A 144,179-nucleotide genomic window follows, 5' to 3' on the forward strand; every position below is an offset into this window, starting at 1 on the left:
CCCTATGGTTTGCTAAGTCTTCATGAATACAGATTTGTTTTCATGCATGAGGATAAAATGGATTTAAACCATCTTGGATGGAACCCTAATTATTTTGTAAAACAGAATGTTTGAGTATTTCTAGTATTATTTCTCATTTCCCCCAATGGATCACTATAAAGTTTTTACAGCAATAAAAACTTTCTCAAATACTCTAGATATAATACTGTGCTACTTTCCCACCTTTGCCTCTTGATCCTGCATTCTTGTCAAGGTCTCTTCTTCAGACATCTTTTAAATGTAGCCTCTTCCCATATTCCATTTTAGCTAAGTCAAAATACAGTCTCCTTTATCCCCTTGGCCAGCAGGCATTCTATCACAGTTGTGTCCTGCATCTCCTTCATCACATAGGGAGCCCTGAATTATGACAGGTTTTTGAGCTCTAGTAGGCTAGTCATTCATGCATGCCTGTCCACAACCCCCTGTGGAGATCCTGTCCTAGATCGTTGCTTATATACATCTAAGTGTCAAATGACTGTGTTCTCCACAGAACTCTAAGAAGATATCCCTGAAGGAGAATGTATAGGTTATTTTTGTTCTCTGAATTAAACTACATACAAAGCTTATTCATATGGCAATTTTTTAAAAGTTGAAGAATCATTACAAAGCAATTTTTGCTTCATATTTCATATGGTAAAATATCTATCTTCCTGCATACTTAACTTCAGGCAAGTAGCCATGTTGGTCTGAAGAAGAAGAACAAAATTTGAGTCCAGTGGCACCATTAAGACCAAGGAGGTTTTATTCTGGGTACTAGAATTTAAGCCTGCTGTATCAAAAATATAGCAGGCGCTAGAAGGCAGTGGGTGGGTGCAGGAGGGTCCTGGCCGGCTCCCACCCTGGCCACCTCCCCCCCCCCAGCTCCTGGCTTCAGAGCAGGGCTGAAGCCTTCCTCAGCCGCCCTTCCCCCCGATCTGCTGGCTTCAGCATAGAGCTTGGAGCGGCTGCTCCAAGCCCGTCACTGAAGCCTCCCCCACCCTGCGGCCTCCCCCCGATGACGCAGCTTCAGCGCCGGGCTCGGAGCATCCCCGGCAAGTCCCAGACGCGCCGGGGCTGCTCTGAGCCCAGCGCTGAAGCCTCCCCCACCCTGCTGCCTCACCTTTTGGAGCAGCTTCAGTGCCAGGGCTGCTCCAAGCCTGGCACTGAAGCCTCTGTCACCCTGCTGCCTCCCCCCAATGGTGCATGGTGCATCTTCAGCACTGGGCTCAGAGGAGCCTGGGACATGCTGGGCCTGCTCTGAGGCCAGCACTGAAGCTTCCCCCACTGTCCCCCTCCCCTCCAAGGCCGCAACTTCAGTGCTGAGCTAGGAGCAGGCCCGGCGCGTTCCAGACGCAGGAGGCCTGCTCTGAGTCTGGCGCTGAAGCCTCCCCTGCCTGGCCCTCTCCCCCAAGGCTCCACCAGCCCCCCTCCCCCACCCCCTCCCACCCTGGGCCCTGGCTTTGCGGCGGGGAAAGGAACAGGGCCGCCATGTCTTTGACATGGTGGGCTGTTCCTTTCCCCACTCCAAAGGCTCTCCCCCTGCTCCCTCTCCCTCCTGCAGCCCCGGCTTCAGCACAGGGAAAGGAGCAGGCCCACTGTGTCTTTGACGTGGCGCCTCTGCTCCTTTCCTGGTGGCGCTCTCACCCCGGCCTTCTTACCTCCGATTCCAGGACGGGCCAAGAGCCCAATTGGGCACTTGGCTCTGGACTGACACTTGGAGAGGCCAATCAGGAGCCAATCGGGAGCCGCTCCCGCTGGAGCGGTTTACAGATAAGTTTTGTGTACACTTCTACAGATACAGTGAAACAGAAGTCACCAAACATTATATATGGATGAGGACGGAATTGGCATAAGGGCCAATTAGAGTCAAGATCCGTAAATAACTGAGCAATAAATATAGCTAATACTGGATGAAGACAACTCGTAGGACCTGTGAATAGCAGCATATTAGCATACAGCATAATAAAGTTTACAAGATGTGAGAACAGAATGATGTTAGCATGCATAGTAAGAAATGAATGAATGGGGGTTCCTTTTTCCTGAGTGTTGTAATAACTTGAATCTCAGCAGCTTCCCATTCTAGTCTATTTTTGAAGGTCCTTTGCAGTAAAATAGCTATTCTGAAATCCATTACATATCCTGGAAGTTTGTTCTCCTAAAGAGTTTTGGGATTCTTGATGTCAGATTTGTGTTTAGAGTTTGACCAGTTTCCCCTGCGCAGAGAAATGAAGGACGTTCACATTTAAGGGCATATGCAATGTGAGAAAATGAGCAAATGAAAGAACCTTTGCTGATGTTGCTAGATGGTGATTGTGTTGTCTGGATGCATGTGGCAGCAAGCTCTGGTACCAGTGTCCTTGGTCCCAAATAAGTGTTGCATTATAAGGACCATTTCTTCCCAATCAGTCAGACCGTTGGTGGTTTTTTCATTAATTTGAGAATTGCTTTTGAGTTTTTTATTGTAGGTATGACAAGAAACCCTGACCAGATGATTTCAGAGATTGATTATTAATATCATTCATTTAAAACTGGATATGAAGGTTGAGAGATAATGATTTCTTCAACATAAAGCTAATGATCGATTCTTTGTTTTAGTGGAATTAGAGTTAGGTCCCTCCCATTATCCACTGGCTGAGACATAACCATTTGAGAGAAGTTAAAGGAATCTCATGACAATTTAACTAGTAAGCAAAAATTTAAAAAAACACCTTTTTCTGGCTATTACTATATGCCCCATTAACATAATAAATAAACAAAAAGTTCAAAATCATCTCTAATATGGGCAAAATTGTTAATTGTGTTTATCCGCATTTGTCAGACTTCATCTCAGACTTTTAAAATGTTAAATGTCAGAACAAAGTGTGAATACAAATACAAATTCAGCTAGCATGTGCTCTGTAGTTTAAATGATCTGCAAATTATGCATTCCTTATCTTTGGCTACACCCCTGACCAAATTACATATTCATTCAGTTGAAAACTGGGAACAATCTGAAATCCTGGTTTCCTTGTGTGTTCTCAGCAGTGATGTGACCAGAGGATCCCTAGGGCAAAGTAAAATAAAATTAGGAAATACATTATCTGGTACTTCTGTCAAAATTTCTTTTGCAATAAGACAAATCCATTTGAGTTTAATAAGAAAATACTGTAGATTTAATTGTGAACTGGAATTCTAGCAAACTTGTTTTGGTCCTTGACAGTATGCTTTTGGAAACTAATGGAAGAAGCCCATTTAGGAAAACTGAGGCCCGCCTAAGGAAGAGCTGGCCTCTCTCCTCTGATGCCTTTGGTGCTTTTTGCACACAGGTTTTTTTATACCTTTAGGGCACATATGGCAGAATCCTGGTGGCCTGGAAAGGAGGGAAGATTTTGGAGGGAGAGTTAGGGTAGGGGGGTGGGGGTGGGAGGGAGGGAGGAAGATTTTTTTATTGATGTTGATTTTATTGTTTTAAACTACGTTGTAAGCCACCGCAGGCTAGCAGCATTAGGAGTGGTGACATAAAAGCCTGATAAATAACTAAATAACTAAATTTTCTGACAAGTCACCTCACTAGGTGCAGCTGTTAAGAGGAAGAGCCTCTAATCTGGAGAACCAGGTTTGATTCCCCATTCCTTCACATGCAGCCAGCTGGGTGACCTTGAGCCAGTCACAGTTCTCTTATCGCCACTGTGCCACTAAAGTAGAACAGTTCTGTTATCCCTCTCTCAGCCCAACCTACCTGACAGAATGTCTGTTGTGGGAAAAAGGAAGTGAAACTTTTTTTTTTGTAATAATTGGACACACAAAAAAGCTCTTCTCTCTTTGAGGATCCCATTTCTGTAGTGAACAGACTGCTCCCCAAATGCCTGGTTTATTTCCACTTCCCACCCACTCCAGACTGCTTATGCTACTTAGGGTATTTTCAACCTTGGTCTCATTGCTCTGGGTGAGGAGGGTGGAGTGAGGGCACAGTGCTAAGGAAGAGAGCAGCCCAATTGCAGAGTTGAGAAAAAAGCCATTATGGATGATAAAAGCAAAAGAGGGGCCAACAGGAAGAAGGCCAGCCACTACTAGCTTTCTATAGAGTAGAGGCCTCCATGAGAGAAAGTACCTGCTTGGGAGAAGGCACTAGGAGTGACCATGGGAAGAGGGATAAAAGGTCCTAGCTGAGACATCAGGCTTTCAGCTGGGAAGGAGAAGATCTGTAGGTGCAAAATTACAGGGCTCCTGTAGACTCAAATGTAACACTCCTGGCCAGGGAACCAGCAAGACAAACTTTTATCACCTTACTCAGGAAGCCTAACTCCCTTGGCTTAACCCTGAAGAACTGGTGCAGCAGCTAGGAGAAGATCTTAATAGACTGGCAGACAGACTCAAGCTGGCAAAGTGCTTTGTTGTTGTTATGTGCGAAGTCGGGTCCGACCCATCGCGACCCCATGGACAATGATCCTCCAGGCCTTCCTGTCCTCTACCATTCCCTGGAGTCCTTTTAAGTTTGCACCTACTGCTTCAGTGACTCCATCCAGCCACCTCATTCTCTGTCGTCCCCTTCTTCTTTTGCTCTCGATCGCTCCCAGCATTAGGCTCTTCTCCAGGGAGTCCTTCCTTCTCATGAGGTGGCCAAAGTATTTGAGTTTCATCTTCAGGATCTGTCCTTCTAAAGAGCAGTCAGGGCTGATCTCCTCTAGGACTAACCAGTTTGTTCGCCTTGCAGTCCAAGGGACTCGCAAGAGTCTTCTCCAGCACCAGAGTTCAAAAGCCTCAATTCTTTGACGCTCGGCCTTCCTTATGGTCCAACTTTCGCAGCCATACATTGCAACTGGGAATACCATAGCCTTGACTAAACGCACTTTTGTTGGCAGGGTGATGTCTCTGCTTTTTAGGATGCTGTCTAGATTTGCCATAGCTTTCCTCCCTAGGAGCAAGCGTCTTTTAATTTCTTTGCTGCAGTCCCCCTCTGCAGTGATCTTGGAGCCAAGGAAAATAAAATCTGTCACTATCTCCATTTCTTCCCCATCTATTTGCCAGGAATTGAGAGGGCCGGCTGCCATGATCTTTGTTTTCTTGATGTTGAGTTTCAAGCCAACTTTTGCACTCTCCTCCTTCACCCGCATCAACAGGCTCTTTAGTTCCTCTTCACTTTCTGCCATTAGAGTGGTATCATCTGCATATCTGAGGTTGTTGATATTTCTCCCTGCAATCTTGATCCCAATTTGTGACTCCTCTAATCCCACCTTTCTCATGATGTGCTCCGCATACAAGTTAAATAGGCAAGGCGACAGTATACAGCCTTGCCAAACTCCTTTCTCAATTTTGAACCAGTCAGTGATTCCATGTTCAGTTCTCACTGTTGCTTCTTGACCTGCATATAAATTTCTCAAGAGACAAATAAGATGCTCTGGTATTCCCATCTCTTTAAGAACTTGCCACAATTTGTTGTGCTCCACACAATCAAAGGCTTTAGCATAGTCAATGAAGCAGAAGTAGATGTTCTTCTGGAACTCCCTAGCTTTTTCCATGATCCAGCGTATGTTGGCAATTTGATCTCTAGTTCCTCTGCCTCTTCGAAATCCTGCCTGTACTTCTGGAAGTTCTCGGTCCACATATTGCTGGAGCCTAGCTTGTAGGATTTTGAGCATAACTTTGCTAGCATGAGAAATGAGTGCAATGGTGCGGTAGTTTGAACATTCTTTGGCATTGCCCTTCTTTGGGATTGGAATGTAAACTGACCTTTTCCAATCCTGTGGCCATTGCTGAGTTTTCCAAATTTGCTGGCATATTGAGTGTAGCACTTTTACTGCATCGTCCTTTAAGATTTTGAATAGTTCAAATGGAATGCTGTCACCACCACTAGCTTTATTGTTACTCAGACTTCCTAAGGCCCATTTGACTTCACATTCCAGGATGTCTGGCTCCAGGTCAGTAACTACCCCATTGTGGTCATCAGGGATGTTAAGCTCGCTCTTGTATAGTTCTTCTGTATAATTTTGCCGCCTTTGCTTAATCTCTTCTGCTTCTGTGAGGTCCCTACCATTTTGGTCCCTTATCATACCCATCTTTGCATGAAACGTTCTCTTCATATCTCCAATTTTCTTGAAAAGATCTCTGGTCCTCCCCATTCTATTGTTTTCTTCTATTTGTTTGCACTGTTCATTTAAGAAGGCATTCTTATCTCTTCTAGCTTTTCTCTGGAATTCTGCATTCAATTGGGTGTATCTTTCTCTTTCCTTGCCTTTCACTTCCCTTCTCTCCTTAGCTATTTGTAAAGCTTCCTCAGACAGCCATTTTGATTTCTTGCATTTCTTTTTCTTTGGGATGGTTTTAGTTGCTACCTCTTGTACAATGTCATGAACTTCCGTCCATAGTTCTTCAGGCACTCTGTCTATCAGATATAATTCCTTAAATCTATTTGTCACCTCTACTGTATATTCGTTGGGGATATGATTTAGTTCGTTCCTGAGTGGCCTAGTGCTTTTCCCTACTTTCTTCAATTTAAGCCTAAATTTTGCAACAAGGAGCTCATGATCTGAACCACAATCAGCTCCTGGTCTTGTTTTTATTGCCTGTATAGAACTTTTCCATCTTTGGCTGCAGAGCACATAATCAATCTGATTTCTGTGTTAACCGTCTGGTGATGTCCATGTGTAGAGTCGTCTCTTGGGTTGTTGGAAAAGAGTGCTTGCTATGACCATTGTATTCTCTTGACAAAATTCTACCAGCCTGTGCCCTGCTTCATTTTGTACTCCAAGGCCAAACTTGCCTGTTATCCCGGTTATCTTTTGACTTCCTACTTTAGCATTCCAATCCCCCATGATGATAAGCACATCATTTTTTGGCGTTGCTTCTATAAGGTGTTGTAGGGCTTCATAGAACTGATCAATTTCATCCTCTTCAGCAGCAGTGGTTGGGGCATAGACCTGGATCACTGTGATGTTGAATGGTTTACCTTGGATTCGAACTGAGATCATTCTGTCATTTTGGGGATTGTATCCCAAGACTGCTTTTTCTACTCTCTTATTGATTATGAAGGCGACTCCATTTCTTCTGCGAGATTCTTGTCCACAGTAGTATACCTGATGGTCATCTGAATTAAATTCACCCATTCCTGTCCATTTTAGTTCACTGATTCCTAAAATGTCGATGTTCAGTCTTCTCATTTCTTGTTTAACCACGTCCAGCTTGCCTTGATTCATGGATCTGACGTTCCAGGTTCCTATGGAATAAAAATCTTTACAGCATCGGACTGTCTTTTCGCCACCAGTTACTTCCACAACTGAGCGTCCTTTCGGCTTTGGCCCAGCCACTTCATTCATTCTGGCACTACTCGTACTAGCCGTCTGCTCATCCCCAGTAGCATATTGGACACCTTCCAACCTGAGGGGCTCATCTTCCGGCGTCATAACGTTTTGCCTTTTGGAACTGTCCATAGAGTTTTCATGGCAAAGATACTGGAGTGGTTTGCCATTTCCTTCTCCAGTGGATCACCTTTTGTCAGAGCTCTCAAGGGACCAAGCCCTATGAAGATAGGTTGAGGGACTTGGGAATGTTCAGCCTGGAGAAAAGGAGGTTGAGAGGGGACATGATAGCCCTCTTTAAGTATTTGAAAGGTTGTCACTTGGAGGAGGGCAGGATGCTGTTTCTGTTGGCTGCAGAGGAGAGGACACGCAGTAATGGGTTTAAACTTCAAGTACAACGATATAGGCTAGATATCAGGAAAAAGTTTTTCACAGTCAGAGTAGTTCAGCAGTGGAATAGGCTGCCTAAGGAGGTGGTGAGCTCCCCCTCACTGGAAGTCTTCAAGCAAAGGTTGGATACACATTTTTCTTGGATGCTTTAGGATGCTTAGGGCTAATCCTGCGTCGAGCAGGGGGTTGGACTAGATGGCCTGTATATGGCCCCTTCCAACTCTATGATTCTATGATTCTATGACCTGTCCGTCTTGGGTGGCCCTGCACGGCATAGCTCATAGCTTCACTGATCTACGCAAGCCCCCTTGCCACAACAAGGCAGCGATCCTTGAAGGGGGTAATTTCTGGAACTGGTATTATAAAGTAGTCAAGAAATTAAAGAGGCATCTATATATTCTGGAGCATTGACACATCTTTAGTAATGAAATAAGATGACACCTCCCCCCAGTGGGATGAGAGCTCTGGGGACTTCACACCTATTCAAGACACTCTCCCCCCTCAATCTCCCTTTCCTAGGAGAACAAATGTTGGCCACTCCCTCACATACACACACTACCACTGTGCTGAACATATGTGCAGAATATTTCTAAAAAGGATGTGATATTGAGTTAGGAAGCAAACGAAAAACAATGATGCATCCTCTTCCAGATCATAGAATCATAGAGTTGGAAGGGACCTCCAGGGCCATCTAGTCCAACCCCCTGCACTATGCAGGAAATTCAGAACTACCTGCCCACCCACAGTGACCCCAATGTCATGCCCAAATGATTCCCCACCACCACCAAAAATCTCCAGAATCCAGTCTGGCCTGGATGAAATTCACCTGCCATCCCACAGCAGCAATTAGCAATTCCCTGGGTATGCAAGGAAGGGCCACAAGAGACAAACATTGGCACATCCTTTCCAGCCCACCCACTCACAATCTGCCTAAGTTCATAAAATCAGTATTTCTGTCAGGTGACTATCTAGCTTCTGCTTTAAAACTTCCATAGAAGGAGAACTCACTACCTCCCGAGGAAGATCTTCACCCCATGTACCTTTTCACCATCTGGTTTACCAGGGTGCCTGGTGCATCTCTTAATTGTGCTCAAAAATCAACCAAATGGTACAAAAATGCTACTGTGTAGCTGCCAGCCAGTTTATGAGTGAGTTCAGTGAAAAGGAACTACACCGTTGATTTCCGAATGTTACAGATAAGAGGAAAACGAAATCAGCAGGCCAAAATGATAAGTCTCAAAAGGATAAATCAGATTGCCCAGAAATTACATGATTTAAACACCAAACAATAGTGGCTGTGAGACTTATCATTTTGGCCTGCTGATTTCGTTTTTCAGTTTATGAATGAGTTCATGATGCTTGCCCTGCAAGTGTTGAAAACTCTGAATCACTTCACTACAATCACTACCATCAAAGTCTGCCTCATAGTCTTAGTCTCAGTTTAGTAGTTTTTACCCAGCTTCACTACATAAGGAGATGTCACTGAATCTGTACCATTAGAGTGTGACACAGTTTAATTATGCATTATCCTTGGCTTCAAAGGATCTATTTTAACATTTTTTCTTGTAATGACTGTTTTTCAGCAAGATTACCATAGTGTCTGGTGTTCAGGCAATTGTCAACTTCCAATGGAATCTTCCTGAATTCATGTTTGCACAAAATGGCCTTGACTGCATCAGCTAATCAGTTACCTTAGTTGGCCTCATACTAGGACAGCAATGTAATAAATTCCCTGTGAAGTCACTAAGAATTGAAACAAGGCTGGTCAGTAGTGTAATTTCCATGCCTTTTAAAAATATTGTGATCAATTTAAAAATTCAGAAAGAAAGAGATTGTTGTTGTTGCTGTTTTTAAAGACTCTCCTCCTGCAAACGGAGTGCTTGTCAGTTCTGGAAGGTTTTCAATGATGTTCCAATGTTAATAAATTAAAGACTTCATTCTGGCTGACATTCTAGGAAGATGTTATATTTGTTCTATGAGTTTGGAGAAGCCCTGAATTCTGCTTTATTAATAATTGCATCAGGGTAATCCCTAGTCACAATGGTACAGTCATAACCAATCTACTCCTGAGCCCAGTTCAAGGTTTTGGTTTGGCCCTTTAAAACTCTACATGGTTGGGACCACAGTATCTCAATGACCATTTTTGTTCATATGCTCCAGCCCAATAGTTAAGATTGCAGAGAGATACCCTCTTGACTGTCTCACCAATTAAATATGCTCATTTTGTGGGTGCACATGAGAGGGCATGTACTGTAGCAGCCCACAGTTGTGGAACTACCCTCCCCCCAGGGAAGTGTACCTGCCCCTTTCATTGTCAATCTTCAAGAGGATGTTGAAGGCAGTTTTATTTAAAAGCGCCTTTTGACTGATTTAGCTTTTATTACTGGCAGTCCTAATAGGAGTTTTTAATCAGTTACTTTTATAGGTTTTATGATTGTTTTTTATTGTGTTTTTATTATGTGTTTTATATATAGTGTAAAGCAAAGGTAGTCAAACTGCAGCCCTCCAGATGTCCATGGACTACAATTCCCAGAAGCCCCTGCCAGCATTCGCTGGCAGGGGCTCCTGGGAATTGTAGTCCATGGACATCTGGAGGGCCGCAGTTTGACTTCCCCTGGTGTAAAGTGTCACAGAGGAGAAAGTTGGCTAACAAGTGTTTTAAATGAATACATGATAGCTCAGTGAGAGCCAGCATAGTGCAGCTGTTAAGAGCTGTGACTTCTAATCTGGAAAGCTAGGTTTGATTCCTCACTCCTCCACATGCAGCCAGCTGGGTGACCTTAGGCCAGTCACAGATCTCTCTGAGCTCTTTTGACCCCACCTACCTCACAGGGTGTCTGTTGTGCAGAGAGAAAGGAAAGGCAATTGTAAGCTGCCTTGAGATGCCTTTGGGTGGTGAAACGGGAAGTATAAAAAACAACTGTTTTCTTCCCCAGTCATTAGTCATACTGACATTAAATTCATGCAAAATAATAAAAATATTTCTGAAATATAGTTGCTATCTCTGTAGCAACTAAACTAACCAAAGAAGCCCTCCCCTGTCCATTTACAAAATAACCGAAACAAATTAAAATCTACATTTTTTTTCAGAGATAATATTTTGTCAGATTTTTGTCCTGTGCCAATCTGCGTAATGAAATTCAATATTTGGCAAGCATTTTATACATCCATGGAGATGTCATCATGTGCTACGGACATGTCTGCAATAGCTAGGCGTCTGTTAAAGGAAGAAAGAAGTAACCGACTTCATAGCCAGCTGAGGCTCCTGAAGCAGAGTTGATCCTCAGGGAGGTCAAGTGAAGTCACTGAATAAAGATTATCATGTTTAATTTATGACCCTGTGATGAGACAGAAATCTTACAGGAATCCTTGTCTATTGAACACAAACCAAACCGAGAATTCATTTTGATTTCTTCTCATGACATGTGCTGCTTAAAGCCTGATATGCCACCATTTACCAGGCTCATCTCTTTTACTGACAGACACTGAGGTCTTTACTTTCATGCCAAAGATGGCAGAAACAAATTACTTTGAAAATAAATGCATTTGAACAGGAAAGAGAGCAGGGAATTAATTACATAGAATCAGCTGTGGTACCAATGCTGTTACATATCTTCGCATTATTTAGTATTTATGAACAACAGTGCAGTCAATTCCAGCTACATTTCCCAGATGTGCTCTCAGTTTATTTAAAGACAGACAAATGGCATGAATAAAAGCAACTAGGCAGCATAGGTGTCAGTGCTGCACATGCTGTTACACTGTTTTCCATTTACTTTATACTGGACTTGCAATTTGACATGGAAAGTATCTCATTATGGTTTTAAAGTGAAATATAACCTTGCGGCAACATTTTATAGCTCATCTCTGCCCTTTGTCTAGCCAAGGTTTTAAGCCATTTGAAATTAAGCATATAGTTCAATCATTTTTATTGAATGTTCCACATATGGAATGGCCAATAAGTATCCAGTCTATCTCCTGCCCATCAGATCTTCAGGTACTTTGTGAAAAAAGCAATGAAATAAAATATCATTAAATTCCATATACTGTCTTTTTTTTTAAGAAAGAAAAGGAGGGAGAAAGTAGTCAACCCTGAAAAGTACCTGAAAAATAAGATAATATTCCTCAAGGAGGAATAAAGGGAGGCGGGAGATAATTATACTAAATTAAAAATGTATTTTTATTTATTTTAATTTTTCTTTGACATATTCCCATTTCTTTTATGTCATATTTACAATATGTTGTGACATTCATTGACAACTGATGAAAAAATGGCCAAGTTTAACTGCAATGTTTGTCAGGAATTTATATAATCCTGGAGCTGCTATACAATTGATAATATCCCTAAGAAACATACACCATGGAGGCAATTTCTATACTAAAATCTCAGCCCTCAGAGGTCTAGTAGCAATTTGAGTTTTATCTGAATGGATTATGGAGTGAACACTAAAGGCTGATTTCACACAGAACCTTCAAAGCTAGCAGTGTAATCTTAAAATTCAGGCAATGAGTCAGATTTGATATGATTATTTTAATCGTTTTTTATTTGTTACAGTATTTTCCTCAGTATCCAACTCATGTGTCTCTGAGGCCATTTACAACAAAACAATATAACATAGTCACATAAAAACCCACATAATTCAGCCCAAAAACTAGAACAGAATGGTGTTAATCTTTCTTTCTTCACCACTGAAAGAGCCATGTGTGCATTACTCAGGAAAATATTTTTGATAGGTAAAGGTAAAGGTATCCCCTGTGCAAGCACCGAGTCATGTCTGACCCTTGGGGTGACGCCCTCCAGCGTTTTCATGCCAGACTCAATACGGGGTGGTTTGCCAGGGCCTTCCCCAGTCATTACCGTTTACCCCCCAGCAAGCTGGGTACTCATTTGACCGACCTCGGAAGGATGGAAGGCTGAGTCAACCTTGATATTTTTGATGCTGCTACCCAAAATCTCCGTTCCATGTTAATAGTAATCATATACTGTGTTGATGGAAATAGATTGAAGAGGGTCATGTGGAACATGACCCTGCAAGCTAACGCCCAGTAGCGCACTTAGCGTTCCTGGGTAAGGTGTTGGAAAGGGCTGCAGTGGACCAGCTCCTAGCTTTCCTGGAAGATACTTCAGCACTCAATCGATACCAGTTTGGCTTCCGTCCTGGTCATGGGGTTGAGACGGTGTTGGTCTCCTTGTTGGATGACCTCCGTCGCCAGCTTGATCAAGGCGGCTCTGCTGTGCTAGTTCTTTTAGATCTGTCGGCAGTGTTTGACGTGGCTGATCACAAGCTGCTAGCGAGCCGTCTCGCCGGTACAGGGATAAGTCGTACAGCTTTGTGCTGGATATGCTCCTTCCTCCAAAAACGGATACAGAGGGTACCTATGGGAGAGGAATTATCGGGCCCTTACCGGCTCCCTTGTGGGGTCCCACAGGGCTCGGTGCTCTCTCCCACATTATTCAACATCTTTATGCGCCCTCTGGCTCAACTGGTGCGGAGTTATGGGCTGGGTTGCCATCGGTATGCTGATGACAATCAGCTCTTTCTCCTCATGGATGGCCGCCTGGACTCTCCCCCGTAACCATTCACCAGATTTTTGGAACAGTGGCTGGATGGCTTGAGCAGAGTCGCCTGAAACTCAACCCCTCCAAGACGGAGGTCCGGTGGTTGGGCCGTAGGGGAGCAGAACAGGAAGCGTGCTTACCCTCTCTGGCCAGGATGCAACTTACGATCATGTCTCAGGCCAGAAACGTGGGGGTGACCTTGGATGCCTCACTAACACTCGAGGCACAGGTCAAACAGGTAGTGGGGCAGGCATTTTTCCATCTTCACCAGGCTCGGCTACTAGTGCCCTCTGTCCTCTGAACACTTGACCACAGTGATCCATGCAACGGTCCCCTCCAGATTAGATTTCTGTAACTCGCTCTACACTGGCCTGCCTCTGGGCTTGATCCGGAAACTGCAACTGGTCCAAAATGTGGCTGCTAGGTTCCGCAAAGCTACACCTTGAAGGGCACATATCCAGCCAGTGCTGAGGCAGCTGCATTGGCTACCGGTTATCTTCCGGATCAGGTTCAAAGTTTTGGTTTTGACCTTTAAGGCCATCCGTGGTCTGGGCCCAGTGTATATGAGGGACCACCTATCACCCTATGCCCCACACAGGGCCTTATGCTCTGTGGGGGCTAAACTATTGGTCATTCCCGGTCCCAAGTAAGCTCGCCTGGCTGGTGGAATGAGCTCCCAGAGGAGCTGTGGGCCCTGTGGGAACTGTCATAATTCTGCAGGGCCTGCAAGACGGAGCTCTTCCACCAGGCTTTCGGTTGAGGCCAGGCAGCAAGAAGATCTAGCCCCCCTCACAAATGTGATGGTTGCGTCTGTCATATGCCCCCTCCCTTTCCCTTCTTAGTGGGTTGTGGAATTAGGTTAGTTATATTGAATCTTGCCACCATTCTTGTCTTAACTTTTGTAATTAATTGTATTATGTTTTATTGTATTTTTATTGTTTTAGGGGATTGGTTTTTATGTGATCTGCCTCAAGCCTCCAGGGGGAGGCGGGATATAAATTGAATAATAACAACAACAACAACAACAACAACAACAACAACAACAACAACAACAACAACAAGGTACCATAGTACCAGACTATTTAGGCCTTGAGGTCAAAACCAGCAATGTACATTGAACATGGTGTATGTGTAATTGTTGTTCAACCCTTCACAAGTGACTAAAATGGACAGCAACTGCAATGTCACATTCTGAAGATCCCCCCATGCTACGGAAATTAAGCATCTCTTACAAAATATTTTATTCCCGTTTGATGACAATATTCCTGAGAGGTCCTCCTATCCAATCCCCATATCTTTTAAGCAACCAGGAAGACAGGGATCCAGGGGGTAGGTTTTCCTCACTGAACCTAGCAGCTTTTCCACTTTAGTTACAGAGATCTGTTTTATTGTTGTTATAGGTGCAAAGTCGTGTCCGATCCATCGCGACCCCATGGACAATGATCCTCCAGGCCTTCCTGTCCTATACTATTCCCTGGAGTCCATTTAAGATCTGTTGGAAGCCATCAAACATAGCCTCCAAGGCAACCAAGGGACCTCCAGTTTTCTTTCTGTATCCTGATAAAAAGGTTGCGACAAAGTGTCAACATTTTATCTGCAGAAAAGCTTGTTAATGCTTCACAGCTCAAATCAACCTGACTACATTTTGGTGCCCCCTCCTCAAGGGCAGTAAGGGACTGAGATACACTAAATAGTCGTGCTTGGTGAGAGCTCACAGACATGGTGAAGGAGGCATAAAACTCTCATTATGATAACTTCACTGCTATCGCATATGCCCTCATAAGCATGCAATAAGATGTCCTCGAAGCTTCATCACAAGTCTTCTCCACACTCGCTCCAGCTGTCTCACATCCCTCTTCTTCTCCAGAAGCTCCATGGAATTCCATTTGGCCTCTTTATGGCAAGGGCAGAGAGGGTATCTGGGAGTGATCTCATCAATGGTGGCTGAGAGGTGGGACTGCCAGTCCTTCACAAGGGCCAGAAGACATCGGGTCCTGCAGATCACTCTGGAATCTATCCAGATCCATAAGTCTCTGTGGGTGGGCTAAAATATGCCCAAGCAAGGTGGGGATGGAACCTGTAGCTGAGCCTTCAGGGCATATTGGTCTTACCATGGGATGACATTAGTTGCCATCAGATCCACCTGCATCCCAGCCCCAACGATCAAATTGAGGGTATGGCTGAGCTGATTGGTAAACTGTGAGAATCCCTGTCCTGCCATGGTCGACACCAGGTCTGGATCAAATCCTGGAGATGATGAATCTGCATGAATGTTGAAGTCACCCAGGATCAGAAGCACGGGGAACTGCAACATCCAGGTGTCCGCCACCTCCAGCAAACCTGACAGGTCAGCTGATGTTGCATTGAGCAGATGGTACACCAACAAAATGGCCAAGTTCTTGACCATGTCCCACCCTAGGCCATCACATTCCACTCCTGGGATCTACAGTGCTGGGATAGCCCTGTAGGTGTAAGTCTCCTTGGCCAGGATAACCACACTCCCTACCAGAGCCCCAGGATTGATGAAGGACCACAAATCCAGGCAGAGCAAGACCTTTCAGGGTAACTGTTTTACTCTCTCTCAGCTAGGTCTCAGTCATGCATTCCAGGTTTACCTCAAGCTCTGTGAAATACTCTTTCAGAGTGGAGAATTTGTTCTAAATCAAGCTGGTGTCAGAGCCTCCCTAGCCTTCACCCAAAAGTTCCCAGGGGTGCTGAAGGAGGTAATGGTTTGAAGGAGGTAGTGTTGGTTGAATTTGTGGATGATTTCCAGCGCCAGCTAAATCAGGGCGGTTCGGTCATCCTTGTGATGCTCGACCTGTCAGCCACATTGGAACAGAGTCGACCATGAGCTGTTGAACCACCACCTCACCAGGGCCAGGATTCAGGGGATAGCCCTTCAGTGGCTGTGCTCCTTGCTCTGGGAACAGACATAGAGGGTTGCTGTGGGGGAGGAACTATTGCACCCCTATCAACTCCCTTTGTGGGGTCCCAGAGGGGGCGGTACTCTCCCTTACTCTATTTAGCATCTTTATGTGCCCCCTGGCTCAGCTGGTCCAGAGTTACAGATTGGGCTGTCAGCAATATGTGGATGACACCCAGCTCCAGCTCCTCATGGACAGCCATCCAGACTCCCCCCCCCCAATACATTTGCCAGTTGTTTGGAAGCCATTGCTGGATGGTTAGAGCAGTGTGGCCTGAAACTCAACCCCTCCAAGACAGAGGCCCTGTGGCTGAGCAGGAAAGGGGCAGGCTGGGAAGCACATTTACCTACCTTGGCTGGGATGGAGCTTAACATCTCACCTTCAGCAAGGAATCTGGGGGTTATTCTGAATGCTTCCATTTCTATGGAGGCCCAGGTCACAATAGTAACCCACACAGCATTTTTTCATCTTCGCCAGGCAAGGCTACTAGTGCCCTATCTGTCCCCGGCTACAATGATCCATGCAATGGTCACCTCTAGGTTGGATTTCTGTAATTCACTCTATGCTGGCTGGCCCTTGTCCTTAACCCAGAAACTCTAGCTGGTGCAGAATGTGGCTGCTAGGGTCCTATCTGGGAAACCTTGGAAGGCCCATGTACAGCCTGTGCTGAGGCAGCTGCATTGGTTACCAGTTTTGGCCTGGATCAAGTTCAAGGTTTTGATGTTAGCCTTTAAGACAATCTGTAGCTTGGGCCCTATCTATCTGAGAGCTCTGTGCTCTGTGGATACCAATCTGTTGGAGGTGTCTGCCCCCAAGGTAGTTTGCCTGGTCTCTACCTGGGCCAGGGCCTTTTTGGTCTTGTCCCCCACCTGGTAGATTGAGCTCCCAGAAGACCCAAGGGCACTGTAAGAGCTTTCACAGTTCCTGCAAAATGGAGCTCTTCCACCAGGTCTTTGGGTGAGGCCAGGGTTTAAGATCAACCAAGCTCCTCCATGGAATCAGGTCCTCATGTTACCATCTGGGCACCACACCTAGGGTGGCTGTTGGGGGGAGGTAGAGAGTTTCATCATTCTTGTTTTCTGTCTGGGGGGTTGTTATTATGGAGTTTTAAGGGGTTTATGTTTTTACTGTAAACTGCCACGAGACTTGAGAGGTGTCGGGGTAGAAATTGAATAATAAACAGATAAAATAAATTTTCTTACAGAGTCTGTTGCCTGCCCAGTATCAACAATAATGTAACTACTAAGGTAATAGCAAAAAACAAAACAAAACAAAAAAAACACAACCCTAAGTAACTGTGCTTTGAAAATGATATGCCAGTCTTAATCTGCAGAAAGTGCTTTTGCATTTGTTACCTTGAGAGAGGCAGGTAATTATTTCATTGAAGTAACTGAAAGGCAGAAATAATGCTTAGACACTTGTAGATAACTGTGATCCCCCCCTTTTCAATTATATACAATAATAGTTACAAAGTAGTCTACATTATGTGTACAGGATACAAAACCTATTCAATTGTAACTGACTCTCTTGTTAAGTGAAAAGCAAAGAGTGTCTCAAGGCTACATTATTGAGACTGCATACCATAAATCACCTTCACAATTTCAATTAGAGGTGGGCATTCATATCTATCTAAGCTGAAAATATTTCAGCTTGCTAAATGTTTTCTTAGGAAAACAAACAAAAAAATTCCTGTATATATCCTGGAATTACCAGTATATCCAAAATAGCAGAGAAACAGGGCCAGATTGCTCTCACCTGTTTGTTGAGCTTCTACTGTAGTCCCTTTAAAATTTAAAGGGGTCTTTTCCAATCTAAAATTTAAAGGGACAGCAGAAAGCCTGAGAATCAGCTGTGCTGGGGGGAGCAGATTATACCCATCAACTTGGCTTGGGGCTGATTGTGGGCAGCCCAGTTTAAACCAGGCTGCAGGAGAAGCCAGCCCAAAAGCTGCTGTGCCACAGGAAGCAATCTGCTAGCCACAGCACAGTAGATACTGGGGCCAGCTTTCCAGCCAAGTCATTGTACTGCAGGAAGAGACCTACCAGTGGCATGTAGATCCTGAACCACAAAAGCCCAACTGAAAACAGTCAGGACCATAAAAGGTTTATTTTTGCCTTTTTGATTTAGCTGTGGTACACTAAGGAAAAATAAAGAATTCTGCATCATTCTAAACCATTCTATATTGTACCGAATCTCTATGAATGTGAGCTTATTCACTCTCTGGGGGAAGCATAATAATGAAGCCATGTCTTCAAAGCTTGTGGAACAATATTTGGCATGGGATAATCGACTGATTTGTCAACATGGGGTTTATTTCTAATTTGGCAGCAAAAAAGGTACAACATGAATATGAATCAACACAGCATACATCTGAGCTCCAATGAATGGCAGGGTAGCAAGGACCTGTGATTTTAAATAGACCTTAAATAAAAACATGAAAGCAAGACTTACCTAGAATTCTTTTCCCCTGGAACTTTTATGGAGCTGAAGAAAGCTTGTACAAGCTTCAGTTTACTATTGGCACTTTTCAAGACCAGTGGTGTACCCTCAAGATATTGTTCAGTTTTCATAATGGATTATTTGGCAAATTTAAAGCCTAGTCCAGTTGGTCATATTGTAAAGAAAATATTTAATTGCTCTCTAACTCAGCTAGGCCAATTTTCAGCTTGCAACAAGATTAGTACCAAAAGAAGTTAGTTTTGTTTGGAGCAACAGAAAACCATGGTCCAAGGCAAATGCTGTTGCTGATCTGGGTCATCTCTCTGCTTTTCAACCTTTGATTTAACAGAGAAATTACTTGGCACCCAGTCACCTCTTCATGAGATATGTGTGTTGTTGTCTGGGGACATGGATCAAGGCATCCTCAACCCACCTCTAGAACTGTATTTGCAGATGTCCCAACAGTTTTATGTAGTGGTTAATAATGGAAACTTCTAATCTGGTAAACTGGGTTTGATTCCCTGCTTTTCCACGTGCAACCAGCTTGGTGACCTTGGATTCATTACAGCCCTGATTGTGTTGTTCTTACAGAGCCAACTCTTCTTCTTCTTCTTCTTCTTCTTCTTCTTCTTCTTCTTCTTCTTCTTCTTCTTCTTCTTCTTCTTCTATTACTAGCTCCATAAACACCCACAAAAACACATATAGACACACATATAGACACAGGTACAGCCACTGAAAGAGCCTCTTGTGGCGCAGAGTGGTAAGGCAGCAGTCTGAAAGCTCTGCCCATGAGGTTGGGAGTTCGATCCCAGCAGCCGGCTCAAGGTTGACTCAGCCTTCCATCCTTCCGAGGTCGGTAAAATGAGTACCCAGCTTGCTGGGGGGTAAACGGTAATGACTGGGGAAGGCACTGGCAAACCACCCTGTATTGAGTCTGCCATGAAAACGCTAGAGGGCGTCACCCCAAGGGTCAGACATGACCCGGTGCTTGCACAGGGGATACCTTTACCTTTACCTTTACAGCCACTGAGGACATTTTATTGAAGGGCTCTGGGGACATAAGAGCTGTGAAGAACCAATCCCAAAACTCCAGGAGGCTAGATACCAATGGAACCTTTTATCAAAAAATATATTCTGTGACCAGGGCACAATGCAGGCTTGGGTCTCTGTTATTAGAAACAAAGCTCTACCTGTTTGATCTCCACCTGCAGCATGAACAATCACATACAACACCATCCACAACTAAGATCCAATGTCTGTTTTCCATTGGGAAGGACCCACAAATGGTGGGTCCACCACCAGCAAATGGTGGGTCCACCATGGCAGCAGCTTCAGAGGGCTCTGCACCTGCAAGGATTATGTGGTAAAGCACTCAGAATGCTGAGCCTTCCCACATTGTTCCCAGTCTGGGGCTGAGTCTGCCAACTGCTTCAGGTTCCAGTCCTGATCACAGCCAACAGCTTCATCCCCCTCCCCTGGCAGCTATCTCTATCCTTCTCCCCCCAAACCAAAGCAATTTGTGCATCTAAGCTATGGTTCATGGAGGTGTGGGTTTCCTACAACCCCCTTGACTGCCAGCTTTGGAGTATCTGTCAGGGTTAAGAACTAGGAGAGATCAGCCAAAGAGTTTGGCCTTTGTTCTTTCCATTGACTATTGGCGCCAAGTGCTTGCCCAGTGATGTCAAGTGTCCTCACTATATTTTTCCCACCATCAAAGTGTCCCAGTGCTTGCTCTAAATCTACATGACAGAGAGCTGCCAGACAAAATCCTATGCCATGCCCCCTACCTTCTGAGCTGTGGAGCAACCTGGTCAAAGCATTTCTAGGGTTGATGGGACTGCAATTGTTTATTGACGAGGGGGTAGGGCTGCAATGGGGGGAGGTGATTGGTCACCCCCTTAGTTGGCATCCTAAACTATTTTGGATTTATAACAACAACTACTTCATTTTTATAGCCCACACTCCCCAGTTGGCTCAGGATGGGTAACTAGAAGAATATAATATGCAATTCATTTTTATATTGATTAACAGTTTTTTAATGTTTTAAATTAAAACATATTCATTAAATTATATTCTTCACATTGAAGCAGAATTGACAACTGTTTGGCAAAAAAGTTTTTTTCAAAGGATTTATTCATAAATTATATTCTTAAACTGTCTTAAACCTTATAGAGGGAACTTGATTCTCATGGGCAAGATGCCATTTTTGTGGATGATGTGTTGCTGTTTTGTGGGCAGGGATGTCAGTGTTTTCTTAGTGTTAATTTCCTGGATGCAACCATAGGCCTGGTGGAACAGCTCTGTCTTGCAGGCCTTCTGGATCTGTTGATGAACCTGGGCATGTCCACAGCAGGGGACAGCTGGTTTTCTCTTATAATGGGCACTTATGGGCGATGCCATCATTTTTTTGACACCACAACTGTGTGCATGTTTTGGGAGGCGCCCCAGCACTGAATCCACATAGGAGGCCACCTAAATGTAGCCAAGCTCCTGGAATGCTCATGTGGATGTTGCTGCTGCTGCTGTGGTGTCCTGTGCTAGGATAACTTCAAGTTACAGTAGCATATGGAACAGCCAGTTCCCTTAACCAATCTTCCCCCTTCCCAACATGTGTTCTCTTTGTGTCTTTGAATGCTCTGCTTCATTTTCTCTTTCATGACTAACCATACTCTGACATTACAACAAAATTGAGCACACTATGGGTTACCTACAATTAAAAAACTAGAAATTGTAACCTAACCATTGTTGCCAGTTGCTTTTTTGCAAAAAAAAAAAATCTATGATTGGTTTGGTCCAATCATAGCTTGCTGTGTTAAGATGTAATACAGCATAGTTTCTAAAGAATGAAGGGGGCATGTGGTAAAAAAAAACCCCATACAAACCAGCGGCAGCCTTCCACTTTTTCATTCGATGGTTTGGAGGATTTGGAAAATCGTGGCTTAACTGGCCCACCATTAATCCATTTTTGTTCAGTTATTGTGTTGCACTTTATCATTGTAACTAGTTATTTAAGATTATTTATTGTGGTAAATAAGTTATATTGTTAATAGTTATACAAGTATAAATGAGACTTAATATTTATCAATTAAGCACAAAATGATTCACCCTAAGATAGGGCCTGATGTTTTTATAGGTTATTATAGGTTATTTGCATAGAACTGATCCACTCAAGAGACTAGAAGCCAGTGTGCATCACTTTGACACCAAATTGCAGTGAATAATTACACCTTGGATTTCCTCTTTTTCCAAAACCTTGTTCAGCTTCATTGCAGATTGATGTACAATATTTGTCCCTATTGCTGACTGCAGCACTTTGTTCCATCTCATTAATTTAAAGAATAAGAAACATCAAGGAATATCAGGAACATCATTAATCCAAAACCCAGTTCTTTATGCTTAACTCCTAGCCAGTTATTACAGATTTTGTATTTTTCTGATTGAAGCACTTTTAGTGTAACTTGTTGTTGTTGTGGATACACACAAAGAGATGCAGAAGGCATCTTCCTGGTTCATTCCTTATCAGTTCTGAATATATCCTCACCTACTATCTCAAGAACAGTAAGTTACTCCTGATATTATTTTAGTAGTATTTTTTTCTTTACTTTCTGCTCAGATAATTTCTGTTGTGCACCTACCCCTGAGAAGAAACAAAGAATGGTTCACAGTGCAAACTTAAGAAGGGTTACACCATTCTGTGCTTATTGACTTCAAGGATCACATTGTCATAAGCTTACACTGAATGTGGCTTCTCATTAATAAGACCCTTCATGGGAGATACATTCCCAAACACTGAGGTTATCACCAAAGTCCTTTGAATGAAGTGAGAAACATTGTCATAAGAACAGACTCTGTTGGATCTAGTTCAGTATCTTGTTTCACGTAACTGCCAAACATTGACCACAATGGTCAACAAAACAGGGACAAAGGTCTCCCCTTAAAATCTAGCACTGGTATTCTGAGGTTTACTGCCTCTAGCTGTGGAAATTACTTTATTGTAGCTGTTGATGGGCCAATCTTCCATGAATCTGTCTAATCTCATTACAAGATCATTTGTGTTCATGATCATTACTATTGGCAGTTAACTTCACAAATCTAAACCACTTTTGGTGCCACTTTCTTATCCATACATTGAGACCCAAATCTGTGCATTTCTAGGTGGCCTGTGTGTAGAATCAGAACAACTTCTGTGAATGCGGCCTTTGAGGTCCTGGCCTTTAACTTTCTGCTCAATAAACTTTTTTTTGTCATCCAGGACCCCACAACTACATTTCCCAATGTTATTGGTGCTGATATGCACCATGGCTGCTGACTCTTCGACAGCACTAACTATTAACCTATCTCGAAAGCATGTGAGGTTCACAATTGTCACACAAGGCAGGCAAGTCATTGTGCAGTCAAAACACCTGTCACCAACCTCACATTCTATATTCCTAATATGTGGATCATCCACTATCAAAAGTTCCTCTCTCCCCCCTCCCAACTTCAGGGGACTATCCTTGGTAAGAGAGCATATTTGTTAGTCAGGGAATGAACCTGCTCCCTGAGACCCAAGAACTTCATGCAGCATGCACACCCACATGATTTACACCCAGGGGATAGATTATCATAGATCAATATGTTTGTAGATTGATATGTTTGTACTGTTTCAGCAAATGATGCACTGATTAATTGAAACTGCAAGCTTTTGATGTGTTCAGATTTGCTTATTCCATAGACTGATGCCAAGGGCTACAATCACATCACCAATTAAATAATCAGGCTTAATGAATATTAACACTTAAAAATGGGATAATTTGTCAGTGCATGCAAGGTAGCTGATAATAACATGAAGGTTATGAGAAAATGATTTTGTCCTACTTTTGAAGGGCATCATACGTGATAAAAATGTTAAATCGCTTATTTTCTGACTTGGTAGTTTTGCAAAATCACATACTGGTTGAATAATTAGCAGCAATAAAAACACCTTAGACATTTTGAATTGCCTTTTGATGATTACATTCATTGCAATTTAATTTTAAAATTATAAATATTGCTTTTTTCCCAAAAAAGAAAAAAGAAAACTTGAGATAGTTATTACTGGTAAATAATCTTTCAGAGCTTTATAGAACATTGTGAAAATGCCCCTAGTACTCTGTGTGCAGGTGAAAACCTCTCAAGAATCGTGAACTTATGAAGGGACTTGCATGACAAGACAGATGGTTATACTATCTAACTAAGTATTTTCTGCTGTGCTTGACTTGGAATAGCTCTCCAGGGTCTCAGGTAAAGAAAGGCCTTTCTGAACATGTTATTCTTGGTCTTTCAACTAGAGATGCTGGGGACTCAGGTAAGGAATGTCTACATTCAGAATATGACCTGCCACTTCCCGTATTCCAGGGCCCTCTCTTAAGATTACTTTGGCATGTTGTAGCTATAGGATAGTTTATGTGCCCAGTTTTCATAAGTCTGGCCCAGGGTTTTGGCTGACTTAAAATTTCTGGCTTGGCCCAAGCCTAGACTAGCATATATTTTGCCTTTACTGAGACAGAAGGCAAGAGCCAGGAGAGAAGGATCACATCTAATTTGACCACTAAATGGAATATGATAGTTATTTCAGAAAGAAGCCTCGCTTTGCCAAGTGTCTGGTAGACTTGTACGAAGCCATTTTTTTCATTGCTTTTGTTTGTATTATTAATTCCAGAACGGACTGTTTTGTTATGGGTTTGTTATGTAAGGCTTTATTCCATTCTTGTTTCATTTGTTATTGTTGTTTCATTTTCATAATTCTGTTTTGTTACTATTACCCATTTGCAGTAGTCCCCCAGGACATCCACACTGCCAAATATCAGACAGGGATCCCCCTTTTTGAGGCAGCAGCCGGCTGGCAGCCTTCGTAGATGTGATACTTGCAAGGCTTTTAGCTTTTTTGATTTGTAGCTAACTATTCTTGTGCAACTTTCTTATTCATTTGCTTGAGAGTAGCCATGGGATCGTCCTGTTCCTAATTCATACGTTTCTTCCATGCAAATATTAGTGGAAAAATTAGTGGTTGGATCCCATCCAACCACTAGTTTTCTATGTAATTGTGTTTTCAAAATATATATTTTAATATATTTTAATCCCTCCTTTTTTGACACTGCTATACTCTTTAAAGTTAGTTTTAAGTGATTGCCTTTCTCTTTTAAGCATTTTATAGCATTTTAAACCATATTTTTGCTGGCAACAATGAAGAATTATGATTTGAGTTACACATAACCTCACACTGTGACAGTTTGTGGCTGACTGTACTTGTGGATGCAGCTGTTTTGTAGTACCAGAGCCCTCAGGCTCAAAACTTTTGGAGACACCTGCCTTACACACAGTCTTTTGTTTGCATCATTTTCTAGTCCTGTAATCCTAATCCTACTGCATTGTTTACCAATGGTCTTCGCTGTTTTATTAATTTAAAAAAATTAATCCAGGTTGAGCATCATTAAGAAGAAGAAGAGTTGGTTCTTATATGCCGCTTTTCCCTACCCAAAGGAGGCTCAAAGCGGCTTACAGTCGCCTTCCCATTCCTCTCCCCACAACAGACACCCTGTGGGGTGGGTGAGGCTGAGAGAGCATTGATATCACTGCTCGGTCAGAACAGTTTTATCAGCACCGTGGCGAACCCAAGGTCACCCAGCTGGCTGCATGTGGGGGAGCGCAGAATCGAACCTGGCATGCCGGATTAGAAGTCCGCACTCCTAACCACTACACTAAACTGGCACTACACCAAACCATTAAGAAAGGCCAGCCCCCATCCAATCACTAATTTTTCCAATGGCAAGGGGAAAAGATTCTCTGTTCTTGTCTCACCATTGGAAACAATGGAGACAGGATGGGGCATCCTCTTTGGGTGTCCGCAGTATTGGACTCCTTGGTCCAATCTAACTGAAACTTTGGGGGGTTCTTTTGAAGAGAGGCTCCCACAGCCACACTCCAAATTCCATGCCTCTACCTCAAACTCCTCTTCTCTCCCCAGATCTATCAACATGTGATCTGCTTTTATCTATTGTGTTATGCACAGATTTGCCTCTTCCCCCAGGATTAATTGGTATCATGGTGTTAATATCCCCATTCTAATCTGGGCCCTACTTTAAGATCCTGCCCTTCTACCCTTGAATGAAGTAAATTGCATAACATTTGGATTCCTGAGGTATGCCTCCACCTCTTTGGTGGAGATATAATGTGGAAGCTTACACTGAGTTTGGGATATTTTGTTTGAGATGGCTGATTATTGAGATGCTTATATTATTCTCCTTAATAAACCATGTTTTTAAATTTTACTCCATGAGAATATCCTTATTCTTTTTTTTTGTAGCAGTGCCTCTCCCCTTATCACATACCCCTTATACCTATTATGTGAGTGATTATCTAACTTTAAGGGGTTTTCTTTTTAAAAGCCAGTGGTAGAACATAACTCAGAAATATCTTAGGCTTGTAGTAAGAAGGAGAAGAAGAAAGGTGGCTTCCTGAAGTACAAAGTATGTTAATTTGCCTTTGGGCTCCAACTGAAAACTGGAGCATATTTCATATTCTTAGGATACATGTATCTTTCATTTCATTTAGTAACAGCAAGCCAGAGGTTGGGTCCCAAATGTGGAGGATGACACAGATTTATGGAGGATATTCCATCAATGTCTAATAGCTGTAATGACTTGATGGGACCTCATTATTCAGAGGCAGTAAATCTTTGAATGCCAATACTAGGAGACAATATCAGGGGAAGGCTTTGGCCTCTAGGCTGTTTGTCAATACTCCAGGGAAACTGGTTGGTCAGTGTGTGAAACAGGATGCTAGGGTATAAGGATAAGGTATAAGGGTATATATACACACACACACACACAGAGAGAGAGAGAGAGAGAGAGAGAGAGAGAGAGAGAGAGAACTGATTGAATATTTGTATTTGGCATGAACAGTATATAATAGGTTTCCCAGATGAAGAAACACCTAGTGATTAAAGTTAAACACTTTAATAAACAAGAATTAAACATACTTCTGGCTGTATTTTAACTTCCATTTATTATATCATTGGCAAGATAAGGCATAATATTAAGCAGCAATCTTCCCAATGTGCCCTTTAATTACTTACTGCATATAACAAAAATGCATATATACTTAATAAATGTGTATGAAAAATCCATCAGTTTAGAACATATCATTATTCAAGTAAAAGAAAAAAAAACTAAACATTTTAAAAAGTTAAATTTTGCATTCCACACTAGACATCTTTTCAGATGTTAACAGTTCGAGATAAGATCTGCTATTCTTTTCCTTTTGTGTAGTAATATAGTTTGGCTTTACAATCATGAAGTAAATGCACTATATATGTCTTACTGAAATATTCATTCCCATTCAACATTTTTAAATTAAGTTGTCTTTTTATTAGTGTTTTCTTCTTTAAACTGCCTGCAACATGATTCACTCTAATGCACAGAATAAGAGAGCCTTAAATTAAGTCCTGAGGATTAGCACTTGCAAGTCAGAGCACAGACAATTTTAGCCTAGCTTATTCTTCATATCCACTCAATTAACCTTGCAGTGCTTTAGAACAAAAGTCAGCATGACAGGCATCATCTGAATGGAACAAATGCCATTTTTCTGTCAAGGCATGATGAACCTGCACCAGCCCTTCTTAGGCAAGGCCAGGGTTCAAAATGAGGTGGAGAATCTGTGAAGTACACAGCAATTTAATTTTCAGGTATTTCAGATATGTTGCACAGGGATACATATAGCTTACAGATTTCTGAGGTAAAAAGGATTTTAAAAGAGATTCATACATACACTTAATGTCTGGAAATTAATTAAAGGAAGCACTTTTTATTAATTAAAATATGGTGTTTGCTGCCAGAGGATGTAAAGATGGCCTCAGGCATAGACAGCTTTAAGAGAAGATTAGACAGAAACATGGAGAATAGGTCTACCAGTGGCTACTAGCCATGGTAACTAAAGGAACCTCTACATTCTCATGCCAGGAGGCAGCATCAGGGGAAGGCCTTGGCCTCTAAGTCATGTTGTTGGCCCTCTAGAGGAACTGGATGACCATTTTCTGAGACAAGATTCTGGACTATTTTGACCACTGGTCTGATCCAACAGGGTTCTTCTGTTCTTGACAGCTGTCCCTTTTCAACTGATGTTTCAATCCACTTATGTCAGAGTACACACAGGGAACAAAACTCCCCCCTTACCTCAGAATGGCAAATGGAGATATTTTGTCCATAGTTTTCACAGGTTCAGTTTATATGAAAGAGAAATGAAGATGAAACAGCAGTTTTTGAGTCAAAACAGTATGCTGTAAAGTTCAGTAACATCTCTTTACTATGTTTAGAGATAATATTTAATACTGAAAAATAGATGTATCAGAAGACTAGGTATTCTACCTTAGAAAAACTAAGTCTTAATCCTAAATATCTTGATCTGCAAGGGAATGGAAAGAGCATTCTGTCCTTCATTCAAAACTGCTTGTAAGAGATGCTCAGTATGCTTAATGACAGTCTAGATGTGTTGTCTCAGAATATAGTTCCAAATTGGGCTGCAGTGTTTCCCTTAATAGATCAGTAAAGTGAAACTAGAGTCACATGAGGGGATTTATCCACAAACCTGGAGAAATCTTGTAGAAAAATCTGAAATAATAATAATAATATTTTTTAAAAACACCAGAGGATTAAAACTCTTCAAAATAATAGACACGACACCTGTAGTTTAAAGAAAATCATTTTCCCTGAGTGCTCAGTGGACATATTGAAGGTTACTAGGTGATCACAATCATATTGATAAGCCTTCCAAGCCTTAATTTCTTCACTTAGACAAACCAACTCTTGAAAGGGCTCAGTCCTTCTTCCCTTTCATGTAGCTTGATGAAGGAGGATTTGTGGGGGACAGGCTAGGTGGCGACTACCAAAGACCCACTACATACATCACTTGGTTTTATTTATTGTTTTATTTATTTATTTTATTGATTATTCATTTATTTTATTTGACGAGCCTTCCTGTTCAAAAGAACACCCCAGATGGTCTGAGTATAATAATAACTATCAAAATCTTCCCAAGCAAAAGGCAGTGCCTTCAGGTGGCAGCTTCTTTTCTCCTAGCCCTAGGGAAACTCCCTCGGTCTACAGCTCTGTAGCTACAGGGATCTTTACAAAAATTCTCAGTGTTATTTCACCTAATATTTTGGAGTTACAAGCTACTGAGTTTCACCCATACGATCCTCCTTGTTTTGCCTACCCAAGGTTCCCATTAAATGATTTTTCACATCACTTATCCTGCTTAGGTGATTCTATATCCCTATAGCTCATGTAACTGAGCATGACAAGGGGTTTAGAAGAAGGAAGGGAGAAATGAAATAATGTATTCTTTACAATATAAAGGCATTTACAAGTAAGAGATCTGAAAATTAAACCAATTTTTATTTTATAGATAGAATAGAAAGGCATTTACAAGTAAGAGATCTGAAAATTAAAATTAAAATTCTTATTCATCTTCAGAATTTTGGATGCAATGATTGCACAGGTTCTAAAATATACACAGGCACTGGGTTTTGTACCCGTGCTCCAAAAATTATGAGGAAATCATTCTCTTCCCATTCAAATTTTTAAAGCCCTGCTGGAAATTTAGCATGCCCACCTAGCAGGACTGTCTCATCACAGAGTTATTGAGGTAAGAGATGGTCAGGAGAGGTTTACCACTGCCTTCTTCTGTGCAGTACTAAGCAGGGTTGACATAAATTGGAAGCAACTTGATGGCACTTAACACTAGGAATATACAAAGAAGAAGAAGATATTTTGGGGGTTCAGGTATATTAGCAAGGGATGGTCCTGCTAGATCCAGCTTAGCTTCTGAGATCTAACTAGACCAGGCTTGTCTGAGCTACCCAGGTCTGAAAGAAAACAATAACAGTCTAACCAACTCATTTAGTTCTGACCTACTCAATCCTGCCCCTTTGTTCTTATTGTTCCCAGTCTTATTGTCTCTAACTCTCAGAACTCTCAAAAGGAAAGGAAATTTCCCCAAAAAACTCCACCCCTAGTGTATTTACTGAGTAGTAGATACACCTCCAATGTAATGATTTGCTAACTAAGTTTACATAAACTTCAGCTGAACTCTTTCATGAAGGGATCACTATCCCTGAATGGATACTTGCACAGTCCAACACATCCTTTCTTTTAAAACAGATTTAGCCTCTGAAGTGGTAGAATAAATTTAGAGTCCAGTAGCTCCTTTAAGATAAGGTGACCAGATTTTAACATTGGTAAAGCAGGACACCATTGACCAGGGGGGATGAGTTGATTAAAAATTTGGTCTATACAGAACAAAAAAAAGTTTCACAGAACACATATTCTTGCTTTGCTTCAGAGAAAAAGAATTTGACACTGGAGAATGATGAGAATAATGTAGCTGTGTGAAAGTGCTCTTAGTCAAATTAATAGAGTTATATATCCCAGTGTAGACCAGTGGTCCCCAACCTTTATTAGGCTGTGGACCGGCAGGACATTGGGCCGCGCCCGCGGGGACCGCGCCCGCGCGGGCCACGCCCACGCTTCGGGCCGCGCCCACGGGCCGCGCCCGCGCATCGAGCCACGTCTGGCCGCGCCCGCGAGCCGCGCCCGCGGTTCGGGCCGCGCCCACGAGCCACACCCGCGGATCGGGCCGCACCCGCGAGCCATGCCCGTGGATCGGGCCGCGCGGGCGCGTCCTGCATGGGCGCAGCCCAGCCCTGATTCCCTCTCCCCGCCCTCCCGCAGTAAGAAGCTTCCCGGGCCGCAAGCTTGCGGCCTGGGAAGTTTTTTACTGGGGGGGCGGGGAGAGGGAGCCGCGGCCCGGTGCCCTGGCCTTTGTGGCCCGGCGCCGGGCCGCAGCCCGCAGGTTGGGGACCACTGGTGTAGACCATATAATCATTCATAAAGTTGCAGACAATTGCTTGGCCAATCAAGGTTGTGGGTCTAAACTTTTTATTATTTATTTTTTGTCCATTGTTTTCCCAAGCACAGTCGACTGTATTTGATCCTCCAAACAACCTGTATGGCTGAGAGAGGCTGAGAGAGATAGCTAATGTCACACATGGCAAGTAGGGATTGCTCGTGATTTCCTGGGCCAATTCTGGTCCATGCTGGGGACACCTCACTAGTCTTCCACTTTCTTCTTCAGCTTTCATTTTTATCAGGTTGGAGCATACATTGGTTTTAGACTCATACATGGGAAATGCCATATCAAAAAAGACAACACCAGATAATAACCCTATTAATAATCCTTTTTAACACTTACCTCAGTATACGCCTTATAAGAAAGCAAGGACGTTTTGTGTCAGGAAATCTAATTTGATTGTGATCTATTTGGCCATTTAACGTTACTATTTTTCTTCCGTTCCAGTGAAAGATTTGTAAAGCCAGACCTAAAACTTTATTATCAGGGCAGAGTATCAGGATGTTCCTTGCACATTCATCACAAAAGTGATGCTCATCTGTAGCAGAGTATGAATCATTCTAGATTACCTATCTGCTACTTGAAAGCCTAGCTACAAAATAGCTGCAGCAGAGATTAGCCTTCTCCCATTGCTACTGAATTTAAAAGGCTGTTCTGCAAAAGGAAAAGGAGTTCGTTCAACAAGCTCTAGCAGTGAAAGGGGTCTTAAATCAAAAGCATGCTTCAGATGGGGCAGCCTTAAGAGTATGCAGTGTAGGTCAGAGGTGCCTTGCGAATTCCTGTTATTTTTTTAGGGCTGTTTCATACATGTATATTGCTTACTTGTACCCTGCTCTCACAATATTAAGTGAAAACATATGGGGATGTGGGATCTATATATATTTAGTTGAACATCTGCATGTAGTCTGTACAGTCAAAACTTCTTGCAGTCAAAAACCCTCCCTTTCCAAGTTTCCTGATAGTATAGAGAAAGAACTTACCTATGTTCTCTTGTTCATACTATGCAGATGTTTAGCAGCATGTACAATGACTGGAAAAGTGCTAAGTTATGACAAATTGCCCCAATGCTTGCTTGCGGAAGGGCTTTAGGAGGTACATCTCCTAGCTGGGACCTCTAAACAGCAATGTAAGTACATCATACTAGATGTATGAATCCATCTGCCAAGAGATACTTATAAAGGTAATTGATGGAACTTAGTGGGTATACAAATTGTAATTCCCATCCAAGATCGGCCCCCTGGGAGATCAGAGGAATCCCTGAATTATAAATTACAGCCAGCTGCCATCAATGACTCTTAGGAGTTATTTCCTGATAGATGGAGTCATTGATCTAGCATTTTGTCCCCTAAATGTTTGTTTAGAGGCTAAACTGTGATTTCCATTATCAACTCCACAAAAAAGTTCTGGAGTGATCTATCACAATTTTGCACTTTAGACCAATTGTGTTCCAGAGATGAAGCATTTCACTGTTTCTCTTCCCCAGTCCTACACTTCAGATAGCAAGGCTGAAGAGAAAAGGCACTTTTTTTTCCAGAGATCATGTTTAACAGAATTTAAAGTATAAGAAATATTAATAAATTAAGAAGACAATACACATGTTTCATTCAAGAAATTTGGCCACAGCAAGGGAAAAAGGAAAAGGAGAAAACATACAGCCTTCTGTCTCTTCCTCAAAGATACTTCGATGAAGTTGTAGTAAGTTAAGGTTCACCATTACCTTAAAACTCCAGGTTTGGACTTGTCTCCATTGACCCTTGCCTCATAAAAAAGATAGAATCCCTTTTTGAAAGCTTAGTCTGTCATGGTTTGTACATATCTTGAGATCTGCCTAAATGGAAGTGATCATAGAATCATAGAGTTGAAAAGAACCTCAAGGGTCATCTAGTCCAACCCTCTGAAGAATGCAGGAAATTCACAATTACCTGCCTGCCCCGAGTGACCCCAATTCTATGTCCAGATGAAGCCTCCCCTCAGAAAAAAAAATCCCTGGTCAGTCTAGTCTGGAAGAAAATTGTCTTCTGACCCCAAAGTTGCAATCAGCATTTCCCTGAGCATGCAAGAAAGGGCCACAAGAGTCAATCCCTTCTGCCCACCCACTTACAATCTGTTCACAGAATCAGACATTATAACTCTCCCTCATGTCTAGTACTTTATACCCTCCTTTTAATAGCCTTTCTATTGCAATGGAGGATTTTTCCTGATGTTTCTTTAGCCTGCAGAACATACAATAAGGAAAGCTGGACTTGGTAAAGTGAAAATTGATGCAAGGGATATTAATAATTTGAAATATGCAGATTTTTGCAACATCATTGACAAAAAATATTGGTGAATGATAAAGCAGAAGAAAAACATAAAAGGGAACATGACTTTAAGGTTGATGAGTAAGAAATGGAAATAAAGATTTTCCAATCCTTGGCTCCACCACCAACCTAAAGAGGGATTGCGACCAAGAAGGAGAAGGAGATTGAGACTAGGAAGGGCAGCCATGAGGGAGCTAGAAAAGATCCTTAAGTGTAAGGATGGGTAGTTTGTGATAAAAATCAAGGTAGTTCATACTATAGTATTCTCCACTACTAAACCGAGGCTATCATGCTTTGGTCACATTATGAGAAGACAAGAGTCATTGGAAAAGATGCTAGAAAAAGTTGAAAGCAGCAGGAAAAGAGCAAGAACTAATATGTGATGGATTGAGTTAATCAAGAAAGGCATGGTGTTTAGTTTGCATGATCTAAGCAAGGCTGTTAGCAATAGGATGTTTAATTAATCCATAAGGCTACCATAAGTAAGAAGTGACTTTATGGCACTCAACACAGAGAGAAATGTCAGCATTATGGTTCTACGTATGACTTACTAGCAAGGGGGTCAAGGTAGTAAGCCATTGGAATAAGTAAGAGCTTGAATGTTCTGTGCACAGAGTCTGATGGCTCCTATTTCCAATTCCCTTACTTTCTGCCAACTATCATTCTGTAGCAGGGTAAACTGTCTATGGATAGATACCAGTCACAATGGAAATACTGGGATAAATTCTTTGATGGAACGGAGACATATTATTTATCAGAATATCAGGAAATAAGGGTGGAAAAAGTAAATAAGAGAGGGAAGATATAAAGGTAAGGAAGTAAATATTGAGATAATAATCCCAAAACGTAATGATTTGGGATTTCAGCAGTAGTGGGCTAAGGGTATGTAATCTGATTCATAGTTGTGATTATGTATTCACTTATAGATCGATATGTTCTTCCTCTGAAATTTTCAGCAGATTGCCAATGACTTGGCCCTATGGATTTTCTGGGAGTGCAAAATCAAATATGTACATGGAAATCCACTCAGGCTAGAATTCCACAGGCCCAGTATAAATCAAAGCCGAACTGTTGTCTCTTTTATATTGCCCATGATTCTTCTTCAAAAAAACTCCTATTTAATGGTGGGAAATTATTCACTGCATTGATAATTCCCTGATGGATTTGTATTTGCCATTCATATGAGTTTAATTTTCTTCCCGAACCATATATTTTCCCCTCTGTGTAGTATGATGTTATTTTTATCTTAAGAATAGCTCTGTTGAAATTGTAACGACCTCTTTTAGTTTCTACTGATATGTTTCCCCTATTTTTTTTTATTTTTTTCCTTTTTTTAAAGACAATTGTTGTTAAAAATAACATTTTATGAGTAATCACATGAAACAGTCTCTTGGAAACCCTGCTGTTGTGATTTAATTTATTATGATTTGGAATGTTCCCAAATGGCACTGCTATGTGCATAAATAATCTTTAACAAAGTTAACTGCAGTCAGAACAACAGGTCTATAAGGCCAAAACCTTTTATATACTTCCTTGCCACCATGTCCTTTTCTCCTCAGCCAGATTTGCAACTGTCTCCAAAATCTGCTGAATTATTGACTCAACCTTGTTTACACATGTTATCTGAGGATTTATAATCTGCTTTAAAACATGTAAACACATTGTCAAAGTTAAGAACGACAATAATCATGCTCAAAACTTCAGTGATGATTTAAGGAAAAGAACATAAGACAAATCCATTGATCCCATCCAACATGATGCTAGGAAAGGTTTTATCTTAAGTGACAGGAACTAGCTAGCATTCTATTTTCTATTCATCAGTTATGTCCTGTGTTTGGTACTTCCACCAATTAATCTATAACCCAACCCCTCCTCTCACACAGAACCTCATCGGGAGACATGGAAATAAATGGAAATTGGGGAAAGGGAAAATAAATGCTGGTTCCAAATATTGATGGGATTTTCTTCAAGACCATTAAATTGATATCCTGAAAAAAATGTGAATGTATCTAGGATGCTGAATTTTGGTGTTTTTCAAGTATATCTTTGGCTCTGCTTTATCTGAATGCACATTCCTAACCATGGGTACTTAAATCATTTAATATATGAGCAATTCATTGCCACTAATATCCCATGTTGTTGTGTTTTTAAAGCAAAGCTGAGAGTATCATTTTATACCTTCTTTTATACAACCTGCATCAACCTATTGTGTCAAAAGAGGCTATTAATGTTCGCTTCCCCTAGAGGTCTTCAAGTCAAGAAAAAGTGATTGGCTGGATTTCTCTCAGCAAGAAAAGCAATCATCACCACTGTACCTGTTCTAGGTATAGATGATGTGCCAATTACATTTATTTAAACTGTAAGACTTAAGAAAGCATTTTGCCCTTGCCATGAGAGGAAAATAAGTTGTTTGAGGATTTAGGTCAGGGCCTTGAAACCGAGGACTGCATGATGAGTGTACATAGACCTGCCCAAATTCAATTTTTCTTTCAAATTAGGGGAATGATATATCCCCCAATTCTTTTAGTTTCTTGTTAGATTGTATACCAATTGAATCTATAAACACTAAGTGGCTGGGATGTCTGCAAGATTCTTTACTGAATGTTTTTGCACACTTCCCCTTATATGACCCTCCCTTCCAAATCTGATCATTCTGAGCTACAGCAACAGAATATGTCAAAGGCTGGTAAACAGCTAAACAGAAAGTACTCAAAAGCTTTGTGCAGCTGGGAAGTGGTATTAGTATGTACTAAACTCTTCATAGACTGTAGTTGTGCAAGTCATTGCCACATTATTACACTATTCAGGACTCCAGTCAAGTGATCATCTCTTTGTGGTTAGAATTAGAGCTGTGAAATCAGAACTCAGCCAATCAAGAAATGACCTGAATCACATTCATCCTTTCATGCAAATATGCCCATTCTGAACAGAATTGTGTTGTGCCATTTAAAAATGGTTGGAAATCCTTTATTATGATAGTTATTCCATTGTGTTGCTGCCTGTTTTCTATTTCTTGGGTAGCAGGAGAGACTGCAAGGGGACTGAGCAGTATGTACACATTGTGGGAGCTAATCTCTGCCTCCTCAGCGTTTTGGTACTTGAATACTGGAAGCCAGAATAAGGATAAAAATGATGAAAGCAAGAAAGGGTAAGGAAGATGGGGCTTTTTTACTACATGGCCTGTAAAGTTCCATTATTCCACCTACACTTCTTGACTAGAAATAGTATAAACAATCACCTTCCTGTGAATGGGGTGGGAAAAAGTTGGCCACTCTCCAATCTACTCTAATTTCATTGGGAGAACAGAAGTTTCATTTTTTGACAGGGGCTACTGCTTCCATTAGGACTTGCCATCAGTCCTAGAGCTTCTTGCCCATCGCAGTGTTCAGTAGGATCCTGCAGGTGGTGGTCAAGAGTTGCTGCTTGGAGTAAGGATTCTGTCAACTGCCACCCCAGTGCTTTGTTTTGTTATTGTCTTCGAAAGCTGCAAATTTGTGTGTGAGGATCCCACATCCAAATTGTCTTGTTGGACACTGGCTCACTGGCTTCTAGACTTTAGCATGGCTCATAACTTAAAAAAAATATTTAAGTGAGCCTTTTAGGTTTTGTATGATGGCAGAAAGGAACTGGCATATGCTGAAGTAAAAGTTCTTGATTTCATCACATAGTTGAATTTGGGATTGTGATTTCAAATACGGTTAGTTGTTATGAGTCTTGTAATGAAAGAGAGAAGTGGAATATAAACATTTTAACCAAACAAAAGTAAGAAACCAGGACATGTGTATCAATTTTTTCCCGATGCATGCTTCATTTTTAAAATAAAAAATATAGTCTTTCCTGTGTGCTGCATGAGCATCCCAGGAAAGGAAGGAGAGCTTAGTTTTCCCTCTGCCTGCCCTGCAAAACATAAACCATCTTTTTCCTCCTTTGATGCAATTTGGTAGGGAAGAATAACTAATGCAACATCTGAGATTTTCATCTTGACTAATGAAGAGAAGGTTTCCGTTTGATCAAGATCGGTAGCCATGTTACTCTGTCTGTGAGCACCTCAAAAACAAACAAAATTTGTGACTAGGGTATGTGCTTTTTGTGAACTACTGTTCACTTCTTGAGATTTCTCTCAAGATAAACTAAAAACTATCATGATAAACTAATGGCTATTATTTTTATATTAGAGAAACTGGTTCATGTATTTAACATGATAAAAATAGACTTTGGATCCTTTTTTTACATTCTTATCTTACCACCTTGATATATTCAAATGGATCTTTGTGGATAAATACTTTGAACAAAACTTTTTTTTGCCAAACAGCTGTGAATTTGATGTTTTTCAATGTACTTGTAACTGCAGGCAAATAGTCTTGTTTCATTTCTTTTGCTGTCTGGATCCTTGTGGGCGATATTTGCATATCACAGTTTCACAATCAAGTAGGTCAGAAAAATAAGGCAATTTGAATATCAAAAGGAAAATAACTAACTTTGTAGAAGCAAAAAACTCTCTAGTCTTCCAGATTTACTACCAGAAATGTATTACAAAGTCTTGGTTACTATATAGGGATGGCTTTTCTCCTTATATAATTTGAATTTTGTAATAGTTTTTAGACACTCAAAGCAATTTTACCAAATTTATTTCATCTCTCTGGTGACTGAAATTGCTTGGGCTTTCAGTCACCTGCCAGAAATAAAATAAAAATGTAGAGCTTGTACGTTAGTCTATTACAAAAAAGAAATGCAAAAGCAACAGTAAAAAAAATGAAAGAGCAATAGCAGTGGTTTTTTTTTTAAATAATAAGGATGAACCAAAGTGAAAAGTATTTACATGCCCAGGAATTCCACAGTGTTCTAATAGTGTTAGGAACAAAGAGACCAAGTCCTAATGACTCAGACTTTATTGATACAACTATGTAAACGTAGTCTGATATTCTGACGGTTCTCTCACTTATGCTTCTAGTTATTTACACATTAAATAAGTTCTTTACTGCTGTTGGACAGGAGGGCTATCATGGCAGCTCATGAATATCCATGTTGTTGGAAAGCTCTGGAGAACTCAAAAGCTTGCACCAGGATAACATGGCACAATAATGCAGAAAATTAGGGATATCCAGCTTGATTGTGGAGCTTCTAAGACTTGTAGCTAGCCATCAAACACAATGCCAGATATGTTGGACAGTTGATCTTCTTATGTTCTTAGCAGCGCCCATCTTGTTAAAATTATATACTAATGGGCATGTGTTTATCTTGTTGTATCTATTTATTTATTTATTTATTTATTTATTTATTTATTTATTTATTTATTTATTGATTTGATTTGATTTGATTTGATTTGATTTGATTTGATTTGATTTGATTTGATTTGATTTGATTTGATTTGATTTGATTTGATTTGATTTGATTTGATTTGATTTGATTTGATTTGTATGCCGCCCTCCCATATGGCTCAGGGCGGATTACAAATAACATTGCAGGGTAATACATGAAACAACCTAAGCATATAACATAGTCAAAAATAACATCAATAATAATCCAACAGTGATTTAAATTAACATAGTATCAATGATTTTGAACAACAATAATCTAACAGGAATGACAATTTAGATTAAAAAAAACCCAAGGGGTGTCAGACTGGTGTAAGCCATGGAGGAGGTATCTATTCATTTGTTGCTTTATTTGAATTTAAAGAACTGTAAACTGTGTTTGATGCTGTTATTGGATTTATCAGTAGTCTCTGACTTAATTGGCAACATGGATTTGTTGAAATATTTGGAAGCTGAGATTGGAATTAGAAGAGCAACATTAGAGTGGTTCAAATAATTTCTTATCCATGTTCAGAAAGTCATTCTTAGAAATCAGGAATCAGAACTATAGGATCTGTCTTGTTGAGTGTTTATTTCCTAAGCCATTTAATCCATTAGTGAAGTCTTTAGGGAAAATCATCTGGTACTTGGGGATCAGGAATCATGTACATACCGATGATACCCAGCTCTCTCTTGCTTTGTCCAAACCACCAGAAGAAACTGTGGCCATACTGGTCAGTGCCTGTCAGCCTTGGTGAAGTAACTGCCATTGAAACCAAATGCTGAAACTGAAAATAAAGATGATTCTGGCTGCATCCACGCACTGCTGCCTATTGTCACTTTGTAGCACTATAGATATTATTTGCAATTGGGTTGACTTACCTGCAAGAGGAAATCCAGTAGTAAATGTGCAACATGAGTGCAATTTCCAAGAATGTATGATACAGCACCAGTTGGAAAGGCCAGGGTCTAGGAGGGTACTCTGTATTTTAGATGGGGTCCAATGAATTCTGTCTGACTGAGTGATGAATTTAGGAATTTTGTTAGATCCAAGAGAATTCAGAAATGTCCCCTGGTGCAGAATTAGATAGCTATCCTATTATCTGAGTACATAAGCTCAGTAATGCCTGCAGTACTATCCAAGGGGCTTTCAAGTTTCCTAGAAGGTAATCCCTAGATAAATTAGTCACATAATCCAATATAGTTTGTTTTCTATATACTTGTTTTCCAGCATGTTCTCTGCAAAAGTCCAACCAGGTCCTTTGGTATCCTTTGAAATGAAAAAAGGTTGTAGTAGTGTTGGCAGTGGGATTCTTTGACACCATACAAGAGAATGCAAAATAGAACTCTTCCATCCGGCATTGGGTTGAGGTCAATGACAATGCCTATTGAGCTCCCAGAACCTATCCAGATATGCTCACTTTACAGGGGTGCAATCATAATGTTACTGTGAATAAATGTTTGTTATAGCCTTTTGTTGACGATACTGCATTGTTAATGACGCAGTTATCAAACTTATGTTGTATTGTATTACACAATTCATGTTCTCTGTAAACTGCCCTGAGCTGCAATGGAGAGTGATATATAAATCTAAATAAAATGAATAAATAAATAATATCAACATGTCATATAATATTCCCACATATCCTCAGCCTGAAGACCAAAAGGCATGTTCCAATTTCCTTATTTGAATCTTTGTTTGCCCAAGATAACCTCTCTCCCCAATTTTTAATATGATATGTCCACCACCTCCATTCTGCACTGACCTAGGAACACCAGTTGAGATTTTTTGTGGCAATTTCTCCATAGCAGCCCTTGTTGCTGTTCAAAATGGTTCAACCATAGTTTCTAACAACTGCAATTTATTTGTTCCTTGCACCCTTCCAGTGCCCTCCAGTTGTACATTGTAACAGTTGCCTTGGCATGGCAGAAACAGTAGAACATTTCTGTTATTCCAGTTCCATTTTGAAGATAACAGAAGACAATTCTGTTTCCAAAATCTAGGGGAAATTAGATGTGGAGACTGAATGCGGGCCTAATTAGTTACGGAAGTTGTAAATGTGCATTTCAGATAATATAAAGCTACGCAGATGAGGTAATGTGTATGATTTAGTTGCATTGTTTATTTATCACTGTTTTTTTTCCCTACCATGAAACTTAAGGCCTAGAGTTACTGGCCTTTTGGAACTGTCCATAGACTTCACACCCAACAACAACAACAAAAGGGTTACTGATGTACAATGTTACCACACCCTAGGACTACATTCAGCTTTCTTTTCACTTCAATGAAGCTGGCACTGAAGAATATCCCCAGTAGACAATCTCCTTAATTCTTAAATGTACTAACTATGAAACTGTGATGTCTGGCACCTTTTAAATACTCATGCCTTGCATTTTAAGAGCTTTGACTTCACCTGACAAAACTGCTGCTCTGTTTGTTTTCAAGTCTGATATCTCTGTTATGATTTTTAATTGTTGATTTCTCATTGTATTTTCATTTCTATATAGCTGTTCTGTACTTCGGAATGACTGGGCACAGATAGAAATGGGAGGACCAACATAAAATGCTAGATGTTTGTTCTGTATAAAACTTGACTTGGAAACTGTTCTTGTTTTGCCCGCCTGTTTGTTCCAAGCACAGTAACAGTTGCTTTCAGCCAGTTCAACATTTGTTTAGCATTTTAACCTTCACTATGATATGCATGCATCCAATGGGCCAATTTCATCCAACCTGGATCCCAATTGATGCACCAAACAGGTGCAGGAGTTGTATGAATTCTAAGCAGATATAATCGCAAAATATACTGGCAGGAAATAACCAAAACAAATTGCTTTGCACTTCTTCCCTCCCAACACACACACAAAACCTTTCACTCTGCTCTTCTTTTGAAATGTTTTCTGTGTAACTTTGAAGTAGCTGGGATTTTGGCAGCTGTGTACCATTTCAGTAGTTGATGAGACTGATACTTTCTAATTTTCTGGGGCGACCGAATGATAGACTGTCTTTGTAAATGAAGTCCCATGCTGCTACTGTCTACAGTTCAGCATTGTCATGTTAGATTAAACAGCAATGTGTTTGTTGCCCCTTATTAATTATGATGCCTCCCACGGCGTCTCCGATTGTTTTGTTCCAAGGGTACCGTTCTGCAGAAGCGTGCTTTCTCTTAGAGAAGCCCATCACGCTGAAAGCAGCTCATTAACTTCAGACTCCCACTCAGTTTGCCATGACAGACTTCTCTAACTAACTTTAGATGTGCGGTAATAAAGTTTTATCTCTTTGCACAGCATCTCAAGACAGTTCATCATGCACTCTTCTCACCAACAGAATTTTAAGCACAAAAGCCTCATGTCATGATCCATTTGGGTACTAGATGGGTGCAAAATTCAAGCAAATAATGAGATGCCATCCTTCCATAAAGACTTACACTGTTTGATACACAGAAAATGAGCCTGCAAAATACTAAGCATATATTGTTACAACACAATTTTTTTGCCTGCTTTACTCCTATCAAACTCCTCAGCCATTTTTCTTGTTCTTATGGCATCTTGTGGTTATTTTGTGTGTGAGTCACAGTTAGGAGGTGAAGGACATTCCCACAACTGCTAGAAGTCTTCTTGCTACCATTTTCTTTTCCTCACTGCATTGCCTGCTACCTTCACTATGTTTGGGAGCTTTCCCCCAAAAGAAAAGCAGTTCTGGTTATAACATATGCATTTCACATACAGTATGAATGAAGTGATATTAAACTGTACCTCTTTGTCCAAGGGATCATATTAAATAAATTACAAAGGGGTGAAAGAAAAGGTCCTTGTGATGGGATTAGCCTGTGGCCCATCCAAGAAGACTCTGAGGCCAGCCAATAGGGGCAGTTGGAAACCGTCCAGTTGAAAGTCCAGATCAATTTGACTCAGGGAAAGAAAAAGTGGTTATCATAGCAAGAATTTAGCCATGCACTAGAATTTGGTGGCTGGCCTGGGGAGTATCTTCAGGTAAGATAGACTCATAGAGTTGGAAAGGGCCATACAGGCCATCCAGTCCAAACTCTTGCTTAATGCAGGATCAGCCTTAAGCATTCCTCTTGGGGCTTTTGCATTAGACATGGTCCCAGGTCCCTCCAGAAAATTATAGCTACAGACTATTTTGAAAGTATGCAGTCATTACTTACCTTTGAGGAAGAGGCACCGATCTAAACTCATAGCACTTTGAGGTTTAAGAGATAGTAATCCGTACTGGGAAACATTATTTACAACTACATTTCAAAGTCATCTGCTTCAGTCTCCTTACTGAAACAGAGTGCAAAATCTTAAAGAGTAAATACAAAAGCAGTACATTGCAAGCCTCTATGGCTGGGGTGAAGGCAGAATATATGCCACATATCAGCAGATGGAGAGAGCAGAGAGCCTTAATGACTACTGCTTCCGTGCTTGAGCAAAGCACACTGATCTGCTCTTCCTGAAGAACGAGGCAGGGGGCAGGAGCCCAGCTTAAACAAAGGAATCCCTAGAGCACATGGCTCAAAATTCCCTGCATCCTCACTAATGACCACTCAAAGTCCCTAGTTGAGCACACAAGGACAGCGTCAAGGTTGACTCCACTAAATTATGAGCTGACTGCAATTCCAACAATTCCTGTCAAGTTTTCATCCACATACTACTTGAACTAGTGAGGGGAGCTCACCATCTCCCTAGGTAATCAGTTCTACTACTGAACTACTCTGACAGTAATCCCCACCACCAATATCCAGTCAGTAATGTTCTACCATTATTGTGAATCATATCCTCTGCTGCCAACAGGAACAGTTCCTACCCTCTAAGTGATGACCTTTCTAATACTAAAGAAGGCATTCATGACCCTCTCACCCTAACACACACTCAACCTCCATTTCTGCAGACTGAACATTTCCAAGTTCCTCAGCTTTTCTCAAAGGCCTTGGTCTCCATGTCACTGCATTTTTGTTGCTATATTCTGCATCCCCTCCATGCTGTTCACAAACTTTTCAAAGTGAGGCATCCAGAACTGCACACTATACTCCAGCTAGGTCCTGACTGGTGGGGCATTGGTGTGTATGAAGTTTTGCAATTTGGTTGATGGAACATACCAATGGGTGAGACTTCAGTGTGGAGCTAATATAGGCAAGCCTAGGTGTGAGTCTAAAAAGGGTGGCTTGCCAAGTCTTGGTATGGATTCTGAGGAGACCGAGTGAAGAAACTTCCTCTGAGGAAGAGTGCTTGCACTCGAAAGCTCACGCCAATCTTTGTAGATCTTAAAGGTACTACTGGATTCTGATTTTATTAGTATAAGAAACTTTCAATAGTTCTCACTGCAGCATATATAAATCAAGTCATGCCTTCAAGGGGAGTGTTATATGACAGAGCAAACAGAGACAAATGTTGCCACCTTGAGAAGGCAGGACCAATTATAGAGTGGTTTAGAGTGGCCTTTGGCATCCCGATGAAGACAAAGTTGCACAATAGGCAATAACCCACATTTTACAGTCTCAGGCAGCCTGGAGGGGGCAGAGAGAGGTTTGCCCCTCCAATGAAGGCAAGAAATGTTCAAAACAGCTTGTGCCTTGCATTTAACAAGAAAAAGAATGCAAAGTTGTTGTTAGTACAATAGAGCACATAGGCAGGCTGGTTTTTGGTGTGGGTATGGCAGACTGCTACCACTCTACTCTTCCCTCCCACTGGAGAGAAGGAACTCTCTCTATACTGGATTTTATGGTTAATAGTTTTAATTTTTGTTTTACTGTTTTGACATATTGTAAGCCACCCTGAGCTCTTGGGGAAGGGTGGCATAACATCTGAAAAATAAATAAATACAATGATGTTAAAGAAGACTGTATTTGGGCACTCCGTTTATTCAATTTCTATGTGAAATCAATAGTTAACTATTTATTTGATCCCAGCTTTCATCCTCCTATATTGACCTCTAGACTACTCTCAATTTTAATTTATGCAAATGATATGGTCATGTTGTCTTATACCAGTATAGATTTAAGGAGTATGTTTACTGAGGGCTCTCAAATCATTCTGTGATAATGATCTTCTGACTATTAACTATAGTAAGTCCAAATTAGAGGTGTTCTCTAGAACAGGGGTAGTCAATCTGTGGTTTTCCAGATATTCATGGACTACAATTCCCATAAACCCCTTCCAGCAAACGCTTGCAGGGGCTCATGATAATTGTAGTCCATTGACATCTGGAGGACCACAGGTTGACTACCCCTGCTCTAGAAGAAAACTGAAGCACCAATGGATGAGTAATGGGAACGATATTGAACATGTGCAATATTTTAAGTACTTAGGTGTTGTTTTCCATTCTTCTGGAACCTGCCATATTCAAATAAATAATGTCCCCAGGAATGCCCTGAGAAGTATTTCTACTCTGAACGAAAAAGAATTTACACTAGAGGTGGCTGATATGTTCCTTTTCATGTTTTGTTTTTTTTGTGGTGAAAGTTACCACATTGTTCCTATCAGGCTCCCAGTTATACACATATACTACATATAGGCCTTTTGAAATCATGCAGATTAAACTTTTGAGAGTCATAGTTGCAGTTACCTAGTGTGTTCCTAATGCAATTTTGCATTTAGAAACTGGCTTACTTCCTCTGGAAACCCCGGGCATGGATAAACAGGATTAATTTCAGATTGAAGCTTATTTTCTTCCCCATGGGTCATGCAGCTTTGACACTGGCTAACACCTTCCAGTCAAAATGGAAAAGGTCCTTTTTATTCCAGTTTAATAGCCTATCTGAATAACCTTGGGTTATTTAAAAGCTAAGTCAGGAATTAAGCAAAAGATCTGGGACATCAAACTTAAACTCCATTTATGTTCTACTGCAAAATACCATCATCTTAGGAACAAGAAATTGGTTTTGTCAAATTACTTAACTAGTTTATTGACTCACAAGCTTGGATAGCTTTGACTTTGGCTAATTTTAATGTTTTGCCCTTGGCATTAATTGAAGGGAAATTCCATGGTGTCCCATTCCATAAATGTCCATGTTCTTGTACCTCTGAAGAAACTGAAATGATTGGACATATATTGCAGCACTGCTTGTTGTATGATGACCTCAAATGTATATTTATTAAACCTAACTTCCAAAGGATTGCATGAAGATCGGTGATTGAATGATATACATCCTTTTTACTAGCCAATCTTGAGCCTGGAATCTGATATACAGTTGCAGGATTCTGTGCTGCTGCTAGAGACTATCCAGCCACAATGATGACATGGTGAAGTTTATTGTACATTTAATATTCATCCTGGAAAATTACAGGCCTTTGACCATAATGATCCAGTTCTCCAAAAGAATAAGCATGAGTTTATATCTACATTTCCATCCATGTCTCAATTTCACAAGCCAGCCTCATACCAGTGGGGACTCCTTAGAGGAGGAACTAAGCAGCAGGAGCCTGGTACAGGCCAAACTTCAATAGGATGAGGCTGAGGCACAAGCTGCCCAGGACTCCCAGATGAAACACCTGAGTCTGGCAGTCCACCTCATTTCTTCCAGTCAAGGATTTCTTTTTGATGGTTTTCCCATGAAGTTTTCCCACACATGTATTTGCCCATCCCCACACATATAGCAAGGGATGCATTTACATCATATGGCCTAACATATGTAGACCTATTTGGGTGACTGCACCAACAATGGTTGGTATAAACATAGTGTCAAACAGCTGCAAATGTCCACTAAATAATTTGTATTGGATCTTTGCAGATCTGCACATGTACAAAGATGCTGCTGATTCAAACCAACTGATAGCCATTAGTGGCTAAGAGCAACTTAGATCAGCCTTTCTCAACTTTTTTTTACCATTGAGAAACCCCTGAAATATCCTTGGTGTAGTGGTTAGGAGTGCGGACTTCTAATCTGGCATGCCAGGTTCGATTCTGTGCTCCCCCACATGCAACCAGCTGGGTGACCTTGGGCTCGCCACGGCACTAATAAAACTGTTCTGACCGGGCAGTGATATCAGAGCTCTCAGAAAAGGAAGGTGACTGTAAGCCGCTTAGAGCCTCTTTTGGGTAGGGAAAAGCGGTATATAAGAACCAACTCTTCTTCTTCTTCTTCAAGTTTCAAGAAGCTCCAGAAGTGGCTTGAAAGTACAAAATATAGTTGGGAAGCATAGCTGTGTACATGCCCACCCAGGGCGCTTCCCACTCCCTCCAGCCATCATTGGACTTTTTTTGGGGGGGAGGGGTTGATATGTCCATATATGATCATATCACCCAATAAATGTTTAACACATACACACACACACACACACACATACATACGCTCCTACCCATTTGGAAAACCCTTCCAGGGCCATCAAGAAACCCCAGGTCTCAAAACCCTGTTTGAGAAACCCTGACTTAGACAAACACTGAAGGATAGAATTTTATTAAAATATAGCATATATTTATGAGTGATGTATATGAGTCATGACTGATGGAATTGTACATTTAAATAACTCTCTTCCAATTGGAGGAGTTACTCAGGTTGAGAGGATAGGAGAAGTCAATCAGGCTGTATGAGAAGGTAATTGCATGAAAGGCCAGTCACACTATATTGAAGGAATACTCTATTAAATACTATGTAAGGAATACTATATTGAAGGAATACTATATATGAAGGAATACAGGAAACCAGCATGCTGAACAGCAATGTACAGGTTGAAAAACAGTTGTCCTGATCACTGAAAGATCATCTCCCAGGTTGCTACTAGTTAATAGGATGTTAGTTGAACAAGCATCCTTATTCTGAACTCTTATTGAGCTCTTTAAACTGGAGAGCTGGACACTAGCAAAGGAGATGAAATGGACAGAACAAATGGTATTTGTTTATTAATTGTTATTTCCATCGTTACTTATTTATTTACTTATTTATTCATGGGCTTTTGAGTTGCTTTTTTATTGGTTTGGTTCATTGCTTCATTGATTATAACTAATATATCTGTCTTCCCCCAAACAAGCTTTTGTGAAAAGGTACTTTCTTTGCTTCCGTAGGAGTGGGCTTTTTTTGTCTGCAGAGCAACATATATCACAGAGTAGTCTCAGCACCCTCATTTTAGTCTACCCAGTCTTTGTCTCAGACTAGAAAGGCAAAGACTTAGGGTGACTTGAACTTTTAAATCTGTTTTGGCATTGCAAACACTGAACTTCAATGTTTGTTATTTTCTAAATTCCCTGTCTGCTTATACATTTTTTCCCTTTAAACAGGGTTTGAAAACAGAGAAGAATTGTGATTAAAGAATCAAATGCTTCCCTTCACTGAAAGTTTTCATGTATTTTTTATTCCTTAAAGGTTTGGTGCAGAGAATACCTCAGAGAAGAAAAACACATTTTAAGAACAATGCAGTTAATAATAATTGAATAATAATAACAGTATAACACCACATGACAACTTTTTCTTCCCATCCCAATCTTCTTCCCTTCCAGTCTTTATAATGAAAATAAACCTTTTTTTTTTTTTTTGTAACCTTTTATTGGCATAAAAAGTATAAGACATATAAAAATTTCCAGGTTACTTTCTAGTGCATCAAAACAGAGATCTCATAAAAAAATATAGGCAAACGAACGAAAACAAAAAGCTTTGATGGCTGGCCAGCTGGAGACTCATGTATGGATGGTAGCAGGCCAACAAATATATGATACAATATTTATTTTTCATAATATCCTTTGTGATGTCCCCCCAAAATAAAGTCTTCCACACTGTTTGTGAAATGTCTTTGAGATGGACCACACTTTTTGGAAACTTACAGCTATCTGTATGATCTGCAAGTTGCTGATGCCCATCTTCAGTTACCTCATGATTTAGCTATCTAGTAGCCCAACTTTCCATCTCCTACCTCCTATCTTGACTTAACCTTCTATTACCCACCCCTCTCTCTATTTTGTACTCCTTCCCTTTCTTCCCTCTCTTGACTTTGACTACTTAAACTTCTCCCTGCCACTTCCTAGTTCCCTATCTAGCTTCCCCCTTAAAAAAAAAAGTCCTATGCCCTATTTATAGATTAAAAATGCAACAGTTAACTGATTATACATTCTACTCACAGTGCCAGCTCTCTGATCTCCTCCTACTTCCAGAAGGCTCTCAGAAGTTGGCACAGACAACTCTTTCAACAGGATATCAAAATAAATTCAATGGTCTGGAGGTGGTAGTATCCAATGTGTGTATGAGTGTATATGTGTGTGTCTGGGAGGGGGAGTCTTCTCACCCTCTCACCATCCTTTTCTCTAGGCTGAACATTCCCAAGTTCTTAGCCTTTCCTCATGGGGCTTGGTCCTCAGCCCCAGATCATCGTTTTGAAGTGAGCTCTCCAGAACTGTAAACAGTACTCCAGGTGCAGTCTGACCAATGCAGTATACAACAAAACCATGACATCATGCAATTTTGATGTGATGCCCTTGTTGATACAGCCCAATATGAAATTCACTTTTTTTTTACCACCACATCATATGGCCAGCTCATATTTAGCTTACAGTCCACAAGTACCCCAAGGTCTCATGCACACACACACACACACTGTTACCCAGAAGTATACCTCCCATCCTGAGTGCATGCTTCTCATTTTTGTGACCCAGATGTAAATCTCTGCACTTACCCCTATTGAATTGCATCTTGTTCTCATTTGCCTACTTTTCCAGCATGTTTAGATCTTTTTGAGTCTTTTCTAGCATGTTCATTACTTCTCCCATTTTAGTGTCATCGGCACACCCTCCATCCCCTCATCCAGATCATTGATAAAATGTTGAAAATTACCAGACTCTGTACTGAGCCCTGTGGCACTGCACTCCTCACCACCCTCCAATCTGATGAAACACCATTGTCAACTACTTTTTGGGTGCTGTTTTCTAACCAGTTCCCTATCTACCTAATTATCCAAAAATCCAATCAGCAGTCCTCCAGTTTTCCTATCAGAACATCACAGGGAACATTGTCAAAGGGCTTACTGAAATCCAAGTAAACAACATTGACTGAGTTACCATGATTTAGTAAGCCTGCTAATATTGCATAGACAAGCATAGAATTCAATGCTTACAGAATCCCCTAATGGAATATAACGATTTCTATGATATGAAGGACCTGCACAGTTATCAGAATGTTTACCTTCTACCAGACATTTGTCCAGAGCAAGACCTTCATTGCTCAGAATTCCCCAAAAGACTTATGATCTTTATCAGTGTTGAAGCACTTTCAGAGAAGAGTTCAGTAGTTTGTGATTTGACCACAAAACATGGGAATAGACTCTTACAAGTGCAGCAGTAGAAGTGTCCTGGGGAAAGGCAGGCATCTTTCTCTGGGATTCCATGTAGCTTCTTCCTGTTATAGGTTTTCTTTCTCTATGAGTCGAGTGCTGCAGATGGACATGGCATTTTATGAATGATTTCCCCCTCACCACCTCTTCAATGGCATTAGTGCCAATCCAGATTTGACAGCTGGATACCCAAGAAGAAAGAGAATATGAGTTTTGCTTTAGGAAAAATGTTCCTTGGTGACTTTAAGTAAAAAAGATTTGGTGTAGTGTAGAGTCAGGGGGATGTATTTTGCTCAAAGTAAAATGGTTTTGAACAACAAGAAAGTTACTGTTAAATGTCAGAGCTATGCTGAAGGGATGAGTGAATTGCCTTCCACTAAGAAATGAAGTACTACATATGAATTCATCTTTCGCTTTTTTTACAAATCAAAAAGGTCAAGTACAGTTAGATGGGACGGTAGCTGATGGATTCCCACAGCAACTTACACCCAAAGCCTCTGGTTTCATCTTCCTGTTAAAAATAGGACTTGCAAAACTCTGGAGAACTGATTGAACAGAGCATGCAGTTGGGCATAGACCTTTGTTTATTTACATTATTTTATTTATTACAATGAGATCACACTTTCCCCCCCAAAGTAGCTTCCAATAATCTCTCCTTCTCCTTTTTATCAGCACAACTCTGTGAGTTAGATTAGGCTGAGATGACCAAGGTTGATCTTACATGCACAGTGGTATTTGAACCTGGGTCTTCCAGAACCTGGGTCTTCCAGAAGCTGGGTCTTCCAGAAAACTGGGACCTAAGGTGCTTAAAAATAACAAACTGACCTTTAGGAGGCACTGCAAGGCCCTTATTTGCCAAGGCTTTTTGTGAATTATGAATAGTAGGCATGGGGGAACTACGTTAAGGTGTTTTTTAATATAATGTTTTTATTATTATTGTAAGCCCCCTTAGGCAAGAGGAAACACAAGATAAGGGGGGGGGGAGAAAAGAAGAACTGGTTTTTATACCTCACTTTTCACTACCCAAAGGAGTCTCAAAGTGGTTTAAAACTGCCTTCTCTTCCTCGCCCTACAACAGACTCTCTATGAGGGAGGTAGGGCTGAGAGAGCTCTGATAGTACTGCTCTACAAGAAGAGCTCTAACAGAATTGTGACTGGCGCAAGGTCACCCCAGTAGCTGCATGTGAAGAATCAGGAATTCAAACTCTGCTCTCCAGATTAGAGGCCGTTTTTAACCACTACATCAAGCTGGTGCTCAAATGATGCCTAGTTGGTTCTCGAGATCATGCAAAAATTGGGGTTCTTTTGAGGGAGGCTACTGAGCTACACTGAAAATAGGATGCCTTTATCTAAAACTCCCTTCCCCCACCACAGAATAGACAGAAAGGGGAAATTTTGGTCCTTTAAATCTCCACATGGCTGAATTGTGCCCAAATCACCATTTGGGTTGGTTTAACTTCAGGGCAAAGTCAGTTTAGACTGGACTGGTCCAAAAAGTGTACGAATCAGCTTTGGTTCAGGTACTTCTCAGTCTACCTGAACCAAATTGCATATGTCTACTTTGAAACATTATACCAAGCTGGCTCTGAAAATGAAAAATACCATTAAACCAGCCAGCAATAACATTTTTAAAAGCCCAAACATTTCCCCTTCAAACTGTAATGTTAAAATATAAATAATTATTGTAAACATTAATAGCAATAATGTTGAACAAATGTTTAAAATCAGCAAAAGGGATTTAAATTCTTATGTCCTCTGGAATACTGTGACTGATTCCGCACAAGGAATCTGCCTCCACTTGACATCATCTGCATCTTGCAGGGAAGCCTGACATTTTGGGAAGTATGGCTTGTGGCCCAACTCCAGGTTGGGACCTCCTAAAAGGTGGCTGGCCATGAAGGACCTTACCCTTTGGGGAAAAGGCTTGGGGTTCACGGACTTGAGTGATCCAAGATTGGACCAATGGAGGTGTGCATCCTCTGAGGAACCTCGGGTAGGGATCCTAGTGGCCAAGGGGCATTTCTCCATAGCAATGTGTAAGTGTTGATTTTTTAAATTAAAAATGCATTTTCGTTGTGGCATTTCTGTATAGCAATGCGAAAGTGCATGTTTAAAAAAAATAATTTGGGGGCTTAAGAGAGATGGAAGTTTGAGTCCCTTGGACAGCTTCTGTGCTTTGTTTGGTGGTTTGCTTTGACTGACAAGCCAAGGAGTGAGGCGGTGGAGCGGTTCGCCTTGTTTTCCCTTGACACCTCCTCAGGAGGCAACAAAGTCATTATGAGGTGGTGGAACAATGTGGTAGGGGTCTCTTATGAGGAGGTTTGCAATTCTGTGGCTTACAACCCTGCACTTGCAAGCACGGTTTTGCGAGTTTTGCACCTACTGAAAAAGTCAGTGATATCTAATCTACGGACTGATGGTGCCATTCTTGCTTGTATATCCACTGCCTCAGCAGCTCATTGAGTGAAATAGGCTGAGAAATCCATTACTGGGAAGATACTAGCAGAATGTTGTTGTTGTTGTTAGTTGCGAAGTCGTGTCCGACCCATTGTGACCCCATGGACAATGATCCTCCAGGCCTTCCTGTCCTCTACCATTCCCCCGAGTCCATTTAAGCTCACACCAACTGCTTCAGTGACTCCATCCAGGCACCTCATTCTCTGTTGTCCCCTTCTTCTTTTGCCCTCGATCGCTCCCAGCATGAGGCTCTTCTCCATGGAGTCCTTCCTTCTTATGAGGTGGTCAAAGTATTTGAGCTTCATCTTCAGGATATGGCTTTTTCAGGAGCAGTCAGGGATGATCTCCTCTAGGACTGACCGGTTTGTTCACCTTGCAATCCAAGGGACTCGCAAGAGTCTTCTTCAGCACAAGTTCAAAAGCCTCAGTTCTTTGATGCTCGGCCTTCCTTATGGTCCAACTTTCACAGCCATACATTGCAACTGGGAAGACCATAACCTTGACTAGATGCACTTTTGTTGGCAGGGTGGTGTCTCTGCTTTTTAGGATGCTGTCTAGATTTGCCATAAATTTCCTCCCCAGAAGCAAGCGTCTTTTAATTTCTTTGCTGCAGTCCCCATCTGAAGTGTTCTTGGAGCCCAGGAAAATAAAATCTGTCACTACCTCCATTTCTTCCCCATCTATTTGCCAGGAAATAAAAGGGCCGGATGCCATGATCTTAGTTTTCTTGAAGTTGAGTTTCAAGCCAACTTTTGCACTCTCCTCCTTCACCCACATCAAGAGGCTCTTTAGTCCCTCTTCACTTTCTGCTGTTAGAGTGGTATCATCTGCATATCTGAGGTTGTTGATATAGGACCCTTCCAAAGGCATAATTCTATAATTCTGTGATTAATTTTTTTCTCTATTCAGCATGCTTGATTTCCCACTCCTCCTCATGCAGCCAGCTGGGTGATCTTGGGCCAGTCACAGTTCTGTTAGAACTTTCTCAGCCCCACCTACCTCACAGAGTATCTGTTATAGGGAGAGGTAGGCAATTGTAAGCTGCTTTGAGACTCCTTTGGGTAGTAATAAATAGGATACCAGGAAAAAAGCTCCTCTTTTGGAAACCTAGAAAAGGCTTGACAGAACTCGCCTCATTTTTTGCTATTGAGTTTTTAATTCAGAAAGGGGAAAAAAGGAAAACTTTGTGAATCATATAAATGTGTTTTGGATAAATACATTAGTGTAATACCCAGTCCTTCCTGTCAGGGGTGCTTCTGTATTGATTGTCATCTGTGCAAGCAGGTTTCCTGTTGAATATGCAGCCACTGTGGTTTATCTTCATAACCTGAAGATATTGTATGCTCAGATTTATTTATTGGCAGCCTTCCCATGTCACTTTCTTCCCTTCCAGACTCTTCAGGCTGTCTTGTAATATGATGGTGTGTTCATTTCTGTTCTGACTAGGCAAGTTGTACTACAGGGCTGCTGCTGCTGCTCAGGAATCACTTTTCCACATATAACGGAAACATATAAATGTGACCAGGTTACCAGAATACGTTCCTAACTCACTTATTTGGAAGTAATTTTCACTGTAATCTGTGGCACTCTATCCCAAGTAATTATGTTCAGGTATATGCCAATGTTTTCTATTTCAAATGAAATATATACAGTGAAAACAGAAATACATTTTAAAATGTAGCCTGCATTTTGCTGACCTGCTAGGGCACATTTGTAAAAAAAAAAAAAAGATGGTAAATTGCTCTTTTGTTCAAGACAAAGAAGTATCACCAAACATTTGGTCACGTTTTTCATACCATATTCATTTCTACAGACTAGACACCCAGGAAAATTGTGCATTTGTTTCTCCTGCATTAGAAAGATTTTCATTGCTTTTTTGGTATTCATAAGTCCTAGGATTGCTCAAGTATTGATTAACATGCCAGACAAAGGTTGATTCATTATATTATTTGTATGAAAGATAATGGGCTCTAAAAGGAAGCCAAGCTGCACTGCTTAATACAGATTTTTTTTCCCTTTGTGCCTGAATATTTTGCCTCATTGATTAAGCCAGCAGAACTTTACTTTTAACAATGATAGCAGTTTGCAGGCTGTTTACTAATGAGGCAATCTGCTTGAATTGGGGGCATCTTTAATAAAATGGTTTGAAGATCATCGCTAAACATTTTCATCAACATTCATTGAATGAAGCTAGCTCTGGAAAAGAACAAACTTTACAATTTATAGATGGTTGTACTGATCTGAATTGTCATAGGAGAGGACATAATATTATATAACAAAAGAAGTTTGATTCTTCATTAAACCAAATCATCTCTGAGCTTTGCCCATTTTGTGATATTTTATAGAAAAGATGTCCTCATAAGAAGGTATTATATGAAATCTGGGGCCCATTCAACATGAATAACAAAGCAGCTGAATAATTAAATTTATATCGAACTATAGTTAGATGTTTGACTCCAGTAGCAACTTCAGTAAGGTTTAATTTCAGGTGTAAGCTTTCGCAAGCATGCACACTTCACCGGAAATCTTACACCCAACCCAGTCTGAAAGGTGCCAGCGGACTCAAACTATGTTCTATTGCTTCAGACCAATACAACTACCTTCCTGAATCTATTGACAGATGTGACATTTATTTAATTATCCAGCTTTATAACTGATCTTAAAAGCTGCAGAATACTGAATAATAATCAGTGAATATAGTAATGAGAATCCACACTGATGGACACTTGTGGCGGAGCTAATGAATTGCCAATAATATATATATGAATATTAAAAATATTCATTTTTATCCTGTTGACTGGTTCAGGTACCTTTGCCCTTCTACTCTATTACAGTCTAGGCAGTGATCTAGAGAATTAATCTCTTCCTTACATTTGTTCCTTGAACCCTGAACAAATGCATTCTGAAGAATCCTGAATTTGACTTGTTACTGGCCTTTACCTGCACAGAAATGAAATTGTAGTCTAAGCTAAGATCATATGGTCACATGGTCTCAGGAGCTGGGAACATGGTGAAAGCTAAGTTAAGTCAAGAATGTAACATTCTGCTTAATGAAAAGACAATGATCATGTGTCTTAGCTGCATATAAAGCTGATGAAACCATGTTGCTCATATGAGTAAGTTTTGAACACACCCCTGTATAGGGATAGAGAGAGGGGATGGGTGCTAGACTTTGTTGAAAGTGATTGGTGAAAAAGGCAGTTCTCATGAAAACTAAAAGTCACACCAAATCCCCCCAAAAGAAAATGACTGGATAACTGGAGACTTAGCAAAAACTTGTCATTTTTTCCCTAAGAATAGGAGGGACTAAAAGTGTATGAAGTGTATAAAAGTCTAAATCAGATCACACTAGAATTAGTCTTTTTTCTCTGAAGTGCTAAAAACTTCAGTCTAAGCCAGACTTTGCCATTCCCACCCCCTTCCCATGCATCTTGTGGGGTTTCTGGTCTCTCACTTTTTATTTATTTGTATATTTGCTTCTTTTTTTATTTTATTATCTTTCTATGGTTTCCAGCTGGGAACCCTAAAGGCATAAGAAGGTAGCTATGCAGATCACTACCCAATAATATATAAGCTAGACATGACCTATGGACACTGCTACCATCCGTATCCATAGTTCCCCACTGGCCTCTATGGTAGACTGGGGAACCTGGAAATATCTGCATTCCCTTGCCACAGGGCAATGGAGGGCCTAACACAGGCCCAGGATAGAGACAAGACAGTGCTGTTGTCATGGAAGTGGAGATTAGTCCTGCTCCCATATGAGGACTGGTCTGGTGTATTTTGCCCATGCGAAAAAGGTCTAGAGGATCCTGGCATTTGGACAAAGCTCTAATGCCACAGCATCTCCAAACAACAAATGGACATCACACCTAGGTGCATGGGAAGTAACATGACTGTGTTGGTACACTGCCAGTGCCCCCCCATTTCACATCATTTTCCTTCTGTCAGCCAGCTGATTCATGGCAGGAAAACACCTGATGAGGGTGTGCAGCAGGCACTTCAATAGTTTATAGAGAAGTCCTGTAAATATATAGGTGGCAGCAGTATGAACACTAGAAGTCAAAGAGGCAGAGTTGTAGAGTTCATGAGATTTAAGGGAGATTTCTCTTTGTTGTGTCCATAAACAGTGAGTCAAACCACATATTTTGTGTACTTCAGTGATTCATTTTCCCAATGATTTTGTATAACTGAATTCCACTTGCAGGAACTCTGATTTAAAAGCAAAAAGTGAATAGTTAATTTGTTTCTCTCACTGTTTTCAACTAAACATCACCACTCCCCAAGTTGCTTTAGCATTTGGGGAAATTTATGGGCAGTTGCATTTGCTTTCCCCCAATGTGGGTAAAACATGTGGGCATAGTGATCTGTGCACTGGTACTGTGCATCTGCAAACCTCATGACTGCATTCTGTTAAAATAATGGCAAAAGAAAGCACAGTTACATATAACACATAATTCCACCTCATGAATTTATTTTATTTTTTTATTTTATTTATGTTTTATTTTATTTATTTTATTTATTTATATTTATATACTGCCCTCCCCTGAAGGCTCAGGGCATTTTACAGGGAACAGGAAATAGGTACAGATAACATAAGGAAACACATGTGACAACAGCAATAACAATACAGCAATAATAACTCCAACATAATAACAGCCGTAATAATAAGATAGAACTGCAAAGGAGCCTCAGCTCAATTCTTACTGGGACCCAGTGCTTTAGGCAGATTAGTGGCGGTCATAATAGGAGGCGGGGGGTGGGGGCTGAGGGCCAATTGGAAGCAATGGTCCAGGTCAACCTCAACCAAATGCCTGGCGGAGGAGCTCCCCTTTGCAGACCCTGCAGAACTGTTTAGGTTCTGTCTGGGCCATGATCTCAACCAAATTTACCTGACTCTCACAATTTAAATGCAATAATGTTCATTCTGAAACTTTATCTCTTAATCTTTGAAAATCTCCTAATACATGTTCTCCAGAAACATTTATTCTCTATCTTGTAGCCATTGGGAAAGTATCTAGGAACTCAAAGAAAATGTGGAGGGAAATGAGGTGAGCTTTAGGATGGAATACGGATCTCTTGACCATCCAAAGCCATACTAAGCAAACCTGTTAAAATCAGTCGGCCTTTGATAGCAAGCCACTTCAGGCATGAATATTCCAACACTCAAAAAAAGTAATTAAGAATATTATTGTGGTTGCTAAGCATCAATAATGTGCTTGCCTATTGCGTCATTTCACAAAGCAAAAGCACTAGTAGCAAAATGAATGGTTAAGATTGAATGCAATAAATCTTGCACAGCAACATAATAAACACATATATTACTCATATCAGGCCAAAAGACATGTATTTTTCATCATAGTGCAACAGCCTTGCTTATGAGGTATGGATTTTTTAATGGATTATATTTGTTATCTTGATTTCATGTTCTAAACCTTTTTATTACAAGGAATACACTTAAATGGAAAGAGTCTGGATCCAATACTAATTTTCCATTAGACAACATACAAACATGGAGATAACTTTGTATATCATGGATATACAACCTTACATGCTTACTTCTCTCATTTGGGCCTCCCAAGAGATAGCTAAGATCACATATTATGCAAAAGGTACCTATGTTTTTTTACAGTTAGGTTATGAAGCAATGATAGCAATTTATTCATTGCAAAATATGAAGTGTCTTAAACAACAGATTGTTTCTGGTATCTTCTCTTCACTTATCAGCCTTGTAGCTAAGATTATGTATCTATAGCATACATAAAGATTACATGATCAGATAGCAGTTCCTTGGAGTGTGCAACCAGGATGTCTGAACAGGCTATGCTAAAGGGGTTTTTGCCTGGGAGTCTGAGGGAAAACAAGCAACAACTGAAGAAGAACATGCAACATTTCTAGGTGAGCACAGTTTTCAGCATCAGGAACTCAACTTGGCATAGTATTGGTAATGCCTTTCTTATCCCTTTATACTTTAAACTAGCTACAAAGGTAGAAAGTCAGTGGAAGAAGGGGGCTCTCCAGTGCTTTACAAAGAGTGCCACTGGGGAGAAACTGCAAGAATATGCTTGATATATGGCCCTTTTGGCTTTCATGGAACAGGTTAATTTCCTTGAAACTAGGGTTGCTGAAAGAGACCTATTATGCACTGTGGCAGCCTTGCTAGGCTGCCTCCATTCCATTGTAGTGAGGCAGAAAGCCCCACTGTTCCCCACATGTGCACAGGGGCTGCCCCAATACAACAGCCCCCCTGTCATGCCCCCATTGCCACCTCCCAGGAGTTGCCACAGCAACCAGGACATGCATCTGAGCCAGCTCTGGCAGAAGAGAGAGAAGCCTCTGAATGTGCAGCAGGGGAAAGTAGCACAAGTCAGCCGGGCTCTTCCCAGGAGGCATCTTTGGTGCAGCCGCAGATGCATTCCAGCCCTGACAGCTTGCCTGAACAACGTAGACAAGGCAACACCGAAGGAGCCAGAGACTGCAGGCACACTGTCAAAGTAGATGGGGCCCAGCTGGGATAGCTCCTGGAGAGGATGAGTGAGTCCTCCCCCATGTTCAGCCAATTAGCTGGGCTGCTTTTAGGAGAGGCAGTAGCAGCTCTTCAGCGTGGGTACAAGCCATGCAGAGACCCTCCCGTCCAGTTTGGATTCCTTGTCCCTGAGACTACTATCAACTTCCCTGACTCCTGGCAAACAACTTTTGACTATGCACCTGGTAATTGAACTGGCTTTGTTGAATATATCTGGACTCTGACCTTGGCTTTCCCTTGACTACTCTTTACCTCGCCCTTAACTCTGTGTGCTTTGATTCCTAATGACTTGGACTGGACTTTGACTTTGCTTTGGTGTGGATTCCGGCTAGGCTCTGCAGCCTAGGCATCTCCTGCCACTGGGCGTGGCCAGCTAGGGCAGCATACCCCTGCACGCAACACGGAGCTGGGGACTTTCCCTGAAGCCCTGTCACCACCATCTTGGGAGTTCCAGCCTGTGCATAATTGGTCCTAGAGAAGGAAACAGAGGGTGTACGAGCACGAAACAATAAGGACTTGTGGAAGGAATCTTACTCCCTCCCTCCCCCACTATATCCTCTTCCCCCCCCCCCTCATAGTCCCATATATTTAACCCCTTTCTGGCTTTATTCTCTGATTTTATGGTTGCCAACCTGAAGACCTCTTGAAATTACAATAGATCCCAGAACTATAGTGATCGATTCCCCTTAGGGTTTCTAGCTCTGGGTGGAGAAAAATGTCCTGTCCAATTAAATAGCAACTTCATGTTTGAAGATATGCAACTAAAACTCATCGTAACATGGAAGCAAATGACAGAATCTGGTAAATGACAACCCATCAAGCCTTTGTTAAAGGGATTGGACAATTGTTTCAGTGCAAACTCTAACTACATATACCTAGGTATTTTATCTTTTGACATGCCCCATTTCTCCATTTTGAGTTAAACAGGACCTATTGCTGAGGTCTTGCTGAGCTGCAGGATAAATGCTGAGGGCAAATAAGGGCTTGCTACCTGATCTTGCACCTAGTACCAGGGTCTCTTAGACGTTCTGTTACCTGAATCTGTAGCTACACCACCCCAGGACTCTAGTATTCCTTCTCCTGTAAAGACAGATGATTCACCTGGTGGGCACCCATCCAAGCCATAATGTGCAGATCCAAGCAAGTAATCTGTTTTTTCAGATTCTTGCCATATATTATGAAGCAAAACTTGAATATTCAGAAGGCCAGCTCTGGTATTCCTCAGCAGCTCAATGGTTAATACAATGCTTGCTTTCCCCTTGGTTTGAGAAATCTACAGGCTCATGAGGTCTGCTTCCTCTTGTTTAATTCTATTTGTTGACAATTCTCTATGTGTTCACAGTACATCTAGAATAGAATACCTTTTTGCATTTGTGCAGTCATGGGAATCATGACCCATCACAATCAGAATGGGCAACCGGGCCCTACTCAGGGTGCTATTTGCTGCAGCAGGGGAGTTCATACCATGAAGATGGACCTGGCCAGAAGGGAGTCTGGAACTCCCAGCCCCAGCATCCCCAGGGGTGGCAGGAGGCATGAGTGCTTGTTGTGTGTGTGTGGGGGGGGGAAGTTGACAGAGGAAGCTGGGCCAGGTATCTTTTTAAGGGCCTGACTATTAGTCCTTGGCCTCTTTCCCTCTCCCACCTGATGAGGCTTTCCACCTGGCCCTCCCTGTTGTTAAATTAGTTCTGGTTTTCATAGAAAAGAAATGAAAATATTGCTTAGATTGTCACAGCTTGTGAGTTCTGAGCATGGAGTAGATCCATTTGAAGAAGAAGAAGAGTTGGTTCTTATATGCCACTTTTCCCTACCCAAAGGAGGCTCAAAGCGGCTTACAGTCACCTTCCCATTCCTCTCCCCACAACAGACACCCTGTGGGGTGGGTGAGGCTGAGAGAGCCCTGATATTCCTGCTCGGTCAGAACAGTTTTATCAGTGCCGTGGCGAGCCCAAGGTCACCCAGCTGGTTTCATGTGGGGGAGTGCAGAATTGAACCCGGCATGCCAGATTAGAAGTCTGCACTCCTAACCACTACACCAAACTGGCTCTCAGTTTGTGGGGTAGGCCAAGTCTGCATGCTGGCTGACCCATTTGAGGGGGCCCCTAGAAGAGGCTGTATGGAAACTAGGCCTCCACTCATGGAGGAGAGGGGCCTTGATGGCTGTCTTACATTTCAAGGTGGTGAGGGAATGCAGTAGAGTCTGATGCCTATGGAGTTCCCAGTGATCAGCCTATTCCCATGGGGCTCAGCAGGCCATTAGAAGCCTGGGGACCAAGGCAGGCTTGCCAGAGGGATCCATGGCATCACCTGCTGCCTTGTGGTTAGCTGACCACAAGAGGGTTGGATCCTTCACCCCATGCTGCGCAAATGCTGTTATTAATAAAAGCTGTGGCCATGTCAAAGAAATGATTGCCAGTGTCCTTATTGAGGTGTAGTTAATGTTTCCCTGCAAAGCAAAAGATAAAATCTTGGGACTACTATCCAGGTGAAAGTCTACATAGTAAATCTATCTAGTTTTTCTTGTAAAATATTTTGAATTATATCTACTTTTACATTTATGCTTGAGTGGCATTGAGGGACATAATGCAATTGTTTTGGGCAATTCTATTCTTTTCCATTAACATATATCCAAAGGTATTACCTGCAGGGTGATAAGTGACTAAGTAGAAAGGGGAAATATATGTATACAAACATCATCCAGTGATCATGTGTTTAGATTTAATATTAAAATAAGAACCACAATAGGCTCATTTTACCAAGATCAACAATGGTGACCAGTACAAAAAGAAATACATGAAAGGAGGTAGCCTTATGATCACAAAGTATGCCTATGAATGAAATTATAATATAAGCGCTAGCATACTATGTAGATGTTGGATAAGAAGGAAACAATGAAAATTCATTATTTGTGCTTTATTAGTAAGAACCCAATTCCTCCTAAAATCCTGTTCTTTAGAGTAATTTATATTTTTCAGAGTAATTCCTTCAGGATCATTGTAATTGTTTGAAGGCTCAGTGCATAAATGTACTTGGAAATTAGCATATACCATTTTTAAAGAGTTCTGTTCATTTTCTACAATCCATTTTCATTGAGGTGTTGATACTGTATGATTAGGAAACTAAAAGTTTCCCTTGAGTTACATTCTATGGCTTCATGAGACAATTTCCCGTATCTCAGCTTTAATTTAAAACTTGCTTTCCAGATAATTATAGGAGAAGACAAATTAAAAACACTTAGAATTTAAACTTTTGTCTTTTTCTATAATTATTTTTAAGGTAGAGCAAGTCAGCAATTGCAGATTTCCCATTGTGCTTTACTTGGTTTGCATTTTGAGCATGCAGCCTACAGCAAAATAACACAGAAAGTGCATCTGTTAAGTGCATTCTAGCAGAAGAAAGATGGGACCATGGGGATCCTTGGAAGTTTATAAGGGATTCCTCAGTGAGAGGCAAAAGACAGCTTCACCAAAGACAGCATGACCACCACTATTTCCTTAAAATTTAAACCAAAATAATACAAAACAATATGAGTTTGCTTATTTGCTTTGCTGAAATTGTAACCACTCACTTTTAGCCTGGTGTTTTGCTGCTTCCAAGGATAGTTAGCCTCCTTCATGATGCTAATTTTGGTGCAACTGTGCAGACTAGAAGGACTGTAACCCATCCCCACTTATACTGCAACACTGATGTGAATATTTCATCCTAAAGTTCCCTAGAAGTCTAGGTTGAGCCACACAAGATATTAGAAGATCCATGATGACATGAACAGGATATCAGTTACATGGGATAGTAACAGTACTGTTGCCAAGTGAGGTTATAGTTCCATGGGTGTTTAATGGTTCGTAGTGTTTCCTTCGCTGAAGAAAATCAGTATGGAATGGGCTCAACTACTTAATAGTTTTTGCAACCACCCACTATTGTTTTCAACAAGAAGCATTAATCAGGCATTATCAACTCTCAAAAATTAATGCACATAGAGGCAGCATGTATTTATTTGTCCTTCAATGACTGTCGGGTATGACATAAAGGAACAGAGTAGTAATCAAAGAAAACATAATCCTTTATAGCACCATACCTACCCTATTTGGCCCCCAAGATGGATAATTTTTTAACATCCCCTGTCTCTCTTTTTGTCTTTTTGTTTTTTGCTGTCATGTCACAGCCCATGGGGGTTTCAAGGCAAGAATTTTTGGAGGTGGTTTGCCATTGCCTGACTTCATGTTGGCTCTGCTTGGCTTCTGAGATCTGATGGAAAGACTATCCAGGTCAGGGCCCTTTCTCTATACATTAAAATTATTTTCTAAAATAATCATGAAATAAAACAAATAATAATAATGGCCACAAATACACTCAGGGTGGGTAGCTGTGTTGGTCTGAAGAAGCAGAACAAAGTTTGGTCTAAAAGGTGGCACTGGGCCCAACACTTTGTTTCAATGTCCAGAAAAGAAACACAGACATTGATTTTTTAAAAATCTAATGTCACTATAATCATGCCAGTAAAAAAAATTCTCAGTTCCAACATTCTATTCCATCACTAGAGCTTGAGTGCTGTAGGAGTTAAAGTGCTGGACTAGAATCTGGGAAATCCAGGTTTGACCCCCCCCCCCCCACTTTGTGCCATGGAAGCTTACTGAGTGACCTTGGGCAGGTCACATTACTCTCAGCCCTGTCCTGACCTGGATAATTCCAGAATAGGTGGATGGATGGATTTAAAAACTTCCCCTCTCTGCAGAGCAGGCTCGGGGCAATGTACAACACATTAGATTCTCATAATATAGTTTCAATAAAACAATAAAAAACAGTAACCCTGGAGTGCTCTGTAATCCAATCTCTTTGGCCTTGTTCTTATATCTTTATTTTAGGCCACAATCAGTGGTGGGATATTCCAGAGATAGCGAGGGGGAGGACCATTTGATTTTGTTTGCTCTGGTCTCAACCATATGTCTGGTGAAATAGTGCCATTTTGCAGGCCCTGTGGAATTTTGGTAGTTCCGTCGGGGACCAGGTTTTCACTGGCAACACATTCTACCAGGCCGAGAAGTTCCTGACCCTGTTGGAGTCTACATGCACTTCTTTTAGGCCAGGGACCACCAACATATTAGCATTCGGAGAAGCATTTTCTTCTGGGTGCATCCTGGCAGAGTCAGTCTCTCAAATATGCAGAGCCCAGACTTTGTAAGGACTTGAAGGTTAGTATCTTGAACTTGATCCAGAATTCAACCAGTAGCCAATGCAGCTGTTACTCAAATATGGGCCCACCATGGTGTCCTAGTAAGGACCCGTGCAGCTTCATTTTGCAAAAGCTGCAGTTTCCAAGTCAAGGTCAAGGGAAGACCCACATAAAGCAAGTTACAGTAATCCAGTCTAGAAGTGACTGTTGCATGAATCACTGTGGCTAGGTTTTCTGGGGTCAGATAAGGTGCTGGCAGCTTCACCAAGTAAAGACAAAAAAAATGCAAACATTTACTATCTGTGCCTCCATTGAAAAGCAGAGGGGCCCCATGCTAATCTATGTATGAATCAATAAACAAGCAATTCTCACAAAGCAATTCTCTGCAACGAAATTTTGCAAATGTTTCTGTTGAACACGATTAATAGTAAATAATTACATAGTAATTTCATACTGTGCCATCTCCACGTGTATGATATACAAACTGAGTACTATTTATATGTTGAATTGTTCATTTTTCAAGTTTCAAAACCACCCAGAGAAGGGTGGTATAAAAATCTAAATAAATACAAAAATACATAAATTAATAAATTAAAGGCTCATGTTATATTGTCTTTGCTGCACAGCAGGTTTTTCAACATTTAAACACTGATTTGTTGGAGGTACCAATAAATATAAGTTTAATTTTATCTATAATTTATGTTTTTATTACTATGAATGGTTGTGTAGGTGGGGCCCCAGCGCACTGCTTTCCTGGGGGGCATATAATGCTGTTAAGATGGCCCCGGTGACAGTGTTGCCACCACTTTTCTTCTACATGTCATCTTTTATTTGACTTGCAGAACGGCATCTTGGGCTTAAGGAAGACATGCACATATTTCCATTGACTTAAAACAAGGCCACAGCTTTATTATTACTTCTCAGGAGTGTTGGCACAGCATGGGAGAGGGAGCCTGGCTTGCAGTTGGCTGACTACAAGAACCCACACCCCAGCAGCGCCCTGGAGCCCACCTGGTTCCCACGCTGGGAATACGAGTCCCATTGAAGGGAAGTGTCCACCTGGGGTGCCAAGAGGAAGTATATACTTCCCTTGGTACCACCCCAGGCCACCCGGCAGTGTGAACTATGGGGTGCCAAGGAGAGGTGCCTACCTCCTTTTTGGTCACACCCTAGGCTACATGGCACTGCAAGCCAATGCCTCCTCAGTTAGGACAGCCCTGCTTGCGGACCTGCCACCAGGTCCCAAACCTGGGGGGTCTGATGCACAGACCGAACTCCCCCCACACAGGTTCCATCCCAGGCCCAAAACCACCAGTTGTGACAAAATGCAATTTATAAACATTTTACAGTGGCCATTCAGGCATAAACATATCCGCCAATGAAACAGGGTGGGTGGGAGGGAAGCTGGTATGGATCTGGTGCAAGAGATGGGCCCCTTGCATAGGGCACCTTGTAAGCACCCTGGGCCCACACCTCTCACCAATTACATGAGCACACCACTTATGACATGGCACCCACACTTCACGCCACCAAGTCTCCTCCCCCCATGCATCTTCCTGCTGCCTGCCCCTCCATTGCATCAATGGTGGCTGCGTTTATGTCTTCGCCACTCTATATGCAAACTGTACCTTTTCTGACCTCTGTCAGGTCTCTTCTGGTAACCAGGAAGAGAGGGGGGAACTTACCCAGAATGAGAAAGAGGCCTAGACCCTATTTATAGTAATGTGGTAATTTGGGCAAATCTCTGTGATAAAAATGGCTTCTACCATAATTTCTTTGCCCAAATGCCAGAGTGTTCCACAATGACATCATTTCTCATAATTACAACTATGGGATCCTTACCATGCATTCCTCTGCAGATTCTGTGTTGCCATATTTGTTATTGTTATTACTGGAAATGTCTGTTTTTAAATTTCTTGTATGCACTCTTGGAATGGGTAATTATAGTTCCGAAGAAAGATATATGTAAAAACAAACAAGTAAATGTCAGAGGGAAAGAATCTTATGCATGGATGCTTTTTGAAATATGATCCCCAGGTGACCTTAAGCCAAACCTGCAGAAAGAGAAGATCAGCTTTCCCAAACATTTTCTGAATCCCAATACCATACCAGGATTTGGGGATACCAGGAAACATCGATATTTTCTGTATCTAGTATACTCATACCCCAAAAGTACTGGGGTTCCTCATACTTAGTAACAAGTCCACACTTCTTTGTTAATGCTGCATTTGGCACAGTTGCCTTTTTTGTGGTGCCTCAACAACATGCAACATGCAACAACATGAGCTTCTCTGCAACAAGATCACAATGCCTGCCATAATTTTACATTTAATAGAATTTTTATTATAGACCAGTCACATTTTTCTGGTTTTTTTGCAGAGGGTTCCTGGGAGAAGTCATTACAATATTAGTATTTTAAATCCGAAGACCTAATCCTTTGACCGCTCTGGTTCCCCAAACTGCCAGTCAAACGGTTGCTTGAAGGGTGTACGTAGAGTTCCCAGACCCTTTGAAGTTTGGCACCAAATATCCTATTGACCACAGTGTGCAAAGTATCAAATGTTTCTGACTGACTCACTCAGGGGCACAATGTAAATTAAAATAGCTTTTTGTGCATTGTTGATCAGATTGGAATTATTCCACAAACTGTACTGATTAGTTAGCTACCTGAATCTTATAATGGTTTTACTGTTGTATCATAAAAGGTTTTTTTTTTAAAAATATGAACTCCCAAGGCCAAAAGTATTTTTGCAAGAGGATTATACAGCTATTTTATCCTTTTCAGCTTGAATTTACCTTCCAGCTAAATGAAATATTCTCATTACTAATGGCCTGTCTTTTGAATTATTCAAAAATATCCAGGGTGCTCATTTTTTAAAACTATTTTTCAGTTTCCATTGTTTATATCTGACTTTTGTTGGTTTTACATCTCATGACTAGCTATGAAATGACTTTTAAACCATGGGTTATGTTAAAGGTGTTCTGGTTAGGATATTTGGTTAATCCCAGTGAGATCAATTCTGTTTGGCTTCAGGCTGCATTTTCATAAATCTTTCTATTCTGCATGTCTAAAAGTCAGACTCAAAATAGGGCAGTGGATATTTAAAAAATGAAAACAAGTATCTTGAAACCACCCCCCCCCCCCAATTTTTTTCTGGAGTTTACTGCAAGCATGTTGAAATGTTATAGCATTTTCAGACAACTGAGAATTGTATGACCCCTACTCCCTATATCACAGTCTTTGTACAGTTCAAATAGCACAATTGCTGTTAAACATCCTCTACCAGCTTTCCATTAGTTGTATACTTTTTCATAAACTGATGATAACCTTTAACTTTTTAAGATCTGCAAGACCACCACCTCCATTATGTCCTCCCAAGAAACTTCAGTTCCAATGACCAAAACCCACTCAAGATCCCTGGCCCCAGAGAGGTCAAACTGGCTTCATCCAGGCCCATGGACTTTTTTGGCCCTGGCTCCAATCTGGTGAAATACCCTCCCAAATGAGATCAGAACTTTGTGGGACCCTCAACAGTTCTGCAGGGGCTATAAAACATAGCTGTCTCACTGGGTGTATGGTTGAAACCAAGAAATAATCTTAAAATTGTGGCCACTCTACTTAAAATGCCCAACCTACAAGTTGACATCTACCACTAATGATATGGATGCACTTCATGTGCCCCCCTCTCTCAAAAGAGAACGAGGCAGCCTGTTTGAAACTTGCTTCTATTGTTAATAATGTTTAAGACTGATGGTTTTAGTGATTTTATATACTTTTATGTATTTTATAACTGTTGTGAAAGCTCCTTAACCAGGGTGGCATTCAAGTGGAAAAATAAATACATGTAATTAATTAATAAATTTAATATCCTGTAATATGACATTCAACTCCATCTCTTCTTCCATCTTTCTCCTACCATATCCTTTCCATCTTTCTCTTTTTCCTTTCATTTTAAAAGATGGCCACAGGGGTGACATCCCATTTTATGTCACCATTATATGACTACGGGTAGTGTAAACATTGTTTATGAACTAGTGATTTAACAAATTTGACTAAGCCTAGCATAGTTACCTGTGTAACCATCTATGAGCCTGGCCCAGCTGCTGGGTAACTTCCACTATTGCTGCTGTGCCACAGCAACTGTTAGGAGTTCTCCTCCATCACTGTCTGTCTGCCATGATCTCAAGCAACCTTCTCCACTGCAAGTAGGCTGCAGTGATTCCCAATTAGCCTCCACTGTTGCTGCTTTAATACTGAGGCCATACCCAATACAGACATCATGGTGGGCTGTTGCAGCTCTGCTGTCATCAGGTAAGAGCACTGTCTGTGCATCTGAAGACAATGCAATTGTATTTGGAAGCCCTATATATATTTTTGTTAAGATTTGGAATTTTTCTGAACATCGCAGGAGTTCCTCAAATGCGCAAAAAAGCCTATTTAGCCTCTGTGTGGTCCCACTCTGTGAATTTAGCTATCTGCAGATTGCAACCACACATGGCTAATAGTATATGGATAAATAAATATGCAATAAAATAAGGGAATGGGGAAAAATCAGACAAACTATAGAATTTAGCTTTTGCTTAAGGACCAGCTGTTCTGTTTCAGTTTTGGAAAAGTTGGTTTGAATCAGAGCAGTAAAATATATAACTTCCCAGTGGCCATCGATGTTATGGGAAATTGAACAGAATGTATTCACAGAAATAAATTTTCACAGGTAGAAGAAATGTTTTAGAATAACCATTATATTTTTCCCCAAGATCGTCTGCTATTTTCTGGGTTCCAATTATATTTTTAATATTTGCTCACATCACTTCCAATCTTTCTTTAAAAAATAAATTAGCCATATAAAGACAATAAACAACCAATATGCAGAAAATTACAATTAACAATTAACAAACCCACATTACTGACCTCTCAAACTTTTTCATACAGTAAAACCATGTAAGAAAAGAATGGTGGGAACACATAAGGTTCCCATTCAAAACCCAGGTTAAAAATATTTACACAATGTGGGTTTGACTGCCAAGTAATCCCTACATGGAGTTCCTTCAGTCAATTAGTAATAGTACAAGAATAGAATATTTTTGCAATAAGAGTGATAATTAAGACTTTATAGCAAGACACAGAAGATCAGGTTTAGTTTGATTTAAGCCTTACGGAGCAGGAACCATCGCTTTCCATTTGTATGTAATACTCAGAATATTGCAGTTTTAGTCTTAGTTAGACACCACTGTGCTAAGAACTCAGCAGCCCCAAAAGAATCCAATTATTCTTACAATGGAACCTCATCGTACTGGATCCGCAGTAGATGTCTCATTCGTTTGGAAAATTCTGTATGCCAGATACTATTGGCTTTTAGAAGTTGATTACAGTAACAATTTTGCAAGGCTCACATTTGTTTTAAGAACTCTATTGTATTTATAAAATGTTCCTTTTAAAATGCAGTGGTTAAAATGTTGAGGGTTAATACCAAATAAGTATTGTAAGGGTAGTATCAAGGCAAGATGCAGAAGATTAAGGTGTCCGGGCGAGAGGCTATTGGAAAGGACAGGGCAAGGGAAAGATACTTACCTCAAAGAAAGATCGTTCCGAAATGGCTGGAGGGCAGTGGGCACACTGGACGTGGTGAGCTCAGAGAGCTGCAAGAGAGAGAGAGAAACAGGCATGAAACATTGAGTGCCGATGGTCATGAGCATGGCATAGACGACTCGCCCGGACTTCCAAAGAACAGAGAGAGACAAACGACCGAACCAACCAAAGGGCAAGGGCGAGGGAATGAGGGTGCAAGAGCCAGCGGCCGAGCTGATAGGTTAGGAGCACGTGTGGCATTCGGACTCCCTCAATGCAGCCGGGCCAGTCCACAGATACACTGGCCAAGGAGTGTGGCTCTGGAGCACAGAAAGGGAGAGTCGACACGATTAGAGACGCTGGGGGGGGGGGAACGTCCCGGCCCAGAAATGAGCTGAAGGCTGGGAGGGTATTTAAAAGGTCTGAGGGCGGAGCTCAAGGGGAGATAAAAGAGGGAGGCGAACATGGCTTGGGGTGGGTGAAACGAGAGGCTTGGTGCACAGAGGTGAAAAGCGTGATTGGAACTCAGAGAATAAAGGAAACTTACCTGCAACTTTGTTGTCCTGGTAGTGAAGTGAACCAGAGGGAGTGTCAGCAGACCTGTGGACAGACAGAAGGAAGGGGTGAGACCTTTAAAGGGGGCAAGAGACCCTTCCCATAAGGTAAACAGTTGAGTACCATAAGAAAGTATATGAAGCTTGTCCAAAACACATCATATCCATATCCATGCAGATCAACTCAGCAGGACAGAACAGAGAAAACTCTTTCAGTCCTATTAGGGAACTTGCCACCACTACCTAACTGCTCTCCTCAGAAAGCTCATTAATGTCATGGGGTACACTAACCTGGGAGCAAGGTGTAACTTCAAGAAATGGCCTGGCTATGAATAGGATAAAGGGCAGTCTCAAATCTTAACAAACAAAAGCAGGACTCCCTCTTCCACTGTGTTTCACTGTGACAATTTCACTCATATGAGCAAAGCTTTCTGAAGGGGTTGTCATTCAAACAGGTAAAATTGTCAACTGCCTGCTCATGTACATTCTGTGTAAAGTCTGGGTCCCGTGGCAACTTTAAAGCAATCAAAGTTTAATTCTGGGTGTAAGGTATTCATGTGCATGCATACTTCTTCAGATCTATTGAAACATACTTTCTTAAGCCTTAAATATAATTTTGGGGGCTAGGGGGTAGGAAGGGCTGCATAAGTCAAGCTGCATAAGTAACTGAGCAATAAGTATAGATAAGAATGGATTAAAGCAGTTGGTAAGACCTGTGAATAGCAGCAAATTAGCATACAGATAATAAAAGAGTTAACAAAATTGTAAGTTCTCTTGGCTTGCCAGTATGAACTCCCAAGATGAGCTTTTCCTCCATTTGGGTCTTCCTTTACACATGGAAAAATCTAGAGAGAGAGAGAGAGAGACAGAGGGGAAAAAACATACAAAGAGTATTCTGACCTACAGTCAATGGTCCACATTAAAAATCTCCATTTACATATTCACAGTAATATTAGTGATCTCTCAAAACTTCTAATGCATTTTAAATCTATTTTAGCTATTTTCATTGATATTAATGTATTTACTCATTTATCCTTATATTTTCCACAGTATTCTCCTGCTGATTCCATCATATTTTTTAAAAAAACAAATAATACAGAGACTAAATAAATTACCCACACAGAAGTCGCGGCGTTGTTAATGTGTAAAGAGGATAAATTTATCAAGTAATGGTCAATGTATTTAGGTATTTAATTTATTTGTTTGAATTTGTCATCCATCCTCTCTGCCAAAGGCAGGCTCAACATTTGAAGCAAGGTGGGATAATAAAGATGGAATTGCACCTTATATATATTTAATGTTTTGTGATAACAACAAAATATTTGCTTTTGTAAAAACAAACAAACAAACAAAAGACCCACACTCTCACAGATTTCAGCCCAGTCTTTTCAGGTGCAAAATGACCATACTACTCATTCACTGAGGATGGGGAAAGCATATTTCATATTGTTCACAATTTTGTATGGCGCTTCCTCTACAGCCCTAATATGCCATCTTCTTTTAAATAAAAAGGCAGCAGTGGAACTTAAAACTTGCAGGCTTCTCTTGACTTGCCCCAGAGGTAGAGAAGTTTTGTCGATTTCACTATGTGTTCATTGGGCATGCAGTATTTTAATCAATTAAATTGACCTCGGCAGCACGTCCAAAGAACCCCAGGGAGGATTTGTAGCTCATGTGCACAGATGACCATATCGTTGTATCTTTGTTTTAAACAATTGTGGAGGCAGAAGATACGTAAGAGCCTTTGAAACTGCAGTAACCTGTCTTCCCTTTGGAAAGCTGTCCTCTAGTTTGCCCACAGTAGATATTCAATAATACAAAATCTACAGTGAAGAGAGCTAACGTTAGTACAGCATTTGTTGTATTTTCAGGTCAGTATTTTTAATTATTATTATCTTGATTGCAACTCATTCCTAAACAACTGCTCTATGCCAAGATTACCTAGCCCAGGGTGCTCCCCTGTCAGCAAACCCTTGGAGAACAGTTTTTATATTTAACACATTCCAGCTTCTCTAGGCATCGTCCAACCTCTCTGCAAATTACTTGAACATATTAATCATCCGAGCAGTCTTGCCTCCATCCTTATTTGTACGGCTGATGTTCTAAATAGTTTGCCTGCAGAAAATCGAAGCAGGACGTTTTTCAATATTTCTGATGCCTGTGAAAAGAAACTTTAAGGTATTTTTAGTTTATTCTCTACAAACTGCCTCCGCTGCTGGTGATAGTGCAGGAAGCCAGGCTGGAGCAATAGTGATAAACATTGCTGATGCCTTAGGGCGATAACTAAGTAAATTAGCTGGTAAAGAGAAATTGTGTTCAGCCTCAATTTTTAATACTCTTTTGTTGTTCATTCACTACTTAATTGACTTTGCTTACTTTGTGATTTAATTGTTCTCTGCAAAGTAATGCAAGTTTACAGAACACATAAAAGCAATGCATCTTTTATAAGAGAAGTTAAGTAAGAACATCATCAACATCAAACAATGTCCTAGAGGAGCCGAGGAACTATTAGTACTGTACAAAAATCTCTTTTTTTAACCTTATAAAGATAATAACATAAGGGGAAAGGACTTTTTCATAGGGTTTGAGATGCACTTTAATTTGATGTTACATCAACTCAAGCACATTATCTCAAACTAGGAGTTTTCTACTGAAATAGAAGAAAAGCGCTGGTGAATTTTGGGTAACGGCATTTGAAATGCTGAATTCATTCCTCTTTAGCTCAGCCACTATTGTGATCAGCTGAGTTGAAAGAAAAGTTCAGAAAGTCATGAAGGCAAAAATTCCAGCTAGTTCAGGATGCATAATCAGATACAGGTCACTGGTGCTGAACTCTGAATCATATCTGCTGCCAGCAAGCAAAGCCAACAAAGATTCTACAAGTCTATGCCAAGACAGGAAGACATCAAAGAGATTTAGAGGACAGAACAATAATAACCCAGCTTTGAAATAAAGAGTTTGGATGTCTGCTGGATTGTATATAGAGATAAAGGGCAAAAGTGAACTTTACCTAAACCTTGTGATTTAGGTAAGACTGCACCTGTTGAGAAAACATGTCCTGCTTCAACATTTTGACCTGGACAAAAATAATAACTGAACTCATAACTAAGGAATATGCTTCTTAGCATTCACATGATCACCGGGGATGCAACAAATTTCTCAGAGAAGTTGTTTGGCAGTTGAACATACCTTATCAAGCACTCATGTTCCAGTTGCGAGTGATCACACTCAGGGTGAACTGAGCAACTCATACAGTGATTGAACAAGTTTTCAGGAGTCTGTTGGTCAGACTTTGATTCACAGCTAGTCAAGGGAATCATCTTATCCACCAGCACAATGGTAATGAGTCTCATTTCTATTCCACCACTGTACCATGGACAGGGACAGGAAAAATACTTCTGAGTTCCCCATTACAAAAGGGAAAAAAGCAATAACTTGATTCAAGTCCAATAGCATTTTAGAGACCAACAAGATTTCAGGGTGTGTGCATTTGAAAGTCAAAGATTCCTTCATAATAAGGTATAATAAAAAGCTTATTTCTTTCCTTTGCCCTGCAGCCCAAGCTGACAGCTTCAGCTGGCAAAAAGAAAAGAGAAATCCACTGGGTTTTTGATTCTCCTCATGGACCCAAAATTTGGAAAGAAGCAAGTTCTACCATCCATAAAAAGTAATTGGCCCATTATTTCATCAGGTTTGGGAGGCATGAAAGGACAGGATATCAGAAGAACCTGGCCTCCAAGTGAACTGGGAATTGTTTCCTAACCTACCTCCCCAAAAGAAGCTTTGCAAAATACAGAACAAAATTTCATCAGTAGGAGATCAGAACCCTATTTCTGATGGCTTCAAGTAACCTGTTGCAAATAGCCCACATTAATTGTACCTGATCACCACTGACAAATCACTGGAGATGCCAGAGAATCTTTATAGTCATAAAAGGGAAAATAGAATTGTAGGAACTGGCTTTATCAGATTTTGCACTTGGTCATTCATTCATTCATTCATTCATTCATTCATTCATTCATTCATTCATTCATTCATTCATTCAGACACTTCCAACCCAGTATGATTTACATTTTTTAAAAACTCAGCAGCACGAAACCACTCAAGAACTTCAATAATTCTAAGCGTTATAAAATTCTAATAATATAATACCCAATGCTATAAAACCAGCAAACGTGACCAGCAACCAGTTAAACAATTAATGCTCACCTCTTCAGGCTCACCTCTCACCTGCTTTAAACAAAAAAACTTTTTTGTGCAGCCTGTTTTAACTGAGATGCTCCAACTTTTAAAGCTATTTTTATGGCCAGTTCTTAGTCTGAGGATTGTTTTATTAATATTGTTTTAGTCTGACAAGTGGGATTTTGTTTTGCTTCATGTTTTCAATTGTTTCATGGCTTGTTTTTATGCTGTTAGTGTTATGATTTTCTCTTATTGGTTTTGCTTTAGCTGCCTCAAACAACTTTCTGGAGAGGGAGCACATAAATTTTCTAATAATAATAATAAAAATATCCTGCTGTTTCTGACAATAATCACCAGAAAGAAAAACAACACAGTTTTTTTTTTGCAGGGGTGTATTTTGGTAACACCTGAAAGTCTCAGATTTCTGCAAAAATTCTGCAAAAATTTTGTATATATATAGGATCATATATTAGCTCATGAATTTTGGAATGAACACCCCTCATTACTGGTGAATAATTAAGTTACTGTTAGTCATAACACAAATATTATCACTGATGAAAAAACAACAAAAACGAATGCCCCCTGAAATTAATTAACATTTCAGACACAACTCCTAGAATAAGAGAAATCCACAGGGTAACCTCAACAGGAGAAATCTTGTATTTAATGTTTTATTTAAAAAAAAAAACAAGAAAGATTAACAGCAGTATCACATGGCTAAATTCAATATTCTCTGTAAACATTGATCAGACCTGATATATGTAGAAATGATTCCTTGAAAACCTTCAATTGGCAACTAATAAAAGGTTTCCACTTGCGCCAGAAAGTTTTTTGTGGGTAACAAAATGTAGATCTAAATGTAGATAGTTATCCCAGTCTTTCTTCATAATTCAAAATGGCTGAATTCAATATGAAACATATGTAGGACACTTTCTTCTTTTCTACATTATCTTACATGAAACCTTTTTTATCATCTCAGGTCCTTCATTGCCCTTGCTGTAGATAACAGTGAGTACCTCTTGCATACAAATGTCTCAGGAGCATTTCAAGCTTTCTTCTGTGAATTGAATGTCATCTCTTTCATCCACAGCCACAAAAAGCATCTAAATCTTCACTGTCATCTTCCAAAGCTAGGAAAGCTTTCAGCAGAGAACCTGTCAGACAGGTCTCATCAGTCTGTGCCACAGAAGGCAGATGGGCCAAGCAAGTCTTTGTCTCTCTGTCCCAAGAGGATCATATAAGCTACTAATTAATCTTAATGTAGTGATTTTTCCACTAGCAGAATTCTGACATTGTGGAAATGCAGAAGCACCCATATTTCATAGTATTAAAGAGATTCATTTTCAAACCTAAAAACCTGAAATAAGATTAGTTAGAGGGATTCCAGTTCCAATAATGGGGTTTTAAAACTGGCCATGTGGGTACTTGCCTAAGAAAGGCCTCCACTCAAGCTGCTCACATACTGAGAATTGGTGCATCCACATGTACTGAATTTGTCACTGTATTTTGGCCCATCAAACGGGGTTCCAGGATTTAAATTGTATTGTAACACTTGCAGCTCCCACATAGAGGCACTGCTTCACAAACATGGTGTTCTTATGTATATGCTGTCCACTTTCCCCTCCCCCCGCCACCATTTTCGGGGGAGAAAAAGGGGGGAAAGAGGGCAGCCAGAGGCTTCAGGCAACAGCTGCCTGGCCTCCAACTCGGCTGAATCGATTCGGACCCGAATCGATTCAGCTGCTGAATCACCGAATCTCAAACTAAAGAACCTGATACTCCATTCTATCAAATGGAGCGGATAGGGGCACCCTCTTTGGGAGCCCCTAGGATTGGACCCCTTGGTCCAATCTTCTTGAAACTTGCAGGGGAGTCAGGGAAGACCCTCCCTGAGCTCCTCAAGTTTCAGGGGTACAACTTACACCTCTCCCCCCCTAGCCCCCGGGGAAGGCGGGGGAAGGATTTCCAATGCAAGTCAATGGCTCCATTGACTTGCATTGGCCCCAGATCATTTCAGACAGCTCTGAAACGATTTGGGAGGCTTTCCAATGCAAGTCAATGGCTTCCATTGCATTGGCCCCAAATCAATTTGGACAGCTCCGAATCGATTTGGGAGGCTTCCCAATGCAAATCAATGGGCTCCATTGACTTGCATTGCCCCTGAATCGATTCGGACAGTTCCGAATCGGCCCGATTCGGATCCGAAACAGTCCGAATCGGGGCCTCCCTGCACAACCATAGTGCTGAGCCTTTCTGCTTTCTCTGCATCTTACGTTAGAGTTTGTCCATCTGCACCCAACAGTGGGTCTATTGCCTCCTTTACTTTACATTTGATCCTCACTAACTGAAAAATCTTTTCTTGTTACAATGGGCTTCCCTGGCTAATCGTAGCTCACTCTCAGCTTTGGCTTTTCTGATGATTGATCTATAGTGCCTAATAACCTGTAGGTACTCTTCTTTAGAGCTCTGTCCTTTCCTCCATTTCCTGAACATTTCCTTTTTCTTTGCCAGGTAAGGCAGATGCAAAACCGGGCAGTAATTGGCAGGGTCAGTATTATTCAGCATCAGTTTCTTCAAAAGTGACCTCACTGCTTTTGTAAGTTTTATGGGGATTATTATGTCAGGTAGGAAATTTGAAACTTCTGCCATTTCAGATTTAAAATTTCAAAATATGAATGGCTTTCAGGTACAATTTTTAAGCAAATTATCAGAGTTGTCACATTTTAAAAATAGCTTTTCTCATTTCATATCAATAGTAATGCAATGGACCTGAAATATTTTTTTATTGTTCTCAGTGTACTTTTGCTAATGGAAAATCACACATCCCAATAGAAGCAGCATAAGTAGGTCTGGAGGTTAGACTTAGCATTTGCTTGGATAAATAAAAATATGCCTATGAAAAGTATAGAATTTATTCATACTTAAAGTATTTGCTATGTGCCTAATATGATACCCTGTGAAACCAATCAGGTTTTTTTCTGCAAGAATAACCAGCCTTGATTCTCCCATTGGTTATAAAAAATGACCGGTAATAAAAAATGTTGCTGATATCAGATGGATAAGACTGTTTTCAGAGAGATGAATTTGTAAACACATGAATATTTAAAAAAAACAGTGTCTGTAACATGAATGCAATAACGTTTTGGAGTATCTAAGCTAATAATAAAAAAAAGTCATTAGAAGTTCAATTACATTGGAATTCACTGGTCTTCCAGCAATTCAGAGCTGGAGAATACATTAGGTACTCACAACTTCTTTATTCCATCTTGACTACATCAGGCCACCAGCATCACTACCAGTGACTGCAACTATGATACCCTGAAAATGTAGGTAGAGGGCTGAAATCCAGAGATATACAATAAAACCTGCTTCTAGGAGGCAACACTTCAGACTGAGAAACAGCCTATGTGGAAACTCTTAGTATATCTGCTGACCCAAGGTGTGTGGAAAACCCAAGGCTCAATGGGGCCATTACATTTTGCTCCAAATTGAGAGTGGGATGAATCTACACAACCTGCTAGAAATCTGGAGTCAATTGCAGCATACAGAATGGATATACCATCTGGAATAGATTGCTCAATCCAGTGTTTCCCTGCACAGAAAGGATTATTGTAGTTAGCCCTTCATTTCTGTAGCATTCTGTTGGGCCAGCAAGACCTTGAAAGATGGTTGCATGTCAAAGGATTTCAAATACACAACAGAAGGTCTAGTGCAACTCAGAGTGCATGGTCCCATGACATAATTTAGCCTTGACTAAGGGACTCCAATGTGTCCAACACACAACTGACTAGCAAAATCGTTGGTAGAGAAGAGCTGTTGTTTTTTATAAGACACATTTCTACCTCAACAAGTCTGAAAGAAGCTCACAGTCTCCTTCCCTTCCTTTACCTACAACAGGTACCCTGTAAAGGAGGGTGGGGCTGAGAGATTTCTGATAGAACTGTAATCGCTTCAAGGTCATCCCGCTGGCTTCATGTGGATGAGTAGGGAATCAACCCCAGTGCTCCAGATTAGAGTTAATCACACTTAACCACTACATCACCCTGTACAATAGAAGCCATCTGAAACAAAAGGTGCCATACATGGGTATCCCTCATGTATTTCTGGAATTGATTTGAAAAGCAGCCAATCATTGTGGAAGGTTTCCTCCCTTATTGGAAGCTATAGCTCAACACAGATTTGTATTAGTAGGTAACTTCCTCCTCATTGTTAGATTTCGAAGTCTATCTCGGGCTGAACAGGTCTACCATTTAGGATCTGTTGACTTGAACTGAGCAAGGCTCAAAGGGATGGCAAGGCTCAAAGAGAGGACATGATTCTGCCAGAACTATTTAAACACTTTCCCTGACTGGCAGGCTCTAATTTAGGCCAAGCTTTAGATAAACACAACAGCATTTTCCCCTTGGGATGGAAACAGCATTATGCTCTCAATTTTCAAAATTGGGGATAAACAGCCACCCATCAATTTTGCCCAATTATTGCCCAATTGATATAGTCTCCAAAATATACATCAAGTTGGAGGATTGGGAAGCCTCCAATCAAATTATCTACCCAGAACAAGTGGGCTCTAAAAAACAGCAAAGTTCAACTGATCATTGCCTTGCCCTAAAAGGAGCCCTGCCAAACACTTGTTTCCAGCATTTGTAGACCAAAAACTGCTTTTGATTCAGTGGATAAGAATTCGTTTTTGTAGAAGCTAGTGAATGTCTTCTGATGGTGAAACTAGAGAAATCCCTAGCTACGGGTGGCAGTTCTGTCTATTTTTTCCTGTGAGGCACAGCTGTGATACTTATTCAAATGATCAAATATCTTTTTGAATTGCTAGTAGCTAAAGACCAAGTAACAAAAAATGTATAGGACTTGTATATCATTCCTTGATCTGACGTATATAGTTTACCTTGCACATAAGGAAAACTATTTTTCTTCCTAAGCCTCTGGAGATTAAAGTCAAGCATATAGCCTCATTATTATTAAGAGTTTCATGTTAGGGAAAACCAAGGACCAAAATGAACATTAAAGATTAATCAAAAATTCCATGATTATTTAAAGAGCAACTGACCATATATTGCAATGTAATTAGCCATTGGTATAAAGAAAATGACCCCTTTTCCACCACATTGCTCAGCTTAATAGCCACTAAGGATGTTTTTCTTCATGATGTACTATTACTGACTTTGACTATTGAGTTCAGGGTTGATGAAGAAAATTACAGCCATTCTGATTTGCAATAATTGGACTAATGCTGCTGGTGATAATAGAATGAATGCATGTGAAGGGAACACCTTCAGATCATGAATAAATAATCCCTCAAATTCTCAGGAATTGCTGGTAAAATAAAATCCAACTGTCACTTTTCTGTCCTCTTTAGTAGTTCTTCTGTTGTGTGATCATTGGCATGGGTCTTGTATACTTGTTTTGTTTTATTAAGCAACTATACAACTTGAATTTGCAGGTAATGTACCCAGTGAGCCAGTAATGACTGTCAGAAGAAAATGGGTGCTTTATCCTTGCAATGGTCATTTAAAATTAACTCCCCTGTGTCATAGAAGAGGGTACCAGAAGTGAATCCACAGGAACCTTTAAGACCAACAGAGTTTTATTTGGGATATAAGCTTTCATATGTACACATACTTCTTCAGATATACAAAGTGATCCCATTGCTATTTTCTGCTGGTTGTTGTGGGTTTTCCATGCTATGTGGCCATGGTCTGGTGGGTTTTGTCTCTGACATTTTGCCAGGAACTGTGGCTGGCATCCTCAAAGGTAGGGCATGGCAAGATGGGAATTTCTCCATGCCAAAGTGAAGACGTTGGCAAAATGTCAGGCACTAAAACTACCAGTCCACAGCCACACAGCCTGGAAGACGCACAACAACCACTTGACTCCAGCTATGAAAGCCTTTAATAATTGCTGTTTTCCACAGTCCTATGGTGTGAAGTTTGCAAAGTGAGGGGAGGAAACATGATTATTTCCCAGCAGCATCTCTTGTTATTTTCCTTCGGTAGCTCTCACTGGCCAGCAAATGAGTGACTAAGCAACTGGCCTACACTTATCAGTGTTTTTATGCAAGTAGTCACCTGTGCAGTCAAATAGCTCTCCCCTATGCCTTGCTGTGAGTTCTGCAGAATATAATTAGTAAAGCTACCTCTCTCTAAGAGCATCTGTGAGGAACTCCCCCTCCCAAGCATGTTAAGAAAAGGCAGGGGACAAGGATAGGGGAAGGGAAAGGAACACCTTTTCTGCTTTAGTACCCAGGCGTGACCATTCAATGAACAACTGTTTTCATTTGTTGTTGCTTTGTCAGTGGATCTCGACATTGCATCTTTTGTGAGGTAAGACAGTTCTTTCTTTTGGGGAAGAGAGGATGAGTTGGCTTCTGGTACAACAATATTTTCCCCCTTCTCTGAAAGCCCTGAGCAGCAAAGAGCAAGCTTCCTGTTCCCCAGGAAGGCTTCTATTATTCATGTTTGTAAATGTTTTGATCGCATTTCTGAACTTAAGGCTGAAGGTCAAACCAAAACCAAAAAAGGAACACATCTCAACCTTTACAGGTAGGAACTCCGAAGTTGAGCTGTACAATAAAACAATGTAAAAATTGTGATTATTTATTATAGTGCACAATTAAAAACAGAATAAAAACTACATAAAACTATACAGAACTAACTGCACATAAGACTAAACATGTTTCGACCCTACTGGGTCTTCCTCAGTGGTCAGAATTGTAACAATACGCTCTATATAAAATGTCTAAACTCATTATAAAGTGTAGCTGAGTGGTTGAATGGGATCTGTAAATTATGGCTCCAACCAGTATATGTAAATTTTAGACTTTTTGGAGACCACCTCCTATGGCATACGCTTAGGCTCACCACTCTTCGCTATTATACATTTCTGTGCTGAGAGTGCATCAGAAAAAAAAAGCTATATATTGCCTGCTGCACAGACACTGAGACATTCTTCCTGTATCTTCTTCTCTTAGTGTCTAAGTCTCCAAAGCAAGACAAAAGAGTGCAGCAAATGTATTTTACACACTTATAGTAATACTTTACTTTCATTTTCTGTGCTCAATATAGTTAGTTACAGTTGAAATTGTGAATCTAATTCACATCAAATGCCAAAAATATTTTAGATTTTCTCATATTCTCCCTGTGTTTTAGTGTCTCCTTATACCTTTTTGGTTTTTCTACTACTTTCTCTGCCTATCTTTTCCCCCCCAATTTTTGCATACCGGATAATTAGATTGCATATCCACTTTGTCTGATTAAACTGTGATCTATTGTCTGTCTTGTTTCACATAAAATATAGTAAACATGATGCTGTTTACTAATTTACTGCTAATTTACTGCTCAACTTATATACGTAATCTAGTGATTTCCATTTCATTAATGGAAGAAATATACATACATATGAAAGTTCAAACCTTATATGAAACTTTGTTGATCTTAAAAGTGCCATTGGACCCGAACTTTGGCCTGCTGCCCCAGACCGACAGGATTACCCACTTGAATAGTATGCACTGTTTTTGGTTGAACTGGACCTATGAGATTGCACAAGAGTCTAGTGGTAGTGCTGCTTTCTTTACCCCTACTGACTCAAAAATCATTGATGACTAACTTCTCTTCATTGTACAATTCCCAATTATTGCACATGGATGCCAAAGATAAGACAATAGAAAATTTCTAACCAATTCTACAATAGAGATTCTTATGTATTATTAGTGGTACAGAACAAAGTTAGCTTGCTATTACATTTTTTTAAATCTGCTCAAATATATCTGACCAGCATTCTGAAATCTGCCAGATTTATTGACGTGGACAGGGAGGACACCTGTAGCATTATTACTCCATAAGCTCAACATGTGTTCTATTTCTTGGACCAAACTACACGCATGCTTGTAAAACTGCTTCCTTTCTCTCTTTTTTAAAATCTTCCCCCCAAAAGCTCTGGATGGTATAAATGGCTCTCCCCTTTTTCATTTTGTCCTCACAATAACCTTCTGAAATAGATTAGGCTAGAAGTGACAGTCTGAAGCTCACCCAGTGAACCTCATGGCAGAGCCAGGAGTTAAAATCTGTTTTTCTTTGTTCTGGTCCAGCTTTATAAATATTGTTCCTCAGTGAGTCAGCAGTGTAGGGTGGAAGGTTGTATAAGAATATTTTCCCTTTTCAAAGAAAGATTTACAAGCATATAAGAATACAATCAACAAAAAAATTTACTTCAATTTTAATTTTCCGGAATATTATAAAACTAATTGTGCACATAGACTACAATATCTTTGGTACTGTGTGATTACAAATGAAATGTATACAGCAGGTTCTTAAAATGAACCACCTTTGATATCCAAAGTACAGTATAAATGCATAGAATTTGAAGAGAAATGCGTATTTTCAATGGGAATATACTTCAGAATGAGAAAAAAAAAACAGTTGGGAAATGAATTTCTGGCTTTAGTTTTTAAACGTGTGTAGTACAAAGCTTTTAAAAGTTGAATGAGCTCTGTTTCAATTCATTGCATTGATTTAGGCCATAGTTTATTTATGTGGGGCCTTTTAGTAATTCCTTACAGCTGTTCATTCTTCAATATTTTCACGTGACTCTTTTTGGTATTCTTTTTGCCCTGTCTGACTTAGTTCTCCTTTCCCCCCCTCCAGTTTGCAGTTATAGCATGCGTGCAGGAGAGTTGCTCCCCAAGTTGATTATTATGCTGCTCATTCAGCTCTCCTGAGTAAACTGGTGGAATGCTGTTTGTCATGAACAGCACAATATCTGGTATAATAGAGTCTGAGGGGGCAAGGGAGTACTCCTGTTCTGAGTATTTAAGAGGCATAAATGCACACGCCTTTTCAGCAGAGAGAAATTATGAAACAAAATTGTCCCCTGATGTTTTAGGACAATATTTTATTTTCCCATCGGAGTTGTTGTTTCAGAAAACTGTTTAAGCTCTTTCCTCTAGTGTTTTATCCCAAAGAGTGATGTTAGATATATTTGCAAGCAAGCCATGTGACCTGTCTGCCTGTTGTCCTTAATAAAGGTGTTATGACTTTGTTTTTGTTTCTGCCAGACAGTAAATTCAATAGAGGGAATGCAAGAGGGTCAACCTGAGCTTCTCTGGAAATAATCTCTTTTGGCATGAGCTTTCGTAGAGGACAACAAAATTGTTATACAGTGGTTATGTATTATTGAAATGCTTCACTTCCTGTATTTCTACTGTATACACGGTTTCTTATTGTTGCATTACAATCATGAATTTGCTTCCTTTTTTGTCCATCAATGTTGGTAGAAGTATACCTTCATCTATTTCCCCTGTTGTTTGAGATGCTTAGTGCTGTTACACCACAGCTTCATATCAGCACATGTACCCAATTTTTCTCTTTAGAAACTGAACAGTGTATTCAGGAATTCCAGTTTAAGATACATATGTGCACTTATCTTAGCCCAAACTCAAGCATACACATGGTGTTTCCCTCTTATTGCTGCCATGAATGCAAAGGAGTTTGCACTAGCTAAAATGTGACCACACTCTCCATCAGCCACCATTTTTCCTGCATTTTTCTTTTACCAGATTACTAGATTGGTGTTTGGGGGATTTTTTAAAAAAGTATTACAACTTTCTAATAATCTGTTGTCACAATCAACAGCTTTTAGGAAAGGTAGACTTTAGGTTGAATTGAATTCAAAGAATCAAACACTGGAATTAAGATTGGAGGAAGGAATATAAATAATTTTCAGTATGCTGATGATACTATCCTCCTGCCAGAAACTAAGGAAGGTCTAGAACAGCTTATTACAAAGATCAATGAACTAAGTAAGATTTTTTCATCATCCAACTTTCACAGCTATAACTGGCTATTTGAAATATGATATATCTAGCTAATCTACATTTGGTAGTCAGGTTTATGTCCTTGATTTTCCATGTAGTTACTCTCATCTTTATGTCCTCCTCCTTTATGTGCCCATTTAACTGAAGCCCTAAACAGATGAGTGGCAGGGAGATAGAGACTACAAGAATTCTGTGTAATTATGTGCCAGAAAGCACAGTAGTTATGCTAATCGGATGCACCTGAGTGCTTTGCTGAATGATCAGCCTCCCACTCATGACTTGCAAGAATGATGTGAGTTGAACTATTGGGTACTTAAGCATGACTAATTGGCTGATAAAAAGAGATAGTCCCACACTGACTTCAAGCTATAGCTAAGAAACTGGGGCTATACTTTTCAGCTCCTCAAGTTTCTTTTTAGAAAAAGTATCCAGGACTTAAAAGTCCTAATATACCAAAATCATAACTTTTAATGACTTTTTAAAAAATCACATGAGACAAATAATGTTATATTTATGAAGTCTAGGTTAAAAACCAGTTTGTGACCCTATACCCTTTCTTGTAAGCTGCTCAAAAGATGATTCCACACCAGCAGTGCCACTCTGGGCTGCTGCCAGTGCATTACAGCAGGGCTGCATGCTCCACCATTTTGCAATTCCACCACTTTCTGTGTCCCCATAGGGGACACATTTTGGTGGGGGATGCTATCCAACCTGGATTTGTGTGTTTTAATGGACAGAGCCATGACAGAAAGCTTCCTCTGTGTGCGGGGTGTGGGGGAGGTTGCAAAAAAATGACCCATTTGGCCCCATGGTGACACAAAGCATAGCAGAGATAAGTAAGGCAGTTTCAGTCCCCTCTGGGCTCCCACGGGAGGAACCATGTCTACATTGGCCTGCCATGGGAAAGGCCCCATTGGCCCCCATGGTGAAAATGCAAATGTGGATTCTTCTGTGTTCCCTTCATGCAGGGCAAATGAGGACCCAATACACACCAGGCCTGGGAGGGGCCTGGCCTGGCAGCAACATCATATGGAATCAGAGATTAGCCCCGCTTCCATTTGAGTACTCTCCCGTACTTTTCCGCCCATGCAGAATTGTCCAAAGTTATATATCTACTTTATCATCCAGGACATTATTTTGAAATAATGACCTGAAGTGATAAAAATAAGCCTTTTTAAAATTCAGACTTTATATCTATCTTCTTATGGATGGCCACCCAGATCTCCCTCCAGAACCATTTGCCAGATGCTTGGACGCCATGACTGGATGGCTCAAGCAGAGCCGCCTGAGACTCAACCCCCATCAGGAACTTGGGGGTGACCTTAGATGCCTCCCTAACTATGGAGGCACAGGTCAAGAAGGTAGCTGGTCTTGCTTTTTACCATCTTCACCAGGCCCAGCTACTAGTGCCCTTCCTTTCTTCTGAACACCTAGCCATGTAACATTCACTTCCAGAATTGATTTCTGTAACTCGCTTTATGTGGGCCTGCCATTTTTCCTGATCCAGAAATTGTAGCTGGTGCAGAATGTGGCTGCTAGGGTCCTCACTGGAACATCTTGGAGGGCTCATATTCAGCTAGTGCTGAGGAAGCTGTATTGGCTACCAGTTGTAGCCTGGGTTAGGTTCAAGGTTTTGGTGTTGACCTTTCAGGCCCTTTGCAGTCTGGGACCCACATATTTGTGGGACTGCCTGGAGCCGTACATCCCTGGAAGGACTTTACACTCAGCAGATGCCAACTTATTGTCCAATCCTAGCCTCAGGGAGGCTCACCTGGCCTTGACCAGGGCCAGGGTCTTTTCAGTCCTGGCCCCTGCCTGGTGGAATGAGCTCCAGGTGGAGCTGCAGGCCCTCAGAGAGCTTTCTGCTTTCTGAAGGGCCTGCAAAACAGAGCTCTTCGACAAGGTATATGGTTGGAGCCAATGCTAGAGTCAAGTTGGGGCCCCGTCTCTGGTTGGAGTGATATCATCTGGATCTGAACATCATACCCCAGACTGCCTCTCATAGTTATATAGTCATATCAAGCAGGGACTCACCATCTGGATACTGGATTTTACTGGGTTTTTAATGGGTTATTGTTTTATTGTATTACTAGAAACTAAGCCCGCTGTACTGTAAATACAATGGGTGCTAGCAGTGCTCATGAGTTGGGCAGGGTGCCTCTCTGGCCCCGGCCCCGCATCTGAGGCGCTGCTCCCAGCGATGTCCAGCCCTTGCCGCGTGGGCCGGCGTGCGACCAGTGCTCTTAGCCGGCGGCGCGGGCACCACTGCCGGTGCGTCTGCCACCAGTGCATCTGCTGCCGTGTCTGCTTCCGCCGGCCACTGCCACGGCTGCTGGCTGCCCCTGGCTGGGCGGGCCAGCAGCGAGGCATCCTGGTGAAGGCTTTTTATGTAGGGTGGACTCTTTGAATTTGGAGCTCTTACCATCTAAGTCAGAGACCCTAGCAATTAGGTTGTCCACTTTCTCATGCAATGAAAATAGTACTTTGCAGATATAGACTATTATTTTTGCAGTCAGTAAGAGCAAGTCAGCCGGTGCATCATCAACCCCCTTCATGCTCCCATCATCTGGAGGGGGGGCTGAGTTCTCCAAATTTACATCAACCTGTCCTCTAGCAATATCCAAAGCAGAGTTTCCAGAGGAATCATCCAGAACATCTGCCAAAGGTGCAAATTGATTGGAGGCAGGAATTTGTGTGAGGAAGAAGGAGGAGGAGGAGGAGGAGGAGGAGGAGGAGGAGGAGGACTACAAAACAGTCTCTCATCTTTGATTGTTTAGAGGCAGGGAGAAAATGATCCTCAGATTCAGTATCTCTTGCTCGTTTATGCACCCCCATTTTAAGTTACTTCACCTCTGGTGTTTTCCCTTTCCTTACACATCCACTCCAAACCCACAGCTGTCCCAGCTACTGTTTTCACTGTTCTTATGTAAGAAGCTGTGGAAGTCCAAGGTCAGGCAATATAAGCAGGTGTAGCTGCTAATTGTTAATTTGCTGCAGCTTATCACAATTTGTGGAGGCTACTTGGTTTAAAAGCTGAATGCAGCAGTTAATAAGATAAAATGAAACATGTTTAAAACAATAAAAGAATAAAAGCACTTAACTAGGAGGTTACTTGCGGAGCGCGTCTCTGCGTCTGCCTTCCTCTGCATCTCAGCGAGGCATCCTATGGGGGGCCGCATGCGGCCGACATCGGAGGGGGCGGATCGGGAGGTGCCAAGCGTCAGTCCGTCCGTCGGCAAGGGGCCTATTGGCACACTTCCTCATCCCAGACAGGGCCCGACCTCGTGGCCCTTACTGTTTTATTCTTTCGGCTCTGCAGGAGCGGTTAAAGATGTTTTATTGTACCACGAGCCAAATGGAAGCAGCAGGCTAAAACTCAAAATAATAAATATAACTGCTGTGGATTCATTGCCGAAGCTGCTGCTTTCTACATTGCTTTCATCAAAAACAGTGTTTGGTGGGAGCTATTCCAGAGCTGAGGGAAAACATATGAGAAATGACCACTTGTTTTTCTTTTTTCCCTTAGTTGCTGAGAATATCACAAAGAGCTCTTGAATGCCCTTTCAAGATATTGAGTCCTTCCTAGAAGCCAACTCCATTCAAAAGCTATTAATTCAATTGATTTTATGAACCAGGTAGGCTGCCAAATACTAAGAGACATGTTAACGCACCACAGGTCATGTAACTTTCAGATATTAATTTATTTGAAGTCTGGGAAGGCAGTAGGTGTTTATTTGCAATGCTTTGTTCCCAAAGCAGAGGGGGGAAAGAAATTTGTTTCCTCTTTCGACATTGCTGGTTGTTTTGCTGTTCATGTTCTGTGCTGAGTAAAGGCATGAACTTTGCCATAAAGCAATAAACTTTTAAATGGGTTAAATAAAGTGTAGCACCTATTGAGATGTTGCTTCAGATGACTGAACATTGGTCAAGTGCCAGTGCCAGCACATAGGTTCAAGAGTGTATTAATGGAAATGGCTACAGGTAAAAGGATTTGGTTGTATTTTTAAAGGTAACTGTTAATAGTACCAAAAATAATCCTCGAGCAATTTCATTCTATGGTTTAGGGATTGTTTCTCAGGTAAATGGAGAGACTACCTGTTCTATAAGCATTATTTTGTAAATCATGAATATAGATTGATCAGCATTATATCTACCTGTGAACTGTGCCATCAAGAAATCCACACAATGGCACCAGGGACAGTTGGGTGTATTGTTCTACAGGAAAATATGAAAAAAATACATTGAGGAGTAGGGGGGAACTTAATGATAGAAGCAAATCATCTTTAAGAAAATTGTGCCCTTGAGATCACAGGGACCATTTCGGGGCCTGCTTGGTAACATGTAATCAGATTTCTGCCACTCCTACAAAGGGTGCACCCAATGGGTGGCCAGTGGGAGGAAGAAGAAGCTCACTCCCTTTCAGGAGACAGAAGTGGCAGGGGAGCTAGAGGCCCCTCCAAGAAATGTTCCTTGCACTTGAAGATATCATGGGTGATACAAGATGGGCCATCCTCCATGAGGTCAAGAGTGCTACATGAAGGGCCAGGAAGCAGTCACTTGCCTCGTAATTGGTGAGATAATTGTTGTGGATAGCTCTCATTTCTCTCTTGTGGAGGATGGAGACTTTCACCAGCTGCAGTGGTGATGGTCAAGGTTTAGCTCTCCAGAGTGCAATGCAGAACCATGAACTTCATGGTGGACCTCTGAAGCAATTGGCAGGATTGTCAAGATACCTCAGAGTGGTGTGTCGATGACCATCTAATTGAACAACTTAAATGGCTCAAATATTTGGGAATTACCTTTCAATATAATCTCCTTTGGATCAAGCACAGAAACAGGACTATTTCTTAAGCTAATTGCTCCATTACTTATTTGATTTTTTTCTTTCTTAAAGGCTGTTTTCCATATGCATTGAAATTGACCATAATCTTTTAAAATTAAGATTAAAATTAAGGCCTTCCTTCCCAACTTTAAATAATGTCTAAAATCACTTTTTAGGGTTCGATCAGACAGTCCTTTAAATTCAAATTTAAATCTACCATCCTGACTACACTCAAACAAACTGTCATTGACTATGATTACATTCTCTATCTGAATGAGTCTTCCATAATGCATCTAATTAAACAAAGGCTTCTTGATCAAGAATTTAAAAAACATCCATCTGATTGTTACAGCAATTTGTTCTCCCCACACTCTTGGTCTCCAAGTGCAGAATGGAGTAAATCTACCACAAAGCATTTATGCTCACACAGCTTAATGTTTTTCCATCCAAAGTGTTACAAGGGAAATTTGCTAAGATTCCTTTCAAAAAGAGATTACGTTCCTGTGAATTAAATGTTCCTGACACTATCCAACACATTTTATTTGATTGCCCTTTGTACATGGTCCAGCGAAGGCATGTCATAGCGCTTATACATAAATGGAGAACTAATCAAAAAGACCTGATCTTTGAATTTTTACAGAGTGACAAGTATGACAATATCAATTTTACTATGGACTAGGCACAAAGCCCATCGCACCCAAGAATATAACTGGCGGTAGCACATACACCTGCACTGTGGCCTTCCTCCCCACTCAATCATGAGATCCAGTATGTTGAAATGGTTCAAGAGTAGCAGACTCTAATCTCAAGAGCTGGATTTAATTCCTGACGACTCCTCCATATACTGGGTTGCCAAATTCCAAGTTGGGACCTGGAAAATTTCAGGAAGATGAAAGAAGAAGACTGGATGAAAGAGAGTGAGAGAGAGAGAACGCGAGAGAAAGAAAGAAAGAAAGAAAGAAAGAAAGAAAGAAAGAAAGAAAGAAAGAAAGAAAGAAAGAAAGAAAGAAAGAAAGAAAGAAAGAAAGAGGAGGTAAGTGGGAGAAGGAAGGAAGGGATAAGTTCTCCTGAAGAAAACAACTGCTTTGGAAGGACACTGTTCCTCCTCCCCCCACCCCCATAGAAGTGTCTATATATGTTAGCATTGTTCCCATCTTCCATCCAAATGAAAATCTTCCAAAAGCCAGCTGGGCAGGCCATGGAGGGGAGACTGCCACATTCCTCCCCATCACATTTCCCAAAGGAGGTCACAGGGGGACTCCTTCTTTCTGCTCCTAACTCTACATCTCCCAAAGATCAGGCTGGGTGGGCAAGGCCACTGGGGGCTGCCTCTTTCCCACCTATACTCATCTCTCCCAAAGGCCAGGCTGACCTGGGAAGACCATAGGGAATAGGCTGCCTCCTTCCCACCCAACCCACATAGAATCACAGAATCACAGAATCATAGAGTTGGAAGGGGCCACACAGGCCATCTAGTCCAACCCCCTGCTCAACGCAGGATTAGCCCTAAGCATCCTAAAGCATCCAAGAAAAGTGTGTATCCAACCTTTGCTTGAAGACTTCCAGTGAGGGGGCACTCACCACCTCCTTAGGCAGCCTATTCCACTGCTGAACGACTCTGACTGAGAAAAACTTTTTCCTGATATCTAGCCTATATCGTTGTACTTGAAGTTTAAACCCATTACTGCGTGTCCTTTCCTCTGCAGCCAGCAGAAACAGCATCCTGCCCTCCTCCAAGTGACAACCTTTCAAATACTTAAAGAGGGCTATCATGTCCCCTCTCAACCTCCTTTTCTCCAGGCTGAACATTCCCAAGTCCCTCAACCTATCTTCATAGGGCTTGGTCCCTTGGCCCCAGATCATCTTCGTCGCTCTCCTCTGTACCCTTTCAATTTTATCGATGTCCTTCTTGAAGTGAGGCCTCCAGAACTGCACACAGTACTCCAGGTGTGGTCTGACCAGTGCCGTATACAATGGGACTATGACATCTTGTGATTTTGATGTGATGCCTCTGTTGATACAGCCCAAAATGGCATTTGCCTTTTTTACCGCTGCATCACACTGCCTGCTCATGTTTAGTTTACAATCCACAAGTACCCCAAGGTCTCGTTCACACACAGTGCTACCTAGAAGCGTATCCCCCATCCAGTAGGCATGCTTTTCATTTTTCTGACCCAGATGCAGAACTTTACACTTATCTTTATTAAATTGCATCTTGTTCTCATTTGCCCATTTTTCCATTGTGTTCAGATCTCGTTGAACTCTGTCTCTATCTTCCAGAGTATTTGCCAGTCCTCCCAATTTGGTGTCATCTGCAAACTTGATGAGTAGTCCCTCCACCCCCTCATCTAGATCATTAATAAATATGTTAAAAAGTACCGGGCCGAGCACCGAACCCTGAGGTACCCCGCTACTCACCTCTCTCCAGTCTGATGAAACACCATTGACAACAACTCTTTGAGTGCGGTTCTCTAACCAATTCCCTATCCACCTAACGATCTGAAAATCCAGATTGCAGTCCTTCAACTTATCCATCAGAACATCATGGGGAACCTTGTCAAAAGCTTTACTAAAATCCAAGTAAATGACATCAACCAAATTTCCCCGATCCAGCAAACCTGTTACTTGGTCAAAAAAGGAAACTAGGTTGGTCTGGCAGGACCTGTTGGAGACAAATCCATGCTGACTTCCTTGGATCACCAAATTGTCCTCCAGATGTTTGCAGATCGCTCCCTTTAATATCTGCTCCATTATCTTCCCCACAACAGAGGTCAGACTCACTGGTCTGTAGTTTCCCGGGTCATCCTTCCTCCCTTTTTTGAAGATCGGAATAACGTTTGCTCTTTTCCAGTCCTCCGGGACATCTCCAGTCCTTAAAGAGGTTCCGAAGATGATGGACAAGGGCTGTGCAAGTTCTCTGGAAAGTTCTTTGAGTACTCTCGGGTGCATTTCATCTGGACCAGGGGATTTGAACTCATCCAGTGCAGCTAAATGCCTCTCGACCACCTCTCTATCCATGTTAACCTGCCACCCAGACACTATCCTTTGGCTACAGCCATCTCTAGATGTGCCTAAACACTTAGACCTGTGGGAAAAAACAGATGTAAAATAGGCACTAAGCCTTTCTGCTTTCTCTGCATCTTTCGTTAGAGTTTGTCCATCCGCACCCAACAGCGGGCCTATTGCCTCCTTTACTTTACGTTTGCTCCTCATGTAACTGAAAAATCTTTTCTTGTTACAATGGGCTTCCCTGGCCAATCTTAGCTCACTCTCAGCTTTGGCCTTTCTGATGATTGATCTACAGTGCCTAGTAACCTGTAGGTACATCTCCCAAAGGCTGGGATAAGTTCTCTCTCGCTATTGCTGTCACACCTTCACAAATGCAAATCAGCTAGGATTCATGTAATTTAAACTAATTGGCCCTCACTGGCAGATGTGAACTGATTGTCCCTCATTGATAGAGTGCAATTTGAACTGATTGGCTGTCACTAGCAGAGTGTTCTCTCCCTATTGGTAGCACACTCCCAGGGAGGGCCCATCAGGTTGGGATTACATTGTCTGCATGCAATTAGAACTCATTGGCCCTCATTGGCATGTTGCAATTTGAACTGATGGGCTGACACTGGCAGAATGTTCTCTCCGTATTGTCTGCATGGCATTTGAACTGATTGGCCCTCACTGGCAGAGTACAATTTGAACTGATTGGCTCCCACTTTCAGAGTGGTATCTCCCTGGCAGCACACCCCCAAGACCAATCAGGTAAGAAATAGTCTGCATGCAACTTCAGCTTTATAATGTTTAATGATAATGATTATTTTTGTCTACAATTTTTAAATATAAAATGACTGGTGCATTAAGTCTATTCGATTTCTCTTTCCCTTGCTCCTACACTATTTTATAATAAACAATTTCACAATAAATATAAATAAACGTTTCTTATCTCTTCTTTTATATATATATGTATATTATAACAACCATATGTATATTATAACAACCAGAACGGCCTCTAGATTGAACCGTTTTCAATTGGGTTTTCCTCAGTGGTTGTTTTTCTAAAATATAAAAGCATACAATTAATACAGGCTTATATTTTAGAAAAACAACCACTGAGGAAAACCCAATTGAAAACGGTTCAATCTAGAGGCCGTTCTGGTTGTTATAATATACATATGGTTGTTATAATATACATATATATATAAAAGAAGAGATAAGAAACGTTTATGACCAATATGAACCAGAAACAGCTTAATTTAAGAGAAAAAAATTACATCGTGAGCACAGTTAAGTTCAATTTCTGAACATGCGATTTGTATTATCAGCTTCACTAAAATGAACTAATATGTGGTATATAAATACCATAAATAAATAAATAATAAATAAATATATGTTTTGAAATAATTTTCCTTTACACAAAGATTACAAAAAGAAGACTCTAATTTCTAGTGTGGAAATTCTGCATGTTTTTGGGACAGTTTATGGTATTAGATGTATTTTAAATTACTTCCTGGACCTGCAGATTTATTGTAACACAACTAAATTCAATATGTTCCTAACTTATTTTAAAAACAAAATCAATAGATACCTGTGGCACTAATGGGAAGAAATGGAATAAAGCACCTCAAAACAATTTGAAATAAAGCTACGCATGTTTTGTATTTAAACCTTAGAGAGAGTTCTGAAAGATTACATCTTACCACAGAAGTAATTTGGTAAAGTGACCAAATGCCCCCGTTTTTAATGGACTGGATCAGCCTCCAAGGGATTTTTACCGGAACATTAATTTGTTCCTTTTATAGCCACACTCTCAAATGGTAGCATGTTTACTGACTTTCTGAGAGAGGACAAGGAAAAGCATATTTTTCTCTGACTCTCCTGTCAGTTTGTACAAGAAAATTATAGGGACTTAGGTGGCTTTTTCAAAGCAAGGAGAACCAAAGCTAAACAGCACCACTTTCAGATTCAGTGTGTTTTTGATAAAAATTGTTATCAAAAAGAATAGGAGTACATTTTCATCTAGTCTAATCTGGTGAACGACAGTATTGGGTCCCTACCTTATGAATGTCAGATACAGACACAAAGGCTTCATATGTTACAAGTAAAGCTTGACAATCTTTTTTTAAAGGGTTAGGTTTCAAAAAAAGCTGTTTGAGATGCTTCCCGATTTCAGCCACAACTTTCAAATCCTTTATGTTTACTTCTACTGTGCAAATTGTACTAATGAATCTTTATTTTTGTACCATTTTGTACAACAGGAAAGTAAAATCAAGAATAGAGCATATTAAAAATCCAGTCAGGCATTTTTATTTTTTTATTTTTTTACACTGGCTGATACTTTCATATGGAGATTTTATGTCAAACATTCTAAATGTACAATTGGAGGGCCATAAAGACATGCAGGGGGCATCATATTTCCCATAGCTTTTAACATTCAATGAAAGCCCCATTAGCCACTCCCCTTTCCCTGATTCCTTCACTCCTTCCAACCACTACACAACCAACTGCCACCACAACCTAAGCATGCCCTCCTTCCCCACTCCTTGTATGCCATCCGCTGCGATAACTATGCCTAAATTATATGGTGGCAGTGTGCCAAGGGCAAACCTTATAGCTAAACATCTACCTGCTTCCTTCTCTTCTCCCCCATCAACCAACATGATTTTGTCCCTCAAAAGCCAAAATAAACACTGGAAAAGGTCCTAAACCCACTAATTGTCTTTTCCTGAAAGAAACAAAAGATGGAGGACTGACAGGACAACTGCAGTTGCCTAACAATGGTCACTGAGGGCATTCATTTCTTAAAGTTATAAGCACTGCTTCTATCATTTTTGAGAGTTGTAACTCATTAATGTACATATTTTTAAAATTTCCAGATTTTGTGTACATCTGGATCTTTTTATGGGTTTATAGAAATATTTACCTTGTCTGTCCATGACTCCAGTGTCTGGATTTGAGTATTCCTAACCACTACACCAAACTGAGAGCCAGTTTGGTGTAGTGGTTAGGAGTGCAGACTTCTAATCCGGCATGCCGGGTTTGATCTGCACTCCCCCACATGCAGCCAGCTGAGTGACCTTGGGCTCACCACGGCATTGATAAAACTGTTCTGACCAAGCAGTGATATCAGGGTTCTCTCAGCCTCAACCACCTCACAGGGTGTCTATTGTGGGGAGAGGAAAGGGAAGGCAACTGTAAACTGCTTTGAGTCTCCTTCGGGTAGAAAAAAGCAGCATATAAGAACCAACTCTTATTATTATTATTCACAGATTTAACTACAATGAAAAGTTTCATGGACACATTGTCTCAGAGAATGGTAATTAACAAGTACTGTTGTTATGTTATGTTATGTTATGTTATGTTATGTTATGTTATGTTATGTTATGTTATGTTATGTTATGTTATGTTATGTTATGTTATGTTATGTTATGTTATGTTATGTTATGTTATGTTATGTTATGTTATGTTATGTTATGTTATGTTATATTATGTGCGAAGTCGTGTCCGACCCATCGTGACCCCATGGACAATGATCCTCCAGGCCTTCCTGTCCTCTACCATTCCCCAGAGTCCATTTAAGTTTGCACCTACTGCTTCAGTGACTCCATCCAGCCACCTCATTCTCTGTCGTCCCCTTCTTCTTTTGCCCTCGATCGCTCCCAGCATTAGGCTCTTCTCCAGGGAGTCCTTCCTTCTCATGAGGTAGCCAAAGTATTTGAGTTTCATCTTCAAAGTACTATTGAGTAATTAGTAATTTCCACATTTTCACCTTGACCAACTGTTTTTGATTAAAATCATAGTTCAAAGTTACATATCTTCCCTAATAGAACTAATTATTCTATTTTTAACAACTTCTGACTTCAGTAATTCCACTATCATATAGTGTCCCTGGAAATCATAGGATCATTATTTCCTAGTGATTTGTAGACTAAACCAGACATGAAGTGGGAGATTCATGCTCATACTTCCTTATTTTATTAAAAATTATAAAAGGTGTAGGATTTCATCAAAGTACAAACATGGAATTGCATTTTTAACCCTTCCTCATTTCTTTTTCTCCAGTTTAAATAGACCTTTATTCTTATTTGTTACAATACTTGTCCCATTGTTCTCTTTGATCTATACTTGGATCTGAATCTGAATCTGATATATACTTGGATTTTAAGTATTGCAATAGTCATGCAATAAGTTTTAACCCCTGTTTATGTATCATTTATTTGAATGATGTTTATCCAGCTTCAGTATGACATTTCTAATAATACTGGGAAATAGAACATTCTTTGAAGGAAATGGATACTTTCTTGGTTCATTAAAAATTCTGATTTTCATTTCATCCAGTAATTACTTTTATTTATTTAAAAATTATCTGCCAGTCTTCATAATTCTGGAGCAGATAACAACAGTTTCAAAAGGGAGATAGGTAAAAAGTAAACAAAAACACACACACCCTACCTTGGTACAAACTTAATGTGATTCTTTTGACCCACACATTTGGACTGATTCAGATCATCTAGTTTTGAACAAGATGGACTTTATTCTGGTTAAAATGGCAACAATATAGGTCTTAAAGTAAGGCTTCTGAAAACACTGCTGAATGTTGCTAGCTGAGGCCCATTATGCATGGGCCATAAAGCCCGCGCTGGCAGTGGCAGCAATTCGGGGGAAATCCTCGATAATGCTCGCCGCTGCCGCCAGCGCGGGCGTGTCCTGGCCCAGAGCTACAGAAGGCCTGTGTTAAGCAAATGCGGGAACATCTGCAGCTTCCTGGGTATGCCGGGGGGTGTCAGGGACTGAGGCGGGCCGGTGCTGTACATAATTGCCAGCGCAGGGTCTTTCGTGCCATCCAGCCCTGACCTGCGGTCTCCCTTCAGGGACACTGCATGCCCCTGCGAGCTCTGTGGAGCCATGGAGCTGGCAGGGGCAAGCCCCTGCCCCACCAGTGAATGTGGAGGGGGCCTGCCCCCCCACTCCCCCGACCCCTCCCCACCTTCCCTCCACCGCTTTGCTTACCTCGGCCAGAAGCGATATGGCCCTACTGGCCCTGGTGTAAAGCGCACATGCAACCCAGCATACATGGGGAATGGCAGGTAACCATGCCCCGCCACAACTGCACGGCTGCCGCCATGCATAAAAGGTCTGAAAGACTCATTAGATATACATGTTTCTAAATAACAACAACTACTACAAAAGATTCCATTTAGTTTAGTCTTGAACGTTCCATTATATTGTATCCTTTAATAATTATTTTTGCAGCAATATCTACCAGCCAAATAACCTTTCAAATCTATTTATATCCATGCACATACCAATGATAAGATGGAGGTACAGAAGCATAACATTGCAATCTTGGTGTAGTGGTTAAGAGAGTTGGTCTCTAATCTGGAGAACTAGGTTTAATTTCTCACTTCCCCTCATGCAGCCTGTTGGGCCAATCTCTCAGAGCTCTCTCAGCCCCTCCAGCCTCACAGGGTGCCTGTTGTGGGAAGAGGAAGGGTAGGTGATTGTAAGCTGCTTTGAGACTCCTTTGGGTAATAAAAAGTGAGGTACAAAAAACTCAGCTTTTCTCATTTCTACAGCAAGAAGTAATAGATGTAGTGATTCAAGTAAGTAAGGAAACAGAATGAGATGCCATAGTAATGAAATATTAAAATTTCCTAAGTAAAAAGAAACCAAAGTATATTAGCAGATGCGAAGGACTATGAAAAAGGACTTAGGCAATCATTAAACAGTTGTATCCAACTACAATTTCCAGCTGAATTTTAATACATAATCACAGCTCAATGCAGACATAGTCCGGTGGTTTAAAGGGGTAACCTAAAGATCTTGCAGGAAAACAAACAACTGGGGAAAACGCACACAAGCGAAACAGAATTCGCTGTGTGCTGAGTAGAACAGATACAAAATGAGACCCAGAAGTCAAGCTGAAGTAGAAAATCCTGTGAATCAACAGAATAAATAACCTTGGAAAAGAGATATTAGTTAAGGCACTTCATAGTGACATCACAGAATCAAAGGCAAACCACATGGAATGACATAGATGACACTTATCAAGTTGTTTTGGAGAACTCTAGGGGGCTTTTCGCATGCCTTCAAAATCGCACAATGGTTGCCAATTGAAAACGCTACTGATTTGCCATTATGCACAACGTCGTTGACAATCTGCCACACACCTGAAACCGATCCGCAAAAAGCGCTTCCTTGTAGCGCTTTCAGGGAAATCCCCAAAAGTGGATTCACCCTCTGGAAAGCGCTACACTCCTGCAACCAATCTGCAACACTAGCGGGAAAGTTCTGTGCGTTACCATTGTTGTGGTTTCTACAAAGTCCCTCCCCCTGGCTCTCTCCTCTGATCTTCCGGCAAAGCGATCGCCATTTTTTTTTCTCCGAGCGAGCAGGGCTCAACCCACCAGCGAGCCTCTTTTTAGAGGCTTCTCCAGCTTCAGTCCCTCCCCAGAGCTGTTTAGTCACTAAGCACAGAGAAGCCCGTTTGCTGATGTATTTTCCCTTTATTTTTTACACTGTTTTCGGCCGAAAATCGGGCCCGTGAGGGGGGGGGATTTTTTTTTTTCACTCGGGAGGCAACGATGAAACGACAGCTCAAACACACCTGCCAGCTGGATGGGTCTCTCCGTTGCAACGAATCAACACAGATTCGTTGCAATGGGTGTGTTTTAAAAAAAAACCTTTCTTAAAGGGAAAGGGGCTATTTGGGAGCATGCTAACGGCTGCCCATTGGCTGCTTGACGGCCAGGGGCGGGACGAGCTTGGCAATAGCGCTTCCTTTCTAGCGATTTTTGCTGAGACCGGAAGCCTTTGGGAAACGATAGAAACGCAACTGGATTCCACTACAAAGTCAGGTATGCATAATGACGAATTTCACTATTTTAAATGGCGATTTTTCGTTCAGCAAACAATTTGCTATAAGGATCCCGGTGCGGAAAGCCCCTAGGACTGAAAGAGGAAGCTGAAAGATGTTCCAAAAATGTGAACTCAGGTCTCCTTGGGAAGAACTGATGATGATAGGGGGAGTGGGGACTATGTCCTCATCTCTCTTTTTACCCCTATCAAATTAAATGTATGAAGGGAACAGACAGAGTGAGCTTCAATAGGGTTTGTAGGGTATGTGAATTCAATATATTTCTTGAAATATCTCTGACAGGTAACCATGGAAGCCGCTTCAACCCTGGAATAATTTAAGGAAGTTATATTTGATTGGAATATATTGACTGTTTTTCAAGAACAATGGGGCCCTTACCTGAATTATCTAAGAAGATAAACAAAAATACAATATTGTATGGAGTAAAACATATGTAGAGCATAACTTACTTGATGTTTACTCATATTTTATATATCTGTTCTATTTCTATCTTTTATGAAAAATAAAAATGGTATTAAAAAAGAACACATGAAGTTGCTTTATAATGAATTAAACCATTGGTCTAGTAGGATCAGTTGTGCCTATTATGACTGCCAGTCAGTTTCAGTCCTCTATATCTGATGCTAGACATGCTGGAGCCATCTTGGTGTAGTGGTTAGGAGTGCAGACTTATAATATGGCGAGCTGTGTTTGATTCCCCACTCCTCCACATGCAGCCAGTTGGGTGACATTGGGCTTGCCACAGCACTGGTAAAGCTGTTCTGACCCAACAGTAATATCAGGGCTCTCTCAGCTTCACTTACCTCACAGGGTGTCTGTTGTGGGGAGAAGGAAGGGAACATGATTGTAAGCTGCATTGAGACTCCTTCTGGTAGAGAAATGCAGCCTATAAGAACTCACTCTGCATGCACTAGTCCCTGATCCTTCCCTGGGCAGATGGGCAGTAGGAGGGAAAAAATTATAGGCATTATTATTTTATTATCCTTTTAGATGCATGAGCATTATAATTTTGGTTTTATCATATCATATTGCTAAACTGGTCCAGCTTGTAGTTACCATGGACAAGCATTTTATTTATTATTGATTAATTTATAGTAACACTTTCTCACAGAGATGCTATAGGGGCTACCTGGGACAGAAAAGAGGAAATACTGGGAGAAAGAAAAATGATATCCCCAGAAATCCTGCAAGTGTCCCACTTGGACCGATAATACCAACATATCATACATACAGTGATCATTGGACTTTTTAATTTGCTTCATTCATACCCCACTTTTCTCCCACTGGAATTCTCTGTTTCATATAATTAGCACTTCCTTACAGAATTCTCAGGGTTTCTTGTTGTTAAACTAGTTGAACTCTACAATGTGAAAGAGCCTGAAATTTCCATTTGCTTTAAAACGCAGTTACTAAATGCATAAGGGCAAAAGGATAAGGAGAGACTAAATATTTACAAGATAAAGAGACCTTAGCTTAAATGACCAGAAGTAGCAAACTGAGGGCATACACAAAAGGAGGGGAGGGAAAGAAAACTGATGTCTTGGGATAATAAACTCTGTCAGCTGTAGTCAAACTGTGGCCCTCAAGATGTCCATGGACTACAATTCCCATGAGCCCCTGCCAGCAATTGCTGAAAAGGGTTCATAGGAATTGTAGTCCATGGACATCTGGAAGGCCGCAGTTTGACTACCCCTGCTCTATGTAGTAAGCAAGAAGCAAAGACAGCTTCTTTGGTGAGTGCTTTTAGTTTAGAATCTTAGTGAATAATTTATATTAAACATGCAGTAGGAGGACAGCTGAGCATTCGCTTCAAATCTAAACTGTTAAGTATTTGCCGTGGAGGGGAATACTTTTCACTGAAGAAACCAACAGACACTTAATGGCATTAAACAGGCCACAACTTTTATTAACGATAGAGCTTTGACCAGCATGGGGGAGAACGGAACCAGCCCTCTTGTGGTCCCCTGACAACAAGGCAGCCACACGCAACTTCATCAGGTATGCACGAGGCCCTCCAACACCCCACCGGGCTCCCCGTGCCCCCAATGCCCTGATGGATAGAATGGGGAGGTGACCACCTCGTGGGAACCCGTTGAGGCGTGAACCCCTGCCAGGTTCCGGGCCACCCGGAAATGCGGATCTGCCGTCCCAGCTCATCCTCCATGAGTGATGGCCTCCCAGCACCGCTTACCCACAACCTCTTACGGAGGCCCCCCACAAAAGCATGCCAGCATGCAGGCTGGGATTGCTTGCCAATGGTTCCTCCCCCATGCCCCAAACCCGCCAGTTGTGACAATGAAGATTTTTAACAATATACCAAACATAAGCATATGTAAATTTTTAACATTTTTCTATTTATCTTAACTTCAAAACATCTGGCACAATGCCAGAGAAAAAACTCCCTTGTACTTGTTTAACCCACTGGCTGCAGAGGAGAGGACACACAGTAATGGGTTTAAACTTCAAGTACAACGATATAGGCTAGATATCAGGAAAAAGTTTTTCACAGTCAGAGTAGTTCAGCAGTGGAATAGGCTGCCTAAGGAGGTGGTGAGCTCCCCCTCACTGGCAGTCTTCAAGCAAAGGTTGGATACACACTTTTCTTGGATGCTTTAGGATGCTTAGGGCTGATCCTGCGTTGAGCAGGGGGTTGGACTAGATGGCCTGTATGGCCCCTTCCAACTCTAGGATTCTATGATTCTATGAAATAGGGAGGGAGGGTGGGCAATCGTGGCAGCAGAGAAGCGGGAAAGAGGCAGAAGCCTCTCAACCGCTTCCCTATATGGCACGGGCAAAGGAGGCTGGGAAGAGGTGAAATGGCCCCCTCCTCCCCCAGCCATCCTTTTGCCGCGCTGCTGGACGCTGCCCCAGGGCTCGCTGGGACGCGTAGTCCCTGCCCTGCCTTTCTCTTTGGCGAGGGCTTCCCCATGACGGCAAATGCGCCCGGGGTAAGTCCCATTCGCCCTAACAATTGAAAATTTCACATTGAACACTTTGGATCTTTCTGCCCCCCTACCCCTTCCCTCTGGAAAATAATATCCTTGATCCAGGTTTGTAAGATGAAGCTGTACTTGTTTGGCATCTGATTGTGATCTCCAGCCTCCTTCTACATCATACTTTACTAATATCCTTATTATTGAATGTATCTTCTCCTTTCTGGGAGTAACTATGGTAATGTATTTGTCATTGATCCCTCTCTGGATAGCTTCAGCTTTGGTCCATTGTTCTATAAGTCAACCCTGTTGTTGGTTCTTGCTCATTTAGACCCATTATGCATGACGGCAGCTACTCCTCACTGCCGCCGTGCCGTTGCGGCGGGGCAAAAAGCCCCATTGTCCCCCATGTACACACGGGGTGGAGCTCCGCCAGCTGTCCCAGTGCAATGTCCCCGCGCACGCAATGAAGTGCCAGAAGCGCCAGGAGTTCAGGTAAGAAGCGACAGTGGCTGAGAGGGGAGTAGGGGCAGGGCGTCCCCACTGCAGGATGGTGGGGAGCAGCATCCTACTCTCCCACCATGGCGGTGGCAGGGGGTCCCTCCTGTTGGCTCCGCAGAGCCGCAGAGCCAGCAGAGGTGAGAGGCATCCCTGCAGGGATGCCGTAGGTCAGGGGAGGAGCTTGGCCAAAAGCCTGGCTCCTCCAATTATGCATGGGGCTCGGGCAGCCTGGCCCTGGCCTGTGCCTTTAGGAGTCCTGGGACTCCAGAAGAACCTGCATTTCATTAATGCAGGTCTTCCAAGGGCCTGGGCCAGGACATGCCCATGTTGACGGTGGCGGCGTGCATTATTGGGGATTTTCCCCGATGCCCTGCTGCTGCCAGCGTGGGCGTTCTGGCCTGTGTATAATGGGTCTTAGACTTATATCATTTGTTTTGCTGCATGTCTTCCCTAACATGATATCTATGGTCTTCAATATGCATATTTTTCATATATAAGCAACTCTTCAAAACAATGTTGACTAGAATCATGCATGCTGCCAAAACACATCAATAAGCCTGGAATTGGGATAAAAGAAGGAATGATAACATATAATTTCTCTTTTGCGTTTGGATATAAGAGTAGCCTATTATTATTTTCCTTCTAAGGAAAATAATTAGTCACTATTGTTAGCTGTGTAGCTATGTACATGTTTTTAAAGATGTAATGGTGTATTTTTCTTCTGAAGTGGGTTTGATTAAGTAGAAATCATATCTAGCTTTCTTTTTCTGTCAAAAAGCAAACTTGAATGTTTTGCTTGATCAAAAAGCAGGTTATTTGCTCATTTTGTATGGATTTTCTCACAGTGACTTGTTAAAGCCATCTTTTGACTAAATGGAATTGATTAGAATAGTCTACTAATGAAATTTACAATTGAAGTCATGGTCCTTTTATCTGAAAAACACACCTACTCTAAAGCACCCTATTGTGCTAGTTAAGGGAAACTGTGATGCCATTTTGCTAGTGATCAAACCTAATAGGCATAAGGGAAAGCCCCACTACAGATGTTTGAACTTATGAAAAGGTTAAGCAAGAGTGGAGTGATTCCAAACTTTAAGAATTTCTGGGCCTACCACCACCATTGCAAATGATATTACATGTAGGATGCACTAACTTGCCTGCAAATATAGAATCATAGAATCATATAGTTGGAAGGGGCCATACAGGCCATCTAGTCCAACCCCCTGCTCAACACAGGATCAGCCCTAAGCATCCTAAAGCATCCAAGACAAGTGTGTATCCAACCTTTGCTTGAAGACTGCCAGTGAGGGGGAGTTCATCACCTCTTTAGGCAGCCTATTCCACTGCTGAATTACTCTATGAAATTCTTTTTCCTGATATCTAGCCTATATCGTTGTAGTTTAAACCGATTACTGTGTGTCCTCTCATCTGCAGCCAATGGGAACAGCATCCTGCCCTCCTCCAAGTGACAACCTTTCAAATACTTAAAGAGGGCTATCATGTCCGCTCTCAACCTCCTTTTCTCCAGGCTCAACCTATCTTCATAGGGCTTGGTCCCTTGGCCCCAGATCATCTTCGTCGCTCGGCTCTGTAACCTTTAAATTTTATCTATGTATCTGACAAATTGTGCATGTACACAAAAGCTTATACTCATAATTAAACTCTAAATGTTCTGCTGGACTCAAACTGTGGTTTAGTGCTTCAGACCAACAGGGCTACCATCTGAAAATACATGTGCTATTCATGCAATCATTTTACAATCTGTTGTGAAGGTTGGCATTTCCACCTGTATGTTCTGCCCTGATTGTGTGATCTGCAAGTGTTACAAATACAGTCAATATTCATCCACTGTAACCTGCTACCTCCTTGGACCTTCACAGAATCAGCCTCTCCATCAGATGGCTATCTAGCTACTGTTTAAAAATTTTCAAAGGTGGAGAGCCTACTACCTCCCAAGGAAGCCTATTCAGCTGAGAAACGGCTCTGTCAGGAAATTCTTCCGGATGTTTAGACAGAAATTCTTTTGCATTAATTTCATCCCATTGGTTCTGGTTTGTCCCTCTGGGGCAAGAGAGAACAACTCTGCTCCATCCTCTAGTCTATATGGTAGCCTTTTAAATACTTTTAAATGCTTTTTCTTTATGGTGTTCTTCTTAATAAGATGCACATAAAAGGTATATTTCCTAAGCAAAAGAAGTTTTTTTCAGAGAAAATTCACTAGGAATGCTAAGGATATTTTCCAAAACAACGATGACGACAACAACAACAACAACAAAAACCAAAACAGAGAAGTCTAACTTCACAACTCAAGGAAAAATGTTTTTAAAAGGCTTTAGAGAAGAATTTTTGTGTTTCCTCCTCTTGGATTTCAATGTATTCTTATGCTATTCAGACTAGAGTCAACTTAGTAGAAATACAGAAATATTAGTTACTGAAAATTTACATCCGATCATCTAATCAGAGACAAATAAAAGAGCCAAAAATAAAGTGGAATGTTTTTTTTCTGCTACAGTGCAGATAAGGATAGAAGGAGGGTGGGAAACTATTGGTTAAAGGCATTTTGGCCTAAGAAACTAATCAAGTAATAAGGCGACTGGCTAATTTGTTTGCGTAAGTAATTGAAAATTGAGCTAACACTAAATTAAATTAAATCTGGTTGGGTTTTTAGAGCATCCTTGAGACAATGGAGAACAAAACTTTCCTTAATATGTATTAATGTAAAGCTAATATCTGGTTGTTATGCTGCAGAAGTCACTGTGTAAAGCTATCTGTTCCAAGTCACCAAAGTCAGAAATGTTTAGAAACGTTGGGTATATGTATTCGAAATTCCTATCAGAAAGGTAGCCTTTTAGGAAGAGTCATGGGATTTCTTAAGATTGAAGTTTAATATAAGGTGAGTTTCTTCCCTCTCCCAGTATTCTCTCATGATACTTGAAAAGAAGAATAGCCAATTGTGACGTTCTCCAACCCTAGCACACAAATCTCTGGTTATTTTATTTACTTATGTATTTATTGACTATATGTTACCCTGCCTGCCTACAAAAGCACCCAGGGAAGTTTACAACAAATTGAAACTAGCACCAATAACTATCAGCTCCATGTAAAATCAGAAACAGATGTGGTAAAATAAAACTAAGAACTATCAGTGTACCACCAAAATAACATCCCATCATGTAGCAAATCTAAACAGCAGAAAGAACACAACCAGCAGTCTCATACTAAAAAACAAAATGTGTTCAGCATCACTTGAACAGCATCAGGCCTTTCAGAAAACAGCTGTTCTCACCACCTTTCAGAAGGCCACCAATAAGGAGGTTGAGAAGGCTTCGTTGTTGTTGTTATGTGCATGGTCGTGTCCGACCCATCACGACCCCATGGACAATGATCCTCCAGGCCTTCCTGTCCTCTACCATTCCCCGGAGTCCATTTAAGTTAGCACCTACTGCTTCAGTGACTCCATCCAGCCACCTCATTCTCTGTCGTCCCCTTCTTCTTTTGCCCTCGATCGCTCCCAGCATTAGGCTCTTCTCCAGGGAGTCCTTCCTTCTCATGAGGTGGCCAAAGTATTTGAGTTTCATCTTCAGGATCTGGCCTTCTAAAGAGCAGTCAGGGCTGATCTCCTCTAGGACTGACCGATTTGTTCGCCTTGCAGTCCAAGGGACTCGCAAGAGTCTTCTCCAGCACCAGAGTTCAAAAGCCTCAATTCTTTGACGCTCGGCCTTCCTTATGGTCCAACTTTCGCAGCCATACATTGCAACTGGGAAGACCATAGCCTTGACTAAACGCACTTTTGTTGGCAGGGTGATGTCTCTGCTTTTTAGGATGCTGTCTAGATTTGCCATAGCTTTCCTCCCCAGGAGCAAGCATCTTTTAATTTCTTTGCTGCAGTCCCCATCTGCAGTGATTTTGGAGCCCAGGAAAATAAAATCTGTCACTATCTCCATTTCTTCCCCATCTATTTGCCATGAATTGAGAGGGCCGGATGCCATGATCTTTGTTTTCTTGATGTTGATGAGAAGGCTTCATGAGCCCAATATTAGCTTGGGATTTTTTTTTCCTGTTCTTGTTCCCTGGTACCAAGGAACAACATTGTTGTCTTAACTCCCAGTATAATAATGGTTATTTGCCACAGGGTGGTCCAACTCAGTTTAAATACAAGTTTAAGTCCTTCTCCCTTGGTTAAGAATCAGTGTTCGCTGACTGGACAGTTAGTAGACATACAAATATATAGTCCAAATTAAACAGTTTGTGAGCAGATACAGACTACTTGTAGTGAGAATGTGTGCAGACCTGGTGGGGTGGTAAAGATTATATTAAAGAAGGTATCCAGGGGCAGTACTCCCACCTCCATCCTTATCTGGGTAGTTCTGGGGAAGGAGAAAAATGATGAGACTCTCAGGGAGGGGACGGCAATGTCCCAACACTGGATGTCACCACCATTGATGACACATTTCTCATAAGGAGCAACAAAGAGGCCAACATGTCAGGGCATCTTTAGATCATGGCAGATCACTGGAAGGCTGATGTACATCATGACTATCACTACACATTAAAAAGCTGGAGTTGCATGCAGCCAACTCACTCCCTAACTGATTGATCCTGAGATTTGCTGCCAATAGGGAGATACAGTCTGCTAGTGAGGGCCAATCAGTTCAAAGTGCACTCTGAAAATTAGGGTCAAGCAATGCAAATTGTTGTCTGTCAATGAAGGCCAATCAGTGTAAATTGCTCTTTGTCACTGAGAACCAATCAGTTCAAATTTCAATCTGCTAATGAGAGCCGATCAGTTCAAATTGCATGCAGACAACACAATCCCTACCTGATTGGCATTATGTGAGAGTGTGCAGCCAATAGGAAGAAAACACTCTGCCAATGAGGGCCAATCAGTCCACATGGCACTCTATCAATGAGGGCCAATTAAATTGCATGCAGACAATGCATCCTTACCTGATTGGCTCTTCCTAGGATGTGCCAACAATAGAGACATAGCACTCTTCCAATGAGGGTCAACCACAGGGCATCTGTCTTCTTCCCCTTGTCCCTGCTTGCTGGGAGAAGAGCTGCTGGACTCTCTGAAAGGCCCTGCTGCTGATAGGTTGCTCCATTCTCAGGCTCTTCTCACCCTCCATCTCCCCTAGGAAAGGGCGGGAAGCCAGCTACTTCCTCTGTTGCTGGTGTTGGTCTCAGGTTTCAGCTTTCTGCTGGAAGGAAGCAAGCACAGATGACTTGCAAGGCCAGCAGAGATAATCAGTATTTCAAAAACAGAATGCCAATGTTCAGACAGAATGCAATGAATGTCTTAACTCAGTCCAGTGAGTCAACAGTTCCTTCAGGCAATCCAAGGGCATCAGCAGAAGGAACTGGTCACAGGTTGTATCCACAAACCTGGTCTTCCAGCCTCAAGTTAATATAGACTGTCAGCAGTCTCTCCAGCTTCACTCTGTGAGGATTTCTAATCTGGTGAGCTGGGTTTGATTCTGTGCTCCCCACATGCAACCATCTGGGTGACCTTGGGTTTGCCACATCACTGATAAAGCTGTTCTGACCGAGCAGTAATATCAGGGCTTTCTCAGCCTCACTTACCTCACAGGGTGTCTGTTATGGGGAGAGGAAGAGGAAGGCTCATGAAAGCTGCTATGAGACTCCCTTGGGTAGAGAAAAGTGTCATATAAGAACCAACTCTTCTTCTTTTGCTATTTCTGCATCTTATAGCAGCAAATTCCACATTCCACATCACTCTGTGTAAAGAAATATTTTCTCTGCATAAATAGAAGGAGGTGGTTCTTACATGCTGCTTTTCTCTTAAGGAGTCTTAAAGTGGCTTATATTTCCTTTCCCTTTCCCCACAACAGACATTCTGTGAGGCTGAGAGAGCCCTGATGTTACTGCTCAGTCAGAACAGCTTCATCAGTACTGTGGCAAGCCCAAGGTCACCCAGCTGGCTGCATGTGGAGGAGTGGGGAATCAAACCTGTATCTTCCAAATTAGAAGTCAGCGCTCTACACTGCACCAAGCTGGCTCGAGCATGTCCAGCATTAGGGATTAGACATAGGTAACTGAAAGCCATTGGTAATCATTATAGGCACAACTGATCCTACTAGACTAATGGTTTAATTCAGTATAAGGCAACTTCAAATGTTCAATATATTCTGATTAAATATAACTTCCTTAAAGAGTGGAAAATCAAACCTGTCTCACGAGATTAGAAGTCAGTGCTCCTAACCACTACACCAAAATGGCTCTCTTCCCTGAATCTACTGTCTATAATGTTTATTATTTATTTATTTATAGTTGGATTCATATACCGCCGTTCGCCAAAAGGTCTCACGGCGGTTCACAATAAAATACAAAATCACAGTAAATCTCATAAACCCCCATAAGTACCAATTATTACAATAAAAAGATGGCATTCTATTCTGTGACTCTCCCCGCTTGTTCAGAGAGAGGTCAGACGTTAGTTCTGTAAGAGAGAGAGAGGAGAGAAAAAACAGCTGATGGATTAGGGAACTTGGATGGAACCTGGGCTCTGCCCTGGCCTCAACCATATACCTGGTGGAAGAGCTCCATCTTACAGGCCCTGTGGAAAGATGATAATTCCGACAGGGCCCTTAGCTCCTCCGGGAGCTCATTCCACCAGGTTGGGGCCAGGACCGAAAAGGCCCTGGCCTTGGTTGAGGCCAAGCGAACGTACCAGGGGCCCTGGGACAGTCAGTAGATTCATACCCGCAGAGCGGAGAGCCCTGCAGGGGGCATAAGCAACCAAGTGGTCCCGCAGGCAAGTAGGACCCAAGCCATTTAAACAGCCACTTGTAAACTGACTTGAATTAAGAGGACAAGTGAGCCATAAATGCTTTCATAATGAATGAATAAATAACAGCTCTCTGTTGTATCAACACTGAGGCAAATTCACAAATGCTGAAGTGTACTGGGGCTTAACTGTCTACACGGGATCTGAAGGAACAAGAAACTAATGTTCTCAAAATATTTAACTAACTAGCTGTAAAAGCTCATTCATAAGAATGGACTTTGAAAGGTTCCCCCCACCACCGTAGGCACACGAAGTGTTGGTGCGCTTTTCAGGCTGTGGGAAAGTGTTCCTTTCCCCCTTCCTCCACAGTGGCCCCATGGCCTGCCAAGTGCACCTGCTGCCTCTTCAAGGTGGTGAGCATGCTTTATGGGCCCCGGGGAACTGTTCCTCACTTCCTCACCCCTGGCGGCTTCATGGCTTCCCCGCAGCACAGTTGGTGGGATGTCTCATCCCTCCCCTGCTGCGAGCACTTACCTGGGGCCCGGGAAGCACGCCACTGGAGCAACGGAGACCCACAGAAGCAATGTCTGTAGCAGCCAGGTGCGTCTGTGAGATGAGGGCATGAGCCACAGGGGCAGGGCCAATCAAGGTGCAGCCAGAAGCTGGCCGCACCCTGATTGGCCCTATTCTAACTCGGGCAGCCGGACTCACTCTTCCCCAAGGCTAGTTTCACAATTATAAGAGAGAGGACCCATGGATAAAGATTTTCCCATTTCCAAACACAGGATAATTTTCACTCTGGCCCATCTTCCTTCCATCTTCATTATTAGTAGGAAGATCCTATGGTATGATTCTTCATATATGCCTTTGAGTTACCTGGGAAATTGAAATGGTTGTGCTACTCCATTGCTCCTTCTATAATGGTCATAGATATATATTTATCATATTTATCTCCCCCCAAAATCCCAGGAAAATTGGAAGAATTATATACTTCATTTCTTCTAGCAGACCTTGAATCAGGAATCCTGGATAGAGCTGATAGATTCTGTGCAGCTCCCAGAGCCCACCCCGGTAAAGTGCTGATTTAGTGAAAAATATTGACCATTTGTAATGTTTCTTAATTTAAGATTGTGTGTATATTCTTATAGCTGTTCTGCTAATGTATGTTTTATTCCACCGGTCAATGATGTAATAAATCAGTTGAATGATTGATCTGAAGAATCAGAAGAAAGTAGAACATTGTTCATCGGTTATACAGGCATATCTCCAAATGAACATATTAAGGTGACAGGTTTAGTATGGGCTCATGGGTATATTAATTAGATTGACAGCCACCCTGAGGATAATACAAGATAGCCAAACTCTCCAGGCTGTCTAATCTATATGCCTGGGGAAGAAACTCTCTCATTGGTCCATACTAAGTGGCATAGAGCAGGGGTAGTCAACCTGTGGTCCTCCAGATGTCTATAGACTACAGTTCCCATGAACCCCTACCAGCAAATGCATCTCTCTGTACATGTGGAGGCAAGAACAAGTGAAGAACATAGCTGTAATGCTTTGAGCATGGATTTGGGATGTGCTTGTACAAATCCTGGGAAACTTGTTTAGTAGCATTTTAGTATTCTGGCACTAATAAACAGTTTATCTATTAGAGTTCAGCTTTCAAATTCGGGGATTTCAGGGCAAGTGACATTCAGAGGTGATTTGTCATTGCCTGCTTCTTTATAGGGCTGCTGTTCCTTGGTTAGAAGAGCCTCTTGTGGCGCAGAGTGGTAAGGCAGCCGCCTGAAAGCTTTGCCCATGAGGTTGGGAGTTCAATCCCAGCAGCCAGCTCAAGGTTGACTCAGCCTTCCATCCTTCCGAGGTCGGTAAAATGAGTACCCAGCTTGCTGGGGGGTAAACGGTAATGACTGGGGAAGGCACTGGCAAACCACCCCGTATTGAGTCTGCCATGAAAACGCTAGAGGGCGTCACCCCAAGGGTCAGACATGACTCGGTGCTTGCACAGGGGATACCTTTACCTGTTCCTTGGTGGTCTTCTATCCAAATACTAACCAAAACAACCCTGATTAGCTTCCAAGATTTGATAAGATTGGGCTAGCTTGGAGTATACAAACCAGGGTGTGGCTGTTCCTAAGAAACTCCTATTCTAGACGTGAAATAGGAAACCACCATGGTCAAGATGTAGGAAAGAGTAATTTATCAACTGGACCTTCCTAAGTCCATTGCAAAAATCTTTAAACCTGTAAGTGACCTGGGTCCAAAGCAACAATCACTTCAACCTGCCTGAATTTAAACAAGAACTGGGATCAGCTCATGTTCTTTTTAGTCTACAGTTCTTCATTTGTTAGACGTGATGCTGGCAGGAAGTTGCAATAGGGCAGTTCCAGCAGCTATTCCCACATGAGAAAATCCCTTTCCCTTGGAGATATAGCTAATCCTGATTTGATTGAACCTTTGTTTGAACCTTCTGCAAAACTTGAAGGTTGAGATACTTTTATAACAATATTTCCCATTCTGTGAACTGCTTTGAGTCCTCTTAGGAGTAAAAAGGTAGAATTGAAAAAAAAAATCATAACTTGATGGAAAAAGAACTAGCTGCATATGGAGGACTGGGGAATCAAATCTGGCTCACCTTATTAGAAGCCATCATTCTTAACCACTGCGCCAAGCTGCTTTATTAACTATTTAGGGGAAAATAAGCAAAAATTAGCCATTACATTGACATCATTCTTTTTATGGTTATAAAAAACCTCAGCTATGCAATACAAAAGTTATGCTAAGTGATCCATTTAATTACAAGCTAAAGTCAAAGGAGAATCTATTAAAATAACCTGATAATGTGTTTGGTGTACCAGGGAAGCAATTAACCCTTTATTTAAATATGTGATAAACTAGAATAAATTCTAGTCAGATGGGTGACTTTCTTTGCAGTTTTATTTGGAGTCACAATGTCAAATAGAAAAAATGGATAAAGATAATTTAAACATAGTTTGATGTTTATATTGAACGATTCTTTTTTTGGGGGGGGGGGCTTTTTCACCTATTATTACTCTTTAGCATTTATAGCAATGGGTGCACTCAATGGTACATGAAGAGGAAAAAGGTTTGCTGTAAGGTAACAATTTGCCCACAGATGTCCCTAATACAAATAAAAATCCCACCACACTCAGAGAGCTCCTTCTCACATGAGAGTAATTGACCTGCTAGGAAGGATTTTTTTCCCATCTGTATTAAAGACCTTTGTGACTAATGAAGACAGAACCTTGTAGACCAATTGCCCCATATTACAGACTGAGTGTATGAGTACCTTCAAAACTAGGACAGTTTCTTTAAAACTAGGACAGCTTCCAAAATTCTCCAAGTTTCTTTCCTGATTTTCAAGTTCTGCATGATCTTGTCCTATATCCAAAGCAGATCCAATATATTAGAAATGCCCCATTGTACCATCATTTCATTTCTGATTTTGGTAGGAGCATTGCATATGGTATCAAAATACTTCAGATGAAAGACCATAACTTACTAAGCATCAAATTACTTGTATTCATGCATTGTTTCCTTTTGCTCCAGCACCCCAACTGAAGACACAAAATCAAAGCATGAGTATTAAAATTAGCTAATATATAACCCTTATTAAAAATGCTAACAGTAAATGGGGTGATCTGTGCTATGCAGCCTAGCCATGGATGCCTTTGTTGGGGCAAATTCATCCCTGTTCCAAACCTGCTTCCACCAATCAGGTTTGTCTTTGCTTGCTCATATTGTGCGGGGAAGTGTCCACCCCCCCACCCAGATGCACTGTAGAACCACTACCAGATTTTTCTCAGCACTGAAGGCACTCCTTTCCAAGCTCCCAACCTGCCATAAAGCCAGGTGAAAATCTGTTCAGGACACACTCTCTATCACTGCTCATTCCTGTCTATCATGTACAACTTGCCATATTTCTGCCAAACCAGTGATGGCTTAAACCAGGGGTAGTCAAACTGCGGCCCTCCAGATGTCCATGGACTACAATTCCCAGAAGCCCCTGCCAGCATTCACTGGCAGGGGCTTCTGGGAATTGTAGTCCATGGACATCTGGAGGGCCGCAGTTTGACTACCCCTGGCTTAAACTATCAAGTACCAGGCCTTATTAATTTACATTTACATTCACACCCTCATCTCCTAAATATTATGAAGCAAGTTTCTTTTTTTTAAAAAAAAAAACATTCCTTCACAATCTTGCATGGCTCCAAAAGGTGACATTCTAGGAAAGGTAGGTTGCTCAGCAGCAGATGGCTAAATTCTGTAGGGACAAGGCTTCAATATTGGATGCCTCCTTTCTAGCTAGCAAAATGCCATCCCTTGATTTATTTGAAGAGGAACTGGTCTAAATTAATCTATACTGTCATTAATACTTTTTTGTAAATATATGCTTTATAAACCACTCAGGGAGTGATATAAATAATTGGTTAAGGGCTAAGTGGGTGGGGCCGGTCTGAGTGAGGGCCCAATTGGAAGGCACAAAGCACCTTCTGATTGGGCCTTCACCAAGACAGGACAGAGTTCCAGCCAGGCACGACAGCATGAGTACAGAGTGAGGCCTTTCCGCTGGGCCCAGAAGAACACCCAGTGCCTCGAGGAGGCCCCAGATATGCTTCTAGGCCTGCCGGGAAGGCTGCACCCCACTGGCAGGAGGGGGGAGGGAGGCCTCCCCCCAGGCCCACAAGCACACCCGGGGCCTTGAAAAGGCCCCGGGTGTGCTTCTGGGCCTGGTCAGAAGGCCATGCCGCAGCCAGGGGGAGGGGGGCCGAGGGGGAAGGCCGCACAGCTGCCAGGGCTGGGCGGGAGCAAAGAGCCCTCTCAAACCCTTATCTTTCTCTTTCGTTTGTGCCCTTATTCCTCTCCATCTGCTGCTGCCTACCTCCCTCTCTTCTCCATTCTCTCTTTAACTCGATCCACCTCCTTTCCCTACACCTGCCTTGCACCTCCTCTGTGTTCTTCCCTTCTTTTTTCCCTCCTTGCAGATCTGTCTTCTTTATTAACACAACTCTCTCCTCCCATCCACCCTTTCTAGCGCCCATTATATTTACAAGTACAACAGGCTTTAAATCTAGTAGTACCATGAAATCCATGTATACTTACTTCAATAGAATACCTATGCCGATTGAGAAAGATCTTTTCCAGGAGTCTTTATTCCTTTTCTGTGTGGGCTCTTACATTTCTGCCTCTGCCTTCTTCCCAAGCAATCATCAACTATTGAGGGATGAGTGAATATTCTTTAATTTGTTGAGGTTTTTTTGTTTATAATTGTCTCAATGATTTTAGTTTATAACTTTTTATATTATAACATGGAATTTTTATTTTATTTCCACTTTCAGATGATGTTGCATTTCACCAGATGACTCTCACTTGACTTTTTTTAGCTCTATGTCTTGATGCTGTTCCTATTAATATAAGGAGTCTGTTAGTCAATGACAAGAAGTGGAAATGGCATGAGGGTCAGATTTATTATGAATGTTGTTCTGGAGCTTTGCTTGTCACTGTGAGAGTTCACGGCATGCTCCTTAAAATCTATTTAGACATAAACATCAAAGTTGATCAGTCATAATCTCGTGAAAAGCTGCCATGAGCCAAAGCCGTCTTTTTCTATAAGCGCATAAAACCCTTCAGAGTGACAGTTGGTATATTATCTATCAGCCAACTCCATTTTCTTAGAATTTAGTTTTTCATGTTAATCTTTAAAGAATGACAAGCTCTCAAGTGGTCAGCAGAAATTGTGCTCTGTGTGTTCTGACACTAGCATGAAAAATCCCTTTTGACCTTTCATGTTTAAATTTTTTTTTACTTGCTAATCAGGAGGAAGTGTTCCAAGAATTGCAGCTCACTAAAACATAAAACGGGGATACAGAAGTATTTTTGAATGCAAATTACCTTTCTTTTCTTTGTTTAATTATCTGGTGTTAAATTATTTGAATTTTATGTATTTATTGAAATTTGCATAACTCACATCTCCCTCCTGGGCCCATACTTTCCATATAGTAACAGTTCAATCATATCTCAATGACATCATTTTCATCAAACACAGTAGCCGTGTACAATAATCAATAAATGTAGCAAAATGTCCTCTGGAAATATATATATTCCTATAAGATTCCTATAATAAGGCTTCCTCAGTCAACCACAGACAGTCCACCAGGTATCTTTGCAGTGTGTTACAGTAGTCCAGCCTGGACATTATCATGGGCTACCTTTTCCAGAAAAGTCTGTGGCTGGCAAACTGATCTAAGTTATTTGTGCTCATGTGCTTAGCACACTTAAGCTTAAGTAAAGATGTTTTAGAGGAATTTTACTATGCATTTTTATAATGTACCTATCAATCATGCAATTTTAAATATTTTAATTATGCAATTTCTGATTGTGCAATTTCTGCTGTGAAATGTTTTTTTTGCTATCTGTTTTATCTGACCACAATGCTGTATTAAATAAATAAATTTGACCTAAGTTAGGAAAATGCATATCCGTCTTACCTCTTCCACCTACAGCTACAGAGCCAACCAGTGAGAGTGCTCCTTAAAGGAAAGTACAGCCCTATTAAATGCAAGTTAAACCCTTGTTGCTACAGATCAGCTGTACCTCTGGAACTTCCATATTGTTTGGATTTAATTTCACTATGTTTACCCTGATCTAGTTTCTTCAGCCTCCAGACACAAGTTAAGCCTTGAGAACCAAAATATGGATGGAAATCAATTACCAGTTGCTATGCAAAGGAAGGTAATGGCAAACCACTTTTGCTTATCTGTTGCCTTGCAAACCCAATGTGGAGTAGGTGTTAACTGGTTATGCTATAATGGCACTTAACTATAATTATTAGTAGAGGATAGCTGAAAGGAGACAAGTTCAGAGAAATGGATAATGCAGCCATGCATTGGGCAGCTTCCTCTGCTATTGGTTACTCTGACTTCTCAAAAGCCTTTAATAGTACAATGTATTTAGTCCTTATGGCACATGAGCATGCTACGCACATAGTTTGGGAATTAGTGTACTAAAGTTTGTGGCCATGTCATAAGAAGGATGGAACTTTGTTTAGGATGACATTGAAAGTTACTTCTACCTGTCCTCACTACCCACTGCAAGTCTTATGTAATAGTAATAATGATTGACTAGTAATAATGATTGTCTCTGAATAAAATGTGAGACTACTGATTAGTGTTAGCATGGCCACAGCTTTTATTTCCTTCCACCGGAGGATGGGCATAGCACTGGAAAGAAGACTGACCTCCACAGCTATCTGGGGGCCTTTTCGCACGGGGATCTTTGTTGCAAATTGTTTGCGGAATGAAAAATCGCCATTTAAAATAGTGGAATTCGTCGTTATGCATACCTGCCTTTGTAGTGGAATCAGTTGCGTTTTTTAGCGTTTCCCACAGGCTTCCGGTCTCGGCAGAAATCGCTAGAAAGGAAGCGCTATTGCCAAGCTCGTCCCGCCCCTAGCCGTCAAGCAGCCAATGGGCAGCCGTTAGCATGCTCCCAAACAGCCCCTTTCCCTTTAAGAAAGGTTTTTTTTTAAAAAAAAACAGACCCATAGCAACGAATCTAGGTAGATTCGTTGCAACGGAGAGACCCATCCAGCTGCCTAATGTGAGCTGTCGTTTGATTGTATGATCGTTGGCACGCTGCCTCGAGTGATAAAAAAAAATTCCCCCTCCCTCTCACGGGCCCGATTTTCGGATGAATTAATGTGTAAAAAATAAAGGGACTTTATTTCAGCAAACGGGCTTTTATGTGGTTTGTGCTTAGTGACTAAAGGTCAAGGACTGAAGCCAGGGAAGCCTCTAAACAGAAAGAGGCTCGCTGGTGCGTTTATCCCTGCTCGCTCGGAGAAAAAAAAATGGCGATCGCTTCGCCGGAAGTTTGGAGGACAGGCTCAGGAGGAGGGACTTTGAAGAACCCGCAACAATGGTAACGCACAGGTCTTTAGCGCTAGTGTTGCAGATTGGTTGCAGGAGTGTATCGCTAGCCGGAGGGTGAATACACTTTTCTGGATTCCCCTAAAAGCGCTACAACGAAGCGCTTTTTGCTGATTGGTTTCAGGAGTGTTGCAGATTGTCTGCGACGTCGTGCGTTAAGGCAAATTAGTAGCGTTTTCAATTAGCAACCATTGTGCTATTTTGAAGCCGTGCGAAATGGCCCTGGCTGTTCCAACCGAAGGCCCAGTGGCACCCTAAAACCTGCACCTTTCCCAGCTGGGAGAGTGGGTCCTTTGCCAACAGGGTCTCTATCCCATGAAGTGATCTGAATGGGCGCTGACCTCATTTGGCTACCCCAGTGGCTTGGCTATGAACCCCTGGCATCCCAGCCAAGTATGCCACACTCGTTTTACAGCCAGCCTCTTACACAGACCCCCAACCTCAGGGAGTCCAGTATGCAAACTGGCCTGCCCTAAAGTGCAGCTGTGACAATAATGACAAACAAGAAACACAGTAACATTAATCACTCGAAACTAGGGTAGGTGGGAGGGAAGTTTTCCAGGTGGCGACTTGAGTGGAGAGAGCAGGCCTTGCACACATTTGCACCTTAAATAGGCACTGTGTGAGCTCTCCCCTTCCACATGCCACCATGGCTGGCTGCATCTTTTTCCTGAGACAACCACCATGATGTCAATTGGAGGCCATGGCTTAGTCTTGGCTGTTCTTTGTTGGCCTAAAAGACCCTTTTCCATGCTCTTTTCTAATATTTCTGTACACTCCCCTGCCAACATACCTTTATGTTGTTGTTGTTATGTGCGAAGTCGTGTCCGACCCATCGCGACCCCATGGACAATGATCCTCCAGGCCTTCCTGTCCTCTACCATTCCCCGGAGTCCATTTAAGTTTGCACCTACTGCTTCAGTGACTCCATCCATCCACCTCATTCTCTGTCGTCCCCTTCTTCTTTTGCCCTCGATCTCTCCCAGCATTAGGCTCTTCTCCAGGGAGTCCTTCCTTCTCATGAGGTGGCCAAAATATTTGAGTTTCATCTTCAGGATCTGGCCTTCTAAAGAGCAGTCAGGGCTGATCTCCTCTAGGACTGACTGGTTTGTTCGCCTTGCAGTCCAAGGGACTCGCAAGAGTCTTCTCCAGCACCAGAGTTCAAAAGCCTCAATTCTTTGACGCTCGGCCTTCCTTATGGTCCAACTTTCGCAGCCATACATTGCAACTGGGAAGACCATAGCCTTGACTAAACGCACTTTTGTTGGCAGGGTGATGTCTCTGCTTTTTAGGATGCTGTCTAGATTTGCCATAGCTTTCCTCCCCAGGAGCAAGCGTCTTTTAATTTCTTTGCTGCAGTCCCCATCTGCAGTGATCTTGGAGCCCAGGAAAATAAAATCTGTCACTATCTCCATTTCTTCCCCTTCTATTTGCCAGGAATTGAGAGGGCCGGATGCCATGATCTTTGTTTTCTTGATATTGAGTTTCAAGCCAACTTTGGCACTCTCCTCCTTCACCCGCATCAACAGGCTCTTTAGTTCCTCTTCACTTTCTGCCATTAGAGTGGTATCATCTGCATATCTGAGGTTGTTGATATTTCTCCCTGCAATCTTGATCCCAATTTGTGACTCCTCTAATCCCGCATTTCTCATGATGTGCTCTGCATACAAGTTAAATAGGCAAGGCGACAGTATACAGCCTTGCCGAACTCCTTTCTCAATTTTGAACCAGTCAGTGATTCCATGTTCAGTTCTCACTGTTGCTTCTTGACCTGCATATAAATTTCTCAAGAGACAAATAAGATGCTCTGGTATTCCCATCTCTTTAAGAACTTGCCACAATTTGTTGTGCTCCACACAATCAAAGGCTTTAGCATAGTCAATGAAGCAGAAGTAGACGTTCTTCTGGTACTCCCTAGCTTTCTCCATGATCCAGCGTATGTTGGCAATTTGATCTCTAGTTCCTCTGCCTCTTCGAAATCCTGCCTGTACTTCTGGAAGTTCTCGGTCCACATATTGCTGGATCCTAGCTTGTAGGATTTTGAGCATAACTTTGCTAGCATGAGAAATTAGTGCGATGGTGCGGTAGTTTGAACATTCTTTGGCATTGCCCTTCTTTGGGATTGGAATGTAAACTGACCTTTTCCAATCCTGTGGCCATTGTTGAGTTTTCCAAATTTGCTGGCATATTGAGTGTAGCACTTTTACTGCATCGTCCTTTAAGATTTTGAATAGTTCAACTGGAATGCTGTCACTACCACTAGCTTTATTGTTGCTCAGACTTCCTAAGGCCCATTTGACTTCACATTCCAGGATGTCTGGCTCCAGGTCAGTAACTACCCCATTGTGGTCATCAGGGATGTTAAGCTCGCTCTTGTATAGTTCTTCTGTATAATTTTGCCACCTTTGTTTGATCTCTTCTGCTTCTGTGAGGTCCCTACCATTTTGGTCCCTTATCATACCCATCTTTGCATGAAACGTTCTCTTCATATCTCCAATTTTCTTGAAAAGATCTCTGGTCCTCCCCATTCTATTGTTTTCTTCTATTTGTTTGCACTGTTCATTTAAGAAGGCATTCTTATCTCTTCTAGCTTTTCTCTGGAATTCTGCATTCAATTGGGTGTATCTTTCTCTTTCTCCCTTGCCTTTCACTTCCCTTCTCTCCTTAGCTATTTGTAAAGCTTCCTCAGACAGCCATTTTGATTTCTTGCATTTCTTTTTCTTTGGGATGGTTTTAGTTGCTACCTCTTGTACAATGTTGCGAACCTCCGTCCATAGTTCTTCAGGCACTCTGTCTATCAGATCTAATTCCTTAAATCTATTTGTCACCTCCACTGTGTATTCGTCAGGGATATGATTTAGTTCATACCTGAGTGGCCTAGTGCTTTTCCCTACTTTCTTCAATTTAAGCCTAAATTTTGCAACAAGAAGCTCATGATCTGAACCACAATCAGCTCCTGGTCTTGTTTTTATTGACTGGATAGAACTTTTCCATCTTTGGCTGCAGAGCACATAGTCAATCTGATTTCTGTGTTGACCGTCTGGTGATGTCCATGTGTAGAGTCGTCTCTTGGGTTGCTGGAAAAGAGTGTTTGCTATGACCATTGTATTCTCTTGACAAAATTCTACCAGCCTGTGCCCTGCTTCATTTTGTACTCCAAGGCCAAACTTGCCTGTTATCCCGGTTATCTTTTGGCTTCCTACTTTAGCATTCCAATCCCCCATGATGATAAGCACATCATTTTTGGGCGTTGCTTCTAGAAGGTGTTGTAGGGCTTCATAGAACTGATCAACTTCATCCTCTTCAGCAGCAGTGGTTGGGGCGTAGACCTGGATCACTGTGATGTTGAATGGTTTGCCTTGGATTCGAACTGAGATCATTGTGTCATTTTGGGGATTGTATCCCAAGACTGCTTTTCCTACTCTCTTATTGATTATGAATGCTACTCCATTTCTTCTGCGAGATTCTTGTCCACAGTAGTATACCTGATGGTCATCTGAATTAAATTCACCCATTCCTGTCCATTTTAGTTCACTGATTCCTAAAATGTCGATGTTCAGTCTTCTCATTTCTTGTTTAACCACGTCCAGCTTGCCTTGATTCATGGATCTGACGTTCCAGGTTCCTATGGAATAAAAATCTTTACAGCATCGGACTGTCTTTTCGCCACCAGTTACTTCCACAACTGAGCGTCCTTTCGGCTTTGGCCCAGCCGCTTCATTCATTCTGGCGCTACTCGTACTAGCCGTCTGCTCATCCCCAGTAGCATATTGGACACCTTCCGACCTGAGGGGCTCATCTTCCAGCGTCATATCGTTATGCCTATTGGAACTGTCCATAGAGTTTTCATGGCAAAGATACTGGAGTGGTTTGCCATTGCCTTCTCCAGTGGATCACCTTTTGTCAGAGCTCTCAGCTATGACCTGTCCATCTTGGGTGGCCCTGCACGGCATAGCTCATAGCTTCACTGAACTACGCAAGCCCCCTTGCCACAACAAGGCAGCGATCCTTGAAGGGGGAACATACCTTTATAGACCCAGAAAATTGAGAGCAAGGTTCAAGGTATACACCTGGTTATTCTTACCATATTGAATGACCAAAATTTGTGAGTGCCACTTTCAGATGCTGGTGGAAAGGGCATGACAACTAGCTCCATCATCAGTGCTTCAGCCCCAGTCACTGATGGTCACCGATCTAGGTTCCCAAATTGCTGGAGCTGTTGGCTTTCTCTTATGAACACATGAACATGTAAAGCTGCCTTGTACATAATCAGACCATCCATTCATTGACATCAGTTCAGAGTTCATAGGTATAGGGCACATGGAATTCAAGCTAGCATTACTTTATCAATGCTCAGGCACAGATTTAACTTTTTTTTGCCTAGTGTGGTCAGGTGGTCAACTACAACCATTAAGGCACCATTCAGGATGGATTCTTCAAGCACATTACTTAATCCTTTGCTCATCCCCCCTCCCAACATGAACACCCAGGTTTTTCCCCATAAAAAATTAGCCAGGACAGAAAACTGACCTTGATATGATAAGGGATCCAGCTTCAACCAGGCACTAATTGCAGACATCTGCAGGCTGAAAAGACTTCACACACCATACGTTAACCCTTAGAAAGAAGGTGGAAGATGCTTCGCTTGACAACCCCTTTTGCATTACCCAAGTCATAGCATTTACTTGAGGCAAATCTTGCACTGGGTATTGCTGTCATGACTGCTTCCAGAATCTCATATAAAATATTTGATGCTACTTGGCATATAATTTGATTTAGCTAATTCCCCATGATATTGCAATAACAAGTTGTAGAAGCACAGCACTCTGTGCAAAAGTTGGAAAAAAATATCCTGGCAAATACAGATCATGGAATTCAGAGGTCCAGATTCTGGAACAAAATAAAAAATGTTCCAGGGAAATATGCCATCACTCAGCTAGCTCACAAGGCATGTCGCACGGGAACACCTAAGAGAGCAAAGAAACAATGCAATCCATGTTTTTGTTTGAACTCAATGCAGTACCCCCCATGGATGTTCCTTCTTACCTGACACTGTCTTAAATTATTAATTCCAGACTTATTTATGATGTATTAGGAATTTTGTATGAACCAAAATTTTATTTTATTTTTAAATGCCAACTTTTGTAAAGAATGCTGTGCTTGTACACTTTGCTTTTCAGGTCATGAAAGTGGTGCGTGAGTGAAAGAGTCATACCAGAGTTATGATCTGAAGTGGCACCCATGCAGTAGCCATTTTGCAGGAAACTGCTTAGGAGCTCTGACCAGCACTGCCAATATCATGTAGTCTTTGGGCTGAAATGTGCCAGAACTTGGGTGGGACCTAGGGAAATCATCCTGATTTTTTTGTAGTGTACTTCCTTTGACTATAAAATATTTACCATCACTGAACATGCTACTAAATTAGTTCTCTCCCTTTTTGCCCTGACAAGATCCACCAGTGATCACATGTTCAAACCAATAAAAATACTCCCCTAGACCCATTATGCACGGGGGTAATAACGCACATTCGGGGTGGAATGGCGGCGACTAAAATCAACGATAACGCACGGAGCCAGCTGCAACTGGCCGCAGCTTCAGTGCATGCTGCCGAAAAAGCCACGTCAGCGAAATGTGGAAGAAAGAGCAGCTTCCGGGTGACCGTGGCGTAACCAGAAGCGGCGCCGGGATTGCCACGTGCAAAATCGGTTACTCTGGGTTTTGCCGCCGTCGAGCTCCCTCCCGTGCATAATCGGTGTGCTTCGCGTCTTCCCCCTCTGAGTTGTCCGTGTGACCCGAAATCGCCGTTTCGGCGGCCGTGCATAATGGGCCCTAATGAAGATCATTCAAACAAGTATAACAGGTCATAGGAAACAAGATGGATCCCTGCAGGAACTGATAGGCCAAGGGGCTGAGCAGCACTCCTTCACACTGCCTTCTGAAACCTATCCTCCAAGAAGGACCTCTCAGTTTAGATCTTGCACAATCGGCACCCATCCTTTCACAGTTTCCTTACTTTGCAGATGCAAAGATGCATCCATGTTATTGCCTTATGCAGTCTCACCTGGATTTAGTTTAAGACATTGTTTTTTATGATGGTGATAAATACTGCAGGAGGTATATGAACTCATTTAAAAAAATAATGTATTCATTAAGTATCATTAGTAGACAGTGATTTCATGCTTACTTGAGGGGTGGATGAATTAAAAAAAAAAACTATAGATACTCCAAGAATGTAAGAAAAATATCTAAACTATATATTTGCAAAGCAATCATCTTAAATATTCACATCAGAATATATCATTTGTTTCCAAGGCACTATAAACAGTACAATGTACTAGTAACCCAGAAATTACAGGTTCCTAACTATATATTTTGGATTGACATGGACAATATAGGAAACATACTATTTCATACCAATGATCCATGGATCAAGGGCAATTTTCAGTTCAAGCTAATGTGATGTTTGTTTTGCTTCTGTCAGAATCTGTCAATAATGTCTACCCATGATAATATCTGTTTTGCATATACATGAAGACACAAAGAAGACAAAATTATACCTTACCCCAAAACAATCTCCTCAGTGATAGAAATATGTATTTCAAATCGCACAAGATTTATTGAGCAATTATAAAGAAAATGGAAGTAGTTGAAACCAAAGCATTTTCAATGTGAAAGTATCTGTAATGAACAAGAAGCTCTGTCAGGTGGGATCATGATCTTTCCCTATCAGAGGAAATGAATAAATTGATGCAGGAAAATAATTAGTTTATGTCATTTCTCTTATTTGTTGGCTATGACTCTTCCCTGCACAGATCTGAAATATGTAGAAAAAAAATCAGAATCCTATGTATAGAGAACAGTATATTCAGACCTTTATTTCGCCAGCTTGGTGCAGTGGTTAAAAGCAGCAGCCTCTAATCCGGAGAAATGGGTTTGACTCCTCACTTTTCCACATGCAGCCAGCTGGCCGCAGCGTCATGCATAATCAGGGTTGCCCTGCTGCCACCATTCCGGAGTTCCTGACCGTGCATAATCGGTGGGGCTGTCTTTTGTGGGAGAGGAAGTATAGGTGGCTATAAACCACTTTGATACTCCTTCAGGCAGTAAAAAGGGGATAAAAAAAAACAATATTCTCTTCTAAAATCCCCTCTATGATTTTTTTTCTAATATAGAGCATTTTAGGAATTTTTGAATTGATGTGAAAAGAGCTATTAACAATCAAATAAGAAAGACGTTGATTAAATCAAAGCTAGAACCACTACCCTTCCAGAGGACAACAGTAGAACCCCTATTAACTGGTCTAGAAATCCCTTTAGACCAGAAGACAGGTGTGATAGATTGCACTGTTAACAAGTTTAGAAATATTGTACAAACAATTAAAGAATTGGGAAGGAATAATTCTTTGAAGAAACAGAAACAGATAGTCTTGAGTGACAAACCATTTCAAGGAATCTGACTGGTTAGCAACAGCTGAACAGAAATAGACTTGAGAGCTCATCCTGAAGAAAGAGTCAGATTTCTTTCTTGTTGGTGTTGAGTCTGATTTCTGCCTTAGCTCAGAGCAGCTTAATGCAGACAGAGAACTAGAAGAAATTTGGCAAGGAAGTTTGGGAAGTATATAAAGACTCCAGTTTGGGTAAAGGAAAAGGGATAGATTTTCAAGAGAGAGAAGCAAAATTCCATACCTAGTCAAACAGTGAGTAAGCTCTGAAGAGTTCAGAGATTCCTCATCTGGTGTTATTATCAACTGCCTATAGAAACCTTAAGGGCGACTTTAAAAATTAAAGATTACTGATATAAGATAAGGGATTTGGTTATTGGAAACCTTCTGGAAAACAAAAGAATCAGAGAATACTATAGGAGGTATATTGAATTATTTGGGGAAAATAGTGTAACAAAAGCTTCTCAATATAAAGGTTTTAAATAATTGTGAATAATTTAAGAAACTCTCATTAGCCTGAAATATAAGAAGAAAGACTGTGCATGTATGATTTAACCTCAAAGTTACCTACATTGTGCTACCTTAGGAATTTTACTCTTTATTTCAGGTAACCTTTCCCCTCTATGATGAATACAATATTTTGTTAATTTGGAATATAAAAACTTCTGGAGTGCCAGTTAATTTTTGTATGTGGCTCTCTTTCCTTTTTCTGAGTTCTTTGGCTGAGCAAACAGCCATAATATTAACCTGTGACAAAGCGGAACAGTCAGAATTCTTCAGGGAAGGATAAACCAGATAAATATGACAGCTCAGTCACAGAAGAGGGGAAAAAATGGCAGGAAAATTTTGCCTCTGAGGGAGGGAAGTGGGAGCCATCATAAGAGGTTATTACCCAAAATTTAAACTACTCCTTTCTACAGCAGATGAATAAAATAATCCCTTCAAGAAACATCAAGACTAATAAAAGAAGGAAGTGGGAAAATGAGATCTTCAGGAACAAAGCCTATCAAACATCTTCAGCCATCTTCTTGTGGATTAACAGAAACATATCAAACAAAAATTAGAAAAATTGCAGAAGAACTTTGCTGGAATTAGGCAAGATGATAATAATAGTAACTAGGGCTGGCTTAGTATGTCTTATTTCTTCCTCTCTAATGATAAATTTGCAACATTGAAACCCTATGGCATTAAAATCCAGATGACAAAGAATAATTCTATAACAATCATATCCCCCCCATTCCTAACTGTAGTTAAACTAAATCAAAATTGGATGGCAGTGGGAAACTATATTGAAAATATATGCAACAAATTCCCTAAGGCCATTTTAATCATCACTTGTGATTTTAATGCAAGATTGGATAGTATTACTCAACTGGATCTGATAGAAGTGGAAGGAATGGAATTTATTGGATAAAGCATATGGTTATGGAAAGATTTACAAAATATATTAAAACAAATCCTGCAGGGATGATGTTTCTAAAATTAAGGCTGAGAAATAGATGAATGATCATAAATTACTAGCATGGCATTTATACTTTTATTGATTATATATTAACTTATGATAATTCATTACAACTATTGTCAGCCTTCTCTATGGGTGATTTTATGGGGAGTGATCATCTTCCCTTACTGTTGAATATTCAGTTTTCAGGTCTCTGTGTTCTTCCCAATAAATCTTATGATCCCGTTGAAATAAAAGTGAAACCTTTGACAGTAGGCCTAGACAAGGAGGTAAGGGCTACCATGTTTTCAGTTTTATGCCTAAACATTGCTAAACAAATAAGAGCTGAATTGTCAATGATTCACAATCTGATAATACTAGAACATCTTTGTGAAAATTTTAATAATTTTTATTTAATAATAATATTATTATAAAACAAATTTATTCAAAGAATCAGAGACCGATGAAAAACAATAGTATGACAATGATTGCAGAAAAGGCTACAGAGTCAAGAGGAAAGTTTACATGTCACATTGCTCTTTCCTTCTGGGAACAACATTTTGTTGGTTGCTTTTTGACCCCACAATTGTTCATTCAAAGGTATCAGGAATACTGATAGCCTCAGAGTGGCCTTTGATAAGCCTGTTATCCATGGTTGTAAAATTCTATGCTTCGTTCTATATAATAGCATTTCGGGTCTATTCATACAACATTCTAGAAACTGAACAAACTGACTTTTGTAAAGATCAGTCTCCAGAAGATCATAGATTGGTTTTATAATCATTGGTGGAAACAGTAATATCGGGAGTGCTCTTTGCAGATTTTTATGGATTTAAAACAAGCTTTTGATTTAATCACAAGAGAGTGACTTTGGAAAAATTAGAAAAAAACCCCTCAACAGACAAAAAGTATTATGGCTAATCCAAAAAAATTATATTCTAATACCTCAGATCAAGTTCTAATGCAATTTTTAAGGCATATAACACAAGAAATCTCCCTAAACAGTACACCAGGCACTGATCAAGCTATCTTTTTAGCTCCTCACTTGTCACATGTTCCTACAGAGGCAGCTCAAAAATACCATTAATTCTATATGAGGATGATGCTGTTTTTTTTGGCTCCCCATTAGACCTTTGTAAATTGAATAAGGCCTTCTTTGAATATTGTCTAAATGAAGGATTAACCATAAACACCAAAGTAGCACTCTTACAATCTGAGGTGGGCCCCTCCGCCTTATCCATCACCCCGGTTTTTGCCTGAACCACTCTCCCCCATCTAAATTGGGCTAACTATCTGCATTTCAAAATACTATAACATCAGGCCTATGGGGCTCTTGATTTGATGGAGTAGTTAAATAGTGTTTTATACAGATTAATTTTTTAGGATTTTAGTGCTTGATAATATGAGATTTTTTTTCTTTTTTTAAGCAACCCCTGGAGAGGGGTGGCCTAGAAATTCAACAAATAAATAAATACATTTTGAATCATTATATTTTCTAAAGCAATAAATATTCCTGAATAAAATTTATTAAGCTAATGAAAAGAAAATTGAGTAAATTAGGCAATTCAATTATCTGGGTATTATGTTTAAAGCAAATTTAAGCTGTAAATTACATCTGAAAACCTTACACATAAAGTTAAAGGATCCAGTAATGGGCTAATTTGCTTTTTATCATACCCAGGATGGAAATTTTATACCTGGAGCAATAATTTAATGTTAAGGTAATTCCACAAATATTACATGGTATTGGGGTTTTGATTGATGTGGTTGATAAAGGAACTGACCAACCTTTAATGAAATTTCTCTGTAGCATATCAGACATGTCAAATTGTGTCTCTAGGGTAGCCCTCTGAGAGGAATTAAATCAGAAATCTCTGGAAACTTCAGTGTGGCAAAGATAATTTTTCTTATATAGTAAGATATATGATAGCATGACAAAGATAATTTTTGTTCTATCATAAAGTTCATAAAGTTGAGGAGCTCCTAGGTCATATTAGAAGAGATCTACTATTGAACTCTTGGGAAAAGGTAACTGAAAACAAGCTTCATGTGTTAAGCTTTAACCCAAACAATATATATGAGACAAAAGAAATCAGGTTAGCAGTGATATCCCTGGATTAGAAGTACAGAGGAGACCAGAGTAGCCATGCATGACCTAAGCCTCTTTCATTTTATTCCGTGATATGTTTTTTAACAGTGCCCCAGTGTAAAAGGGTATTTATTCTGGCCAGGTTAAATGTCTTTCCATCAGTGGCTACTAAGTATTGCTACACAAGTGTCCCATATTCAAACAGGAGGAATGAGTGTGGGGATGGTCATATCCATACTTTGAAACATATCTTGCTGTTCTGTTGTTTTGGAGAGGATTTGAGGAAGCAATATTTATGGCAATTTATATCTTACAAATTTTATCTTTCTTTGGAGAGTCTAATTCAGATGTTTTTATTAGATATGGATAGCAGGATCATGGTATTAGTAGCTCCTTTGTCAGCAGCAGTTAAATGTAAAAAGGGATAATATTGAGATGTAGCTGGCCATTAATACTTTCCAAAATAAAAAGGAGAAAATAACCTGACCCAAGCAAAAGTCAAAAATCTAAAAATGTCAAAATAAGGAAAATGAATGCAAGCCTATGCAGGGTGGAACACAATTTTAAAATATAGTACTAATATTTATTTAAGTTAAAAACCCAAGGCTTATAGACCAGATTTGTTTCTTGTAGCATATTTTTGATGAAGGTTGGCTCCTACAAGACACTTACTACACACTGGAAGTGTTTACCTTGACCAGGGCCTGATTTTGAAACATTCGAGGCCTCAGAGACCTCACTTTAAGGTCCATAGTGTACTAATTATATATATCATTTTATGTAGAGGAGCTAACTGGATTTAACAATTCTTGTATTTATTTTATTTTATCTATACTTCTTTTATTTGACTCCTAACATTTGATAAAGGTGACAACACTGAAACGTGTCTGGTCAGCGGAGGCATTAGTATGCATGGATTTTATTGAGGCTATACTATAAGTCTTGGGTTTTTTACTTAAATAAATATTAGTACTAGATTATAAAACCATGTTCTACCTACATAGACTTAGGTTCATTTCCTTTATTTTGACCTTTTATGTTCTTGACAATTGGCCATTGAAACAAAATCATTTAAGTAAGTAACCATTATGCAATATTGAGTTTCATGGGATGGATTCTCTTGAACAGTAGTAAGCAGCTGGAACAGGATGAGTCATACAAGTCAAGTGGCATGAAATTTGCCATGATTATTTGTGGCCCTGGCCCCACCGAATCCTCCCTGAAAGTTCTTAATAGCCTTGTCACTCTCTTTGCCTTCTTCTAAGAGAAAACAAGGTAAATAGGCTAAAAATATTGTGTGGTTGCCCTGCAACAACCATTGAGGGCATCTGTTTTGTAAACCTGCAGGAGCTGCTGCTATTGTTTTAGGGATGTTGATGTGGACCACTCTGGCCAGCCTGCAGCTAACAGCAGCAGAGCAATAGGGAAATGAGATTTGGGTATTTCCTGACCTCCAGCCACCATAGCCCTCCAAGTTGAGTGCTTCCTAGCTCAGCAGCCAAAGGCTAGCCACCTGCTCTCACTCCTCTGGGTTCATCAGCACCCTTGAATCACCACAGGAAAAGACTCAGACAGGACTTAAAGGCTAGGAATAGAAGTATATGCTTCCCCACACAGCCAGTTGCTGGCTGACAGTGAAGATGCAATCCCTGCAACTGCAGGACTTTGTTACTTGATAAGACTGATTCTTAGACTGTTATTTGATGTTGAGTTCTCTACAACCTCTGTCCTTGGCCTTGCCAAGCTGATCTGCTGAAGTTGTTGAAATACAACACCAGAGACCTGTAGCCTGATTGCAAAATGGGTGTTAATTCCCATTTTGGTTAATACTCAGCTTGGTGTAGTGGTTAGGAGTGTGGACTCCTAATCTGGCTAGCCGATATCGATTTCACACTCTTCCCCCACATGCAACCAGCTGAGTAACTTTGAGCTCGCCACAGCACTGATAAAGCTGTTCTAACAGTAATATCAGTAGCAGTAATATCAGGGCTCTCTCAGCTTCACCTATCTCATAGGGTATCTGTTGTGGGGAGAGGAAGGGATGGTGATTGTAAGCTGCTTTGAGACTCTTTCAGGTAGAGAAAAGTGGCATATAAGAACAAACATTCTTCTTAAAATAGACATTTTTCAGGTTTGTAGAAAGAGCTACTGCCCATGACTCCACAGTCTGGATTTTACTATATAAATATTTGACCACATTTACTACTACTTATGTTGATAGCTGCTTCTTCCATTAAAGAAAGTGGTGCATCTTTCTCAGATCTGGGACATTATTAATAATATAATTATATGCAGGGTTTCTTCAGTCTAAATGCATTAAAACCAATGGCCTTAGACTGGAGTAACTCTGCATTGGATCGTGCTCTAACACTGTTACTTCTTAAATATATGAGAACAGTGGATACCATTAATGATGCTTCGGATTTCACCATGAACACATTTGACAATGCAAGTTTACGTTTGAGGGTGTCGATCAGATGCAGATTGATCATCCAATCTGTTGGGTTCATGCTGAACATCTGTGAATGCATGCCAAATTGATTTTCATTTGGTGTCTGATCTGCCCATATGTAAGAATGCTGCTGATTCAAACTGATTGGTGGTCATTAGTAACGCTAAAGACTACATAGACAAACACTGAAGGGCAGGATTTTATCCAAATCATTTATATGATTAGTAAGTGATCTAATTGTCTATGTAAACAATTGCCTGCTAAGCAGAGCAGTTACTCAGCAAGGGGGTGGGGAGTAGAAATTGATCAGAGTGCATGAGACGCCATGCTCACTGTACTGCACAGCCAGGAAGGAATACAGTGAATCAACCTGTTGAATATCAACAAATAGATGATCTATTGAGCTGATCATAAAAACTAAAGTCTGGTTCACAACTGGAGAAGGGGATGTGATCCAAATCAGTGGGTGTTTGATTATTATTACATGCCAGTTGAACTTTTCTGCCTTGGGTATCAAAATGCTGCTAGCCAGCCTTGCTTTCAAGAAACATCAGTACAGTTCTACCTTCTTGCTTAGGAACAGCATAACACCTTATCCAGCCATGATCCTTTAAGTGAGGAATGAAAGCTCTTGTAGTTAAAGCTGTGGAGTTCAAGGGAACTTCATGGCTCTGGGACTAGTAAATTAGTCTCCATGAAACTGCCTTGCAAAGTGTGGTGTTTTGCAACATAAATACTGTGTGTGTTTTATTTCTATGTTTTAATGTGGAGTTTTAAATGTATGTTGTTATTATCCAAAAACAGGGTTTTTTTTGATGGCTCTGGAAAGGTTTCCCAAATCTGTGGGTGTTAATTAATTTTAAATATGTTTTTTAAAGCTTGTTACACATTTATTGGGCAATATGACTTCTTGTGGCGCAGAGTGGTAAGGCAGCCGTCTGAAAGCTTTGCCCATAAGGCTGGGAGTTCAATCCCAGCAGCCGGCTCAAGGTTGACTCAGCCTTCCATCCTCCCGAGGTCGGTAAAATGAGTACCCAGCTTGCTGGGGGGTAAACGGTCATGACTGGGGAAGGCACTGGCAAACCACCCCGTATTGAGTCTGCCATGAAAACGCTAGAGGGCGTCACCCCAAGGGTCAGACATGACTCGGTGCTTGCACAGGGGATACCTTTACCTTTACCTTTATGACTGTAAATGGTCATGACCTACCTCCCCCACCAGTATGATCAATAATGGGCCTGGAGAGGGTGGGAAAGAGAGGATCTCTAGGTGGGCATATATGCAGCTATGCTTTCCAACCATAATCTGCATGATCGTGCCACTTCTGGGGTTTCTTGAAGCCTGAAGAACATTTCAGGGGTTTCTCAATGTAAAACAAGTTGGAAAGGTTGATCTAGAATGAGGGCCAGTTGAGGAAGAAAAAGGATGGCTGGTGCAGTGTATTAGGACTGGATGCCTGCTGTACCCATGGAAGCTGAATTGACTGGTTTTTCAGAGAGAGGCCTCATGTGAGGGTTACTGCTTAGTGTTTGTGTGGAGGAGGGAACTTGAATAAGGTACTGTAAAAGAAATCTGTGTGCTTCATAGAAGTTATTTACTCAAGTGGCAAGCGAAGAAAATAAGTCTATGTGGAAGTTATTAGACTGGGTGACAAGTTGGGAAATTAAGCTTTGTAGAGGTTATTGTCCTGAGTGCCATGTGAGAATATAAGCCTGTGACGCTAGGTCTACATAAGGAACTATTTGCTTATGTACTTATCTGAAACCATTACACTTATTAACCATGAAGAAACCATTGCATAGTTTAACTTATAAACTCTACTCATATTATGCCTTGTAGCTGACTTTGTAAAGTTGTGTTCTCTGAGTTGCTTCATGTAAGATGTGCTTTTTGAGGTGGATTTTTAGATTTGAATTGACAATAATGCTTGGGTTATACAATAATATAAATTCTCAGGTTATATATTGCTGTAGATCCTCTGGTTGTACATTACTACATTTTACATTGAGGTGGATTTTTAGGTTGTATATTGGTTTGATTCTTTGATGTTATATTTGCTAGGCTTACAATAGCAATTATCATCAGGTAGAATTGAGTGATTTTTAGGTTGTACATCAGTTGTGATTCTTGGGTTTTAACTTTAACAAACAAACAAAAAAAACAAACAAAACCCTTTTACCTTAGTGTAATCCATGGAGGGTGACTGGGGAAACTCATTGGACTTCATGGTTCAATTCACTTGAAATTTATGGGTTACTTAAATGGAAGGCACCATCATCTCCACATAATTTTTAGTGCCACCAGCTTTAAAAAACAATCCCTCAGACTCCTGTAAAAAGATTCATCATGGAAGATAATGGAGCTGGAAAATATTGAAATTCCTCCCAAAAACAAAACCATGAATCCAAATCCTAAATTACTATTGGGACCCAGGAAACCAGAAAAACTGATTTATTTATTTTTGATCCATGATACATGGAGTACCCCAAGTTTGAAGAGAAACCTGTTTGTTTGTTTGTTTGATATAAAGAAGACATTGTGTAGGTAAAGGGGAAAAAGAAGTTGTCGTCGTAGTAGTTGGAGGCTGATTCTGTGAAGGCTTAAGGGAGTGGCAGGTTACAGTGTATGAGTGATAGGGTTGTGAGTGTCCTGCATAGTGTAGAGGGTTGGGCTAGATGACCCATGAGGTACCTTCCAACTCTATTATTCTATGATTCTATTCTATGATTCTATGGAAAGGAGTCTCAAAGCGGCTTACAATCACCTTCCTCTCCTTACAATCACCTCACCTCTAGGTGAGGCTGAGAGTAGGGTTGGGTGTTTTGGTGTCTGAAGTGGCCATTCGTGCCCAAAGCAGCTTATGGAGGGGGACAAGGGGAGGTGAGTTGAGAGAGCCCTAATATTGCTGCCTAGTCAGAATAACTTTATCAGCGCTGTGGCAAGCCCAAGGTCACCCAGCTGGTTGCATGTGGGGAAGCGCAGAATCAAACCTGGCTCACCAGATGAGAAGTTGGTGCTCCTAAAGACTACACCAAGCTGGCCTCTGAGGAATGTTGGGTAAAAATGCATTAGGTCTAAGGTTCAAAATTGTCTGGTGCATATTGTGTTTTTCTGTGTATGTTTTTAATTTCTTAATTTTGTAAGTTGCACATAACAAATATTTATATAATGCTATGTTTAACATTGTACAGACATCCAGCCTTTTGGTTTCTTTCATTTATGTTTTTTGTTTTTAGTGCTTCCAGAATGGTCCCATGTTTTTCTATATGTATTTATATTTTGTGTTTGAATGTGTCTTAAGGCAGTGGTCCCCAACCTTTTTATCACCAGGGACCACTCAATGCTTGAGAATTTTACTGAGGCCTGGTGGGGGGGGTAGTTTACTCCTCTACTCTCAACCATTGCCCTAACGCTCTCTGATCGCTATGGTAATGTTTAAACATCCCTTCAAAATAAGATACAGACACGCGACAACAATGAACATAAGGAACATTTTATTTTCACGGAAATTTTAACTCATGACAATGACAAATCAATGGGAACCCTGAGCTTGTTTCTCTGCAATGAGATAGTCCCATCTGGGAGTGATGGGAGACAATGACACCTGAAGTGTGTTGTAAAGGGCCGAGGGGGATGAAGTTAAGGGCCGGGGGGAGGGTGAGAAGGCATCCTTCGGGGCCCACCTCCAATTAATCAAAGGACCACATGTGGTCCATGGCCCACAGGTTAGGGATCGCTATCTTAAGGTAAACAATTAATGGTATTGGATGACTGGGTTTATATTTGAAATTTGAAGTCCAGTATCTGAGACATAGTCATCTTTTTGTCAGCTTCAATTCTGTGGACACTTCCTCTTTATCCTCAGGTAACACATATGATTTCAAAGAACCTTTTCCATAATGCTTTTAATGCCAATAAACTTTTGTACCTGTTAGTATGTTGCAATTACAAGATTATATGTGCACATTTAATGTTTCTGGGTTACATGCTTGCATATTTTGCACTTTGTCTATTGATAGGGAGCAGAGCAAGATATTGCCCTGGGATGCGGTTTTCTTTATCCTTGGAGTGTGGACTTTTTTACGGATCCTGTGGAATGGAACAAGGATATTGCATTCATTTTGTCCTTCTCTGCTGCCATTTATTTTGCTTTCCTCTCCATGAACATTTACTTTACCATAATGTTATTCATATCAAGGCTGCAAGGGAAGGCTAGATTTGCCACAGGTGACAAGTGCAGCATTTATGTCAAGCACTTTGATCTTTCAGTTCACAACTGGATTTGCTGCAGCTGAACCACATTGTAAGAGGAAGACGTGTTTGGTTTGTGCTTTATTTGGTCTGAAGATAAAATATAGCGAAATAAGGAATAATCCAAGAAGAAAAACTAAAACACCAATTTGAATATAATTTGCACATCATTAACACTTCTGTAAGTAAGACAGGAAATTAGATGCAGGAGGATTTATGCTTTGATGAAAATGTGACCCTACTGTAAAGTTGAAGAGAACCATGTTTGCACAGCACCAATTCAAACATTTGTTTTTTGATTCAAGTTGTGTACCCACTTCTGTACTAGAGTTAGAAATGAAATGTCAGCCAGAGACAGGCCATTAAACAGGAAAACACACATTGTGTGTAAGCATGTAGAAGGTGTAATGCTTCTAATGAGCCTGACCTCGTGTACATTTATGGGAAGTTTAAGAATGCAGTACATTTAGGAATTATTTTGTGGTAACATAATAGAAAAATATGAACAAATGAACTTTAACTATTTATGCTGAATAGTTGCTCTCAGGTGTGTTGTTGAACAAAGACATACACTGTGATTCCTATCTCTAATATGAAATGGCATAACAATAACATTCTCTCTGACATTCCTGTGGAAGGCTTTTATTTCTCTTTAGTCCCCAGAAATAATGTTAAGTTCTCCTGTTAATGTCCTGACTGTCAGGGTAAAAGAGATAATTACTGTTGATCAGCCATAGAGGTATGAGGTGTGCTATACTGAAGTTTGAAAGTGCTTGTAGTGGCACAATTTGTATCTTCAGGCTACAGTGATAAAGGTGAGATTATTACTAAGATGAGACTCAAATATTATTTTGTAGAATAAAAACAAAAATCATTTTAAAAGGGGGGAGGAAAAAACATGTGTAGACCCACAATTAGAATATTAACAAGCTCCCATACTGGTGGGAATTTTAAAAGCCTCAAATCAGACATATTTGCCCCAGATTTGAATGCTGATTGTAAGATACTACTGCCATCTATAATTTTAAATGGATCATTAAATTGAGCTGTTTCTTTTAAACATATTCCCTTATTAAATATCCATCTTCTGCATATAGTTGATCTTTAAAAAAAATAGACTTTAGACAAATCTGCAGTGGTCTTAAACAAATCTTCTCATAGTAGACTGATAAGCCTAAAGACAGAAAATATTAAAACATCTATGGGGTGAGGAGTGATCGGAAGCTAACCAACTGTAAAGTTTATTTATGTCTCTTGTAGCTGGCAATTGCAAGGTCAAAGGGTTCAGAATAGATAGGGAGCAATAGAGGTAGCAGGGAAATAAAGGTAGCAGGTTGAAAGATTATTCTTTTCTGTTGAGATTTACATGTACAACTACTTATCACAAGGAATGAAATAAAAATTACAAAATGTATGACAAACCCAACATTTAGATCCTAAAAAGTATGGATATACAGCATAGTATATGGATATATATGGTGAAATCAAATGACAGGTGGAAAGATTTTTTCACGGAAACAACTGAAAAGTCACTGTACTCCTGGGATAGTATCTGTTAATAGGACCCGGAGTGGTTTCAAGACATTGTTTGGGCTTCATATACTGGAGGTACCACTTCTCCTCACGTGAGCCCACAAGCTAATGGTCATACAGTCCAGAGATACAGATAAATTAAACCTAAACACATTTGTCAGATAAACTTCTTTTCTTAGGTTCAGGCAACTTCCTGAGTAGATTGGCTCCATGTTTTCTGTCAAATTTTGTCTCAAGTCCTGTGCCAGGTAGTTTTGCATCAACATAATATATTTATATTATAGGGCCATAACATACCTGGATAAAGTAATGCATTTGTTTGTGGCCACTTTTGTGCTTGGAAAGTCTGTGAACTAAATCAACCTGATCACTTGAGAGCAGGCACATGACTCCTGGGGCCATGGTGGGTTATGACTGAGCAATTTGTCAAGCACAGAATCCCTTATTCTTTGTCCTCTTGCTGTTGTTAGTCTGCAAGTGTAAATTTTAGTGATCAGGCCTGGATATGTTGCCAGTTTTTGCACTTGCATGGCTGGTGGGAACTTATTTGTGAAGGGTCACAACAACGGATTACAAGATTCATGGGCAGAGATATCTGTCGTAAATCTCAACTCAAGAGCTCGAGCATATTTCCCCCATTTTAACTATATATATCTATATCTATATGTCTCTGTCTCTGTCTCTCTCTGTCTCTCTCTTTCTCTCTCTCTCTATATATATATGTATATATACCCCCCTCTCTCTCTCTCTCTCTCTCTCTCTCTCTCTCTCATATATACATATACATATATATGTATATATACACACATATACATCTATCCATATGGAAGGGTGGTATAAAAATCTAAATGAATAAATAAAAATATTTACCAGTTGGAAATAATGGTGCTGGTCATTTAGTGCAAACCCCCTGCACGTTGCGGATCACTCACAACCCATCCACTGTAACCTGCCACCCCCTTGAACCTTCAAAGAATCAGCCACTCCGTCAGATGGCTATCCACATGAAAACTGCATGGTCCATCTAATGATGTGTCATTCTGATTGATGCTCACTGGGGGACATGCCCTGAATAGGGCTATGGCAGTCCCTGTCTGAGGATCAATCAGAGGCACTTCCTCCATGTTCCTCCTCCTCCTCTGTGCCACTTTGTCCGTTTATGCACTGGGCACTTTATTGCCCCAGCTCTCGTGCAAGAACACAAATAGGGGGCAGATGAGGTGCACTGGGCCAAATGCTCCCCCATGTGGGTGCAGGAAGAAGTGGGGCCACCTGCCACGACTAAAACTCCAGCCTGCAACCCAGCATGAAACCTCCAGTGCATAAACGGTCTTCCTGGCACTTGGTGTGAGGAGGCATAGCCAGGAGCTAAGTCTGAGAGCTGGGAATGGCTGACCAGTCATGCTCCACCATGACAGCCCATGCTCCTTGCTCTCCTGGCCAAAGGGAGGGCTTGAGAAAGGCCATCTGGCTGTGCTCCATGGTGGCCACACTGTATACTTGAACTTTCTGGCCACAAAAGAGCTTGTGGGGGAGGGACTGTCCATCCCAGCTCGCCACCTGCCTCTCCCTGTTCTGCAAGAGCAACGGTGCAAGTACAGCAGTGTGGCAATGCTCCTGCAGAGCACAGTGGCTCAAGCGATGAGCTTGGCTGCTCTGTTCTGCAGGGGTCCTCCTGCCCTTCTATGGCCTGTTTTTAAAAATGGACTTATTCCTAGGCACATATATGGAAGACCTCCCATTTTCAGGCCTACTTTCATTGTTTGCCATCCAAACTGGACAAAACTCAGGACAATTGCACTATTCCCCTCAGAGAGTCACATTCTTAAATGACAGAAAAATGTCCTTTTTGAGTTAATTAAGGGTGTATTAAGTGCTGTCAAATCACTTCTGAACTATGGAGACCCTGTTAACTTACATTTTCCAAAACATCCTCTCTTTGACAGCCTTGCTCAGGTCTTACAAACTGAGAGTCATGTCTTCCTTGATTGCGTCAACCTATCTCTTGTTGGGTCCTCCTCTCTTCCTTCTGCCTTCAACTTTTCCTGGCATGATTGTCTCTTCTACTGACTCTTGTCTTCTCATACTGTGACCAAGTACTATAACCTCAGTTTAGTCATTGTATCTTCTAGGACAAGATCAGCCTTGATTGGTCTAGAACCCCCCCCCCACCACCACCCTTATTTGTCTTTTTGGCAGTCCATGGTAGCAGCAAAACTCTCATCCAATAGCACATTTTAAATAAATCAGCTTTCTTCCTGTCTGTTTTCTTCATTATCCAGCTTTCACACTCATATGTAGTCATGAAAAAAACTGAACAATTTCAATTTCTTCATTGTCAACCTTGAAGTTGTGTAATTTCCCTGCAGTCATTACTTTTGTTTCTTGATGTTCAACTGCAATCCTGCTTTGGCACTTTCTGCTTTAACCTTCACCAGCAGTTTAAAGTCTTTGGAAATTTCTGACAGTAATGTGGTGTTATCTGCATATCGCAAAATGTTAATGTTCCTTCCACCAATTTTCACTATGTCTTCATCTAAATCTAATCCAACACTCTTTATAATGTGTTCTGCTTAGACATTGAAGAGATAGGGAGATTCCATCTACTCCTGGTTATTTGTTTCTCCCAATTGCTCACAGTGTAGCTTTCACGTCACTTTCTAGAAGTATAGGTTCTTCTTCAAAAGATTGTTCTGTCATCCTTTTTTGTCTTTTGTATAGTTCCTCAGTATATCAGTATATTACCATTGTTTTAAAATTTTGTCCTGTTTAGTTAATTTATTTCCATGTTGATCTTCTAGCATACTTAAGTAAATTTTCCTTTGACCTCTTGGATGCTGTGGAATGCATCTCTTGTTACTCTTTTTGCTTTGTTTCTTTACATTGGTTATAATAATTGTTCTCTTTGTTTCTGTGTGCAAGTCACTGGAATTAGATTCTTTTTTGTCATGTTTTACTTTTGCTTCAAAGAGCCTCTTGTGGCGCAGAGAGGTAAGGCAGTGACATGCTATCTGAAGCTCTGCCCATGAGGCTGGGAGTTCAATCCCAGCAGCCGGCTCAAGGTTGACTCAGCCTTCCATCCTTCCGAGATTGGTAAAATGAGTACCCAGCTAGCTGGGGGGTAAACGGTAATGACTGGGGAAGGCACTGGCAAACCACCCTGTATTGTGTCTGCCATGGAAATGCTAGAGGGTGTCACCCCAAAGGTCAGACATGACCCAGTGCTTGCACAGGGGATACCTTTACCTTTTTACATTTGCTTCTCATCTATCTGTAAAAATTGTAATAGTTTCATTAGTCATTCATCAAGGATTTGCATTCTTTTGGTCTAAGGGGATAGACTTTGTGCAAACATATGTACTTGATAATATCTCTGGTTTCAACCCATATATCTTTTATTTCATTTTCACTTGAACATAGTAATGGAAATCTGTTCTTTACATGGTTTTTAAATGCCCCATGATTGTGGCTTAGAGTTTAGTCTGTCACTATAAATGCTTTAGTGAGGCTCCCCCTCCCCAGCTTTCCCCCTAATTTTCAGTATTAACAATTCATGGAAGGTATTCATGTTTAAAATTAAAGTCTATGGTAGCATTGTTACTAAAGATTCTAAACAGCAACACAGACAGCAGCATGAGGCAATTTAGCACTGTATAGTCTGAAAAGCAGTAGCATGAATCAAATAATATTTAAATTAGGATGGAGTAAGAAGCAAGCCCAAATGCTTCAGAAAACACAACACGGCTCTATAATCAAGAAGAAAACTAAGGAAGGCATAAAAATCACTCTAACTGGCACTATAATAACCTGCAGCACACTCATTTGGCAGTAATCAAATGTTACTATGTGGCATCGGCTAATATCTTATTCAGAGTCCTACCAGACATTGCAAAACCTCACACATCCTAGTGACTACAGGTAGCAGTCAGTCGAGCAAGGCCACAGCCTCCCTCTAAGGAACATTGCTTTCCTTACAACCATATCAAGAAAATGCTGCATTGTCATGTAAATGTGAGACAACTGATTCAGACTAAAATAATTAAATAAAACAAAAGAAAATCATAATCTGTGGTTTCTATTGTTATTATTAAAGACTTTGCATAGGTAATTTGGGGTTTTTTTCCCCATACAAATTGAGAATTTCCAAGCACCAAATATCTGTAATTATTGTAATTAATAACCAATGAAAAGTCTAGTTTTTGAATTGTCTTTTAGGGCAGCCCTCCAAAAACCATATCACAATTGTTTAGCATAGAAGTTATTTTATTTATTTATTTATTTATTTATTTATTTATTTATTTATTTATTTATTTATTTATCTATCTATTTATCATACTTCTATACCGCCCTCCCCGGGGGCTCAGGGTGGTTTACATTATAACAGAGAACCATGTCAAGTATTTTGATAGTAGAAGATAGAAGGGCCTGTAAGACAGAGCTCTTCCACCAGGCATTTGGTTGAGGCCGGGGGTGGGGGTGGGGTTGACTGGAGTTTCGATCAGGGGGCCCACCCTAGATGAGCATCCTTGTAATATAATAATAACTTGTGCTGATTTTGTTTGGCTGGATTTGGGGTAGACTGTTTCCACCAACTTGTGGGTTACTATATGTATTGTTACTGTTTTAATGTGTTTTTTTTAGTATTTGTTTATGGTTTTAAGTGTTAGTCATCTCAAGGTGACAAAAATCATGAGAGGTGGGACATAAATCCAAGAATAAATAAATAAATAAATAAATAAATAAATAAATAAATAAATAAATAAATAAACAAACAAACAAACAAACAAACAAACAAACAAACAAACAAACACATAAATACATAAATAAATGCAGGTATCACCCTGTATCTTAAGACTATCTGGGCACGGGGGGGGGTCATGTATCATGAGTGTGAGGATCTCACTTCTGCGAAAAACATGGAAGTGGCAGTGGTAGCCTGAGGAATTGCTGTCACTACTGGGTTTCCCTGGAAGTGATGTCATCATGCTTGAGACACCAGTTAGATTTTAAATCAAGAGTTGGCAAACTGTATCTTTCTTTTTAAAAATATTTGATTCTTCATTATTCCATGCCATTTCATACATCTGAGGAAATGTGATAGAAAACAGAAGTGCATGTCCTTGTGCTTCCTGTCCCTCTTCAAATCCTTTAATACCCAAAGCAATTTTCTATTAATACTGCAATAGAACTGACCAAAACGCATTCCCTTCTTCTTCTAGACTATAATTAAAAACACCAAGCATTTGGACTTTTCTTGCATTTCAGTCTACAAGTAAACTCATAAGACATCTTCTTTTATGTAAGCATTATTTAAGAAGAAATGGCACACTTGCAGAGATGCTGGAGATTGATCAAATTATTTTTGGCATTTCAAGCAAGAGGAAATGTGTCTCTTTATTGCATCATTCCCCTCCTGTTCTCATACTTCTTATTCACCTCGGGGGTGATTCTAGGTAACAAAATAGAACCAATTTCAGCATCAGCAGGGACTATATCTGCTATAACTCTCATTTTTTGTAGCCACAGAAGAAAGGCTTCAGCTACTGGCTGATGTATTTTTACAAAATATGTGGTTGGCCTTGGCACTCAGTCTTACTAAAATGAGGTTTCAGATGAAGATAATTAATTGTCTTTCATTCATGCCTCTCTTCAGAGAGAAAATATATCTTGCCATCTGGTCCCAGATAAGAGATGTTCTTCAGCTAATTCATTGGAGAATTACCCCATAATACATTCTTATATATTCAATTATAACCAAATTCACATATTGAAAATGTTGCAGGCCTTGAATCAAATGTTTTCAACAGACTCCTTTGATCCATTGTTTGGAAAATGTCACCTGTTTGTTTACAAGGGCATAGTTTTTGAGAGGGGAAACAAGTTCATCCCTGAATCAGTAGGATATTGATTATATGGATTTAGGCATATCCAGAAAAGTCTAACAGTAAGCAGAGTTATATCCTTCTAAGCTCATTGACTTCAATGGATATGAAAGGGCATAATTCTGTTTAGGATTACACTATAAATTAAGGAATATTACGCATTCACAGCTGCTTTCACTTTTTTTTAATCCACATGATATATAATGGCATCTTAAAACTAAGGCCTTTAAGGAGCTCACTATTCTTGTGTAACTTGTTCTTGATCTTCTGGACCAAGTTTTTCATTCCTCATCTTTCCAGTCTATAATCATTTACATAGAGATGCAAACACTGCATATATCATACCACATAAAAACCTTACCATCTTTCCAATGACACACCGAGGCTCTGATTGGCTCTCAGTGGGGGACATCCCCCAATAGGATAATGGTAGTCTGCCACTAAGGGCCAATAAGAGGCACTTCTCCAATGCCACTGCTGCTACTCTTCTTCTATACCACTTCCTGGCACAGTGTCAGGAGGAAGAAAAGACAGGGCATAAGCCTAGGAGCAGGGGAGGGCTGTCCAGCCAAGCTCTGCTGTGCTCCCTTCCATTCTGGCTGTCAGCAGGGTGGAGAGGGCCATCTGGCCATTCTCCCTGGCCCTGGGCCATACTCCCAACCCTCCTGGCAACAGGGGGAGCTGGGGTGGCATACATCCCAGCTTACTGTCTGTCCCTCCTTGCTCTGCAGGCACAAGAGCAGAGGACAATTGGTGGTAGGGCTCCTGCAGAGTGTGGCGACCCAGCCAGTGAGCTTGGTCACTCTGCAGGGTCTCTTCTACCCTCCTATCCTTTAATGGCCCATTCAGAAAATGGGCTCTGCTACTACAATATAATAAACATATTTAATCTAATATAATGAAATGTGTTGCATACTTCTGACAACAAGCTGAGGGTTCCAAAGCCTCCTGTTGGTAGAATCCCCCCCCCCCACAATGCCAATTACTGTTTGTGCTAAGGATTCCACACCCCACCTCTTCCCTTCAGGCCTACCATGCAGGGAGCCTCTAAGAGCCCCTGACTGAGGTAAGGGACATGTTTCTGAGAACAACACAGGGGAGTCCGTGGCCATGCATGGGCATTTGTTTTGAGGGGGGGGGAAACTTTCCCCTTCTCCTGAACTGTTGGTTGACATGGAGGCCACAGAAGTCCTTTCTCACAATATGGCTGTGGCCAGACTTGGTGCTGGAGTGAAGATACAGCCAAGCCATGCATGTCTCTTTTCCACATATCTCTGAATATTTGAGGCCTACCGTGTAAAGTTGTTGTGGAGATGAAACACATGAGGCGTAATACACAGGGTTGTTGTGCAGATGCAACTGTTCCAGGAGTTCTTTTGTCTCCTGTTTCATGTGCACAACAACCATATGCAGTAGGCTTCAATTGTTTCATTTCCACAACAACTTGTGTGGGAGTCCTCAAATGTTTCTTCTGCACAACAATCCTGTCTACCCTCTAAAGCAGCCATTTCTGCCTGGGGAGCTAATCTTTATACTCTGAAGATGAACTGTAATTCAATCCAGGAGCTGTCCATGCCCCACCTGGAGGTTATCTACCCCTGGGTTGGAAATATTCCTGGAGGTTTGGAGGTAGGGCTTCATAATGGTACAGTGCCTCAGAGTCTACCATCCAAATCAGCTATTTTTACCTGGGAGCTGATCTTTAAAATCTGGAATGGGGCTGTAATTTCAGGAGCTCTTCAGGCCCCACCTGGAGGTTGGCTACCCTGGGTTGAAAATATTCCTTGAGGTTTGGAGGAGGGCCTTAAAATGGTACAATCCCTCAGTGCCACCCTCCAATTTGCCAGCAGAGCTGATCATTATAGTCTAGAGATGAACAACGATAGTAGAGATAATGATTGAGGCTTGCAGGCTGAGGTTTGGGATGGAGTGGTGCAGGTGTATCTCACATGGGCTGTGGACTCTGGCAAGCCCTTACCAGGAACAGTTTGTATTTTGGGGCACAAACAGACAGACAGACCAGTATGGTTCCTGTGAGTCTTGAAAGAGCAGGAAGATTTCAGTAATGAATATTTAGAGCCTGAAATTGTAAATGGTAAATAAGTAACTAGCTGGAAAGACATAGGAGCTGAAGTGACTTTACTCAAGCCTCTACTGGTAAATAAAAATCAGTATTTGCCAGGAAGGTCTTACACAATTAAAGATATTAGTGATCCAGAATTTCAAGTGGAGTTAGCTTTACAGGAAAGTAGACAGTGTGACTTCGGGGGAACTAGGTGTTCCACTTTTATTAAGCAACAATTTGGTCTTGCAGACAACAGATATTGCAGTTGTCAGCAGTAGGCCTCAGGCTTCATAATGTCAGACATCATGAACCAAGCAAGGGACTACCCAAAGGATGTCTGTGGCTCTGTGCATTTCTTTTGAAGGGGCACATGTGAGGGAACAGATCTTTCCCTTCAGCCTAACTGCCTGTCGATGAGCTGTAATTCCAGGGGATCCTCAGATCCCACCTGGAGGTTGGCAGTCCCTGGTCTGGAAATATTCCTTGAGGTTTGGAAGCAAGGCCTCAGAAATGTATAATTCGCTCTGCAGCCACCATATAGCACCA

At 41.1% G+C, this 144,179-nt stretch overlaps 1 protein-coding gene across 12 annotated transcripts; it reads right to left on the minus strand.

The window, feature by feature from the left end:
- Positions 1–2,794: 2,794 nt before the first annotated feature.
- Positions 2,795–111,934, minus strand: LOC143842409 (uncharacterized). 12 transcript variants are annotated; one of them, XR_013233089.1, is made up of 8 exons: positions 111,841–111,934; positions 111,166–111,214; positions 106,730–106,980; positions 81,872–86,968; positions 69,647–69,699; positions 69,103–69,170; positions 65,373–65,457; positions 61,065–63,789 (listed from the first exon to the last, which is right to left on the minus strand). XR_013233089.1 is itself a non-coding variant. In XM_077347548.1 (5 exons), the coding sequence occupies exons 1-5, from the start codon at positions 70,468–70,470 to the stop codon at positions 49,535–49,537; spliced, it is 264 nt and encodes an 87-aa protein (XP_077203663.1). In that variant the 5' UTR covers positions 70,471–77,485; the 3' UTR covers positions 46,890–49,534. The 12 variants fall into 12 exon arrangements, 7 of the variants coding, with proteins under 7 accessions (XP_077203664.1, XP_077203663.1, XP_077203659.1 ...); XR_013233090.1 differs by having other exon boundaries at positions 106,730–106,983; XM_077347548.1 differs by lacking the exons at positions 61,065–63,789; positions 81,872–86,968; positions 106,730–106,980; positions 111,166–111,214; positions 111,841–111,934 and adding exons at positions 46,890–49,558; positions 70,437–77,485.
- Between the last annotated feature and the right edge of the window lie 32,245 nt (positions 111,935–144,179).

Source organism: Paroedura picta, chromosome 7, assembly GCF_049243985.1.
Source record: "Paroedura picta isolate Pp20150507F chromosome 7, Ppicta_v3.0, whole genome shotgun sequence".
In the NCBI taxonomy this organism is placed as follows: Eukaryota; Metazoa; Chordata; class Lepidosauria; order Squamata; family Gekkonidae; genus Paroedura; species Paroedura picta.

What these genes read in the sequence shown, in the direction of transcription:
- LOC143842409 (XM_077347542.1), bottom strand. Translation starts at nt 70,470, where the DNA reads ATGGAGGAAAAGCTCATCTTGGGAGTTCATACTG. An exon ending in CATCTTGGGAGTTCATACTG is followed by an intron (nt 69,700 to 70,436) that starts GCAAGCCAAGAG and finishes GTCTGTCCACAG; the next exon opens with GTCTGCTGACACTCCCTCTG. An exon ending in AATCTGCAGAGGAATGCATG is followed by an intron (nt 63,790 to 65,372) that starts GTAAGGATCCCA and finishes TACTTGGTGAAG; the next exon opens with CTGCCAGCACCTTATCTGAC.